General features: G+C 38.4%; 1 protein-coding gene across 8 annotated transcripts; it reads right to left on the bottom strand.

Moving 5' to 3' along the window:
* Nucleotides 1-331: 331 nt before the first annotated feature.
* On the bottom strand, nucleotides 332-97,139 carry sh3pxd2aa (SH3 and PX domains 2Aa). 8 transcript variants are annotated; one of them, XM_056237117.1, is made up of 15 exons: nucleotides 97,052-97,139; nucleotides 74,987-75,062; nucleotides 71,960-72,036; nucleotides 69,629-69,720; nucleotides 49,530-49,555; nucleotides 33,940-33,987; nucleotides 30,306-30,434; nucleotides 14,659-14,772; nucleotides 12,209-12,292; nucleotides 5,502-5,619; nucleotides 4,297-4,676; nucleotides 4,010-4,024; nucleotides 3,146-3,195; nucleotides 2,928-3,047; nucleotides 332-2,689 (listed from the first exon to the last, which is right to left on the bottom strand). In XM_056237117.1, exons 2-15 carry the CDS (start codon nucleotides 75,060-75,062, stop codon nucleotides 749-751), a joined length of 3,270 nt encoding a protein of 1,089 aa, XP_056093092.1. In that variant the 5' UTR covers nucleotides 97,052-97,139; the 3' UTR covers nucleotides 332-748. The 8 variants fall into 8 exon arrangements, with proteins under 8 accessions (XP_056093092.1, XP_056093093.1, XP_056093096.1 ...); XM_056237118.1 differs by lacking the exon at nucleotides 4,010-4,024; XM_056237121.1 differs by lacking the exon at nucleotides 12,209-12,292.
* Nucleotides 97,140-111,685: the final 14,546 nt, after the last annotated feature.

Here is a 111,685-nt window from a genome sequence, read left to right as displayed (position 1 = left end):
GGCGGGCATGAGGTGATCTATGCATATAGCTTTCACAGACTGTTTTCCTTGAACACGTTTTATTCATTTTGGCCTGCGAATATTTGTAGAATGGGGAAGACAAAAGAGATTGATCCGTCATTATTTGCGACAACTGATCAGGACAAGTCAGTGAATGTTCTGATGGGTTAGGATGTTACAAGAAAGCAGAAATACATCTCTAAGGAAGATATAAAAACATCAACACAAAACAATTTCTAAAAAATGATACGTTTTGAAAAAAAACGACAATCAAAGTTATGCTTTTTTTTTTTTTTTTTTGAATGCACTCAATGTTTTGATAAAATTTTGATTCAAAACATTTTTAACGAAATTTCTTGTTTTTGAGTGCTTAAGATTGAATTTGCACATTTTGTTATGCATCTATGCTGAAATTATCTTTCTCTCTTTTCAACGTTGTAACAAAAATAAGTTTGTTGCTTTCAGTACTTGTAGGCCTATGGCACTAAGTTGAAGTTTGGTATTTTCGTTGCTTCACTGGTATTTGACCAATTCCTCTTAACATTCAGTGAAAGATGTAAGAAGGCACCCATTTGGCATAAAGTTTCGGCAGGTATTTTGCTAAACATTCACCTGCATTACTCTAGTTTTAATGTAAACTCCTTTCTAAAAGGCTCTGTCCCTCTCGTTTCAAACCAAAAGTCCTTCAGTCAGTTCGTCTTTTTACATTTTGATTACAATTGTGCATGTTTAAAACATTTTGGGGGAATTACTTTTTTCTCTCCAGGTAGTTAGACGGTACCCAGCCTTTACGTCCCTGTAAGCCATCGAGAACCTGGCAGTACCACCATCCATTTGGATTCTTCTCCAAAACTTCAAGACTAGTGCCCTCCGAGAAACCCATGGTCTCTTCATCGCCACGGTAATCAGCTATAGATACGTAAACCTCTCGAAGGTTGTTGTGAATGAGGTGTGTCTTCTCGATGGGCTTGGGTCTTACTGTAGAGATTGGAATTCCATTTCTCTGGGAAATCAAGGGGCTTGAACTTCCGACGGGAGCTGTAATGGTGGTCCCAGCCCTCACCCGCACATCGGTCGCTGGCTGCGGTCGAACGGCAGAAAAGGAGGAGTTTCGCCTTACTCCTGTGGACCTCAAGTGGTCGCCAGCACCCAGTGATTCATTTCTCCTCAAAGACCCTGTATGGATGTTGGTGTCCTTCAGAGGCTGTGGGGGAGACACAAACACTGACTGTGGTCGCACTGCTGCCTGACGGACACCGTTCCGCATCCGTACGCCTGAACCGTTCAGCATTGCGGTTGGTTTGCTAAATCCCCCTGGTGGTTTGGATGGGATTGGTGGGCTAGGGTTGCTCATACTCCTCAGGTTCTGCTGGTTGAGGTTGTTAAGGGCCTGAACCCGCTGCTCGTTTTTCTCGAGGCTGTTGGACTTGTTGGTGCTACCGAGATCCACAAGAGGCCCATCACGGGATTCTTGAACTCCAACGTTATGGGTGTGCTTGACTGGCTCCAAGTAGAAAGTAGGTGCCCAACCCTCATCATTGCCCCAACGGACATACCACCATCCACTTTCCTGCTTCTCCAGCACCTCAACATCCACACCGGCTGGGAAGCTAACCTCTGTCTCTTGGGCTCGTTCGTAGGCATCTGTGGTCCTGTAGATCGAACTTTCATGGTCGGATTCCCCACCTCGGCTACCTTTGGAATAGACGCTGGAGAGATCGGAGGTACTTCTTGAGGAGATGGAATCCTCTGAGGACACAATGGAAGCCGTCTCAGAATCTTCACCGCGCACTGCACGGACCGCTCCTTGCCGAAGACTTCCCGTGGGCCGAAGCTGGCGACGTAGGCTTTTGATGTCCATTCTTTCTGGACTTTGTGGCTCCGACTTTGTAAGCAAAGGTTTAGGTCGCACTACTGGTTTATGCCTGGCTAAAGGACTCTGACCAATTCGGATCTCCACATCTTTACGCATAACAGGCTCTCTTTTGGGATTGCGTCCTGATTCGTCTGATGATGACTTGGGGCTGTGTCTCTCAGCACGACCAAGAGAGTGGCTCCGGCTTAGATCCGGCGTTACTTTCCGTAGGGGCTTCCCTCCTCCAGAAGAGGACCCGAAAGGTTTGCGACCCAATGTGAGACTCCTTGGTGTATCCGAATCACAACCACTGGCAAAGTCATCAGAGGAAAACCTAAACCCTTCATTTTCATAGATCACTTCCTCCCTATTGACATCCTCTAATGAGTTTCTTTTCCTCAAGGGGGAGGTCATCACTTTTAGTAAAGGTGACGCTTTGCCAGCCTGTGCGATCCTTTCGGCAGCTGCTGGATTGCTTTTAATTTCAAACTTACGGGGCTCTGGTTTGGGGGAATTATTTGTTTTCTGTTTCGGAGGGTTACTGTCCAGATCGGATTCAAAACCAATTGCAGGAACGTCATATTCCGGCTCCTCATAGACACGCTGAGTGGGGGATTCTGGAGCTTTGGAGGCAGAGCCACCCAGAGAAGGTGATTCCTCAGAATCCTGTTTTTTGACTGGTGGAGCAGGGGGTGGAACTTTGGGGCGGGTGAGTGTACTGGTTCGCCTGCTTAGGTTGGGCTTCTTGCGTTTATCAATGTAGGAGCAGGGTGCCCAGCCTTCCATTTCCCCGATCTGGACATACCACCAACCACCAGAGTTCTTCTCTATGACCTGAAGACCACATATGACATGTTTACATTATACAATGGCATATATTTATCATACAGTGCGATCCAAACTTTGAACATTTTTAAACAAATAAATCCCATTGTTTAATGTGGTAAAAGTCCTTTGAACCCCACTGTATATATTAATTATTTAATATATTTTAATATTTTCATTAGTCAAACGATATTTTTGTTTTTGAAAAATAAAATATATCAGATATATTAGAATATATCAGCCGTACATCAGCCTTTTGTCCTCCACGGAAACTGATGCCATCTGAGATACTGGATTGAAACTCTGCTATGGTGTAGTACTCCGCTTCCACAGTAGGGGCCTCTGGAGGTTTGGGCAACTGAAATGCCTTGAGTTTTGGAGAAAAAGACATTACTACTGTCTAAATAAATGCTGCTCTCTATAAATTATATTGATCATAAATGCTTTTTGGTCCACTTAACTTACCAGATTTGTATCTCTTCGAGGAGGAGGTTTCTGTCTGAGGTTTGGAGATCCTGCCAGTTGAATAAAAAAACATCTCAGCTCAAGACAGCAAACATTACCATAGTTTAATCATATTTAGGACATTAAAATAGGAGAGTTCCCAATTTTGTCAGACACGAATTTATTTGTATTTATTTTTTAAACAAAGGCAATTGGATCCAAACTGGATTACAGTGCCATCACTATCCCTCATTATAAGAGAGAAGTTCAGAGATGTGTTTCAACACACTCAAGCATGCATTCACAACAAGCATGTTTTAAGAAAAAAATATCAGAAGGAAATCTTGTAGTGTGAGAAATGTGATGGCCTGGGTATGATGATTAAGTAGTGAGAGCAATGATAAGAAATAGCCAATGAGAAAATTAAGCATTGTCTCTTTAAATGTCACCTTTCATCTTTTTTGTTTTTAGATTTATTAGCAAAAAGTACCATGCATACAACTTAAGCTGCTGTTATTTGAATAGAATCAGTCACTTTGCAAGTTTTAACCAAGGCGAAGGATTTTGGGGATCATATGCTGTCTGTTAAGGACCTGTTACAGTGAAATAATAGTGTGTCGCTCTCAGCATCCACAACAAAACAGATTTAACAAGAATGAATGTCATGTAATGTGAGCAGTACAGCACTATGGGAAAAAATTTCAGTTGTATAGTGTGCACTTAGCATTAGAAAAATAAGTAAGCACAAGAACAGACAAAAATCAAACAAACAGCAGTTGACAGGCTGAATGTTGAGCAACAGAGACAGGGAATGTGTCACTATCAAGGTACACAACACCCGGACAAAATGTTAGGAAACATCTGTTTACCACAAAGAAATGTTACCTATGGCATCAAATCCTATGTGCAAAAATAACAGGAACATAAACATATTTATTATATCAAATATGGAGATATAATTATACAATTATATAGAAAATATGATCATATATTAAATATAAAACGTATAGCTATATACACATTTTTTAAGAAAAATAATTTAATTATAATTGTACTTGTTTTGGAGAACCTAAATAAATACTGTAAGTCTTTAATATCTAACTTTTATATTCTGAACATGTGAATGGTGTTTACATTTAGTTATACATGTCATAAACCAACTGTTTACTCACCTATCTCAACTCTGTGTGGTGCCACCCGGGCTATGGCAGGTGACCCCGGCTCTGCCCTGCTCTTGTTCTCCTGTAGGGCGGCGCTAGATCCAGAGTTCATTCCCAAACCAGTGACCACTGTGGGTGCCACTCCAGCCTCTGGGGCATATTGGATAGGTAAACTGATTTCACTTTTGGAAATGTGGCGCTCAGGGCTGGTGGCCTCGCCATCAGTTTGAATGTCCTTCTCGCTTACAGCCTTCTTGTTGAGGAGGTTGCTGATCTCCATTATGTTTCCTATGATCTCCACAGGGCCAGTCAGAGTCTTCTTCCTTGGGGAAAGGTCATCTTTCAGTTTCTTCAGGTATGAGGCTGGGGCCCAGCCCTCCTTACCCTGATACCTGCAACACATTAGTAGCAGTATTACACATCTTTCAAAATAAAATGCATTAACCATTCTCCTACTGACCACTAGAGGTCAGCATAACGTTTTAAGTAAGATGAAGTCGTACTGACCATCCAGAGATTGCAAAAAATGTGTAAAACTGTCATTTTTTTCTATGTATCCTTAATATGCAGAAGCATCTACTGTATAAGCCACTTCATATATAATATATATATACACACACACTAATTATATAGCATCATTATGTACATGTACAGCCCCAATCACTCTACATATGGTTTCAAAGCAGATTTTACAGAAAATCATGATCTAACATCTTAATATCTTCATGCCTTTAGCAGATTAGAGCTGGGCGGTAATTTAGTTTCCATTTCATTAAAAACAAGCAATCTAGCAATTGAGATATGCAATAGGCCAATAGTATATACTGCTCTATGATCAAGTTGGATATACTTACATATCTAACTTTATTTATAGAGCTATTTACATTTTGAGACCAAATTAAAAATCAGGCAGTTGAGATTTGCTATATAGTATATATTTCTCTGTATATGAGTGTACTGTATGCAGTGAAAATAGGATGCACTTTATATCCTACTTTTAATATATATAATCAAGCAGTTGAGATTTGCTATATACACAGTACCAATTAATACAGTGATAACATAGTAAAGTCTAGTGCAGATGTTTCTGAAGACCCAAAATGCAATATCACCAGACATATTGCAATGAAGAAATGAAATATCATCAGCAAAAATAATAAAAAGAGCAAATATTTCCAAAATATACCACCTTAAAGTGTGAGGTCCAGATTGATTACCTGATGTACCACCATCCCTCCAGGTTCTTCTGGATGACCTCCACGGTTACTCCTTTCTCGAACCCGATCTCATCCTTTCCCTGACTGCCATACGCCTGGACAGTGACATATTTCTCCTCTAAAAAAAAGACAGATAAGGGGAAAAGAATGAGAAAGGACTTCTTTGTTATTTTTTTTTTCCCTGTACTTGGGTCTTTGCCTTTTCTGCGGTGTGAAAGGAGGTTGACTAATGGATTTAACTGCTAACTTATAAACTTACAAAATTTAAGGACTTTCCTTGGGAAAACAGAGGCAGAAGTAAAACCACAAAGTTTGCAGTAAGACCGGTCCAAAACTTACCCTTCACCACAGGCACAATAACACAATCATCTCACAATCCATCAATAGTAATAACATTAACAAAACCTCCAGGAGACAGTGGGCCTGTTGTAACCAGAGCAAAACAAGCCCAAGACACAATAATTATCATAAGCCTCTCCACTCCGGTTCTAGTATGAAATACCTAGTAGGGTCAGTCTTATACAAACATGTCCAGGTCCTGACAAGTCAAAAGAAAGAAAAAAATGCATTAGGAATATAGAATCACCATAATGCATCAGCACATTTATATTATTTTCCCATTACAGTAAAGAGAATGAGACTGTTTTGTATGATGATAATAAGAATTGGGGAAGAATATGTGCTTAATTCTCGTGAAAATAATCTCACATTGCAAAAAAAAGAAAAGAAAAAGGAATGGTCCCAAACCTAGACATCATTTTCTTTAAGCAATTTTTTTTCTTTTTATCTTGTGCTAAAATATGTCCTGGATATGTTCATGACAGGTTTTGTAAGATTCACCCAGTAAGACAAATAACTGATCACAACCAGTTTTTATTCCCACCATTTTGCATTGAAGACTCCTGAGATCTTATAAAGCATTTATCTTCCCTAAAAACACACACAAAACATTAGTCAGTATCGTTTACATTTGACACAACTGTGTTTAACACCTACATATCAAAACTATGATGTCTTTCCCTTTGCGAAAGAGCTGTCTGCTCAGAGCAGCGCTATAAATTTCGATTTAGTGAAACAGAAATAGAGCTGATAAAAAGACATATTGATAGTGGGAGAAGTGTTGAAAAAGAAAAACCAACAAAAAAAGAGAGATGAATATCCTAAATGTAGTTTTTCTAAGCAGTGAATAACACTGTCTGCCAACAACAGATGACATGAGGTCAGGGCAGTTACTCACTCTCTTTCGTAACGTCTCTATCAACACTTAATTCTTTCGCGGGAGCAGACAAGCTGGGAAATCAGATAAGTGAACATATGACAGAAGAAACTACCCTGTGCTGATCTCATTCTGAACTTCTGACCTAAAACAAACACTAATCTTTTTTCACCAAAATGCAGAAGAACTGATTGCAGGCATTCTGCTAAACATCTCCTTTTGAGTTCCACAGAAGAAAGTCATAGTGTGGACAGATGACAACCGAGAGATGTGAGGGTAAAAAAATGAAAGAGCTAAAAACACACAAAAAGAAACGCCTCAAAAACACATTTTCCAACAGTCAGCAGGATTTTCATGGACTGTTGTGGATGGTGGAAAAAGTCAGGTCGGTCCAGAACACATTACTTGAGTTTTGCATGCACTTGTGGAGTTGTGTGCCAACACAGGCATTTTCTCCTTCAGCCTCCGTGAGCTAAAAAACACTGCGATACGAAATGCGAGAGAGATTGTGGGTACACAGATCATTCTAGCTGTCATATGGACCTTCCTGAAACTTGCTTGCTTTAACATTTCATATAAGCTAACCAAAAGCCGAGCTCGGTCCGGCGGGAATCTGAGCTGCTCCCGAATACTTCATCTAAAAATGAAAATAGTTCATTTACTCATCCTTATGTCATTACAATTATGTTTTATAGAACAGAAAAGGATACATTTAGAGGAATGTTGATTGAAAGTGCATGTCTGATCAAGCTAGTAGGGATAGTTTACCCAAAAATGAAAATGGTGTCATTACTTAACCTCAAGTTGTTCCAAACCTGTATGAATTCCTTTATTCAGCTGAATTGAAAAGATATTTTAAAGAATATGGGTAATGAAACAGTTGATGGGCCCCACTGACTTCCATAGTATGGAAGAAAAAAAAATACTATGGAAGTCAATGGGGTCCATAAACTGTTTGATTACCAACATTCTTCTAAATATCTTCTTTTGTGTTCAGCAGAAGAAAGACACTCATACAGGTTTGAAACAACTTGAGGGCGAGTAAATGACAGAATTTTCATTTTTGGGTGAACTATCCCTTTAAATTTAAGTCATTATTTACTTATACAATATTCAACATCAAGACACTTATGGTGCTTTTATGGTGTTGTTTTTGTTCTTTTTTTTGGAGCTTCACTTTATGCGTAACATCTCCTTTTGTGGTATATGGAAGAATAGTACTTAAAATAAAAATAAATAAATAAAAAATACTGGTTTGGAGCATGAGGGTGAATAAATGATCATCAATATCATCAATATAAATGATGATAAATGAACATTTTCATCGTAAATCAATTTGTTTTCAAGTTTTAAGAACTAGGGCACCTGGTACTGTATTTCAGTACGGATTTTGAAACCATTATGTTACAAAAGATCATTAAAGCAACCACTCTGAAGCCATCACAACCTCTGACCTGTTTTGAAGGTTGCAACTTGTGTTTATGGAGAAACGTTCCCTCTGAAACTCCTGGCTGTTCTTTGTCTCTGGATCAACCGTGGTGCTCTCTGACTCATTAGTATGTATACAGTAAAAAAAATGACAGGATTAAAAGCAGTCACACACAGCGAGCCAATGACCTACTTCCACACTTTCCACTGTGAGTTTCCAAAGACTTCTCCATTGATGCAGAGCAAAAGTAAGGGAGAAATAATGAGGGAAAGGCAGTTACTGTAACAGTGTCACATCCAATCTAAAACCAGAATTTGTATCCCAATCTGCATGAGCCACTTTCAGAAGAAAAGAGAAAAATGTATAATACTCATATAAATAGTTACCACAGTTGTTAGTGGTGGTTGTTGGAGGACTTGACGATTTGAAGAGACTAATTAACATAATCTCATAAACATAAGACCTGGTATTTCATATCTAATGCCTGCTACAGACTGTCCGATTTCGGCAATCCTATAAGATAATTACAAATCTCACTGTATGATATGGATCTAATAAACTTGGGTACGACATGTAAGTAGACTGTACGGCGATGACATGCGATAGTGGTAAACAAATAGAGCGAGATGAATCGCACTTTGGCAATTGTGGTTTTTATGTGTGCTGAAAAAAAGAGGAGAATATGGACAAGGGAAAAGAGGCCAGCTTGGCAGGCCAATGTTGCAAATGGAGCTTGAGGTAAGTTGTTTTAAGTTTTACCGCCATGTCGCCTTGATCAATACGCCGTTACAGTGTGTATCGGGCATTAGGAGTCTCAGTAGACATTCACACAGTCCCAGTCAGGGGGATATTCATCCACTTGCCAATGCAGCTGGTAAAGCTCTTATCAGCTCCCACCCATTCCAGATCCAGCATGCTCTAGTCTAGAGTCTACTTACAGCCATGTGCATGGTGTTCATGACATGTTAGTCATTACACTCCAAGAGTACACAAATGGAAAACTGCGGGAATTACAACCGTGGAGGCCTATTCCTTATGACTCAACATGAAACGGCAGATCTCCAAGGAGACTCATTACCATACAAACATACAATTCCACCAAAGGTCTAGACATTAGTAATTATTTGAGGTCTGGGTGTTTAGAATCAAACCCTGGGATTTTGAAAGGTCAAACCTCATGTGTGAACTACAGGATGCCAGATCTGTCTGCTGAATTTAGACCAGCAGAATTATCATTTTAATTTTCAACCAGAATGACGTTTTTTTTTCTTCTGTACAAAACCAAAAAAGTGTTTGATGTTAGATGTTGAAGTATGTTTTTGTCCATACAATGGTAGTAATTAAATGGGGGTTCAAAACAACATTGCTCCCCATTGACTTTCATTGTATGGACGAACAAACAAAAAAAGTCGTACAGGTTTGGAACGACATAAGGGTGAGTAGACACCATTACCAATTTTTTATTTTTTGGGTGAACTATCCCTTTAAACCAGGGTTTCCCAAAGCTGCTCCTGGAGGGCCACTGTCCTGCAGAGTTTAGCTCCAAACCTACTTAAAAACACTTCAACCAGTTAATCAAGGGCTGTGTCCGAAAACGTCCCCCTGTATTAAATAGGCCACTATTTAAAGGGACAGCCATTTTTAGTGGTATCCGAAACCATAGTGGACGTTATCGAGTTCACTCATTCAATCCCACAATGCACTGCATTAACGAGTGTACAACTCATGTAAACTCAACGGCTAGAGAATACCCATAATGCACTGTGATCGTTGTGCCGAATGAATTCCCGCGTCTCACCAGAAAATGGCGTCCTCAGATTAATCATCGCTATATAAATGCCTCATTCAATCATTCATTCAGATGAATCATCCATCCATTCATTTTCCAAACTTCGGGTCCAATGTAGGTACAGAGTAATATAATACAGGAATATATGAGGAGCTCTTTTCCAAAACGCAATATAAATCCATTTCAATAGTTTTCAGGATTTTTTACCTAGACCCACACATTTTGTGAATATTCAATTTAGCCTGTTAAAATGTTTTTTCCCCTCAGTCTGAACATGTTGAACAATGATTATTAAATCAAACAACAATATTGTTGATGATAAATTCAAAGTAATTTTTTTTTCTTTCAAAACGCTATAAATCCACAAAAGAAAAATCCAAAAATGGATGATTTTGGCCACTTAATTAAGCTTTTTTTTTGTAGAAAGCCTTTCTTTAAAGTGAATTTCGTTTTGTATAAATTGTATCTTAATTTTAATAATTTTTTCTTTAACCAATTGCCTGGATTTAATAAATAAGAAGCAAATAGACAATATAATCATGACATGGAGGCGCTGGCGTGGTCACTTGCATTGCACGTGAACAGGAGCGCATCTCATCATAAATTAACCGAAATTCAGCGTATGCCTCACAGAGTCATGAGAAATATATCTACATAGAAAGCTTGAAATGTCTTTAAACGAAACAATAAAAAACGAAAATAAATAGCATACTCTCTGATTAAGTAATCCATTACATGCATTTCTCTCTAGGCGCATTCACTACAGAGATGCTGATCGTCAATTTCATCTTTGCAGACACTGATACACAGAAAACAGTTGATTAATAAAAATAAAATAAAAATTTCGATTTTCGAACGATATTCGACTTTTGCTCCTTGATTGTCTAATGCCATTTTTGGCAGAAATTATAAACAGAAACCTTTGGCAGCAGCATCTACCCCAGGTGTAGGTCTCACTGGCTCATCAAGGCCATCAAAAGTGTTATCACCGTTTAAAGCACTCATTTTGAGGAATGAATCAACATAAACAAACCTCTGTTCAGCGCGCCGATGTTGGATTGCGTAGAATGCTCACTGAATTCTGATTTGTCGAGAGAGGATTTATCGCGTTTAGGCTAAAAATAGGTTTGGCGCTTATCGCGGTTTGGAAAATAACTGCATCTTGCAGTACATTTTAAACAAGGAAATATAGCGATTTGGCATGAAACATTGATGGAGCAGTGCATACGTTCAGAACACAGCAAAATGACCTGACAAACTAATTTTTTTTTTAAATGACGTTTACCGCGTTTTGGAAAAGAGCTCCTCATATATTCTTTTTAATTGATTATTAAATTGTTTAATTAAGGTTTATACATGCTAGTTTCCATTAAAAAGTTTGATATAAATCTTTTCATTACTACTGGAGATGCCAGGTTGCTACGTTTCAAATGATTATTAAACACCAAGCACAAACTATACAAAAACGGCAGCCTTTCCAAAACACTCAGTATCGGAATTAACTCACTCGTTTTCATTCACTCCTTCAAGTGGACTATATTGGTGAAGTAATGTAGGGAAAAGTGAATGAGGGTATAGGGGACGATTTCGAACACAGCTAAGGTCTTTAGACTCGCCAGAAACTTCCAGGCAAGTATTTTGGAGCTGGCTGAAGCCAAACTCTGCAGGACGTTGGTCCTCCAAGTGTAGGATTGGACACCCCGGCTTTAAACTGTTAACCTGCAACTAGAGATACTTGGTTAGTAGGCTTTAATAGAAAAGTAGAAAATGAAGCAGCTAGACCAGAACCATATCAATATTTACTACCATAAACCGGTCAGAGCTCTTATATGATCAAGAATCTGGAACTTCGAACTCTAATGCCATACATGAAATTTCATGCATATAGATATCAGACTACAATATTTCAGAATTAATATGTACTTCTAAACCAATCTTTATCCAGAGAATCTGCAAACAGTCTTAATTATCTCATTTTGAGTTCATCCACATATACACAAATAGAGACCTAAAGCAAGCAAAGTATAATAAAGATTTTATGATGGAGCGCAGATGAAACCGACCACCCAGCATGCTTTGGGAGCCAGATCCAGAAGATTTAACCAGAAAGAGAGTTTAGGTTTCTAAAGAGCGTGTTTGTGTGCGTATCCAAGCTAATCATTGTAAAAACCTGCACAAACACACAAACGGACCATGCAGATTGGTCACACACACACGTGACTGCTTGCATGTGATCAGTCTATGCAGGCATGCGTGATTGCATGTGTGTTCACCTCGGCTTTGTTGGCGGTTGACTATTCCCCCTAGTGTCCATCTCCGGTCAAGCCTCTTCAGATGAGCCTTACGTCTCTTAGTAACTGACACGGGTGAATGAGGACAGCAGAAAGAGAACAGAGACATGACAAACTCAACATAAACAACTCAGGAGGAACACTGGTATTAGTGTAATGAAGACATATTACATGAAAGAAAAGAGTTTCGTGATAGGTTAGGAGGGTTTTTGGCTTGAGCGATGATGGCAAGCAATGGAGTATTTGGATTAATACATGTGTTATTGGATTTTGTTATTGAAATTCATGTATTATATTATACAGTATATATATATATTAACCACTCATTATCTCCATACATTCAAAAGGAAAAAATGTGTGGAAGTAAAGAAACAGTAGATGGTCTATCTCAAATAAAGTTCAGTCTGAAAAAACTGCAGCAACATCCATAAATGAAGCTGTTGTGGCCATATGGAAGGTAAATTACCCCTCAGGGATCAATAAATTGTGTTGGGATGTTTCGATCTATTCAAGACAAAGATAGTAGCGGATGCTTTATCTCCAGCCTGACCACTCCTAATCTTACACATTGAGCTCTTCAGTGGCATACATTTCAAGATGCAGCTAAAAATGTGGTTCTGAACCCAGGAAATGCTGATGGCAGCAGATGACTGGGGTTTGGGAAGACGGAAAAGAAGGATTAGAAAGGGACAAATTTATAATGAGACTTCTCAATGTTTGTTTCATTGCAGTGAGAAAACAGATGGGTGTTTCTTCAACTTTGGTCAATTTATGTTCCAGGACATGAAATGAAAATTATTTTGCAAATACAGTACATCTTATTGTGAATGATTGGTAACACTTTACTTGAAGGGGTGTGCATAAGACTAACATAACACCTTCATAATCATGACATGACACATGTTATGAATATGAAGGAAGTTGTATGCATGTTTATGACAACTGTCATTAAGTGTCATTCGCTCAGTTATGACATTTTTAATGCAAATATGACATTGTTTGAGATGTCTTTGTTATGACACCTTGACATAAACCAATACATCATAACCTGTCAGTGTCTTTGTCATGACAACTTAACATTACTAAGACAACACAACCTGTCATAAACATGACACAGCAGATTAATTATCAAACTTAAGAAACCACTTAGCTTTATTGGTTAACATTACATTAAACTGTCAGGTGGTTGGTTTTGACATTGGCTGTCATGAAGCCATTATAACTTTTTAATGACAAATTCAATTTCTACCACTGTAGTTGAGGTCACGAAAAATATTCATGACACAGTTATAATGGACTGATGACAGCCAATGTCAAAACCAACCACATGACAGTTTAACTTAATTTAATGTCAAGTTGTCACGACAAAGACACTGACAGGTTATGATGTTATGGTTTATGTCAAGATGTCATAACAAAGACATCTTAAACAATTTCATATTTGCATTCAAAATGTCATTATTGAGCGAAAGACACTTAATGACGGTTGTCATAAACATGCATAAACCCTACTTCATATTCATGACATATGTCATGTCATGGTTATGAAGGTGTCATGTCAGTCTTATGCACACCCCTTCAAGTAAAGTGTTACCGAATGATTCATCAATGTATTTGTTTGTTTGTTTGTTTAATCAAAATGTCGATCGTCTGAGACAGAAGACGACAAACTTCTCTCTGTTGATGCATGCCGGACATCCAATCAACATCTGATGGAAAGAACCCAGTCTTTTTCTTTTTCAATAGTCTGTTACACAGAATAAAAGATCTGTCGGTACTTCTGTTTCATTGTGACTTTAAAACCTACAGATTTCTACTTTGTCTGTTTACTATTATGAAGATTAAGATATTTGTCACTTTTCAAATGCCATTTTATTCTGAAATGTTTCAACCACACAATGCTAATAAACACAATACGTAACTTGGGATGTGGTGGAAATGACACAGTGGTGGGAATCTTCATGAAATAAATTAATAAAATTCTGTCAAAATGTTTGAAAAAGTCCACAGGGCCAAAAGTGCCCATAGTTGAGGAAACACCCAGATTCAATATGGTGTGTAGTTACAACACACTATAAAGTACAACCAATGTACTAGTGCAACCTTTTAGAGAAGCAATGTATTATGTATAGATTCAAAGAAATGATAGCAGCACTGTAATGATAAAGGAGACGCCCTTCTTTCCTTTATTTCTCCTTCTCCAATCGATGGTCTCTCACAGTCCTTAAGTCTTCACTCTTTTTCTCAAACAAGCAGAAGCTTCTCAAAGAAAATTTAGACTTTGGTATAATCCATATGTACGGTTCTGGGTGGTGATTGGTCAATAAATGCAAAACAGGTCATCTTGTACTGGTTTTGGTGAAGATTTCTTGGGGTATAAGAGTGTTTGTGCGTGGGAAAGTAGGAGAGAGAGTGTAATTGGTGTGTCCTACCTTCTCCAGATCTAGATGTTCCCAGGTCCAGATCATCTCTGGTGCCGCTCTGAGAGTCCAGGTACGTGGCAGGAACCCAGCCCTGTTCTTCAACAGTGCTGACAAACCACCAGCCTACAAAAAACATCCAGAAGATATTATTTTTCACCTAATATACTGCAAAATACTGATTGATCTCATGAATAAATGATGCTGTTTTCACCACCTGGACAGTGTTTAGAGAAAGGTGATGCATCTATGCTTTGCAAATAAACACTAATGCACAGACATTTGGATTTTACTGATCTGATGGGATGCAATGTTTTGGCTTCAATCGTATACGCAAACACACTCTCTCTGGTGTTAGTTTCAGGCGATGCGTTTATAAATTTCGTACACTAACTTCCTGTGTATCAAATGGGATCAATTAGGCCTCACACATCATAAATATCATTGAGGGTGAACATTATTGTGTTTGTATGCACAGTCAAACATGAGGATGTGTCTGACATGCTCTTAGCAGCTAACATGAAATTATATTAATTTAGCTAAAGTATTTGTATCAATACTATGTGTCTTTTGTGCTGGTTTTACCCCGTGTGTACCTCCTTGCCACCTCATACATTAATACGATTTTTAAACTAACAAACCACCTTTATGATTTATTTTCACACAAAATATGTTGCTCCATCAATTTTCAAACAAATATTTTTCTGCAATCATATGTGAAAAGCAAATGTTAGGGTGTGCCTTTAGCCCCATTGTAACCTAGCTAATATACTAAGGTACTATTCATTTAGATCAGTGTTAATTTTGACAGCAAATTTTGATTTAGTCTTAGTCTTTTGACTAAAATGCCATTTAGTTTTAGTCATATTTTAGTCATCTGAATTGTTTTAGTTTTAGTCGACGAAATACAATAAGGTTTTAGTCTACTAAATCTACAGTAGATTTATTCGACTAAAATTTAATGGGTTTAGTGTTAAATTGTAATGCATTAATTTAGAATTTCTCTAAAATGTCCAAACCCATTATATATTCCCGTAGAAAACATCTATTAACCTGATAATATTAATAATTTTTAAAGTTTGAACATGCAATACAGACACATATTTCGCACTGTGACATAAAATAATATCTTAAAATTTAAGTTTTACATACATCATTCTTTATTCTTTCAAGCAGACATATTTATTTGTATGAATTAAATATAATTAATCCTTATTAAAGCTATTAAAGAGCAGTGAATGCTTTTCTCTTTTTATTTTGTTGTTTGATTAAGTGCACAGACGGCATTAGGTTTATTACGCACTGTCACTTTAAGACCGAGTGTGCAGATCCAATTGCACTGATGCACATCCGATATTCTCACAACTGTACGTTCTGTAAAGACATAACTGACTGCGTTTAAGTGAATACTCTCCAAAACGGACATTTAGACATAATGTTGTGTGTATTTGTCCATTCAGACGCGAAAGAGAGCTCAGTTCAGTCCTTGCGCGCTGCTCTGTCTATGTGCAGGGCTGCACGCGTCGGGTTGTGTGTGTTTGTGTGTGTGTGTGTGTGTGTGCACGCACAGAAAAAAATACAGAATAAAGGCCATTGCACACTGCGTTTTTTCGTATTCGTGATTCGTTGGCTCTGAATTGTCAAAACACCATTCAAACTCCATTCAAACTGCTGGCTACGGTTCGATTAGATTTTTACCCGATTCGAATTTTTTATGACGGACGAAAGTTTCGGAGGCAGTGTGCAAGTGTGATTGACATAACGTGAGGTCGTATTTATTTTTTAACGTGCGAAAATTCTGGAGCGATAACATAACGTTTTTATGGAAATCCTCTGGAGGGTTAGGGATGGGGGCGAGAGGGGCACCTCAGCTGATGAGGGCAAAAGGGCAGTGGCTCTAGCCACCGGGCCACCCCCCTGTGCACGGCCCTGGTGTCAGGATTATTATTTGTTTTTGAAATATGGTTTGTAATGTTTTTTAAGTTGTTGTTTTTTACATTTCCACAATAACTCAAAGATGATTCTGAGCAGCTTTAAAAACAAAGCAGCAAAAAAGACGGTCAAAGAAAAAGTGTTATGCCACGAGAGACTCATACAACCTTTATGAAAAGGACATTTACATTTACATTTACATTTACATTTATTCATTTAGCTGACGCTTTTATCCAAAGCGACTTACAATTGCTATATATGTCAGAGGTCGCACACCTCTGGAGCAACTAGGGGTTAAGTGTCTTGCTCAGGGACACATTGGTGTCTCACAGTGGATTCGAACCCGGGTCTCTCACACCAAAGGCATGTGTCTTATCCACTGCGCCATCACCACCACCCATCACATTTGAGTACATCAAACTGTGCAGAACTACAATTTACTAAGGTTATGGAATTAAAACCATAATTTGGCACACTTAAACTTAAATGCAAAGCTAACATATGTTAACGCCAATGAATGAAAATTCAAAACGGTTCTCCAGCTGAAACAGATCTTTCTGAGCGAGCCTGTTGCCAAGGCAACAGAGTATTTCTGGAAAGCTGTTCATAACAGTGTGATGTCATCAGTCAGCAGTAATCTAGCTCTGACATCATAATGGCACAGAAGCAAAGTCTTTTGACAGGGCGCTAAGTGATCAACAGCAAATGTTCTAAACCAACGCGGGCCAATAATGATGTCAAATACTGTACGCTTTAGAATACAATTATTTACCCACATCACACATGTGCAAAAATACTTAAACACGCATATGCACTACCATTCAAAAGTTTGAGGTCTGTAAGATTTTTTTTTCTTAGAAAGGATGTGTTAAACTGATGAGTGGCAGTATTTTATGATTTACCACAAAAATATTAAGCAGCACAACTGTTGTCAACATTGATAATAATCAGAGGCGGACAGAGTACAGAGCTTTGTTACTTGAGTAAAAGTACAGATACCCCTTGCTAAATTTTACTCAAGTACAAGTAAAAGTACTACATTCAGATGTCTACTTAAGTAAAAGTACTAAAGTACTTGTTTTTAAAAGTACTTGAGTATCAAGAGTACAAGAGTAGATTTTCTAAATATTGCATTACTAATCTACTGCCACAGTGCTTACATTTATGCGCAGAAACGTCCTACATGGAGTTATGAAAAATGTTAATGTTAATACCTTGGAGAATGTAAAAGGAATTGAAAGTAAAATCAAGTCATTTTCATCTTTTTACCATGTTGCTTTGTTTAATATAATTTAATTTTTTGGGGGTCCCATCTTTAAATGCGGGGACAACACACACACCACATGTAAGGGTGGCGCTGCCAATAAAGCACCTAAAAGCTGTCACATAGAACCGGCAAAAGGAATGATTATGAATATGTAAAATATAGCAAGGAGATATTTTAATTGTTTATTAATAAACACTTGTTAATAAACAAGTGTTTTCTTTGTCAGTGTCGGCTAGATTAAGTTGACGATGCTGACTCGCGATCTTCAGCAGTGAACGCGCCAGAGAGAAACGCACATTTCATACGGATTACATAAGCAGTCTGTAGTCTGTTTTCTTTTGTTTTGATTTTTTCTGTTTAAAAGTAGACATGTCTGTGAGAGGCAAGTAGGCTACCTTATACACTGAGTTTCGGTTCATTTATGAGACGAGATCCAGTTCACAGGCCGGCGCCTCCGTTTCTTATCTATCGTCTGCTATTTACTTCTTATTTATTAAACCCAGGCAATTGGTTGATGAAACATTGATTAAAATTAAGATACAATTAATGCAAAACGAAATTCAGGTTAAAGAAAGGTTTTGTGTTTTCTGTTTGAGGTCTCTGTGAAAGTTTTAAAGCATTTTTTATGCCGCTTTCAGAGCGCTCACGTACAGTAACGGAGAACACGTCCATAACATTGTTTTTTCCTCATAAATGCAAACCGGAAAAATAAAATAAAACAAAATGAATATTTTATGTACTGTGGAGACTGAGCGCCAACCCTCCTTCATTCGCTGGGTAGTAGCCTACTTTGGTTTGCGCAGTGTAATTCACATAATCAGTAAAAATATATTTTGCCTCCTAAAGTTTTTTTTTTTAAGAAATCAGAAATCCCTCGTGGCTATGCCACTGCCACATTTGAACCTGACTGTGTTAAACACACCACATACTCAAGAACATCAAACCAAATGCTTGGCTTACATTAATGTGTAATATAAAATCTGACCATGGAGTTGACTTTGGCGGAAAGCTGAAAGTGATTGCTGATAGGCTGTCCCAATCAGTGGCGCCTGCACAATCCAATCACGTTTGAGAGGGAAACAACAAATTGAGGGTTTCCGAGATTTTGCTTTTTTTTTTAACTTTTTTTTCTTTTTTTACTCGGGTACTCACGGTTATGGATAGAAATGTATTGGAGTAAAGAGTACAATATTTGCCTCTCAAATGTACTTGAGTAAAGTCATGAGTACTCCCCAAAAATGATACTCGAGTAAAGTACAGATCCCTCAAAATTGTACTTAAGTACTGTACTCAAGTAAATGTACTCCGTTACTGTCCGGCTCTGATAATAATAAGAAATGTTACTTCAACACCGAATCAGAGAATGATTTCTGAAGGATCATGTGACACTGAAGACAGGAGTAATTCAGCTTTGCCATCACAGTTACATTTTAAAATATATTAAAAGATATTTAAGTTGTAAAATAATTTTACAAGATTAGTTTTTAATCAAATAAATGCAGCCTAAGAGATGAGCATAAGAGATTCATAAGAGACTGACCCCAAACATCTGAACGGTAACATATTTGTGGTTGCATTATGCACTAGACCCTTCCAGACCAAGGCTAGACCCCGTATCCAGTTTATCATCTGAAACAGAAACGATTTACTGCATCTTTCTTTTCAAACCCTACTTTGTACAGTGGCTTTGTTGGGGTTTACAGTCATGGAATTCTTGTAAATCCTTTCCAAGGGTGAAGATGCCGCACCGACCTGTGGTGGACATAATTATCATCTTCAGTATGTTGGAAATAGAAATGTGGTCTTTTCTGAAACCATAAACCAAGATCCATATCCAGACCAAAACTTCAAGTTTTGAGACCCAGACCCAGACCATGTTTATGTGGTCTCAAGACCCCAAGATAAAGACTTCAACTCTAGAATTAACATAATAGGCTACTAAAAGCAAAAATATATCCAAATTCGTAGTACGTGATTCTTGAGTTTATCATTTCGTTGCTCAAAATTTGCCTAGAAAATCTCAATTTAAAGTCAAACTTAATCCAGTCTGATATAGTTAAAGTAGAAGTACATAACGGTTTATACTACAGGGCTTTTCACACTTGAACTTAAGTATCCCCGGGTCTGTCTCAACAGAATCCTGGGTTAACTTGCTGCACAATTCACACTGCTCACATTGTACATTCTTATGTGTTAATGTTATTTGAAAATTTTCCGTTCGTGTTTATTTACAAAAAAAGAGCTCTAGCATTGCGCATCCTCGTATTATACATTGTCGATTACTATCAAGTTTATCCTGAATGGACTTTTCAGACAAAGGCCTGGTTTCTTAGACAGGGCTTAGATTAAGCCAGGATTAGGCCTTAGTTCAATTAGGACATTTAAGTAGCTTTTATAAACATGCCTTAGAAAAAAAACATTACTGGTGTTTATCTTGAGACAAAACAATGACACTGACATATTTTAAGATACAGTATGTCAGAGCTTAAAGTTGCTTTCAGCAGCTCGAACATGCATTTTAGTCTGGGACTAGGTTAAAGCCTTGTCTGTGAAACCGGAGGTATAATAATTAATGAATTAAACAGTGTCTAATCTGAATAAATGTAACAAAAGTGTGATAAATGTAACAGCAACTGGAAAAGTTCTGTAATACAGATAAACAAATGTTATGTTCAAGTTTCAACAGAAAATTGCCTCCTCAAACTCGAGACATGTCTTAAAGGCACAGTATGTAAGTTTCGCCTCTAAAGGTAGTTTGTTTAGAATAATAACAAAAGCCTAGCTTGATGATGCCGTGAATGAGTGTGGAATCATGGGAGTTGTCGTCTTCACCTCCACAGCCGATGGAAAACAATCTGACGGGACTCAGGCAGGAACCGTTTTAATGGAAGTTAATTTATTAAAGTTTTATGAACGTTATGAATGGATGAATGAATATTAAGCAGCACAACTTTTTTTAACAGGAATGTTTCTTGAGCAGTAAATCAGCATATTATAATGATTTATAAAGGATCAGGATAAATGCAGCCTTGGTGAGCCTAAGAGGCTTCTTTCTAAAAACACTAAAAAAAATCTTACTGACCCCAATCTTTTGGATGGCAATGCTCATTTTAAACCCAAAGAAACAGTGGCTCTCATTTTAAAAAATGTAATGGTGATGCCAGTTGGAAGACATACACTGAGAGACGGAAACAAACACAGAGATCAGAAAACTAGCGCTGAGTCAGAGTGCCAAAAAAATCACAACAGTGCTTACATACAGAAATCCTAAGATTCATTTGAGTCAATTAGACCACACTGACATATATATACCACCCTGACACAGCAAATCTCTCACAAACGCATACACACGAGTACTATGAACTTGCTAATGAATTTGTGAGAGAGCTGAGAGCAGGTTGTGGCCACCCTGCCTGACTGACCCACTTTCAATGAGATACTTGTCTCCCTGTTTGTGCACACCAGGAACCGTCTACGGCAAGCACAGAGGGTCAATTCAATCAGAATGCAAAATTGGAAGGGTTGCGCACAGTTTAGCCATCACACAGATGCTTTTCATTGGAGTCATTGGGTATTTGTTTATCTATTTGCGAGTATATAGGTGTGTGTCATCACAGCTTTCAGTACAACATTTGAGGTGCACTCAAACTTTACACATTAACTAATTGAATAGTACTTTTAAGACACTTTTAATGATGTATTATATAACAAATACTGTATACACACATAAGATGAAGACTGTATTCTTATCAGTAGCCTAATACAAGCTGTTTTATTTTAGATGGGGTGGGTGGCCTCATGGAGGCAGCCATGTTGAAATCACATGACAAGCTGGTAAAATTACACTGGTGTCTGAAAACGTTTCTGTGATGTTGTATCCACACCAATAGGTGTCGGTATACATCCAAGACAACATAAACAAAGTCGAGAATATAAGAATTAAAGTGCACCTTTAAAGAAATAATCTCACACCTTCAGATTAGACATTTGAGAGCATTTCAAACACTGGATATCCAATAGCAATAATGAATATGAACAGTCAGAATTCAGCTGGGATGACTTGAAAGCTCAAACTGATACTATGCGTTATGTCTGCCAAGTTTCAAAGCTAAACTTTTGCTTGACAAAGCAGAAACTAATTCTTTAACCAAAACAAAAGACACACATAGCTCCAGAGAGACAACCGGAATGCTGTTTTGATGCTGAAACTAGTATGTACTCCTCGTCAGTTCAGGACGTTACGATCCTCTCACACAAAAACAGACAACAGAAGTCTATCGGCTGAGATACAGGTGGGCTTGCTCTTCAAAGCAAAATATCTAGTCTTTTCTGAGAAAGATGGCGCTTCTGCAAAACAGGCTAATAAATCTTACACTGCGTATCTGCTTCTGAGAAATGTTTCTTCTGAAAGATGCATGTGTGTGCCATGAACTTCTGTTCCGATACACATGGTAGGGGAGTAGGTCATGTAAGCTTGTTTATGTATGCGTGTACACAGATAAGATTAGAATTTGATGTCTAATACTTTCTCTTATTTTAGTTTAATGTGCAGACACCTTGCCACTATCAAAACCCTGCTTGTTTGAGCAATTCAACATGTCTGGCTCATCCAGTGGTATGAGTTTTGGATTACCTGTTTGGTTGAAGAATTAAAGGACAGTTAATACGTTTAAAAACAAATCACTATTTTTTTTTTTTTTTTTGCAATTCCCTTTGCCGCCACTAGTAGAAATAACAAAAATCACCATTCACAAATGAATGAAAGAACAAACAACAGGAAGGAGGAAAGAACAGTCAGACAAACAATGAATGAGTGGATGAGAGAAAGAATGCAGAGAAAAAAGAATGGATGAGAGAACAATGAATGAAAAAAGCAAAAGAAAGAATAACGTATGACACAATAAATATACTTTTGTTTAACTTTAAAGCTGCAGTCCGGCGTTTTTCCTCTTTGTCCCCATCTCTGTTCGAAATCTGCAATTGCAGTCATTCGCGGAATTATCAACTTTACGTGAGTTGTACTTCAACACCCTAAACACCTCACAGCGCGGAGGAACACAATGTTTGAGGAGACATTGCAGTAAATCGCGCTGATTAAATCTAACAATCGCGGCGCTTATAAGTTATCATATCACGCAAAACCGTGCAAATTATACTTTGTTCTCAAATTGTTAATGTTAACAACGTCAGCATTGCGTGACTACATGTAATGTCCTAACGATATTATCCTTGTTTTCGCATGGGTCCGGTTGCCGTCTCTTTTTTTCTGTAGCCACTCCGAAGTCCGAACGAAGTCTTTTGCATTTTACAGCGAGTGAATCTGTTGTCACTGGTGATTGTCGTTTGAACCTTTCTGGATCCGCCATCAAATTGATAAGTTTAATTATAGTGCTGTGAGAAAAGGCTATAAATCTCCACCTCCAACATCCTCACACGCAATATAGCCTACTAGCCGAGACTCCTTCTTTATGCGTACAGATGTGACGTAATGACGCAAAGACATGCTCGAATCTCCCACGGAAATCCACCAGTACCACTGGAATTAAAAACATTATTACAAGCTTACCGTTTTGAATCGAGCTACGGCAAGCAGATAAGTTTTGAACACTGGCTGGTTATGTATTTTCTCAAATATATATTTTGGATAATTTTTAACCCCAAAAAAGCTACGAACTGCAACTTAAAGTTTGAAAGTTTTCCAATACAGACAGCCGCATATAATACTTAATAAAAAGTTATTTTAAGCACTAAAGGCCTGAAAACGAAGATCTGATTAGGATGTCATAATGCTCACTGGCAAATTCATAACCATAACCATATCCTGCTGAATGACACTTTTAGATTTGAGCTCATGTGATACAATTCTGATGTTCTGCTCTGTTATAATTAAACTGAACTGAATGAGAGGAAAGGAAAGGCAAGAACCAAGAGAGGCTGAACAAAAGAGACAACAAGGAAAGAGAGAGAGAAAGAGATTGCAGATGTTTGGCCTAAACTTCAAAGCTGGAGTTTCACCACACATTCCCTCCATCCAAACCAGCCAGAAGAAGAAGAAAAGAAAAACCATTAAGACAGGCAAAAATTCAAGTGCCTTTCACTTTCTTATTTTAGGGCTGAAGTAGCAAACAGAAATGAAAAAATGTAATCAGATACAAGCAATGTATGAAAACAACAAATTATATCATAGAACACATTATTTATGAAATTCTGAGAGTGGTAATGAATGTTGTACGATACAGATGAGTTATGAGAGAGAGAGACCAGGCTTAAGATAAGTCCAGAAGTAAAGAAAAAATGTAACACGTTGCTTTTATTAAGTTCACACTCTGGCCACTCAGTTCTTGACAGAAGCAGAAGTAAAGCAAAAAAAAAAAAAAAATCCAATTTTTTAATGTTATTCAAAATGAATCGCTGTTTTACCACACAATTATCTATCGATATAACGGCTTTCAATAAAATGTCACATGTCTGATTACTATTCCGACTGAAATCACCGGAAGGGTATTTCATCTGACGTTCTCCAAAATCCAGGTCAGTGGAGAGTCTGGTCTACATTTTGTCACACTCAAGTTCTTTCCTGAAAAGCTAGAGTATCAGGTTTTGGGCTTAGGACCAAAATGGGTTTGGTGTAATCTAACAAAGCCGAGGCAGTGGAGGGGGGCTTCTCTTTGGTCTGAACTTCAAAGGCTGGTTATGTCGCTCGCTCATGCACATTAATCTAAGATCACTGTTGCGGTTTTTATTTCAAGAGCTCCAGTGGTTGAGATTTGTTCAGGAACAGCTGGTCTTAGATCAGCATAAACATGTTATTTCTTTCCTGCACTTGTTTTCCTGGACCGGTTCATTGAAAAGAGAGTGATGTTTTCAAGGAAACTGGCAACCAATCAGAAACGTAATCAGTGAGAGAACGATGGAGATCTTCAGACACAAACAATACGAATCAAAAACACACACATGCCTGTAAGCAGAACATTTTTAACTGAGAGAGAAGTACAAAATTTGAATATGAGGGCATAGAGGTTTGGAACGACAAAAGGATGACAGAATTTTCTTTTTTGTTTATGTAAACATAAAAAACATTAAAACTACACTTGTAGAAAAAAGTTAAATAGGGTTCTATACAGTAGACCTCTAGGGTTCTTGTCTTAATGTCGGGTTATTTAATGTTTTTTCTAGTGAAAAAGCATGTTTACGAGCCATTTAATTCATAAAATGTAATAAATAAAAAAGAAAATCCATAAAATTATACCATAATGGGTACCCCTTAAATTCAATTTACACCGTATAAACAGACGCCAACAAACAAGTTGGCCGTTGGATTTAGAATTGTATCAGTGCGGTGTGAATTGGCCTAAAAATGTTCTCTATATGAAGCGCCTGACAGAACCCTTTAAGGTTCCATATAGAACCTTTTCTTCTAAGAGTGTAGGAGATTCTTAAAGAAATAGTTCACCCACAAATAAAACCTCTGTCAAAATTTACTCATCCTCATGTCATTCCAAGCCTGTATGACTTTATTTTTTTCCGCAGAACACAAAAGAAGATATTTTGAAAAAGGTCTCAAAAACCAAACACAATCGAGTCCATTGTTGTTTTGGACCCCATTGACTTTCATTATATGGACAAAAAAACAACAGTTCTTCAGAATAACTTCTTTTGTGTTCTACAGAAGTCATACCGGCTGTGTAAATGATGACTTTTTTTTTTTTTTTTGACCCATCCCTTTAAGGTTGAAAGACTGAATACTGATTGATTTTCCCTGCCACACTATTACAGAAATAAATAAATGTATTGATCAGTCGATTTTCAAAATGGTTAAAGCCAGTTATTTCAGCTTTGTGGCTTTCTTACTATCAAGACTATTATCTCAATGACCTTAATCAATTAAACAATAGATACCCCTGAGAGGTGTAGCACCAGGCTTATAAAGATCTTTTCAGACAGCTCAATGCATATAAAAGTTTGAACCCTTTGGTCCAGGTTCAGCGTGGCTCTCCACGGACCGGATCTCCAACAGGAGCGAAGCCAAGATAAACCAGCCTACCCGAGACCGCGAGCAGCTCTCTATTGACTCTGTTACAGTGTGCGGGGGTTACCGGCTGAATGAATGGACCCAGGGGAGAGAGAGGCGAGAGGATGGAGGGGAACCTCACAATATTGATGGCACAGAGCAATTTTCATAGTAGAGCATTGTTCAGGAAGCACAGCAGCCCTGTGAAAAAAACCAAAAGCGCTAAAAGATTTACATACGCTCAGATACTGCATGGAATAATAAATGTTTCTTTATAACAATCATTAATAAAATACTTAAATGAAGAATTTATATTTAAAAAGTGTAGGGTCCGTGTTTTTTTTATTTAGGTTATGCTCACCAATACGGCATTTATTGGATCAAAAACACAAATTAAATTTGAGATTTTTCTATTTGAATACATTTTAAAATGTAATTTATTCCTGTGATGCAAAGCTGAATTTTCAGCATTATTACTCCAGTCTTCAGTGTCACATGGTCCTTCAGAAATCATTCTAATATGCTGATTTGCTGCTCAAGAATCATTACTTACTATTATCCATGTTGAAAACAGTTGTGCTGCTTAATATATTTTTTTCCTCACTTTTTGATGAATAAAATTTTTAAAAGAACAGCATTTACAGTATATGAAATAGTGTTATGAAAATACAGTATATATGAAATATTAAATATATGAAAATGTTTTTACTGACAATATCAGAGCTTATTTTTTTGCAATATATAGTATACTCTTTTCTATTCAAAGCTGCAAAGTATTAAACAGTCTTTAGAATGTACATTTCAATGTTTTGAGGCCTGATTTCAACTGTAAAATTCTTGTAGCACCATTATTTTTTTCTTTATTTTTTTCTTTTTAGCTCACCAAAATTTTGTTCTCTAAAAATGAAAATTACGTCATTTCAAACACCTTATGACGACAGAAAAAGGGATTTGGCAGAACGTCCAGTCTCTGTTTTATAGAACAAAAGTGGATGACAATTTACAGTTGCTTTAAAAAAGAACAATAAAGTACAGTAAAATTAAAAAAAATACGACTTGCAGGATTGCAGGATTTATTCAAAGTCTTCTAAAACCATACAATAGCTTTGTGTGGAAAACACACCAAAAGCAGCTATTTGCTGACAACATATTTACACTTGCCATGTGTCAGAGATGTGGTGTGCCAGCTCTAACATCAGTGACAGCAAACGTCATTGACCTCCAACCTGATCCATAAATAACCCTCAAATTTATTTGGAGGTTTTGCTAAAAAAAAGTATTTTTACGTGGAAGAGTATAGCAAAAAATAATGATAAAAACAGCACATTGACCTATAAACTCTTGATGGCTTTGACTGCGTTATCTATATCACAGACATTTAACAAAAACTTCTGAATGCTTTCTGGTGGTATTGGTTTGGGATGCGTGACACTGTAACCACTCTGTAAGAATCTAAGGCCCTGCAAGATCCATTAGCCTATAATGAAACTAAGGACAAGGGGGATTTTTCCATCGTTCCCTCTCCATGACCCAGAGGGAAGCCAGAGCAGCCCAACTTCTGCCAGTCGCTTCTTATAAACGCAATTTCAGCCACATTAAAAAGTTGGTTTGAATGATATCCAATCTTAATAAATATACTGCATCTGACAGATACACTAGAGTAGTAATTTAATTCTGTAGTTCAAAATATGGAAGTCTGCTAAAGAGACGGGATTTTAGAGGATGGGCTTCTAGTGATATCAAGCTGCTGCAACTCATCTTCAGTTTCAATAAATGCTTTGAACATTTGAGGAATTCTGGAGTCAGCGAAGGACAGGCAGTTCACAACAGAGGCCTAGGCTGATTTAAAGGAACAGTTTCTAAAATAACAATTCCGCCAGCATTTGTTCACTTTCGTAACAGCTCAAACATATGACTTTCTTTTTTGGGGGGGAGCCATTCCTTTAAATGATTCTGTCACTGTGTTTAGATTCTATTATCTTCTCCCATTCAGATATTTTCTGCTTTTGTTTCTCAAGTTCATTAATCCTGTGGCCCTGCGTGGTTCATCTCTTCCCAACCCAAGCGAAGTTGTCAAGCTTTGCCTGCACTGTAAAACAGCTGGAGTTTAACTGTGGCTAAGGAAGCCAAGGGTTTCTTACTCAAGGACAACTGCATCCTGAGCAAGACTCTTATTCCTGGAGTCTCTCTGAATCTTTAGTGTGATTAAATTACTTGTCCAGTTGTGAGAATCAATGAGTACAAGCCATTGTACCTGAAAATCTGTACTCGGCTTGAACAAATAAACCAGTAATCTACCATTAAAAGAAAGGCATAGAGTAAAGGTTTGTTCACACAAAGAATGATAACTATGCTAACTACAAGGTTTTAAAAAGAGAACAGTGGATTCTTTGAAATCAATTTTGGAGTTGTTGTTTTTTAACGGGGTAAAAAAATCAACTTTGACAGTCAACCCAAATCTGACGTTAAAGAATAAATATAACGTTATACAGTAGTTCTTTATGTGGACACTAATATAGATATAATTGTTACAACTATATGTCTTACCTCTAAGGGTTAAATTGTAAAATAAAAGCTAAATGAACAAATGTCTGAGGTGTTGACCAGACTGATATAGGACTTTTGGATTGATTACTCTATAATGGTCATGATGTATTCAAGATCAGGTTCATCCAATGGAAGAGGAGGAATGTTTCCTCTAGACATTCTGAAAAGACAGTGTATGTATGATATCATGGCACTCTTTTGCTCAAAAATACTGTATATAAAGCGATAATTTGAAACAGCATTTATTTTCTAAAACAGTGGTTCTCAGTCAAGGGACAGGGGCCCACTAGGGGGCCTCAGCAAACTTCCAAAATAAGATGGCCCTAATAAGTCTTACAATTAGTTAAATGTAGTTTATTTTCATCATAACAGAATAACCAACCTATCAGTTTAGACAAGAGGGCCTTAGACAACTTTGACAACATGGGCCTTGGAGTCAATTAGGTTGAGACCCATTGCTCTAAAATCTCTCTTAATATTTGCATTCTATAACAACACATTTAAAAAAAATAAAATTAACCTTTAACCGGGCACCCCAAAATAGACTGAATCATCCGAAAGATGAGTCTAGGGTGAGACAGTGCCAAAATCAATAGAACAGGCAGCAAACAAACTAAAGTGTCTCACAGAGAATGCCATTGAGATTAGTTTAGTCTCAGTCTAGACTAGTTTAGTCAAAGGATTATATGTTTGAAACCAGGAGGTCAAGCTCTCTTTGAGTAGACAACGGTCTTACTCAATGATATTACTCAGGTCAAATGGGTTTACTGGATCTTTGCTCATCTTGATGACTCCTGTCAACTCCTCCTAAGCCTCCACACTGATTTAAAATGATTACTCACAAACATTTTTTTCTTTCAACAGAAGGATGCTAGTTCTTGAGATCCTGTTGTTTATAATTGCTAACTCTCTGGATGTGCAAACAAGTTTTTGGCAAACATGACTAGAGACAAAGTTGAAGAGACAGCGCTCAACCTCTAATGTACAAGGCTACGAGATATGCTGGCAGGAAAAGTTTGCACTAAGTTTAAACATTTACAGCATTAACATTAATCTGGGAAAACAAACCAAAGGGGGAAAAAAACCAACAACACTCAAGGCTCTTCCCATTGTTGTTGTCAATCTCTACATTCCACATGAACTCTAATGGTGTGTGTGTTAGCACATCTTCCAACTGACAAACTTCTCATGACTATCTCATGGACATTCCAGATCAATCTGGCCTCCATCCCAGAGATCTGGAGGGGGTTCAGGCCCACCAACCGTCAAGAAAACTGGCCATACGACACCTCCAGGTGGGGCCAAGAGCCAGACTGTAGATTTACAGGGAGAGGGGAATGTCAGAAGAGGGAACCAGGGGATCTTAAGGACAAAGACTAAAGGAGGAGTTCTACATCAAAGAGGAAGAATGTATCAGAAAAGACGAGAAAGATAAAACAGACCCGCTTAACATTTGGATCGTGAGCATATGAAAGCATTCACGTTTGCAGGTGACTGTGTGTTTGTGTATACACCAGTTTTGCCAATAAATACCACATGGTAACCTAATTAGCTTGTGTGTGTGTGTGTGTGTGTGTGTAGTAAAGGGCAGTTCACACCAAGAATGATAACTATAAAAGTAACTGTAATGATATTTGCGTCCACACCAATTCATGACATAGTTTTGTTTATTATAAGCATGCTTGAATGCTTGCACTCTTCAAAGTCAGGTAGATTCTGATTGGCTGTCAATGGTTTTTTTGTTTTGTTCATCAGCTGGAAAAAAAATCATTTTGAAAGTGATTCCAACAATTTCTCTGTGTTATCATTATGGTTTTGGTGTGGTGCTATTCTTTTTGAATTTAGAATCGTTGTTACTATATCGTTATTATCCTTGGTGTGAATTTGCCTTAAGGGACTCACCGCTTTCGCTCTTCTCGATCACGTCCACCGTCTCTCCAGCCTTCAGACTGATCTCCGAGTTCTCCTGCCGCTCGTAGTTGGCCACCACCACGTACTGCTCCAGCACCATGGGCTCACTGCTGTCCAGTCCTGCCGACGAGGGGAAGAAACAGGCTGTCAGCCACCGTCCCGCCATCCCTGCACCTCCCCCGCCAACCCTGCCCTGCCAGCGACCTCCGGCTTGACCCCTGTACACCGCCATCCGCTCTCCAAAGCCTAGCGCAACTCAAACTCCTGCTGACTGAGCATGCTCCACAACGACGGGCCATTTAGACGAACCTTCACCCTCGCTGGACGCGCATTTGAATGTGGGGGGAAGAACGATCACGAAAAAGTAAGGCGAGGTAAATTTCCTTCAAGGATTCGAGAGCTCGGTAGGGACTTGGTGATGCCGGGTCTCCATAATACAGTGAAGGTTTTCGTGAGGAAACGGGGAGGGATGTTAGGAAGGGAAAAGAGACTTGGAGAGAGCTGTTTACGGTAGGGGACGTGACTCGCAAGTGGAGGAATAGAAAGTTTTTCTTCATCAGACGAGCAAGAACAGGCCTCCCGCCCTCTCTCCTGCCCTCCCTTTCTCGTTTTTCACTCTAATTCTCTCTCTTTCTCCGTCCCTCCTCCCATCTGGCTGAAACGGGGAGAGAGAAAAACGCCAATCAGGGTAGACTGCTCTCCAAGCCTTAAATAGAAACATATGAGTGGGCCGAGTAAAGAGAGAGAAGCCGTGTTTATGTGAAACGCAAGAAGAAAGCATTTCAGCTGGGGTTAAGCAACACTCTCTTACTCTATCCTTCTCTCTTTCTTTTGTATTTCCTCTGACAATCTCTTTAACCTGTTCTTCTTCATCAATGACTTTGAGCCAAAAATGTAAATGCTGTAATTATTTAGTCAGCCTTATGTTGCCCTAAACCTGTATGACTTACTTTATTCCATAAAGGTATATTTTTTGAAGAATATCCTTTTTTGTTGTTGTTGTTGTTTTACATATAATGAGAGTGAATAAGGACCAGGCCTTTCAATCTCCAAAATAATGGGATAGTAAATTATGACAGAATTTAAATTTGTAACTATCCATTTAAGAGTCCAGTGGCCCTATCACATGATCATATGAGCAAATCAGTAGAATGGACAAGTAGGATTTTCACAATACTAAAGTATAAATTATTTATAATAAAATCCACAAAACAAAAAAATTTATTGTGGTTTTCACAACAAAATTAAGTAGCACAGCAGCTTTCAAAATTGATAATAATAAAAAATTAAATAAATTATTTGAGCACCAAATCAGTGTATTATAATAATATCTGAAGGATCATGTGACACTGAAGACTGGAGTAATGATTCAGAAACTCAGCTTTTTCATCACAACAATAAATTACATTTAAAAATATATTAAAATATAACAGTTATTTTAAATTGTAATAGCATTTCAAAATATTACTGTTTTTACTATAAGACTTCTTAAAAAAAAAAAAAAGAAACGGCCCCAAACATTTCAGTGGTAGTGTTTTGTTTTTTAATTGCATATCCTGTTTAACTCAGAAAAACATGACAGCAATAAAATGAGCTGAAATTGCTGTTTCATGTTTTAAAAGAAAACATGAAAATATCTCAAGTATAACACATCAAACGCTTCTGGCTTGTGCATTTCAATACTTTCTGCATATAGTTACTAAAACTTCAGTAAGAACTACTTCTGTAGTTTCTTTATATGTGCTTGAACTTCAAAACACTGTGTGGTTGCTTTCTCATGGTGTGGTCTTCTGGACCATAGAGGCTTTTAATAGGAAAAAATGTCTAAAATGTTCTTAAAAACATCAAATGTGCAATGCGTCATTTTTTCTTCTTTTATTTTCTAAAGGCCAAATGTATGTAATACCATGGTATATGAATATAGTGATCATTACGTACCATAGCAGTGAGATAGTATTTTTTTGTACAGGCAATAATTTGCGCATGCAGTCTTGGTAGATAAAGGATGCTCATTAATTCAGGGTGTATTAACAAATTCTCTCAAATTAATATTATTTAATTGGACTGGATTAGTTAAATGAATCAAATTAAAACTTTCTGTACCAAACAAATCTAGCATACAATCAGGTCTTGTACTCTTATTCATTGTCAAGCTGGCATGATGCCAACAGCCTGTCTGTGTTGCTAGTGCAATGTGTTTTAAAACTCATGAGCTCTTAAATCAGGATTATAGGGAATCCTTTGAGTTCAGTTGTTGGGTGCTGTCGACGCTGTGGGAGGGAAGAGAGAGAGCAGAGCAGGAGTTCTGTATCTTGTCACTATCACCCTCAGTATGGAAGAAGCTAATTAGCGCTGCCTCACACATCATGCTAACATGACAACATACTGCATTGCTCAACCAAATACTTGCGGGTTGTGCTGAAGTCAACTGTGATATATATTTCTGACATTTAACGCTGTTTGTGCCAATGGCAGATATATTTCCCTTCCGACAGTCACCACAAAGAAAACAGTTCTAATTCCAAACTTTCCATTAGCTTCCGTTTACTGTTACTTTTACCCCTGAAAATCCATCATAAACAGGTAGTTGTGTTTTAGAGTCCGATAACTTGTTTCTTGCTGGTCTCAATCGGACATTAAATGGTTATTAGCTGGTAGGCAATCCTTGACTAGCAATAAACAAGCTGTATTAGCTCAAAATTGTTAAGCTGGGTCGACCAGCTAAAAAAAACCTGATTTGACTAGCTAAAGACCAGCTGGGACAAGTTAGAAAACACATTTTTAAGCTGGATTTTGACATGTTGATGTTTTTAGAAAGGACTTAAACAAGCAAATCCCATGAGTTATATAATCAGTGCGTTTTCTTAGTTTTGCAGTGAATTGACCAATTATGTAGGGTGTGTGTGATGTTCATGGTGAAAACACACTCCACATGGGCTATAGCTCTGTGAGCGCCAGCAGTTATTTCCGAAAACGGAGTGCATTCTTTTCTGAAATGTTTATTTGCAGGCCGTCGTCTCTAAGACTTCCCAGGAGAGCGCTGAGAGGACCACAGGCTCTCGTGTCATGTTTTACATCCTCCGTTTTCACACTGAATGTCTTCTTCGGCACTAATAGCCTTGCAGCACCTATTATAAATATTTCATCTTCTAGCATAAACTTTATAAGCCACATGTAAATCCACAAACCTGAAAGATCTGCTCTTAAAAATAAAGGGTTTTTCATCCTGATGTTTTAGAAGAACAGTTCAATCTTTTATGCCTCTTTAGCTAATTCCCATAGCAATTTCCATACACACACCAGTTGCCTATGATTGGACTTCTCTCTTATTAAAAAAATCATGTTTATTATTATATGGAATTCAAAATTCAAAAAAGACCATGCAATTGATATCATGTATTATGTTGCAATTCGTAATGAAGTTATCAGCCAAATGGTGATTCATGGCAATTTATGTCTTCGCTAAAGTCAATTTTGACTCGCATTTGGCGCTTGAAGAGTGTTAATGTTGGACTCTGGGCAAGAGCTGTTTTAGGAACCGTTCTTGTAAAAACTGGAAAAATTACCACATTGAGGAGTTGCAAAAGGAAAAGTGACAGTGCATGCACACATGTAAAGCAGTTACCTGAGGCCTCAGACTTGGTTGGACTGTCCTGAAGGCCATACATCCAAACTGAGGGCAGCGGAAAAGAGAGGAAAGGAAAGAAATGGAGAAGAAAAGGAGCACAAATGTTAGTCGGAACAGAGTGGGAAAAGACACAACAGCCAGCATTGCATGTTTTCAAGCTACCAAATCCAGCCAAAAGTAACCTTTTTTTATGTCCTGCAATACAGACTTCCTCCAAATTTGTGACTTGTTCATAGGCCATTAGCATTAGCTTTGACACTATGAAAGGAAACTTCCAATTTAAGAAATGATATACATCATAGAAAATGAAGCCAAGTTTTAGGACCATTTTATTTTCATCCACATTTAGATTGTTGAAATGTGAACAAATGTCATGGAACACAGCAATGAATATCATGCTCCCAATGATTTGTTTTTATTAAAACAAATTTAGTGCAACAAATACTATTAAATGTCCCTTAAGCTAAATGTGTCTTTTTTCCACTACAAATAGGCTTCATTTTCTTTATGCAATCCCTCTGCCTAACACATCTCAGCATCTTCTTACAGTTTTTCTCAATTGCTAAAACACAATTTCTGAATCCTTGCTCCTTTTTCTGAAAACATTAAACACAAAACCTCATCTTCAAGCACTATTTACAAAACCTCTGACTCTTCTTGCAAAATGAAACTTTCGCCTCAAAACAGTTTTACTTGTGTTCAAAATCAAACACTGCTCTCAAATCATAGACAAAGTGATCAAAATGATATACACTATTAAGCAGTCAGTAAACAATACACCAAAAAATAGAAAACACATTGTTCAAAACATACAGTTCTCGAAAGATATCTACTGACGGCTATTCTGTTTGTAGACTTACCCGTGACACATTACTGTACCATCAAAATTTCAGGGAGAAGTACATTTTTAATCTTAAAACAAATTTCATATTTGTCCGTCATTGTCTTTTGATGAATGAAAACATCATAGTAGCGCAAAATTGATCAGAAATTACTACTCTGCTTTGCTCTTTGCAATTTTATTTGTTCTTCCTCCTTGTACCCCTATTTTTACAGTACAGTGCCCTGCATCTCACAAACTTCTCCTTTGTCAGTTCTATTGTTTGATACTGTAATGCTTGTTCTTTGTTGATATGAACCTGCAAGTGCAACCAGTAAAATCTATTGAGCATTCAGTACTATAACAAATGGTACTGTTACAGTAACGATGTTCGGGGCCATATAATTTGTTCATTGTACAGTATACAGCCTACAATGCACTGTACTACAGTATACAATACTAAAAGGGACAAAAATCAAAGGAGTAAACGTGATCAGTGTGCTTCTTCTTGTCTTTGGGCATCATTTGAAACAGGTTAAATCAATTTTGAGTGGTTGTGTTCAATCAATGACATTTGTTCTCTATTTGTATTTGATCATTGCCACTTGTGTTTACCAGTATGGATGACGTGTGCATTACAGTGCAGAATATGTTTTGAGAATGAGAATGTGTTTAGCGTTTTGCTGAAAAGTCTAAGTAAGATCTGCAAATTGTGTTTTGCCATGTGAAATAGTTTAAGGTATTGACAACAGACTGCACAATTAGCTAAATGAGTTCAGGCAACTGAGAACTGTGTTCAGCCAATGGGTTTTAGTGTTTTAGCAATTGAGAAAAACTGTAACTGGATTTGCCAAATATCCCATACCGGATAAATGGTAAATAGTGCAGTGAACACACAGCTTAACAGAGTTATTAAGCAAGGCGCCATCTGGTTACAATACCCATAAAGCGTCACATGCTGTTGAAAAACAATGTGACTGTGTGTGTGTGTGTGTGTGTGTGTGTGTGTGTGTGTGTGTGTGTGTGTGTGTGTGCGTGCGTGCGTGCGTGCGTGCGTGCGTGCGTGCGTGCGTGCGTGCGTGCGTGCGTGCGTGCGTGTGTGTGTGTGTGTGTGTGTGTGTGTGTGTGTGTGCTCTGACAAATCTATTGCCTGGAAAGCAAGTAAGTCTGAGTTTAAGGGTTTGAGTTCACAGCAGAGTTTCCTAATATCTCCTCTGTTATCACACACACAGACAAATCTCCATCAGGAAATTAAATGTCACACGTCACTATCGGTAAAAAATATGAGAAGGCACCGGGGGAGACGTCTCAGCTGACGGGAACAATTACTTTGTTTTTATAACTTATTTCTTTTCAACACTTCAATGGATTCCCGGCAAAGGCCCTTGCATGCATGACACCAACAAATGAGGTGTAATTGAACCTGTGTAAACAATGAACGCACTCAAAACTGGCAGGATTCAAGAGGCACTCGCCGTTGCGTTTATACCCCACAGGACGAGCCTCGCCCAATATCCCTCCACCCTTCCGTTCCATTCAACACCTCCGTCTCCTAATCCATTCATTCCTGACATTTCTTTCCACCTACAGTCCATTTGATTAACACAAATAAAAACATAACATTTGATCCATGCGGTGGTTAGCCTTTCATAAACATAGGGATTGTTTCCCACCCAAACCCTGATCTGAACACTGAAGAATGGCATCAGCTTAACAGGCGAACTGGTGAATCACTCACAAAAAAAATGTCAAACAAATGCCATGGTAATATTTTTGTCCCCTTTTGGCTTCAAAGGAGCACTAATAACTTCCAAAACTTTATCAGATCTAGATTCAAAATCTTCTAGGTTATGTTAAACATCATTGCGGCATAAAGAGTTGCAAAACTATAATTTTGTATACGGGTGTCAAAAGTACTAGTACTTTGGTACCAAGTTGACAAAAAAAAAAAACCTCCACCTTTCCAAGGGTCTACTCTGCTGTGATTGGTCAGATGGCTCAGTCTGTTGTGATTGGTCCGCCGCTTAAAAAATGCTAAACGCCTATTAAAATATCTGAATTTCAGCAGTGTAGTGATATGAAGAGTAACGATGGTGTCGGTTTTTATCGTATCAATTCGAGCCCGAGTCCTCATCCTTTGAAAGTGCATGCTAAGTGGATTTGCTTTCGCAGCGCAGAAAACAGCGTCTTCTCGACAACACAAACCAAACTCTACCAGGCCTCGGCTACAACTACAGTGTTTGAGGGCGGGTTAAAATAGATGTTGTTCACGGGCAGCCAGTGAAGACCATAGGCTGGCATTCGAGTCGGAATAATAGCAGGCATAATAGAGTCACTTTAACTAAACAACTAATAACGAGAAAGGGAGAAAATAAATCTTTAAATGTTCTTCATTTATTTACGCTCTTCATTTCTGACTGTTCACTTTAAAATAATTATTTGGAAAAACTTGTTTTACTTCACAAGAACATTTGCTACATTCCATAGTATTTTTAGTACATATATTAACTTAAAAAAATAAATATATGAGTTGTTATTCCTTTAGTTTTAAAATATATTGAATATTGAATTTTTGTTTCGCTGTCATGACAATCCTTCCTAGTTTCCAGCTCAGGGTTGATCTCGAGGTCAACGCTGTACTCAACCTTCATGGAGTTTGAATTAAACTGACTCAAGTGCCTTGGAGGTCGAATAATTAACAAATGCTCCATGCCTCCAGATCCCTCCCTTTAGTGAAGCTCTTCACATCTGACAGATATTAACTTTCCACCTCTCTGACCCTTCCTTCACACAGAAACGCTGAAACACTCACTGTTATGAACATATCCTCAATCTCTCCCACTCCCACCAATGATAAATCCACACACACACACACACACACACCGGCGATTAAGCTCAGGTCACTGCTGTTAGAACCGAGTGAACGTCTGTTTTGGTTTCTCTCACTGTAATTTACGTCTCTTTCCTGACCCCAAACGGTCAACCTACCTTCATTACAGGAAACATGTCTTTCTTACTTTTGTGTGGAAGGAATTGTGTTTCACCCATGCTATTGTATTAACATAAACACATCTGAAGATAAATACAAAACTTGTGGATTTTGGACATCTTTGTCGAAAGAGAGAGACTCTTTGATCTGTGTGGGTTTAGACATCTCTTGGCATGAGTATTCCTTATAGCACACTGGAGATATTTTGGGCGCTATGTAAAAGACGGTTATGTTGATTTGAATATTTTGAACTGATTCAATTGTTGGCTATGAAGGCTCAGCATGTAGACTGCAAAATCGAGAAAATATCAACAAACTAAAATCAAACCATATGCTGACCAATTGTGTTTTGGCAGAGAGGTCATGAGACAGAAAAGACTGCACACTTAAAAAAAAAAAAAAAAAAACATCTCTTCAAATTTTTTTTTTTTTTTTTTTACCTATGTCGTACTTTTATGCCCCAGTGGTTGATTTTTAATATATATATATATATATATATATATATATAATTATTATTATAAGCAGTTCACATTAAAACTTTGGAAAATATTTTTAAAAGTAAAAAGTTTTAAAAAATGAAAAGTCTTTTTATTCTATTGTTATGTGCATTTTGTCATTTTTCAAATATTTTATTTTTATTTCAGCTTGTTCAAATCTTATTTCATTCTCGTTTCTAAATTTTTGTTTAGTTTGAGTTTCATCTAATATTTATATTTTGTTTTATTTTAAGTTGTTTATTTAAAATGTTTTCTTAAATAGTTTTAGTTTTAGTTAACTATAAAAAACACCGAAAGAGGGTTTCTTTTAAAAACAAAAATAAATCCCTCAAAATCCATCATATAAATGTTTATATTTTTTTTAAATAATGATAATCTACACAAATACTGAAATAATCTTAATTAATTTTATCAATTATAATGTATTGTTTATATAATTATAATAAATATATAAAATGCCAACATGCCCACTGAAAATTCAGCTTCCGTTTATAGATTTCAGTTAAACATAATTCTGGAGACAGTATCATTTTTACAATAATTACATTAATTCCTTTTAAACAAGCCAATTTCATCAGAACAAATGCCTGGAACAAATTTGAATTAAACATCTTGTAATTTTCCAACATCTCTAATTGGTCAAACTACATTCATTAAACATCATTAACAAGAACTTTCTTAACTATAAAACCACACTGACCTATTTAAGCCCACTCCCTATTAATAGAATAGACAAACACACCGCACATACATACACAAGCATGACCATTCCTCTCAAACTAAAACTATCCCTCCTCCCCTAAAACTCCCATCTGTTCTGCACGCCTCTCTCTCTCTCGTTCTCTCTCCATATGGCCCCTCCACTCCTCCACAGAGCCCTGAATCTTGTGTAAACAAGATTAGCTAGTCCGACGTCACACTGAACACACTCTGCCACGTAAACCAGGGCCTGTCTGACTGACCCCATTCCAGCAGAACCCCAAAATCCACCCTCCGTATTTCCCTCTTCACATCTGACTCACACGAGCAGAATGTGGGGAACTGCAATGCGTGTCCTTTCCTCACAGTGGATGAAGGGCCCATACGGGAAGACATCTGAACAATCTAAGAAGAGTGTCTGTAAAAACATCCAGGCACCTGGAGCCTAGTGGTTAAAGCTCAACCCAAAGATTCACGGAGGTATGATTTGTGAACTATCACCACTGGGTCTTTAAGATACTTAACCTCAGGCTAACCTCAAGGGAGATTGGATTGATAATCTATAAGATGCGTTGGGCAAAAGTTGCAGCTAAATGACAAATTAGCAGAAAAACGTCTCGGTTACGTATGGTAACCCTCGTTCCCTGAGTAGGGAACGGAGACGTCTCGTCGGAGGAGTTTCCAGCAAATTGGGATCACGCTAGGGAGACCAATTGCCTTCGAGTGAATTCACTCGTGAATTGAAACGAGTGAATTAATATTGGCATGCAAGACTTGCATTCCGCGCCCCGCCTGCCAGTGCGGGTATAAAGCGGAAGCGAGCGCACACACATATGCTTTACGCTGAGGAGCCGGACGGTGTCCAGTCCTCCGCGAAGGTACAGCAAGCATGGCGACGGGACGAGACGTCTCCGTTCCCTACTCAGGGAACGAGGGTTACCATACGTAACCGAGACGTTCCCTTTCGTTAGGGAACTCCTACGTCTCGTCGGAGGAGTTTCCAACGAATTGGGATCCCTAATAAAACGCCATGGTGCTGGCCCCTTCCAGCGCCCAGCCTAGCTACACGCCTAAGCAGTTTCTTAGTTTTCTTTACGGCGGGAGCTAGCTAGGAAGAGTCACACTGCTGTTCCGCAAGACCCGCTCAGTGGACTTTTTGGATAACACTGGGGAAGCGTGCCCCGTAGGAGGGGACGCTGCGGAGCCCGAAGGGAGGCACTGGAATAGACGTATGTACTAACCCGTAGGGTAGTGAAACATACGGCAGTCCTTGAGGTAGTCCCAGCCCGAGGGGTGGGAGGGTACTCAGCAAGGACGACAGAACGCGTCTGTCGAGGGGAAGACACGGAGCTAACCTGGAGGGTAGCTGGAACGTGGAAAAAATGGGTCACCGAAGGGACCACTGTAAGGCCACCCAGTCTAATAACAACTCACACGAGAGGTAGTAGACCTGGCGCCGGGCGATCCACCTCGCCTGGCGCCGGAGGGGTGATGGAGGAACTCACGAGGTTAACCGTTTGTTGGGGAACCAACGGAGCAAAAAAGACGCACGTATCCGGCCCCTGGGGTGGGAATGGCGTAGCAAGCCGACATACCTAATTCCTCGTGCTACTGGCCGTAGCGAGTACACGGGAGGAACCGGTACAACACGGAGGCTATAAAATCTAGCGAACGTGTTAGGTGTCGCCCAGCCCGCAGCTCTACAGATGTCTGTCAGCGAGGCGCCTTGAGCCAAAGCCCAGGAAGCGGCAACACCTCTAGTAGAGTGAGCGCGCAACCTGGGAGGACAAGGCTCACCCAGAGACTCATATGCTCTGGTGATAGCATCCACTAGCCAGTGGGCTAACCTCTGCTTGGAGACAGCATTCCCCTTCTGCTGGCCTCCGTAACAGACGAAGAGCTGATCTGAGGTTCTGAAGCTTTGCGTTCTGTCGATATAAACCCGCAGAGCGCGGACGGGACAAAGAAAAGCTAGAAAGGTTTACGAGACATCGCCAAAGTTCGCTTTCTCGGTGCTCCTATCTCGCAGGGTTTGCCGTTTTCGGCGACACTGTTGGAGACTGTGCCCAGCGGATCTCCACAGCTCAGAAGCAGGTTGAGGAGGCCAGAAGCTGACCCGATATGCTGTCGACTCACTCCTGGTTTCTCCTCAGTCTGTTTGTCGCCATGGGTGTCAGCCCCCTGTGAAAAAGATGTCAGCCAGCTTTTTCAGTCAGCTCGTTTTTAGAAAGGCAAGCGAACAACGTGCCGACGTGGTCATGCTCTCGTAAGAGAGCATAAACCACCCACGAACACAGTCTCAGCATGTTTGCGATGTGCTAGAGGAGTGAGGGTTCCGAGGAGATGGTCTCGTCAGAGAACGCTCACTGTAATCCTCTAATCACCAATGCCATTAGCCAAAATAGCCCTCCACCGTTGGCCTCCAGAAGAGGAACTAGATTGGGAAACAGTCAAAGGCGCACATCTAGAGCGCCGAATGACGCGTGCTGGGTTGCCATGACAACCCGCGCTGTCAGCCGGCAGCTCGACGGCACACGGCACGCTGAGCGGCTCAAGCCCTTATGAGAAAGGGGAGACGAACAACGCGCCGACGTGGTCAAGCTCTCATGAGAGAACAAACCACCCACGAACGCAGTCTCATCATGCTTAAGCCCAGGCACGTGAAACAGTGATCGTGGCCATCAAATGAGGACAGGAAACGACCGCATCCAGAAACACACGGGTGAAACGTCATCCTGAAAAGGACGCGATCTTCACCCGTGTTGCTCTTTTCACAGAAAATGCTCCCTTATTGTGCTGAAGCACACAGGGATATACGCGGCAACACAGCGGGGAAACTGCAAGCCCGCTGTGCGCACTCAACCGATTACCAGCTGTGACAACAGCTCTTTGAAACAACAGCAGATCGCGTGAAGCAGCAGCTGGTCCCACCAACACAGAGAGGTCTCGGAGAAAACAGCAGACTCGTTGAGCGTGAAGATAAATTATTAATCTTGAAGCTCATCCACTCAGAGGACACCACCGGTCGGCTCCGAAGCTAAAAGCATATGTGTGTGCGCTCGCTTCCGCTTTATACCCGCACTGGCAGGCGGGGCGCGGAATGCAAGTCTTGCATGCCAATATTCATTGGCTCGTTTTAATTCACTCAAAGGCAATTGGTCTCCCTAGCGTGATCCCAATTCGTTGGAAACTCCTCCGACGAGACGTAGGAGTTCCCTAACGAAAGGGAACTATCGCTTTCCTATTACACTACCGTTCAAAAGTTTGGGGTCAGTAAGATTTTTTAAAGAAATTAATACTTCTATTCAGCAAGGATACATTAAATTGATCAAAAACATTTACAATGTTACAAAATATTTCCATTTTAAATAAATGCTGTTCTTTTGAGCTATCTATTTTTTCAAAGAATCCTGAAAAAAGTGTAATAGTTGCCACAAACATATTAATTCCAAAAAAATGCAGATGGGAGTGTAAAGTTCTGCGAGTGATCTACTGACGATGAGCAAATTAAAGAACACAGACGGATCATTTCCATAATGACCAACACAATCTGCCAAGAGCAGAAACTAGCGTCTGGTTTAAGACGTGTTTTTTGGGGGGCAGTAAATAAAGGCGCAAACACCAGTACATCGACGAGCGCAAACCTTAGTAAATCACCTTGCGTGATTCATTTAAATACTCTCCTGCCATAAATTTTGCCTCTGAAAGGGAAACTCCTACAAATTAATGCATATGCAATAAGGTCAGCCACAAAAATAACCCTGTCCACGCCTTTTCTCACTGTGTCTCTAGTAAAACCTGACAGTAGTTTTTTAACGCCAAAAGAGGGTTTGCAAACTTTTAGTAAATCTGGCCCTACTGTATATCTCAACAATCGTTTGAAACAATGTTTTGAAGCACAAAACTATGGGTCAAAATGACTCAAAATGTTGGAGCAGGTCACATATAAACCCTATTGTGAGCCCTGAAGGACAGATCAGATGGTTTTGGCACACTTAACCTAATCCTCAGGGTTTTGAACTTCTGAACAGGTGGTTTGTGTCTTCAGGCTGACATAAGAGCAGTTCTGAGAGGACAGTCTTCTAGCAGCATCAGGCCAAAACTGATCCCTATTTGGGGCTTAAGTGTCTTAAACCCATCTGCTTGTCAAGATGGTCTGTCCCCAAGGAAAACGGGACTAACGAGCTAAACTGAGCTCTTTAGGGTCTTAGAGAGTTATGAAACGTACTTATTGAGTTTACTGCATTATAATGGAAGACAAAAAACTGACTTTGAGGGATCCGTTATGGGCAGAATGCGTACTAATCACAGATATGTAATTTGACTATAAGTAGCAACAAACCATAAGGAATATCAGAGCAGTTTAAAACATTAACTACTACTTAACCATAAATGGTTCCGTTGAGTCTCTGACATTTATTTGTGTAAAGCCACACAGCTATCGCGTAATGCTATTGAATTATGCTCTGTGTGAGTGATTATATTGTAATCATATACTGTTAAAGGGCACCTCAGAGGGAAGCAAAGCCCCTGTCTTCCTGCCACCGTAAAGCAATGCAAGTTTACTTGTGACCTCTCTCTTTAAACTGTTTACCTCAGCCTACAAGGAAACCCTTCTTTAGTTTGTGAGTCTCTATGTCAAGGCAATATCAAAGTTTTTCTCATGATACACATCATTTCAATTTGATTATATGCATTTCTCGTCAATTCTGGAAAAGCAAACGCTTAGATGTCTTCCTGAACAGGCCTATTTCTATTGCAAGAAGATATGCTTTACTTGCACTTTTATAAAGCATAAGCAGAACGTCACTACTTAAGCAATGAGGTACATGCAGTGAGAAACCATGCTATATTGTGAATACAGTCACTACTATATAAATTAATAGAGGTGAATAATACAACAAATTTATTAAATATTATTATTTAAGTAATACTGGGTTAGTTCAGTATTACTGAACCGCTCTTAGTTCAGAAGCCCATTATGAGACACAATCAATCAAGGACAGAGACGTTGAACGGCATGGCACAGCCGGGGCCCCACCCTGGAGCGAGGCCCGGGGTTGTGGCTCGCCTCCCCCCATGGGGCCCGGCCGGGCTCAGCCCGAAGGAGTGACGTGGGGCCGCCCTCCCATGGGCTCACCACCTGCAAGAGGGACCGTAAGGGGCCGGTGCATAGTGGATCGGCGGCATTCGAATGCGAGGGCCCCGGCGACCTGATCTCTGGACATGGAAACTGGCTTTAGGGACGTGGAACGTTTCCTCGCTGGCGGGGAAGGAGCCTGAGCTTATGCGGGAGGTTGAGAGGTACCAACTAGAGATAGTCTGGCTCACCTGCACACACAGCTTGGCCTCTGGAACCACACTCCTTGAGAGAGGCTGTACTCTCTACCACTGTGGAGTTGCCCATAGCGAGAGACGACGGGCTGGTGTGAGTTTGTTTATAGCCCCCCAGCTCAGCCACCATGTGTTGGAGTTCACCCCGGTGAACCTCCAGAGGGTCGCTTCCCTGCGCCTTCGGATCAGGGACAGGTCTCTCACTGTCGTCTGTGCCTACGGGCCGAACGGCAGTGCAAAGTACCCGGCCCTCTTGGAGTCTTTAGGAGGGGTGCTGGAAAGTGCTCTGACTGGGGACTCCGTCGTTCTACTGGGGGACTTCAACACCCACGTGGGCAGCGACTGTGACACCTGGAGGGGCGTGATTGGGAGGAACGGCCCCCCTGATCTGAACCCGAGCGGCGTTCTGTAATTGGATTTCTGTGCTAGTCACAGTTTGTCCATAATGAACACCATGTTCAAGCATAAGGGTGTCCATCAGTGCATGTGGCACCAGGACACCCTAGGCTGGAGGTCGATGATCGACTTTGTGGTCGTTTCATCCGACCTCTGGCCGTATGTCTTGGACACTTGGGTGAAGAGATGGACGGAGCTGTCAACTGATCACCACCTGGTGGTGAGTTGGGTCCGATGACAGGGGAGGAAGCTGGACAGACTCGGCAGACCCAAACGTACTGTGAGGGTCTGTTGGGAACGTTTGGCCGAATCCCCTGTCAGAGAGATCTTCAACTCCCACCTCCGGCGGAGCTTCGACCGGATCCTGAGGGAGTCTGGAGACATTGAGTCCAGGTGGACCATGTTCTCCACCTCCATTGTCGACGCGGCCGCTTGGAGCTGTGGCCGTAAGGTCTCTGGTGCTTGTCGAGGCGGCAATCCCCGAACCCGGTGGTGGACACCAGAAGTAAGGGATGCCTCAAGCTGAAGGAGTCCTATCAGGCCTAGCTGGCTTGTGGGACACCTGAGGCAGCTGATGGGTACCGGCAGGTCAAGCGTGCTGCAGCCCGGGTGGTTGTGGAGGCAAAAAATCGGGCCTAGGAGGAGAAGGACTATCGGTTGGCCTCGAAGAGATTCTGGCAAACCGCCCGGCGCCTTAGGAGAGGGAAGCAGTCCCCTAGCAACACTGTTTAGGAGGTGGAGGTGGGCAGCTTTTGACCTCAACTGGGGATATCCTCAGACGTGAAAGGAATACTTTGAGGATCTCCTCAATCCGACCAACATGTCTTCAATTGAGGAAGCAGAGGCAGAGGGCTCAGAGGGGGACTTGTCCATAACCCAAGCTGAAGTTACAGATGTAGTTAAGAAGCTCCTCGTGGCAAGGCACCTGACTACCTCAAGTCTCTGGATGTTGTGGAGCTGTCTTGGCTGACACGCCTCTGCAGCATCGCGTGGCGGTAGGGGACAGCACCTCTGGACTGGCAGACCAGGGTGGTGGTCCCTCTTTTCAAGAAGGGGGACCGGAGGGTGTGTTCCAACTACAGGGGGATCACACTTCTCAGCCTCCCCGGAAAAGCCTATTCCAGGGTAATGGAGAGGAGAATTCGGCCGATAGTCGAACCCCGGATTCAGGAGGAACAGTGGGGTTTTCGTCGCGGTCGTGGAACACTTGACCAGCTCTATACCCTCTCCAGGTAGCTGGAGGGTTCATTGGAGTTTGCCCAACCAATCCACATGTGCTTTGGGGATTTGGAGAAGGTATTTGACTGTGTCCCTCGTGGCGTCCTGTGGAGGGTGCTCTGGGAGTATGGGGTCCGGTGCCCTCTTTTAAGGGCTGTCCGCTCCCTGTACGACCGGAGCAGGAGCTTGGTTCGTATTGCCAGCAGTAAGTCAGACTTTTTCCCGGTGCATGTTGGACTCCGGCAGGGCTGCCCTTTGTCACCGGTTCTGTTCATAATTTTTATGGACAGAATTTCTAGGCACAGCCAGGGGCCGGAGGGTGTTCGGTCTGGGACCACACGATTTCGTCTCTGCTTTTTGCGGATGATGTTTGTCATGTTGGCCTCATCAGACCAGGACCTTCGGCGTGCACTGGGACGGTTTGCAATCGAGTGTGAAGCGGCTGGGATGAGAATCAGCACCTCCAAGTCCGAGGCCATGGTTCTCAGTCGGAAATGGGTGGCTTGCTCGCTTCAGGTTGGTGGAGACTTCCTGCCTCAAGTGGAGGAGTTCAAGTATCTTGGGGTCTTGTTCATGAGTGAGGGAAGGATGGAACGGGAGATCGACAGACGGATCGGTGCAGCTTCTGCAGTAATGCGGTTGATGTACCGGTTTTTCGTGGTGAAGAAGGAGCTGAACTGCAGGGCGAAGCTCTCAATTTACCGGTTGATCTACGTTCCTATTCTCATCTATGTTCATGAGCTGTGGGTCAAGACCGAAAGGACAAGATCTCGGATACAGGCGGACGAAACGAGATTTCTCCACAGGGTGGCAGGACGCTCCCTTAGAGATAGGGTGAGGTGCTCGGTCACTCGGGATGAGCTCAGAGTAGAGCCGCTGCTCCTCCACATCGAGAGGAGCCAGCTGAGTAGTCTAGGGAGAGGAAAGTCTGGGCGTCTCTGCTTAGATTGCTGCCCCCACGACCCGGCCCCGGATAAGCGGAAGAAAATGGATGGACGGATGAATGGAAGTAATACTGTATAATATAAGCATGTATACTGTTGTTACTGAATGTGATCAGTTTCAACGCGAGACTAGAGCCAAATCACAGCCGTGCGGATGATCCGAAAAACGACAACAAATTTTATAGCTTTTATACAACAATTCAATAAACAGGAAGCTAATAATGTGTAACTTACACACAATATTTCCAATAACTTAGTCTGTTTTTTTTTCTCCGCCAACTGAAACAGTTCCACACAATTCCACAACAGCATTGTGTGTCTTCATGCAACACACAGTTTCGTTCATGAATGAATCAGCATCTTTGAAAGAATCGATTCAGTGAATGACTAGTTCATAAATACTGGCTGCATCCGAAACAGCATACTCTCTTGTGTAGGTTCTTATTTTGAATAAATACTTACTTTGCGAGTGCTAAAAAAAGTCTGTTCTATATAGTCTGAATATGTGTTGTATGAATATAATCCCCACATATACATTCGCCATGATGTCACTGTCATGTGACCTAGCAGAAATCCTATCACAAATCCTACCCATCATATGTACAGTAGTAGTAGTAGATCATCTCGGTACTTTTTGCCTATACTCTTTTATGAGTACTATGAATTCGGACAAACTTCTTTTGTCACATAATGTTGTCATAATTTCACTTACAATATAGGGAAGAATGCGATTTCGGATGCAGCCTTTCACTTGTTTTGCTACTAAAAGAATCAGCAAATGAATCTGCCAGAGGATATACTGTAAGGACGCCTAAAACAAGTTTCTTTTTGATAATGACACTCCTCAGCTGCAGTTTCCACCTGCTAAACTCTGAGGTAATTCATTCGGTTGGAAACCAAAGAGCCAGACGTTCAAACTGACAGAAAGATGGGGACCATTTGAAACCACAGATCTTTAAACATAAAAATAAATTACAAATTTCCAAACATACAAAATGCATACTTGAATAATTAGTATAACATCTTCAGGATGTTATGCACTTTTAGCAAACACAAATGATTACTGATGTCTGACAGATGAGCATCCAGTGGTCATCTTAAAAAACAGAATGGAAAAAGAGGATGATGTTGATAATACAAATTCCAGTGATCCAACAGACTAATGATAAGTGGTTACATATGATTTATTGTCAAATGAGAAGTGAAGGGGGAAAAAAAACAACAGCTGGAATTGCTCATTACATCACTTCAGCTGCTGGTCAAATTTAATCCAAATGTTAGCAATTTTCAAATGTTGTGAGAGCAAATAAATGTGAATTAACAAACAGATGATGAATGGAAAGACAAATATTAGAAAAGACACTGCAGACCATATAAATACTGCAAGGGGGCAAAACTATGTATGTTTCTTAAGAATAACTATTTACTGGTCTAAAAAAACAATACCTAAGGGTGGATGTTAGTCTGGATAAGGTTTTGACAAGACTAAAATGATCCAACCTGAAATCCCCATGAAATCCCCTGAAAACCTGAAATCACCATACTCAAGGACGTCTTTATGTCTTAAAATAATGTCTTAAAGGCACAGTATGTACAGTAAGTTTTGCTACTAGAGGCGCGCATGTGTGTGTGTGTGTGTGTGCGTGCGTGCGTTTCCTAATTGAAATTATAGATACATATAAGCTTTTCAGAATTGTGAGATAAAAAAGTCGCAATTAACTTGTAAAAAAATAATAATTTATTATTCCATGTCGGAAACAAACTTCCATAGATAAATGTTAAAAGGACAGAAAATAAAATGACATCTGGAATTATTTAATACATCAAAACAAAAACTAAATCCAAATGGCGAATTTCAAATATTGTAATAACAAATGAATATGTGTGTGCAAGCGGAAAGCAAACAGATCAAAAACGGAAAATGTTTCAAAGGGATGTGTGTGGGAGAAAAGACAGGAACTCCAATGCTCACTCCAATCCAAATTACATTAGTGTTCAACTGTGTGTGTGTGTGTGTGTGTGTGTGTGTGTGTGTGTGTGTGTGTGTGTGTGTGTGTGTGTGTGTGTGTGTGTGTGTGTGTGTGTGTGTGTGTGTGTGTGTGTGTGTGTGTGTGTGTGTGTGTGTGTGTGTGTGGATCCCAACTGCAGAACGGCTGTTCACTCACAAAACACACACACCCTAGCATGCTATGCAAAGGAAACTTGGTTTAATCCTTGTCATAAATCAGATCACTGTGCCTTAACATTATAATAACAAAAATAATGATACATATTTATTTATACATGCACATTCAGAAAATAAATAAATACAAATAAAAAAGCACCAACTGCTAGCACAGGTTGGTTACATGCTTTTCTGTGCCTTCAGCTAGACGACTTGGCTGAGACCACTTTGGCAACAGTGTGAAAGTACAAATGCACATACTTTCATGTGGCTTTCTTTCAAAATCCTGCCAGTTATTCCCAAACCTTTTACAGATGACACTCCCAGAGCTCTACAAACCTCTGAGTCATGTCCAATTCTTAAAAGAAACTCAGTCAAAAACCCTTTCCCTCCCCTGAGTTGAGTGCAAAACAGCAAGTCATTCAATGCCGCAATAACAGGGAGGGCATGCTGAGTTAGTGAGCAGTACTTAAACCCGGCAACAGGTTTAACACTGAGACGAGAGGTAAATAAAAGGCTGTCTTACCTGACTTGCGTTTGGATCCATAATCCCTGTAAAAAAAGCAACAGCAGAGTGACATAGTAAGTCACAGTGATACAATGTCCTGCAGCAGACAGCTGTCACACACATACACATACACACACACACACACACACACACACACTAGAGATGCAGTGAGAGCAAGACGTGTGCCAGGGCAGGGAGCGAGTCTGTGTTAAGATCGAAGGGGCCAGCTGCTATCGCCACAACATCTGATCATGTGACCCAAACAGAACCATGGCTCTTTCTCTATCCTTTTATCCCCCCCTGTCCGTCCTCTCATCCTCCGGCTCTGGGATAAAGAGGGCGGAACTCTTAACACACCCTAATTAATAGATCAGAATGACACGCGGCCTGTGTGTGTCGCCTATCCATCAGCGTAAAATCAAGTTAAACTGTGACGAGGGATGAGATCTATTTATGGAAAATGAAGGCAATGTGGCAAACAATAAAATTGAGCATAAGTGCAGACACATACAGTACAGTTGCATCCTGACAGATGCAAAATGGAAAGATGAATTATGAGACAGAAGCACAAATAGAATAACTATATTTTTTATGTTTTCTAAAGAAATGTAGTGGTATTTCTAAAACTCTGCGCCATAATGTTGGAGTTGGCCTGAGAACTTCACATAGGCGGTTTCTAAGTGGTGGCTCTCTCTATGATATTGTGGTTATGTGCCGATGGTTAATAGAATCACTAATAACATTTAAAATCAATAAAGAGCATCTTAAATGCATCATTTCCACACTTTTATGACTGCAAAGTATGGGAAAATAACTTTAAACTTGATTTAAAATATATTTCCGTATAATTGCTTTAAAAAAGTGTTTCTCCTGACATTTCAAGCGGAGAGAAACATTCAAGTCTGTTGACTGTATTTTTTTAGTAGCCCTACTATTTGTCACTCAACACTCAAAATAATTTAACGCAAATAAATTAGTGAAGTTGCGCCATTAACATAATTTGCGTCACGGAGTTAGATGATCCACGAGAAAGGCAGAAATTTCTATTCTAACCCTTTACACTTCACTTATTTGTTTGCGAACAGATCATTTTAAGCCTCTAAACTCTGGGAAAGTTTTCAGTCCAATGATCCAGTATGCGAATTCATTCAAACAATCAGTCCAAAACAGCGCTAATGTAAAGAAAACCAGGCTGATGGCAGGGAGCATAGAGACTCACGTTGAGATTTCAGTGAATTATTCTGCTTTAAAACACGAGCATCCAAACATCCCACCGCTGTATGGCCAGATGATACGCAAACTACGTTTCTCGGCTGGATAAAGCAATCAGCGTCTCGCTAAGTTGTGATGGATGTGGATTGTAATCAAGGTAAAGGATTGCGGTGACGTACAGGAGACGTACAGTAAACATGTGAGTCCGTTATTATTGATGTATAAACAACCCCGACGCACTGATCGCATATTATTTTGAAGCACAGACACATTTCAGTACATTTATGTTGTTTCCACACACATTCAGGATAATGTTTTGATTTGTTATGTTGCTGTTTAGTTATTCTGAATGGATCCTTTAGATCCTTTGGAACGTATCTGCAGTCAGGTCAAAGCGGTTTTTTTAGGGTTTTTTAGCATCTCCATAGGGCTTTTCCCACTTGAAATAGTTAACCCTGGGTCATTGTAAACCCCGGGTAAATGTAATCCTGGGTTATCTCTATTCACATTTCGCACTGCTTATTCTATACCCGGGATTAACAGTTAATCCTGGGTATTCATAAACTGCAGTTTCACACTGCACATACCTAAACCCTGGGTTAAAGTCCGTTTTTGCATATTTGCGGTGTCAGTGTTACTGACTGGACAAACGCAGCACGTGACTCGTTTACATAATGGCTTTAGCATTGCACGTCCTCATACACATTGCTGACTGTAATATTAAGTTTTTTTTTCAGAGTGAACAAAGCATACTGTTACTGGAAGTGGCTGATTTGACTAGTTGGATTTGAATAGATTGAGTTTTTTACATGACATACATATGAAAATATGCCAAACTGTCTCTCTGATCACATTCACGCACATGCACACATTCATGGCTGGTATTCCCCCCCAAAAAAACCTTAAGGACATTTGCTCTAATATCTACATTCCCCCCATGTAGTCCAAAATATGACAAGCTCTTCATCCTCTCATCTGTTTCTGCATCTCTTTCTTTTCATCCTCTCGCTCAATCTCCTCCTTTGTGGCTCCCGTGGGAGAATGAATACTCTCTTTTTCAGATCAGTGGTATGAGGTCACTGCAAACCTTCTAGAATGAACTCCTTTGTAGCCGAATAGAGGCAGGACACTGTCCTAAAAGCCCTAAATCAGAGATCTGCTATCTGTCTCGCATAAAAGGAAACTGCCACAATTAAGACGCATATAGGACATGACATTTATGAATAATATGCAGTACGAAAATTCCCAGTTTTAAGAGACTAAAGCATGCCAATATCTGTATCAAGCATTATACTCAGTCCTACAGGACTACCCTCCAAAAAACAATAATAAATAAAAGATTAAAAAAAGAATAGATATAAATATTTTATATTATTTATATTAATAAATAATATAAAGTGCATTCTAATTATATATATATATATATATATATATATATAAACACACACTCACTTAAAGGATAATTAGGAACACCATACTAATACTGTGTTTGACCCCCTTTCACCTTCAGAACTGCCTTAATTCTACGTGGCATTGATTCAACAAGGTGCTGAAAGCATTCTTTAGAAAAGTTGGCCCATATTGATAGGATAGCATGGGTACATGGTGGCCATAAAGGGATGGACATGGTCAGAAACAATGCGCAGGTCAGCCGTGGCATTTAAACGATGCCCAATTGGCACTAAGGGGGCTAAAGTGTGCCAAGAAAACATCCCCCACACCATTACACCACCACCACCAGCCTGCACAGTGGTAACAAGGCATGATGGATCCATGTTTTCATTCTGTTTACGCCAAATTCTGACTCTACCATCTGAATGTCTCAACAGAAATCGAGACTCATCAAACCAGGCAACATTTTTCCAGTCTTCAACTGTCCAATTTTGATGAGCTCTTGCAAATAGTAGCCTCTTTTTCCAATTTGTAGTGGAGATGAGTGGTACCCGGTTGGGTCTTCTGCTGTTGTAGCCCATCCGCCTCAAGGTTGTGCGTGTTGTGGCTTCACAAATGCTTTGCTGCATACTTCGGTTGTAACGAGTGGTTATTTCAGTCAAAGTTGCACTTCTATCAGCTTGAATCAGTCGGCCCATTCTCCTCTGACCTCTAGCATCAACAGGAGATTGTCTTGACCAGGACCACACCCCAAAATGCATTGAAGCAACTGCCATGTGATTGGTTGATTAGATAATTGCATTAATGAGAAATTGAACAGGTGTTCCTAATAATCCTTTAGGTGAGTGTATATATATATAGCTTAATTTTTAAATATTGTAGTTGCCATGTTTTCCATGGCAAAAATTCAGTAAACAGTCTCTGCAAAACTTCTTCAGACCAGTTGTTCCGGCTGTTAACCTCTTGAGGCGTATCTCAAAGTAAATACTTCACATTTATCGCTTGAGACCGTTTAGCAGAGAAAGTGTTATTGGAAGTGACTGTTCACAGTTCCCTGCAGTGGGCCGTCTGCATGTAATATACGACATCACTCGCCCCAAAAGTTTCAGACAAAAAATCTACAGTTCTCAGCTTTATAACTCCCAGAGTCACTATTAAATGAAAGGCGGGAGAGGAAAGGCATAACATGGTAGATTGTGCTTATTGGGCACTGTTCGGTTTATTCACTCAACCTGACCATACAAGTAATGTATTATAAATCTACGAGTGATGCATCGCATTTTGTGGCTTCCTCTGTTATGTGCCTTGGTGATATCTTCATACAGTCATCTCTGGCATTTGCAGTGGTATATTTAAATAACAGGCCTGTTCTGTGTTTGTCAAACTTATGGTGACCACCAGCACATACACCAGTGAAGTTTGTGAATTGTTCAATGACTTTCAGGGAGGTCAGCTTTTTTAATATTTCATGTTTAAATATATGTTAAATGTCAGTTTGGAGGTGCAATCATGTAATCGAAGGAAGGTTGGAAGGAAGGAAGGAAGGAAAGAAAGAAAGAATGAAAGAAGGAAGGAAGGAAGGGAGGAAGGAAGGAAGGAAGGGAGGGAGGAAGAAAAAGTTAGGCTGCTTAATATTCTTGTGTAACCATATACATTATGTAAGTTTTCATCACTTAAAAAAATGTATTGACCCCAATCTTTTGACCGGTAGTGCATGTTGCTATGCAGTTGCAAGGGTGTTGCTATGCGACTGGTAAGGTTTTCGAGTGTTTTTAGTGTATTGCAGCTAGAGTGTTTTGGGTCATTGTTATGCCATTGATAGGTGGTTGATAGATGGCCCAAAAGAAACCAATCCTGAGTTACTATGATATTCTAGCTCTTTGTTACAGCTTGGGTCCCTCCTTTAATGCAAGTGTCAAAGAACACAACAACACACAAACACACACACAAGCAAAAAATACCAATAAATGACAACCAGTGTTTCAAAACTAGAGTCTCCGGCTGCTCCTTCTGGTTTCTGTTATTATTCTGTTTCTGCATCAGTGTGGAGGGGAAACTGGACCATGAGTTACAACACAAAACTTTTGAGCTACAAACAGATCCAACATTTAATAAAAACAAATCCTTCATGATGCATGTTTAGACAGAGCACAGGAGCACAAAACAGAGGTCCTCCCTCACACTCCAGATCTGCAGAAATGGAACTTCACACTGTTTGCTTCTGAACTTCCTCAAAGGTTTAATGATGTTTAGATCTGATGATTGGAGAAGCCTTGAAAGGTGTCTGAAATCTGCTGTTCATGAAACCATTCTGCATTTGTTTGGGAGATGGAAAAACATTGAGGCAACAGTGTTTGCTCCACACAGTCCACCTGGTCCAAACTGACTCATGTTTGTTGACAGTTACACAGACCATGCCGAGCAATAGAACGGTTCCTAACAGTAAACCCATCCGGTTTTAGGAATTAGGCTGAAAGATGACTCAACAGAGTGCAGTATTTTTTCCATCGCTCGAGGGGGGCTGTAACGGTTTTGGAACCATTTTGCCATGTTTATGATGATGTTCTACCAGTTTCAGCATTGACTTCCATTGTTTCCAATATGGGAAATGGTTTGGTTACCAATATTCTTCCAAATATCTTCTTTTATGTTTATTTTATGTTTATTTTGGGTGGATTATCCCTTTAAGAGCTAGCACATGTTCTTGTGGCCTTATCAGCCAATCAGCATTGTCATGATGTCATTTTCCTTCCACATTCAACATCAATTTTCTCCATGAACGTTCCCTGGCCTAAAAGGACGCGCCTCATGAAACAGGCCTTTAACTTTGAACTAAATCACAATTATTTTTGGCTATCCTCTGTACTTACTCTCTGTGTGTCTCATTGTCTGTCTCTTTCCTTGACTGATCATCTTATCAGATCCTTCAGCAACACCACTTTAGATAATGAACTAGTTTTATCCTGCATTAACCCCCTGAGGAGCCACACAATAATCAGTCACTGTGACCAGTGACCACCTGGGTCTGCATCAAAACCAACCAATCATGACAGGCTCGCCACTGAATGAGTCTTTCACTTCATACTAAATCCCTTAAAGGGATAGTTCACCCAAAAATGAAAATTCTGTCATTATTTACCAACCCGGTCACACTAAATGCGTCTCTATAGCACGCATTTTGTTTATCGTGCAATTAATGCGCGGAAATGAGTTTTTATGTGCATATGATACGCATGGGTATAGGGTAGGTTTAGTAGTGGTGTGGGGTAGAGACCCCAAGTTGATCCAAACCTGTATGACTTTCTTTCTTTTGTGGAACATAAAAGAAGATATTTTGAAGAATATTGGTAACCAGACCGTCTCCCATAATGGATACAGTGGAAGTAAATTCCGAAACTGGCAGAACATCATCATAAACATGGCGAAATGGTTGCAAAACCGTTACAGCCCCCTCGAGCGATGGAACAAATACTGCACTCTGTTGAGTCATCTTTCAGCCTTATTATTAAGTTATTTCTTCTGTTGAACATAAAGGAACATATTTTGAAGAATGTTTATAATCAAAAAGTTACTGGTCCCCATTGACATCCATTGGTATAGAAAAAAATACTATTGAAGTCAATGGGGACCAGTAACTGTTCAAAATATGTTCTTTTGTGTTTAGCAGAAGAAAGAAATTCATACAGGTTTATACAACTTGAAAATGAGTAAATGACAGAATTTTCATATTTGGGTGAACTATCTCTTTTAAACTTTGATGATGACATGGCCACACACATTTTAATCTATCACATTTTTAAAATAAATTAATACAAGTTTGATTTAGCAAGAATGCATTAAATTGATCGAAAGTGAGAGTATCAACATTTACAGTGTGACAAATGTTTTCTATTTCAAATAAAAACTGTTCTTTTGAACTTTCTATTTATCAAAGAATTCTGAACCAATCCTTTTTAAACAAAAATATTACAGCTGTTCAACATTGAATAAACTGAAACTGTACACTGTTGGACACTGTGTGGTTGTCAAATATTAGTGAAACGTAAAATCAAATAAATAATCAAATTAATTAAAAATAAAAAAAAATATATAAAATAAAAAAAAATTATAAAATAAATATATATATACACACTGAACAAAATTATTAACGCAACACTTTTGTTTTTGTCCCCATTTTTCATGAGCTGAACTTTTTCTATGTACACAAAAGGCCTATTTCTCTCAAATATTGTTCACAAATCTGTGTTAGTGAGCACTTCTCCTTTGCCGAGATAATCCATCCACCTCACAGGTGTGGAACATCAAGATGCTGATTAGACGGCATGGTTATTGCACAGGTGTGCCTTAGGCTGGCCACAATAAAAGGCCACTCTAAAATGTGCAGTTTTATCGCACAGCACAATGCCACAGATGTCGCAAGTTTTGAGGGAGCGTGTAATTGGCATGCTGACTGCAGGAATGTCCACCAGAGCTGTTGCCCGTGAATTGAATGTTCATTTCTCTACCATAAGCCGTCTCCAAAGGCGTTTCAGAGACCACAGACCACGTGTAACCACACCAGCCCAGGACCTCCACATCCAGCATCTTCACCTCCAAGACCGTCTGAGACCAGCCACCCGGACAGCTGCTGCAACAATCGGTTTGCATAACCAAAGGATTTCTGCACAAACTGTCAGAAACCGTCTCAGGGAAGCTAATCTGCATGCTCGTCGTCTTCATCGGGGTCTCGACCTGACTGCAGTTCGTCGTCGTAACTGACTTGAGTGGGCAAATGCTCACATTCGAATGCGTCTGGCACTTTGGAGAGGTGTTCTCTTCACGGATGAATCCCGGTTTTCACTGTACAGGGCAGATGGCAGACAGCGTGTATGGCGTTGTGTGGGTGAGCGGTTTGCTGATGTCAACGTTGTGGATCGAGTGGCCCATGGTGGCGGTGGGGTTATGGTATTGGCAGGTGTATGTAATGGACAACGAACACAGGTGCATTTTATTGATGGCATTTTGAATGCACAGAGATACCGTGACGAGATCCTGAGGCCCATTGTTGTGCCATTCATCCACGACCATCACCTCATGTTCCAGCATGATAATGCACGGCCCCATGTTGCAAAGATCTGTACACAATTCCTGGAAGCTGAAAACATCCCAGGTCTTGCATGGCCAGCATACTCACCGGACATGTCACCCATTGAGCATGTTTGGGATGCTCTGGATCGGTGTATACGACAGCATGTTCCAGGTCCTGCCAATATCCAGCAACTTCGCACAGCCATTGTAGAGGAGTGGACCAACATTCCCAGGCCACAATCAACAACCTGATCAACTCTATGCGAAGGAGATGTGTTGAACTGTGTGAGGCAAATGGTGGTCACACCAGATACTGACTGGTTTTCGGACCAGCATCTTGAAATGCCACACCTGTGAGGTGGATGGATTAGATTTACACAGATTTTTTAACAATATTTGAGAGAAATAGCCCTTTTGTGTACATCGAAAAAGTCTTAGATCTTTGAGTTCAGCTCATAAAAAATGGTGGCAAAAACAAAAGTGTTGTCTTTATAATTTTGTTCAGTGTATATATATATATATATATATATATATATATATAAATTGAAAACATGGAAATACAGTGAAACCATAGATTCTGAAGGATTTTTTACCTGTGTAGTGTTGAGTGTATTTATTTCCAGAACTGCGATCAGATGTCACTTGTTTCTCTAAGGGGTTTAAGTCAGATCCCCCACCCCATTTAATTACGCAGAAAGACTATAGGATAACCAGGTCCGGATTTACAGCACTCCATGTGGGAATACACAGTCTACCAGCAACCATCCATCATACAAGCTAATAAAAAACGTTCCCCTGTACACAGCCGGCAAACAGAGAGACATGACTGCTCAACATCAGATGGTCTAAAATAGCAAATGTGTGTGTTGTGGTGGAAACGCTGCCCTGATCATTGCCATCTGTCTCAGATCTGATGTAAGTGTAAGGCTTGGACTAATGGACAGACAGAGAGATAATGGAGGGATTTTGAATGGCAATGTCATTTTTAAGCTATTTTTTGTCTTTAAAATCTCCAGGACCATTTATCACAGATCTATAATTGTGCAACTAGCCTACAGTAGGTTCCATGACATCTCAATTCTGATTGTACCGGATAGCAGCTTTTGTGTGATACTCTGTTTTAAACTTAATGGTAAAACGCATTCCAGTGTGCTCTGAACGCATACTGCAGTGTTCGAAGATCTCCTGAATGCAGTCGCTTGTCTATGAGCTCTGGATATGTAAAGAATTCTCTCCGAGTGGAAAAAAATGTGTCTGTGTGTGTGTGTCTGTGTGTGTGTGTGTGTGTGTGTGTGTGTGTGTGTGTGTGTGTGTGTGTGTGTGTGTGTGTGTGTGTGTGTGTGTGTGTGTGTGTGTGTGTGTGTGTGTGTTTGCGTGCGTGCGTGCGTGCGTGCGTGCGTGCGTGCGTGTGTGTGTGTGTGTGAGAGAGAAACTAACACACAGCAGAAGACTGTTTGGTCTATAAACCAAGCTACTGATGCATATATAACAAATATTAATTCTTGCATTGCAATTAGACTTTAACGCTGTACAACACAGAAATGTGTCATTTCTATTTTCTATTTAGCATGCAGTGTCCAAAATTAACATTCAAGAAGTCCCAAAATGCAAATGAACACTGGTATTGTTGAGTAAATAAGACATAATTACTGGTTCCTAAAAATACCTATAAAAAATAAGTAAAAAACAATTTTAAAATAATTGATAAGAATAATAGACTGAATCCAGCAGATGTTTTCAGAGTGACAGTGACCTCTAGTGTTCATAACAGTTACACTCCACTGCCAATTTCAATATGTCAGGTTTTTATATGCTCACATTTAACATATAAACTAAGTATACTTTCTATATAATGCCATATTTTTCTACACTAATACTTTAATTTACACTGCATTTCTGGTAAACTAAAAAATGTCTGGAAAATAATTACATAATATTTGAATGTACAGAAAAAAAGATCTGATTTAAAGAATTCAATTTATATATATATATATATATATATATATAAGATTTAAATGTTACTGTTCAAAATTCAAAGAATATGTATTTGGACAATTTTTGGTTATTAAATGTTAGTGTAACGTACAAAAATGTTTCTCTAAGGGGTCAGATCCAGTCAGAATTTTGGTCAAAGGAAAACATCCAGAAAATAAATGCATGACATTTGTGTATAAATACTCGGATTTAAAGAATTAAATCAGAATAAAATCAGAATAGTTCATCTTTTACAAAAAAAATGTAAATCAATAATTAACATGAAATGTTCAATGAAATCCATCATTAAACCAAATGAACAAATAATGGCGTTGGGGTTTAGGCTGTAATTCGCATGTCTTCCAGCAGATGTCTCTAACAGCGTACCTCCACAAGATATCTACAGTACATCAACCGTAAATTGAATGACTGAAGTCAATATCTTATTCTGTGGCACTTAAATACATGAGGATATGATTTTTTCCTAGGATTTTTTCCTTTTTTTGTGAGAACTATTATGTTATCTAACACAAAAGTAGTTACTGCAGTCCTGACACTCCTGATACACAAATAGTATAAGTATAAAACTTACGTTTTCCCTCAAATTTAGGCTATACCTGGAACACAAAATGTCTGACTCACACTCCCATAATTCACAGTCCAATGTAGAGCAGTGGAAACTATGAATCAGCCATGGCTTATTCTGAGTTTTCAAAGAGCATCTTTGTCTATCTTCGTCAGATGGTAGAGTTCTTTCACTCCAGCTGTGTTAACGGAGGGGTTTCTTTGTCAACAGTGCCCTGCATTGTCCCTGAGAACAGCCATGCAGCGCACACACACTATAAGTCTTAATGGCACAAACTGTGGTAGTTAGAAAACAAACACACTAAACAAAACAAAGGGCAAGCTGTGAACACGCTGGTGTTGTGACCTAAGCGAGAAGGCCTGAAAACAGACACTGAGGTTGCGTTATCTCTGCTCCATACGTGAGTAACATTAGCTGTTTCCATCCACCAATTGTGTGCGCATTTTCATCCGCATAAAAAAAAAAAACAATGGAAACGCCAAAATACCAGCCCGTTCTCGTCCCAAGACGTCATATACTGACGCTTTTGCCAAAGCGTCTATATCCAACGCACATGGCACCCTTTAGCGTCAATATGAGACGCAGATATATGGCGCCTCCTAGTGGTCTAACCCTAACACTACCCCAGACCTAAACCTACCCATAACCGAAGCGTTATATTGACGCTAAAGGGTGCCATGTGCGTCGGATGTAGACGCTTTGGCAAAAGCGTCAGTATATGACGCCTTGGGATGAGAATGCGTTGAAAATACGCATAAAATTCTAAAGATTCCAATAAAAACCTTATGCGCTCAATTGAGTCGGATATACGTTTTGTGTGGTAAGAAAACATGCGCATAAACTACGATGGAAATCCATTTACCGAATAAATTCCTCCATGCGCATCAAAAAAGACATGTGACTTTGCGTTGGGACGGCATAACTGGACTAACCAGCGGACTGATCTCGTTGCACAGCATCTGAAATGCTGCTTTGTTTGGTCTGAAATGCCTGAGCAAAGTCTGTCGTCAAAGTGGTTCGGTGCTCCGAAAGCAAGATAACTTTATTCCATTTCGTCTGCGCTCTCTGAGCCGCAAGTTATATATTATATATGAAATTATTATATACAGTGGCTTATCTTACTGCAGCAACTTCCATTTTTCTTGGTGATATTTGGTGCCAGTTTATCAGGAAGAGAGACGATTTTGTTCTGTTTGCCTCACTGGATGGAAACGGTTCTTTTTTTCGCACATATTTTATGCGATATTCCAATTTTGCGCATAAGTTAAATTCGCAACTTAACGAATCTACTCATCTGCTGCTGGCGACTAACAACCAACTCTTGCTTGTATTCTTGTGTACTGTATGTTCAGTTTTTGTTCTTCCTTGTCGTTCGCTCGTCATCTTCGCTTAATTTTTCATGAAGCATTATTTTGCTTCGCTTCAGCTATGATGAAGAGACATCCACACTTGCATTTCGTTTTCGTGCACTTTGGGGGCGGAGCAACGAAGGGAGGGGTGTGTTTGTTTGGGTTGATTTTGAATATCAACTGTTTCTCAGAAATCGCTTACTGCACCTGTAAATGGACGAACGCAGGAGAAGGTAATGGCCTTAAAACAACATCTGGGTAAGTAAATAATTCTGAGACAGAAGAGGTAAATTAACTCTAAGCAGATGAAAGCCATCTTTGCTAATGACTGTGATGTATGGCAGTGTTTTTATGGTTTTTGAACCATCTGCTCAGAGGTTGCCACTGTGGATTTTACATATCTTTAAATAATTACATTGTGTAACATGGACTTCACCATTTTATGAGATCTTCATTTTACCCTCTTACTTTTTTTGAGTAATCATAAGGTAAAAACTGATTATTATTGTTATTTTTTTAATTCATTCATAGTGTAAATAGCCACTGCCTTTTTTAATTGGCCGATGCTGTTGGTTAAGGTTTAACTGCAGTTTTGTCTTTCTCTTTTGTGTTGTTCTACACTTAATTAAATTGATTTCATCATGTGATATTGTTAGATTGGATGACGTCATCTGAACCTGCCATACCTTGACTTTTAGTGAATTGACGCCATGGTGTGAATATTACTTGAGGTGGGAAATTTGATCATAGATCAGTATTTGCTGAAAGTGGCCAAGCTCTCAAGATCAAGAGTGCTCACACGTGTCAGTGTGTTTTCCTCAGGGGAATTTATTTCCCGGTGGAAATCTTCAGTGCATTAATAATTCATATCCATCTAAAAACAGAAACACTAGCAGCACACTTACACGGCACAAACGCGTCTCAAATTTCACCTTCACTTCAACTGTCCTCACGACAGACCACATTAAACCAATCCATTATTCCACATCCATTCAATGAACTCCATGACTCCAGATCTCTCCTTAAATGAAAGGCTAGGTAATGTTACGAAATGACCATCTGCTTCAAGCGAGACATTTTAAAAAGCTAGCTTGATTCAGACATCTGGTCGTTTAAAGGAATAGTTCAAATTTATTAACCCTCTTTTTCAGTATAAAGCACTATAAAATAAGTGAATATTGAGATAAATTTCAGTCATTTCGTCATTCGAAGCTATGGTTTCAGAAGTTTTAAATATAGTGCGTTAGCTCATAGGAACAGTGTTTAATTAAAATAGAAATAAATATTTTATAAACATTATAAATGTCACAATTTTTAATGATTTCCTGTATGACAACCAAGCCTGTATTGTTCGTGGTCTAACTTTATTAAACCTAGCTAAAGAGCATTCCTTGGTGCATATTCAATAACCATGATATACAGTATATTGATATATCTGCATTTGCATCAAATGTTCTGCTGCTACAGTAAAGCCTGAAAAATGAATTATTTTGTCCATTGCTCCGAGTTTCAAAGAAGAGTCATCATTCAAAAGGCACAGGCAAGGGTCCGGAGTCAAGTTTTTAGAAATCACAACAAACTTGAGCCAAGAACATATACATATCCATTGTGTGCCAACTATAACATTTTGACATATGGTGCAGTGAAGTTAGAATAAGCTCTGTAAATGTTTTTAAAATGGATAAACTGGTGACTCAACTTTCGAGATATTTCACTTACATTTGACTATACTGTAATCCAATCAGGGCTAAGTCCAATAGGCAAATGTTTACAATGTGTATAAATTTGTGAAACCAGACCTCTAGAACCCTTTACATACAGTAATCAAACCATCCCACCATTTAATGTGAAGATAGTGATGTGTTCCATGGATCTCAATCTCAGATAAAGACAAAAAGAGGAACCAGGTATAGATCAAACAAGGTTTATAAATTATGACATGATAAACCTCACTGAATATATCTATTTGCTCTCACATTTGATCAATTTAATGCATCCTTGCTGAACAATGTGTCTTTGCTGCATAGGCGGGGTGTGTTCAAGGCTGGGGAAGGGCTCAGAATTTGAATTTAAAAATTGGTATTCGAAAACGACGAAATGATGACGAAAACTACGTCACGCGCACCATCGCGGTAATGTGGACTTATAGACTTAAACCATTCCAAGTTATCTGTGAAATCACACCACTGAAAAAGATCAGCACAGTATCAACTGAATGTAGAATGCACTGCTAGAGAATACTGTACAGAAAGATACATACACTTGTGTGGGCAAATATATCTACTGCCAGACACACAAATTTAATATGTGTGAGTTACAGTTCAAACCAAAGTCAAACACATACAGAGACTGATCGCTGATAGGATGCACACTCACAGGCACACTCTCTTAAACATCAGGGTCCCTGTTTCGCCCATTTTGATTTACTAACTGCTGGTCTCCAAGTGATTCAGCCCGTATATCTGAGACTGAGAGACGTACTCATCTAGTTTGACATGTCATTTTGCCATTGTCGTTTGGCGGTGGTTGGCTGCATGGATGAGAAAGTAATGACCAGAGTCTTCTGTCTCGTATGGCATGAAACAAGCCAGCTCCAGACAGACCAGTCAATGTCGTAATATTATCCAGCCAGCATATTCGCAGTCTTCCACGACTTCAGAAACCTTCCACTACCCCTGTCATGATGCTGCCTTCATTCCTTCATGCCTCCATTACATGACCAAAATAGCGTAAATTGGAGCGTTTAATGTGATTCAGTAATCGCTCTTTGTTCTAGCCATTTGTATACCCGCTCATTTTTGTCCATTAGAATTCGTAACAACTTGTTCTCAAAAGCCTAGATTAGCCTTTCTTCCTCTTTCTTCACGACTCGACCACCCAGGTGTGTAGAGAATTTAACCTGTTCTAACTTGTAACAGCAACATAATGTCGGCCCAGATCCGGGCCACATCTGGTACATGTGGATTCAATGCCTACCAGATGTGGGCCGGATCTGGGCCGACACTATGTTGCTGTCCACTCGGATCTTGATTTCTCCATAAGTATCTCCATAAGTATTCATCATTTCTTTTGTTTTCGTGACGATAATCAACATGTTATGCTCCTTTGAAGCAATTTCTATGCGGCGCAATAGTTCCTGTACTAAGATCGTTAACGGTCTTCCCGCCAATCCGGAAACCTCAGAAAAAAATTGTGTAGTGTTTTTTTCATCCAGCTTAGCCTGATACAAATCCACCAATCACATACAGCTCACTGTAGGGCACTGTCTGTATACCATACACACACACACACATTAACAAGCGCCATAACAAATCCACCTGCAGAGGTGAGTGACATTAGGCTGTTTAGCTATTAGCAGCAATGTGTCTGTTCTAATGGAGCTCTGACAATTAACATTTGGATATTTGAATAACACATCACAGCAACATGAGAGTCCAGGCAGTCAGTTTCCAAACATCAGGTGCATAAACTGCTAAAACGGATAAAGAGGAACAGCCTCAAAACTGATGACAGGAACAGACGCCATTTAAAGCTTAGTGATTGAAATGAACAGACTAGTGCGGCAACAAATAGAACTTTTATATGGATTATGAGTTAATAAATCCACAAAAAAATCCACAGAATAAAAATAAAAAAGGTAATTGCAACTTTTTTATCTCACTCGATTCTGACTTTTTTTTCTCAGAACTGTAAGATATAAAATTGCATTTACCTTTTTTACTTGTTATATGGCGGAAACAAGCTTTTTTTTTTTTTTTTTGAAAGCCAAACTATTTTGTTTTGCCTTCCAAAGAGGACACAATTAGAAAACAGTGCTTAAGCTTTATTTACAACACTGTTCCAGAACAGTGCAACCAAAATATTCGACTGTGTGCTGCACATTTTTCGGAGGACTGTTTTCAGAGTGCAAGGCTGGCTTTGCACAAAGGCTGATTCTAAAAAGCAATTACATATTTGCATGTACATTCTGGCATGCAACTTTCGAGCCCGAATTGATAAGTTAGTGCTGACATTATCACCTGTCATTATTGCTTTGGGAGCTGATGTTCCAAATATGGTAACGGGCGTGACATTTCCGTCACACGCTTCAGGTTTTTGGGCCAATCACAATGCACTGGATCACTGGCCAATCAGAGCACACCGCTCTTTTCAGAACAATGAGCTTTGTAAAAATCGACGCGTTTCAGAAAAGCGGGGCATAGAGGAGCAACAATAATGTACGGCATGTGTAAAATAATGAATTTTTTTAACCGCGTAAACACATTGCATTAAACCAAATGCACAAAATAATGTTCTTTTTAGAACCATCATATGACCCCTTTAAGTTTCAAGCCAGCGCCAGCATTTTTAATAATTTTCACAAAAATTTCATACCCCCCAGAAGATGAATGTAAGTCCTTGATTATAACATTCTGTAAGGTATGTTTTTGCCCACCTATAGAGCACACACGCATACAAGGACACCTATACTACACACACACACACACACACACACAAACACAAGCACACACACACTCATATTTTACTGTCATGGACTTTGACTGTTATAATATAAATAACTGTCCACAGACGAGCAGAAACATAAAATCAGGAGAGTGTTCAAGGATGCACTGTAGATGACAGACACAACAAAGTTGTTGTTTTTTATGATTGTAAAGAGTGAGCTGTGTGTGTGTGTGTGAGTGTGTTGGTGTCAGTGCGTGGTTGTGTGTAGCCACTGCAGCATATGATGAATGTGTTTTGAACATGAAAATAGATTGCCTACTTCATATCACTGGGGAGAAATTCACACTGAGGGAAAGAAAAGCAGGGAATTTGAAAGAAGAATGTGACGGACAGCTCCGAGTACAGAAAAGGTGCAAGAGAAACAGAAAAGAAAAGACACAAGGATGAAAGTAAAATGGTTACAGGCTCATGTTCTTTTTGTTTGTTTTGTTCCACTACTACAGCAAAAAAGGCTGCCTACATGAGATTACAAAAACAATCCAACAGCGTGAGAGACTGACAATTACCATTTAAACGCGCACTCAAAAAGAAAAAGAAAAACTTGGATGCCTAAGTCATTTGTACTACGTGTATTATTTAAAAATTAATGAATGAAAATAAATAATTTATTGAAAAATATATATGATTTATTTAATACTTATTATGTATATGTACACTACCTTTTTAGTCGGTAAAATTTTAATGTTTTTGAAAGAAGTCTCTCATGTTAACCAAGGCTGCATTTATTTGATCAAAAATACAGTAAAAACAGTAATATTGTGAAGTATTACAATTTAAAAGAACAGTTTCCTATGGATGCTTGATTCCGCCGTGGAATATTTGTTTATATCGCGCAAAAAAAAAAAAAAAAAAAAATCCTCAGAATTCTTAGTTTCTGAATTGTGAAATAAAAAGTCGTTACATTTCTTATTTTTATCAATGTTGAAAACCAGCCTGATCTCACGGCAATTCGTACGAATTTTACGAGGTGGCTAATTCGTACGAATTCATACGACCTCACTCGTACAAATTCGTACGATTTTTGCTAATACGTACATATTTTACGAGTTACCAAATTCGTATGAATTCGTACGAATGACCTACCCCTGACCCCGTCCCTACACCTACCCATCACGTGGGTTTAGACAAATCGTACGAATTAGCCACCTTTTAATCACTCGTACGAATTCGTACGAATGGGTCGTGAGATAGCGTTATGAAAACTGTTAATGTTAATTGCTTAAAATATGAAATGCTTAATATTTATGTGGAAACCATGATGCATTTTTAAAATGATTCTTTGAGTTTTAAAGAACAGCATTTATTTGAAATAGATTTTTTGTAACATTATATGTCACCACTGTCACTTATGATTACGATGGATTTTTGTAATTTTTTGATTACTTTTGAATGATGGAAAAAACCATCGTTTTTGAATGAATTATCCCTTTAAAAAAATCTTACTGACCCCCAACGTTTGAATGCTACTGTAGCCTATATAACAAATGAATTATTCCTAACATGGGTGTCTCCTTCTCTATTCATTTTTTGTAGGTTAATTCTTTTGGCTCGAATTTTCATGGGATTTACAGGAGCTAATTATGGACCAGCCTAGGGAAAGACGTTCACATACACACTCACAGAGGACTGTGCATATCCACATCAGTGTTAATTAAACAATACCATCGCATCGCTGTGATTAAAATCTGTCGGGATGGGAGTAACTTAAAGCTGGAGAATGAAGAAAATCTCTGTCTTTTTCTCTTTCACACATAGAAACACATTTGCACCTCTCCTGAAACCCACACAGATTCTCTTACAATGAAGATGTGACATTCTTGAGAGCCAAATTATGAACATTTTTACAGAGCTAATCAAAGAAAAGTATGTAAATACAGCAGGAGGCTTTAAGATTTACACAACACCATGCAGAGTGTGTGGGAGTGTGAGAAATCATGTGTGTCCATTTGTTAGCACACTATGCAGCATGTCATCAGCACATTGAATGTCCAGATGATACAAACAAAATCGTGCATGGAATACTGTATCCCACAATGCAATTCACTCATCTTCAATTTCCAGTAGCATAATAAATAAAATAGTACTATTTTAAAGTCCCCCTGTGGTGAAAATCAAGCTTTGAATGTTGTTTATATGTCTACGTGGTGTTTTTAATATGCTTTATATATATTTTATTTTAATAAGACAAACCATGTGGAAATTCATAAGTCAACACCATTACTGAGTATTTTCTCCTTAAAACTGCAGTGAACCAAAAAACGCGGTTTGAAATCGCTGGTGTTTCTGATGTCACAAACCTTGTAACCAATCACATCACGAGTCTCGAGAGAAGGGAGGTTATCCCGGTATATTTTTTTGTCGATATGGAAAATCGGGTACTTTTAATATAGCAGGTGAATTATGTATATGATGTATATTACGATGCTATGATGAAATATGTGCCTTTGTTGTTCAAAGCGTTTCTACTGATGCTGATTTTAAGAAGACAGCTGTCTGACTCTGAGATGGTGAATGGGAACATGGTTTGTGTAACATTAGCAACACATTATTAGTTGTTTGATAACGTAGTCAAGCAAAAGGCTAATCATATTAATTACCGTCATGTGTCCGACGTTGTAAAGAGCAATACCGTTGTGCAGCGTTTACCTCAGTAAGTTGACCGAGTGAATCTCTGAGCTGGCGGGAGTGAGTGGAGGCGGGGCTAATTAGCATATTCATAAATCCACGTTTACTAAATAAAGCAAGGGTGTAACATTCGAGCTATTTAAAGGCATGAAGAATTTTTTAAAGGAAAAACGTTTAAATATGTCATTTTGGTGATCAAAGATGAGTTTTAAGGGATACAATTATTGACTACAGTGGGACTTTCAAAAATAGTATTCAGTATATGGTATAGTGCAGTGTGCATTAAAGGGATACTTCACCTCTGGAAAGATGAATGTGTATTTAAAATGGGTCATTTATGTAGAAGAAATGTGAAATTATTTTTGAATTTGGAGCTTTCTAGACTGAGAAAAGCCAGAAAATGTATTTTTGGCTTATGTGGATGAAAGACAACAACTCCCAGAATGCACTTGCTTCGCTGCCCTAGGAGGCCAAGCCTACCGGTAACAGAGCGCAGTAGTTAAACAACAAGCCTAGGCTAGTGAGTCTCCGTGATGAGTCTGCCCGGGATTTCGAGATCGCCCAAAATGTCCGGGATTCGGCTTTTGCGTTCTACAGTCGCCATTCATTATGTTTACTGTGGCGAGCAGGACGAGGCTAGGGCCGTGGGAGAACAGCGCGAGGCCGGTGGCGTGATTACCGATGAGCGACACCTGTGAGATGCACCGGTCTCGTATCTCTCACGGAGGAGCGGGAATTTTCTTAGCAATGTTAAAACGCACATCAACCGATCACTTGTTTAGCGTAAACACTACATTTAGATTCACCAATCGGAATGAATTCAGTTAGATTGAAACAAAAGGTGTGCATGTAAACAATGAATGGCGACTGCAGCAAAAGCTGAATCCCGGACATTTTGTACGATCTCGACAGCCGGACATGTCCGGGAAAAAGAGGATGAATGGTAACCCCTACTACTCAGCTTTCTCCTACTAAGTTACTCAGCTTTCTCCACAGAACAAGAGCCTGCTAGCTTAGCTTCCAAAAAAGATGGCTGACACAATGTGTACGTTCTGTGAGTGAGATCCCACCCTCTATGGGCGGGTTGAAAACATGCGGGACAGCCCCTACTACTGACTGTAGTCTTTAGCCTCTGGCCAAAAAATCCTCCGATGACGCAAAATGACGATTTTTGCGTCATCGGAGGATTTTTTCCAAAAAAATTTTACATAAATCTCTCGTCTCAGGGGGATATGAGGGTGGAAAGCATGGTAATTCGAAAATACTACAGGTTTTCTACTAATACAAAGCTAAATCCTAAATCCTGAAGTATCCCTTTAAGTACTACGCAGCAATTTATTTGATTCATATTTGGGTTCATTTAGGTTTCTCTCTCATTGGTTTGTGAAGGTCTGTGTGACACTCACTCTACGGGAGGGCTGATATCATCTGGTTTGGTCTCAAAGAAGCGGAGAACTTCCTCGCTCTGCGAAATCTGGGGAGGAAGCCGGACCAGCGCCTGACAAGACAGAAAGAACATGAAACCGGACAATCAAAACATCAAGACAACCACACAGAAACACAGCAGACTAATGAATCCACAAATGTAATAAACCTCAAGGAGTTTTTTTTTTTTTTACTAAAACAATACTAGAAAGAAAGAAAACTACTTGGTTTTATAGTTTAAAATACTTTAATGGCATTCTAAAGACGCCATTTTGCTTCAACAAACTGCATAAATGTTTGTCTAACAAATTCACTCTGTGTTCCAACCGCTTTCAAAGCTCTCAAACATGATTTGAAAATTAGCGAAAGAACAGAGAGAAATAAAAAGGAAAGTGAGAGAGAGAGAGAGACAACTCCTCTGAAGAATCCCTGGAGTAAACGCTGTTGTTTATTTATTTTTGAAGAACACAATGCAATTAAATGGAGATCTAATTAAAGCTTTCAGGAAATAGCTGGTAAACATCCTACGTTTAAGCCCTTCAAAGACACATCCCTCTCTCTCTCTCTCTCTCTCTCATGGAAGGATGTTGATGGGTTCTACACTGAAAGGACAGAGGAAATCTGCAGGAAGTTAGTTATCAAATTGTCATATAAGCAGCTGTCTCATAATTAAAGGTTTATTTAAATAAATGTTAAACTAGGGCTGTCAATTTAGTCCTTTAATTTAGTGTGATTAGAAAATTGTATTCACAATTGAACTAAAATAAAATAAAACTATAGACATGTCCCCTGAACCGTTCATAAAGTAAACTCCATAAGGATATGTACAACCAAAAATGCCACCTTCACTTTTTTTTCTTTTTTTTTTTGCCAATTAATATTATTCAGTCTTTATAAACATAAAGTCTTCGAGTTGTCTTTATTTAGGGTCATTTCTAATCAAATATTTACGTATGCAGCTATTTAGAAATGTATTGTATTAATCTTTTAATCGATTGACATTATAAATGGGCATCTGAAGGACACATTTACATTAAGATTAATTATGTGTTCTATTTTTTTAGAAGTGTATTTTTAATGTCCTTTGTGTGGATGTCATGGAGATTGTTGTCACAACAGCAGTCTTTCCAAGACATCCCATAATGCTGCCTATCTCAGCTCAGTTTAACAGCTGCTCTCCACTTGTGTGTGTGTGTGTGTGTGTGTGTTTGTTTACATCCACTGTGTGTGTGTGTGTGTGTGTGTGTGCATTGATTGTTTAAAAGAAAAGTGGGCTCTATTCCATCAGGAAGGAGGGGGAAGGAAAGGAAAAGAGACAAGACACTTGAAGGGAAAAGATAAAGAGGGGGAGAAATAGAGAGGAGGAAGAAACAAGTCGTTAAAATCCCACAAACTAATCTTAAGGGTGTTATTCAGTAACCTATAGCTATTGCAAAGTAAACATGACAGCAGAAACGAATAAGTGCAAGTGTCTGTTTGGCGTAATAGCATTATCATATTTCAACAAGATGGCAGATATTCTCTGATAATGAGGCAAATTCACTCTCAAAACCTGACGTGGAACATGCATAAAATGCAGCACCGCTGCTCAGGGTGAAATTTGTGGATCTGACAACACTATTTAAGGTTTGAAACCCACAAGAGGAAGTCTAGACAAAAGGCCAATGGGTCTTGAAGGTTCTAAGTAGTTTCAACACAATATGTTTTATAAAAAGTTAGATGTAATTTATTAAACAAGTTGGTCAGTGTATGCATATTAGAAAGCCATATAACTGCTTTTAAAAGAAAATTAAAAGAGCTTAATTACAAAAGTTGACCACCCTAAAATACATTGTATGTATTTTACATTTATAAATATATGTATATAAAATATTATAATTTTTTTATAATTAATGTTTCTGTAGCGGTTAAATAAAAGATAAAAAAAGTACATATCCTTTTTGAATGGATTTTAAATTATTTATTTTAGGTAATTCTTCTTTGAACAGCAGGAATGTAGTCCAAAGAATATCAGTACAGAACAAAAAGGTGCTTAATTTTGAACCCTGAGGAACGCCAATGCCATAGCCACACTCTTAATGATGTTCTTAACATCACGCTGAACACACACGCGTGTGAGCAACACTTCCCCATGACAACATGTGACACATATAGTGTTTGTCAAAGGAAAAGGCTTATAAAGAACCTCTCACAGTTTAATGATTTTCTACATAAAGTAATACAGCTTGCACATATTTGATGAGAAAATAAATGAGGACAAAACACAAAAGCACAGACAAAGAGGAAGGAAGGAAGGAAAAAAAGCAACTTACTCTGCAATAGTCGTCAATAAAGCGTAGTCTTTTCATGGCCACGTCTCTCACATGACTTCGTCGGAATAGGATTTTGCCTTTAAAATAAAAGGTAGAGTCAAATATGTGGTCTACTTCAAAAGATCATGTAAGCATAATGAAAAATGGGGCTCAACAATAAGAGATTTTTATCATTTTTTAATGTTTAAATTAAATATTCAGTGATACATTTAAAAAAATGTTGCTCATTTACATATGTCACCAAGGTCAAATTATCTAGCTTCTAGAAATTTGTTGACATTGGAAGAATAATTTGAAAGACAGTTTGGAAAGCAGTTAGAATGCATTGGGAAATTATACACAAATCTGTTGCATTGTATTTCATTACTTTCCAGAAATAATTTTATTCTGTCACAAAATAACATTACTGCTTTTTGAAAATAAAAATAAAAATATGATTTTTTGAACGTAAAATATGATATAAAAGGATATACACACAAATATGCACATATAAAAATATGCAACTTGAGCAAGCCAGTGAAAATGTTAACAGGGCAAAAAAAAAAAAAGTACTGGTCCAATTGGAAAAAATCTTCATTGTTGAGCCCTGCTCACTGTAAGCAAAGCCCAGAGCATTTTAGAATAACACATCAGACAGTGTTCAGAAACATGAGCAGCTCCTGAAGAGAGACGCCATGTGTTCTTCTTGAGATCTGGAACATCTTAATCAGATTCAGACGTTTGGAGGAGATAAGATCACCACGTAGCACCAAACTCCAGCTGTCATGCTCTCCTGTCTCAAGCTGTTTATTCTCAAGTAAAAACTGAGAGATATGCAGCAACGTGCAGAATGAATTCCTTATGAAACAAACATTTATAAAGCAACTGTATATTCACCTTCATCTGTTCATTCTCATATTCTATTATCACTGTATGTGCTCCTACTGCCTCCTCAAAAAAAAAAAAAAACTGACGCAAAGACCTGATGAATTCAAAGCAGTAGGGTGTCTAAAAGTTGTATAATGTTTTCAAGATATAAACCATTAAATTCAAGGAAAATGTACCTAAAACATTGAGGAAAATATTGCAAATATTTAATTATTGAAGTTTATAGAGGCTTGATATACACTCACCTAAAGGATTATTAGGAACACCTGTTCAATTTCTCATTAATGCGATTATCTATTCAACCAATTACATGGCAGTTGCTTCAATGCATTTAGGGGTGTGATCCTGGTCAAGACAATCTCCTGAACTCCAAACTGAATGTCAGAATGGGAAAGAAAGGTGTTTTAAGCAGTTTTGAGCGTGGCATGGTTGTTGGTGCCAGACGGGCCGGTCTGAGTATTTCACAATCTGCTCAGTTACTGGGATTTTCACGCACAACCATTTCTAGGGTTTACAAAGAATGGTGTGAAAAGGGAAAAACATCCCGTATGCAGCAGTCCTGTGGGCGAAAATGCCTTGTTGATGCTAAAGGTCAGAGGAGAATGGGCCGACTGATTCAAGCTGATAGAAGAGCAACTTTGACTGAAATAACCACTCGTTACAACCGAGGTATGCAGCAAAGCATTTGTGAAGCCACAACACGCACAACCTTGAGGCGGATGGGCTACAACAGCAGAAGACCCCACCGGGTACCACTCATCTCCACTACAAATAGGAAAAAGAGGCTACAATTGGCAAGAGCTCACCAAAATTGGACAGTTGAAGACTGGAAAAATGTTGCCTGGTCTGATGAGTCTCGATTTCTGTTGAGACATTCAGATGGTAGAGTCAGAATTTGGCGTAAACAGAATGAGAACATGGATCCATCATGCCTTGTTACCACTGTGCAGGCTGCTGGTGGTGGTGTAATGGTGTGGGGGATGTTTTCTTGGCACACTTTAGGCCCCTTAGTGCCAATTGGGCATCGTTTAAATGCCACGGCCTACCTGAGCATTGTTTCTGACCGTGTCCATCTCTTTATGGCCACCATGTACCCATCCTCTGATGGCTACTTCCAGCAGGAGAATGCACCATGTCACAAAGCTCGAATCATTTCAAATTGGTTTCTTGAACATGACAATGAGTTCACTGTACTAAAATGGCCCCCACAGTCACCAGATCTCAACCCAATAGAGCATCTTTGGGATGTGGTGGAACGGGAGCTTCGTGCCCTGGATGTGCATCCCACAAATCTCCATCAACTGCAAGATGCTATCCTATCAATATGGGCCAACATTTCTAAAGAATGCCTTCAGCACCTTGTTGAATCAATGCCACGTAGAATTAAGGCAGTTCTGAAGGCGAAAGGGGGTCAAACACAGTATTAGTATGGTGTTCCTAATAATCCTTTAGGTGAGTGTATATCCTAAGGTAAAAAATATTAATACGCCTTTTAACAAAAGAAAATCAGTACAAAATGATAGCTACTGCATGGATGTAATCTGTGTATCGATAAAAATCTCATCTGTCCCTCTTTACTGTCCCAGTGGAATCCAATAATCAGACTGGAATTAAATGGAGACAGTGCATAGATTTAATGGTTTGACACTTGACACCCTAATATTCCCTTACAGCGGCTGCAAATGGTTTTATAATCCACTTAATATTATAGTAATCCAACCAATTACATTGCATTCCAGTAAATAATCCAATGGAGCCAGTTATAATCTGAGTTTGTGTGTTCATGCTGAAGGATGTGAGAACAAACAGAGAGCATCAGAGGGACTGCTGGATGACAATACATTTCCAGGGAATAGAACGGCCGCGTCAGCAAGGAAAAACGTGTCTCGATCTCTCTGTGTCTCCGTCTCGCTCTCCTCTTTTTCTTCTTATTGATGGCTCTTGTTCTCAGGGAACGGTGCTGCTCATCTCAATGACTCATGTGCCTGTTTCCAGCATGTGTGTGTGTGTGTGTAAGTCAAGAACAGAAGCACGACCCTGTCCCAGCATAACCATGACTTATTGTGGACAGATCTGCTGACACCATGTATTTGCAGGTCTGTGTATTTGTGTGTGTGTGCAGAAGAGAGGAAGAGGAGGACAAATTCCTCCCAAAATCACCTGGAAGAAAAGGGATAATCCGTTTTTTGGGATCTTTCTGCCCTCCCTCGATTGGGAACTTGTCAAGGATCTGCATCTGTGGGAAGACGCAAGAAATACAACATGTAAACAACTCATAATAATACTATCAATAGTACAAAAGAGCACTATTTAGATGCATAAGATATACAAAAAAAAAATTATATATGAAAAATGCCACATGGAGAATTTTTTAACCATTTATCGAATTACCTGTTGAATCAGAGGTTAAAATTGTGGTTCCTCAAAGAACTTTTCAGTGAACAGTTCTTAAAGCTGCCGTCGGCAATTTTTTTTTTATCATATTCAGTGAAATCGACACTATAATCCGACAGAACAACATAAATAAAGTGGTTTTAGAAAGAAACCCGAGCTTCTAACTCCACCTGGAGCGTGTTATTTGTTTTGCAAAAATCCACAGCTCCCGGATCATCGGGTCCAATCAGCGCAGGGGTGTGTGAGATCTGACTGTCAATCACAGATCGGGCACACGCCACCCCTCGCGCACGTTACAATCACATGCACACGCCTGAAGTTCGCAGAAGTTCGCGCAGTAACGAAGAGTGATGGCGGAAAATCAAGTAAGCTCATTTAGAGTATAAATGACGTTAGCAATTGCAATCTATCGGTAGATTAGCCAGGACAGCATACCTCCAAATAACCCATGGTGTTGATGGATGCTGATGAGACGGGCGCGTTCACTGAAAATCTGGTGCACACGCACTGAGCATGAACTCGGTGGGAAGGTATTCGTTGATAGTGGGGGAGGGCCATGAGAGTTGTAAACATTCAAAATTTTGCCTAAGTCCACTCAATCTGCCAGACTTGCCGACTGCAGCTTTAAAAGAACCATTTTTGAAGAACATTTTAATAATCTGAAGAACCTTTTTCCACAATAACCTTTTGTGGAATGGAAAGGTTCAATGAATGTTAAGCGTTCTTAATGGAACCATCAATGCCAATAAAGAAGCTTTATTTTTAAGAGTAAACAAAGTGTTTTGATTTGGTCTAATAGGGGAAACTTCCACATTCTCCTTTCTATGCATAATGAAAAATTTCATGATCACTGTTTAAAATCCTGAGCTTATGTTTTCTGAAAACCCAATCATTTTGTTTTCGCCTCATTTTCCGCCACTTTCCAAAAAAAATTGCCTTTTGGGGATTTGAAGTACAAACAGCTGCAGATTATTTCTAAGGATCCCACAAACAAATGTAAATCTCAGTTCTAAAAATTGAAAACAACTACTGGAAACCATCAACAGAAGCTGGAAGATTCAACATGAGCTGCTCTCATGCAAATGTGACCCAGTAAGAGCTCTGACTGGAAACTCCCGGTGGGCTGTGCTCATTAGTAAGAAACATTTACAAGAACTGAGAGATTGAGGAAAGTTTAGAAGTAGCTGTTGTGGGAACCAAATTGCTGACCATTACAAAGAACAAAAATATTAGGCAAAGATTACGAGGTTAAAGAAAAACAAATATAATAAATTCATGCAGGATGCTGGTTTAATTCCAGACTTTTCCTGAGCCCACTTGTTTCCTGCCAATCGAATCTTTGGAGCGGTGTTAATTTTGACTATTAGATGTAATACCTCTTTTAAAAGTTTCTTTAAAGTCTTTAGATTTAGAACTTTTAAAATCTCTAGTAAAAAATGCACATGCACAACTGTTCCAAAGTTAATGGGAGGGTAGGCAATTTTTTTCATAAACACTTTTTTGTTTGATAGCGATCAATAATAGAAGTGGTCTAAATATTAAAACATTGTACATATATCTTCTGTGGAAGTATCAGGACCAAAAAATGTTCGTCCAATCATTGCATTCGGTCCGGCTCGGATTTATGTCAATGTTGATAACAATATTTTCGTGGATATTGTGAGAGATTTTTTTTTTTTTTTAGGACTCTTTGATGAATATAGCAAAAGTATTTCCTGCCAATTTTGATCAATTTAAAATGTCCTTGCTGGGTAAAAATATTAATTCCATTCAATTCCATTCCATTCCACTGACACCAAACTTTTAGTGTACAGCGCAACGTGCAATTCACAAATGAATTAATCAGTTGGCACAGTTCATTTTAATGAGACAATCGACCAATTGGTAAATCAGACTAAACTGAACACAGGAGTTGGTCTGTATCACAGATGTACTTAGTAACTCACTTACTGAATAGGCTTGAATTATTTGCTCACTCACTGAACCGAAGGTTAAGATGTCTGATTCAAAATTACCCAAGTAATATACTGTGTTATGAGTACATTTGAAATCTTAAATCTTAAGATTACCATTTGCAAACCAAGCAAAATTTCAGTGAAATTAGTCAACTCACCAACCAACTAAAAAACAAAATGCTGCAGGAAACATTGTTTGAATCTTTACAATTAGAAAATTCAGATTACATTTAGAATCTTTAGTTCTAAAAATAAAACTGAAAAAATGGGGGGAAATAGCTACACGAAATAGAGTTTGGAGGCTCTATTTCTCTTTGCTATCTTTCTAATAGGCTTTTAATGTCGTTCCCACAAGGCCTGTCAGAATGTATGTTCTCCAGGTACAACAAGGTCAGACTGTGGAGCCGGGACACACCAGATGTGCAGTGTCTCTCACTGTTTCTCACTGCTGGTCCTGTTGAAATATCTCCCCCAGAACCCTCTTGGTCGTGCTTTAGCATGAATCCATGGCAGTGAGTAATGGAAATCTGAGTCTGAATCTGTAATTGAGGGCATCAAACACACATGCAGCTAACCTCTGTGTTTATATATGTAGGGGTCACTGGTGCACACTAATAGGGTTGTGAGGATCTGGGTCAGATGGCATGAAGAATTGGAGGCTAAAAACGGATCACGTCTCACAGATGTAAAACATCTTTCGTTTGCCCAGACCCTGAACTTATAATAATGATAATAACGCATCATTTGTGCTTTTTGCAGATTATCTGAGTCACTATCAACCATAGAGCAGCAGAATGTATGTCTATGTTATTTTTAAACAGTCAGCAGATCTTGTTTATAATTTACACTACCATTTAAAAGTTTGGAATCATTATGAATTTTTTTTTGTTCAGCTTAATATTTCTGTGGAAACCGTGATATGCTACCATTCAAAAGTTTGAGGTAATGCATTAAATTGATCAAAAGTCAGTAACATCAAAATTACTAAATATTTGTTTATCAAATAAATGCTGTTGAACTTATATATATATATATATATATATATATATATATATATATATATATATATCACGGTTTCGACAATATTTTCCAGAATTTTTTTTTCCATGAGCAGCAAATCCTCATATTAGAATGATTTCTTCAGAATCATGTGACAATGACGACTGGAGTAATAATGCTGAAAATGTAGTTTTGCATCACAGGAATAAATGGTATTTTGAAATATATTAATATAGAAAAAAACTGTTATTTTAAATTGTAATAATATTTCACCACATTACTGTTTTTAATGTATTTTTGTTTAAATAAATGCATTCTTAAAGACTTCTTTTTAAAAAATATGAATGATTCCAAACTTTTCATCGGCGGTGTAGAATATTTACAATGTTTATCAGGCGTTTGTACACAAATGTGACTCTTAGAATGTGATGTGTTCCAGATATGACCCTGTTTGAGAGCAAATTCAAGATGATGCATATTTACACCATACACAAACAGGGCCTAAGTGTTGATCAGCGTTTAACCAGAGAGAAATAAATAAAATAACTTGTATTCAGAACTCTGGAGGTTGTGGAGGAGGAAAACAAGACATTCACTGTTCTGTGTGAAGAGCAAAACAGAGGAGGAAAAAAAAATCATGCAAAAAATTAGGGGATGGAAAATCAAGATACAGAGATAAAGAGAGAAGAGGATTGTACAAGGAAAGACAATGAGAAATGGGAAAGGAAATATGACAAGCAGGATAAATGAAATGACAGTGAGCAGGAGAAGAGGATGAAGAGGCTGGGAAGTAAAGATGTGAGTGAGAACAGACAGAACGAGGAGAAGTTGCTGTATTTCCCAACCACTGAGGCACCTGGAAGACTTCCTGAGTCTCCATAGCAACAGGGGGCGGGAAGAGAGGAGAACGAGCCAATGATTGGGTGATGGTGTGTGTGTGCAAGAGAATGGTGTGAAGAATGGACACACATATATATCTGTACCACACAACAACATGCCATCAACTTTTCAGTTCCTATGAGTTCTGCTGACTGACCCTGTGTGGAACATGTTCATTCCCATAATACCTCTTGTGATATTATAGGAACAACACACAGCATTTTTCCAAGTTACTCTAAGAGTGAATGTCACACACAAAAAAAGGTTATATTTCACCCCAGAAAACAAAACGGAAAATATATATATTTCAACTCATAGCATGGTACTGACAATTAATTGGGAAGAGAGTACTTGTTATGAATAATATCACACAAGCATCTAAATAGTCTTAAAACTGACTTTTTCAATACGTTTTTGCAAATAAATAAATGTTAAATCTATGGTGATTTATTATCAAAGTGTATTAACAACTACAACAGCAGCAATTATAGTAAAAATGTATTTTTGTTTTTATTTTGGGGTGAAATATGACTTGAAACATTTCTCCGATCCGAGATGAGAGCGTTTGTAACTCCAGCAAAATCACAGCTACAGTGTTTTTGGTGGTTGCCAGGGTGTCGCAACCACCCAAAACATTGGTGGTGAACATAAGTAAATAAATATGAATAATTATCATTATTATTTTTATAATTGGTTTTTATTTGGGGGTAAAATATGACTTGAAACATTTCTAGAAAGAGATAGTGTGAGTCAGAAATTGATACTTATGAATTGATATCCTTAAAACGTCACATCACAGAGCTGCACCATGGGGCCCTATATCAAATCCAGCTCCATGAGGTCTCCTATTCGATGTGAGAGTGATTGTAACTCCAGCAAAGTCAGAGATAAGTGTGTGAACCACATAAACCTCTCGATTAGCCCTTTCAAGGAGCTGCACCAGGGGGCCCTACTGCTAAAACACAGCCAAAGAGTTTGAGGATATTGCAAGAGAGTGAGCTCTGTCATGCAGCTCCATCAATGGGCTTATTGAAGTCCAAACTTCTATGCATATTTCATGACACTTAAAACAGTGATCTGATCACTGCTATAGAGATACACACAGGGGCTGCTCTGCAGTATTAGAGGGGCTATATTCTACACCTCCTTTATAATTAATCTAATGTTGTTAAGGCTTCTTGCCTCTATTTTTTTATCTCTCTTGCTCCTTTCATTCATCTGCACACGTCCCATGACCCAAATAATGACAGTGGGCATGTGACCCAATGCTAATGCTTGTTGATTGGGCTCATGTTGCATGATGTCATAAACAACCAATTACACAGAGTTCCGTTTGTACAAACATTGACTTATTCTAAGAACAAGATGTCAGCTTCAAAGAAAAACACTTTTCGAGGAGAACTGTGAAGTATTTAAAATGAGTCGAACAGTCTCGCAAATTACTTGCTGAGTGAGTTTCGGCAGGGTGACAGATATCCAAACATGAAAAACTCTCCCACGGCATAATCCACCTGGAACCATGCAAAGCGTGCTCTGAGTCTGAACATTCACTCAATAAACTGATTTTGCACAGAGAATTAAAAAAAATAAACTTTCACGTTCTGTCAAGAAAATGTAAGTGGTGCTTGCCTGTTCAAAAATCACAACTACGATGCTAGGCTGTTTTGGATGGTTGCTAGGGCATTGCTATGCAGTTTATAGATGTTTTGGGTGTTTGCTAGGGCGTTGCTATGCAGTTGATAGATGTTTTGGGTGGTTGCTAGGGCGTTGCTATGCAGTTGATAGATGTTTTGGGTGGTTTCTAGGGCGTTGCTATGCAGTTGATAGATGTCTCAGTGCTTGCCATGGTGTTGTTCGTGTGTTATTATTATTATTTAACACCAAATTAATCACAGTGCAGTTTAATAATATTATTACATTATTAATATTATTAAATAAATACCGACAGCAATATAATAATATTAATGTTAATAATGATAATAATAATAATTGTGGCTGCTATTGTCACGTGTGGCTGTAAAGATTGCACGCAGGAAATTCAACAGTCTTTGCTTGGAAACACGCAGGAGAATACAGTAATCAAAGTCATAGAACACTAACACACAAACATAAACGAGACTGAACAATGAACAGGGGAAACTAAGAGATTAAATACACAAATTGATTAACAGAACTAAAAACAGGTGCGTAATATAATCAGTGGCCATTGAAACTAACTAGCAAACAGAACTCAGGCAAACCGGAACATGGCAAAGAATAAGAACGAGACCAAAACAGAACTAGAACGTGACAGCTATATTATTAATTAATATTCTGGTTCATAAATTTGGCTTGGCTAGCTCGATCACTAATTCAGTGTAATGTGATCTTTCACCAATATTTATAAAATAAGCAAGTCTGTTGCTTAGAAAAGTAAAGGTAATTGCATTTGAGGTACAAAGCATGATGGGTTACACACTGAATATTAGGGTTTGAGGTTTGTTCAAATCCCTGACTTCAAGTATAAGCAATAGTAATGCCTTAGCGAGCAGCACAAATAATCAAGGGTTCCCTGTTTGGGTATAGAGAAATAAACTCTCTGGCTTTGGCGTTTCAGTCGGCTTTTATAATCAGCTTTCAAGCTGATCTAAGATCAGCTCTTCCCCGTCCAAAACACTGGAGTGCCTGTCTTAAATCAAGGTAAAAGGCGACTGGTAGCCAAAGGGTGAGAGTAGTTACACTGATCCAAGAACGCAGTAAATCCCCTGATTACAGCATTACGGGCAGCTTTATTGATTCCATTTGAGTAAACAGTGTGAGAGATGGAGTAAAGCGAAAGAGAAAAAGAAAGAGAAAGGTTCATAGAGAGAGAGAGAAAGCTGTTTTCCTTGAATTCTTCTGTTGGCTGGAGCTCTGATTGACAGAAAACACATGGATTCAATCGCGTACAATCACAAAAGCACCTCCACTCCACACATGAACACACACACATTTCTGGAACCTAATAGTGAGTGTGACTCACTCCAGGCCTGCACACACACATACACAGGTTACTAATGGATAGTGTGAATCAAGTCCGGACATGCATTAGTGAGCACAGTATCAGGTTTCAGGAGACATGTGCACTTGGACTGACAACACACTTACACATATACACACTCTATACAGAACAGATCAGGGTTATTTCTGGTGAGAAGCGAATCAAAAGGTTGTTTTGTGATGTTGAATGAGCAGCAGCCCAACATTGAGAGAGACTACTGGCTACCACACGACCAGAGCAAGAACAAAAAAATGCAAAAGAACCCATGAAATCAAATTTTGTGAGTTCTGTAGATTTGACTCCATATGAGTTCCCTTTGAGGTTATAAATGCTAGTGTACTTGATGCAGTGACGCATCTAAAAGTTTCAGTCCTTCTCAAAACAAAAATACTGATGACTGAACCTGGGCTGTTTGGTAAGATTTTTTTATTTATTTTTAAAAGAAGTGTCTTATGCTCACCAAGGGAGCATTTATTTGGCCAAAAAAAAAACCAGTAATATTGTCAAATATTATTACAATTTAAAATAGCTGTTTTCTTTTTGAATATAGTAAATGTAATATAAAAATGTAATTTATTCCTGTGATGGTAAAGCTGAATTTTCAGCATCTTTACTCCAGTCTTCAGTGTCACATGATCCTTCAGAAATCATTCTAAAATGTTCCTCAGGAACTTTCCTTATTATCACTGTTGAAAACACCGCTAAAATATTTTCGTGGAATCTGTGATACAGGATTCTTAGATTTAACATTTAAATCATTTATTTGAAATAGACAATTTTTTGCAATTATAATTGTCTTTACTATCACTGTCGATCAATTTAATGCATCCTAGCTAAATAAAAGTATTTTAAAGAAATATAAATGAATACTGTGTAGATTTTTGTCCAATGCTCTAGAATAAAAATGTCCCTCCCCCTAAACTCATTTAACGATTTCTGTGTAATTTTAACACATTTTTGTCATTTTTTCCACTCTGATTTTTTGTATTCTTGTTAACATACATTTATGCTAAAACATGAAAGCATCAATTTACGTATAATGATTTTACAATTTACACAGAAATTCATCATGCTTATGTTTCATGAATGACGCTCAGTATGTTGATAAAACTGAAAAATGTTACCCTTGCCAAGCGCAACGAGATTAATCGCAACCGTTGTCAGTTGCTTGGTTACTATTTTTATCATGCTGCATTCGCTGTGACTTTATGTCGTGTAGCATTTTGAAACAGTCTGAAACCTTCAATAAGTCATACTGAACAAATTGTTCTTCTATTCCTTACAGCCTCCAATTATAGGAATAGCCCAGTTCTGTCATCACTACACAACTCCAGTAATTCCAAACAAAAAAAGGTGTCTTTAAAAAAAACAATTCCATTAAATATGGAATGTATTCTGACAAACTAAGCTCTATTCCAGGGTTCAAACCTAAACTTTTGGTTACCAGCCTTGATCTTTTTTGCACCACCCCAAATTGCAACTTAGATCTGAGGTCAGTCTGAAATTGTAAGTTCAACCAAGACAAAAAGGGAATCCAATGCCCTTGATGTGACCCTAAGCCTGACCCCGAAGACCAGCCAAAATTCTGTGGGATGTGCAATGACAGATTGTCAGATGTTCTATGTGTCATCAGAGACGCTTGATGCAACATACAGGTCCATATTAAAATTAATCACACACTGACACACACATTCCCAAATGTGTCACGTATTCCTCACCTGTCTCTTGTTACATTTGGCGGACGTGCCTGAAATCCACCCACGCACACACATAAACACATACTACTAAGATCTGAGACTAAAGAGAAGGAGCACATGAGTAACTGTGGGTGTCCACACAGATTATTTGAGCAGTATATGTAGGGCAGCCAGCAGCAGGGATGAAGACTTTTGGCAGTCTCCTCTCCCCACACCCAGATTTAGCCCCTGTTCTCCTCACTCTCTCCATATGAGGAGCCAGGACTGGCTTGAACCCCAAAGACAGCACACACACACAATCAGGACATACTGTACTCTTACTGACTTTTGGACAGTGACAGCACTGCAGACTACACACTAGTTTAGTCTCACTGACTTGACACGTATAAGGAACTGTGTCGAGTTGGTTGAATATGGTGTGTATTCTGTAAAAAAACAGGAGATTGGCATGTCTTGGAAAAGTGTGGTTGCACATTCCGGTGTCACAATAAAAAAATATCTAAAGAGATCTAGTATGCACCCTGTTATGGAAACTCATTTCTACTTCAAAGTAAAAAAGTAAAAAAAAAAAAGGTAACTGCAACTTCATATTTCACAATTAGGACATTGATTCTTAAAACTGTGAATTTATATCTCCTAATTTTTACTTTATATCTTACAATAGGGCTGCACGATTAATCAAAATAAGACCGAAATTGTAATAATTCCTTAGTGCAATTATCAAATCGCAAAAACTGTTATTTAATTACATAAAGTGTGAAGTGTGTCATTGTGTTCTTACACGTGAGAAGCTCATTATCCAGCGATGTATGCAGCGTCTCTGATTGTTTTTTAAATTACAATTACAATTTTTATCAGAAAAAATAGCAATTCGATTTTTTCCTCAAATCATGCAGCCTTATCTCATGCAAATTTTGCCATTGCAATTTTTTTCTCATAAATGTGACCTTTATATATGATAAGGTGACTATATCTTACAATATTACTATACATCTTGCAATTGCGATTTTATATCTCACAATATGACTTTAAATCTCGTAATTGTGGCTTTGTTTAATAGCAACTTTAACTCACAAATTTCACAATTCTCATAATTGTGACTTTATATCTCATAATTTAACTTTATATCTTGCAATTTGACTTTAGATTTCGCAATTGCAACTATGTGAGATATAAAGTCGCAATTACGAGATGCAATGTGCGACTATATTGCGCAATAGGACTTTATATATCGCAATGTCGATATAAAACTTTATTTATCACAATATCCCAATAAACTTTTAAATCTTGCAATTGCGATTTTGTTTCTTGCAAATGCAACTTTATATATCGCAATGTGACTTTATATCTCACAATATGAATATATCTCGGAAAATTACTTTAAATCTTGCAATTGCGATTTTGTTTCTCGTAAATGCGACTATTTCTCACAATGTGACTTTAAATCTCGCAATTGTGACTGTTTCTCGTAATAGCAATTTCCTCACAATCTTGCAATATCACGATAAATTTCACAGTTCTTATAACTGTGAAATTTATCGCAGAATAATTTCATTGCGATATGACTTTAAATCTTGCAATTAAGATTTTGTTTCTCGTAAACGCGAATTTATATATATATCATAACGTGACTATATCTTGCAATATTACTATAAATCTTACAATTGCTACTTTGTTTCTCATTATTGTAACTTTACCTCACAATCTTGCAATATCACTTTAAATTTTTCAATTAAAGTCACTTTAATGTGACTTTAAATCTCATAATGTGACTATACATCGCAAAAACTATATCTTGATGACTATATGACTATCTTGATGACTAAACCTATATGACTATATCTTGCAATATTACTATACATCTTGCAATTGCGACTTTATATCTCACAATATGACTTTAAATCTCGCAATTGTGGCTTTGTTTAATAGCAACTTTAACTCACAAATTTCACAATTCTCATAATTGTGACTTTATATCTCATAATGTAACTTTATATCTTGCAATTTGACTTTAAATTTCGCAATTGCAACTATGTGAGATATAAATCCCTCTCACAATATGACTTTAAATTTCACAATTGCAAATTTGTGAGATGTAAAGAAGTAATCACGAGAAACAATGCGACTATATCTCACAATATGACTTTAACTCACACAAATCTTATATTGAGATTTTATCTCACAATGTGATTTTATTGTGATCCAAATTGTTACTGTATATCTTACGATGTGACTTGAGATCTAACAATTATGATTTTACAATTAACTTGCACAATTTACCTTTTTTACTCTGAGATAAACCTGCTTCTACACCCATTTAATTCAAAGAACAAAAAGATGATGAAAAAATGACAACAAAATGGCAACTGTTTTGGTGCACGAAACCTTCACTAACATTATAAGTGAACTTCAGGGGGCGAAATAAAACGAAGCTCAGAACATGCTTTGTTGAATGTCTACAACATCGAGTGAGAGAAAGAGAGAGAGAACATGTGTATATGAGAGTGTGCCAAAGGACTTTCCCTGGGAGAGTGGCAGTGCCCAAAGTAAGTGTGTGGTTCTGTTTAAGTGTGGCAGTGTGTGTGTGTGTGTGTGTGTGTGTGTGTGTGTGTGTGTGTGTGTGTGTGTGTGTGTGTGTGTGTGTGTGTGTGTGTGTGTGTGTGTGTGTGTGTGTGTGTGTGTGTGTGTGTGTGTGTGTGTGTGTGTGTGTGTGTGTGTGTGTGTGTGTGTGTGTGTGTGTGTGTGTGTGTCTACTGTAACCAGGTGCAGAGAAAACCCCAGCAAATCTGGGTCACCCAAGAAAACCAACACTGCATATCTGGACATATAAACGTGACCTGATCTCATTCCTGCCAGCGACATAATTACACATTCCACATCTGTCCATCACAAAGACTATATACATACAGAAACAGTGCTTCAAAGTCAGACACATTCATTATTCTGAGCCTCTGTGAATAATTTCCATGTTTTGTGCCAACCAGGCTAACTTCAGCACGTGGGATCAAACGGAGGAGTGTGCCCGTCCCAGCGACGGTGTGTGTGTAAATTGTACAGTGAAAACTCCAGAGGGAAGAGTTTAAACAAACAGAGTCCTCCCTTTCATAGAAAGATTTCTACAACTAACTCAGTTTAAAGCTGGCTTCCCGTGCACACCCTTCCTTTTGGGGTTTTGTGTGAGTGTTTGCCCAAATTTTAGACCAAAGAGAGATTCATTTATTTATACTGAGCGACTTTATTCACAAGATTTGTGCCACACAACTTAACATTATGACTAAAACATTCAAACACAGTGTGTGTGGTAGGTAACAAGGAGTCAGTAAACATATAATTTACACTGTGTTCCATGTCAAAAAACCGAGTGAGCTACCTAGACAACCTTTATAAGTCACTATGAAATCAAACAATTCTTGTTTTTTTTATGGAATATTGTGTTATGTAATATAAATGATTTATCCGTGCACATCTTCTTTTTTTTTTATTCATGTTCCCTCATAATCTTCAATCAAAAAAACTTCCCCTCCCTCTTGCAGAGTCATCTCTTCTCTGGTGTATTTACTGGCGTGAGGGCGGGACAACCTGTCACTCACATGAGATCGACCAATAGCAAACCATAAGCATCCCATCAATTCCACATGGACAATATCAAGTCCCGCCCTACATTTTTTCTTGTTCGAGAAGCCATTTCACTCGGATATAAGTCACAATAGGAAAGAAACGAGCATCGCAACTTCCTTTTCATGCCAATTTTATACACAAAAGGCTGATCCAATAATTAGGCCGCAACATTATCCAGCTTTCTAAAATTCCTAATTTTACTCGAATTTTAAGGCAACATCACAAGTATCTTTTGAAAAGAAGACAAAAATCAGGGTGAAAAAATTTTTACTTACTAATAATAATAATTGAAACTGTTTCACAGTTTCAAGTATTATAGCATAATCCTTTTATAGCATAATTATAGCATAATCCTCATAGCACGGTTAAGGCATCCTTTTTCCATCTCAGAAATATAGCCAGACTACGCCCAATGCTAAACTTGTCTGTCGCTGAAAGGTTGATTAATTCATTTGTGTTCTCACAGCTGGATTATTGTAATGCTGTTTTAGCTGGAGTTTCTAAAACCACTATTAACAAATTACAATATGTTCAGAACTCTGCCGCCCGAATCCTGACGGGAACCAGGAAATTTGACCATATTACTCCAGTTTTGAAGTCCCTACACTGGCTCCCGGTCAGGTTCCGTGTTGATTTTAAGATCATGATGCTGACATACAAGGCTTTACACGGCTTAGCTCCGCAATATTTATCTGGCTTATTAACTGCTTATACTCCTAATCGCAGACTGCGTTCCTCACAGTGTAATTTATTAACTGTTCCACAAACACATCTAAAATCTATGGGTGACAGGGCTTTTTCTGTTTATGCTCCTAGACTTTGGAACTCTCTCCCTCCTGAACTAAGGGAAGCACAAACTCTTGGCATTTTCAAAGCTCTTCTTAAGACACATTTTTTTAAACTTGCATTTGACTGCTGATGTCCCTTCGTGATCGCTTTACAGCTATTTTTATTATTAATGTTCCTGTTTTTGTTTTTATTAATTTGATTTGTTGTCTTTCCAGGTGGATTGTGATTTTATGTACAGCGCTTTGAGAAGCTGCTTTTAAAGGCGCTCTATAAAATAAAGCTTATTATTATTATTATTATTATTTTATTATTATTTCTTTAAAAGATTATTACGTGTAATTTAGTCACTCACTGCAGCTTACATTGGTTTTTACATATAAAATCTCAGTCTCAGTTGTCTCCAATCTGTTCCAAAACAGCTTAGATGTTGTACATGGTGCCACTGCTGAATAGAAGGGAAACGATTTACTATTTTTATTCTAATAGCTCATCGGCTGGTTTCAGTCGTTTAGCTCAAAGCTGGTTTGTGCGGCAGTACAGACTCAAAGTCTATGAAAACATCAAAAGACATCAGAGAGGTGGTCAGAAGCCCAGAGTCTGGCACCAACACAGAGAAATGCACAATACACCCACATTCAGGCGAGTACACACACAAACATGACCACAGCAAACACATCAAACGAGTCCCACTTCATTACTAGAACCAAAGCATCCATCACAACACTCGTCCAGATCACACATCCTGTTACACAAAACTTTACATCCAATACTTATTAGATTTGGAAGCAATGCAATTGTGTTGCATTTAAGCATTCAGCTGTGTGTCGGATGTTTCGTTAGGGGAAAAAAAAATTATAGAAACGAATTAAATAGTTGTTATCAAAAAAAGTTGGTTTGCTGGTCTTAGCTGATCTCACAACCTGCTCAAGCTGGTCTGGTCTTACAGACTTTTTCCAGCTGGTCAGATATAAAATTAAACAAAATAAAATTGAACAATAAAATAAAATTAAATACAAATAGATGAATAAAATTAAACATTAAAGGCACACTATGCAAGAATTGTACCTTAATATAACAGCTTCAAAGTCATTTCGGTGGTAAACAAACTCATAGTAGGGCGAATCATCCTGGTAGTAAAGCTTGGGGGGGGACGCCGCTGTAAAAACCAGCAATGCAAGTTTGAGAGGAGCGCCCCCGACCAATCTCGCGAGAATCACGACATACTTGGCGGCAACGACGTCACACACATCAACAACAACATATGAAGCATGAAGACACTTGCGCGCATTTCAGACGTGATACTCGACGATGGAAAAAGCAAAGAAATCGCGGTCGGAAGAGACTTGGAAAAGGAAAAGAGAATCTGACCGCGTGAGGAACCGGACAAGAGTCCCACTCGGTCGGGCTTTCACTCGTTGGCGCGAGCTAAAGCACTGGATGCAACAGTGATGCTGACCTGGCGATCTTGTTGATGGACTAGTACATAGCTGTCAACTAGTAGTAAGTAAATCTACTAAGTTTCTAAGTTTGTGTGCATTTTATTTTGTGATTTCACCGGAATGAATAGATAGTCTCCGCAACGGCGATAGATTGAAGAGCGCGTCCGAGTGAAGACTGCGCGCGCGCCTCCACAAGAGACACTATGTATCCATGACACTGATAGCAGCGGACACGAGCGCTCAGGTTGAGTTCAAAAACACATTTTAGCGCTAGATCTCTTATTTAAAGGTACACTATGCAAGATTTGTACCTTAATATAACAGCTTCAAAGGGGTATCAGCCGTGAGTGCAGAGACCAGTCTATGGCAGACGCTCTGCGTGAGTGGCATTTACGACAGTAACATTAAATACAAGTACTCCACAGCGACTCTAGGGGTCACTGTTTGACAAAAACGGAATTCCTGCATAGTGTGCCTTTAAAAGTTAAAGAAATATACAATAAGAAAAGTACTTGTTAAAAAGGTGCCTTCAAAAGTATAAAGTAAAATACAATGATTTTTTTATAAATAAAATATCATTTTAAATAATAATCTGATAAAATACAACAATTTTTTTTTATAAATTAATAATGATAATAATAAATACATTTAAAAAAAAATAAAAAAAATAAAGAAGCATCAAGTCCAGATAATTTAGTTAAGGAAGTTAAATAAATGTAGTCATTTAATGAAAAAGGTTTGAGTTCATATTAAAATGAAAAGATCATTTGTTTCTCTCTGTCTCTCTCTCTGGTTGGTTCTGAAACCCAAACATAAAATAAACATTTAAATTAATAAATAAAAACAGAGTAGGATGAAAACCCCCTTCTAAATGGACTCGACTATGAAACACTAAATTTAGTCTCTCTTGCTTTCTTGCTCGCTGGCCTCAGATCAGGAGCCAAGGGCAACTTCTCTCTTCACCACAGGCTCAAAACCCTCCATTGTGACAACCCTTTGAGCACAAGGCCAGTGTGTCTCTGAAGTGTAGGTGTCGGTCTTCTGACTACAACTCGACCTTGCTCATGAAACAGGCCTTTATCCAGCTTCAACAATCAAGCTCCTTCTTCCCACTGACATCAGTACAGTAGGCAGAGCTGTGAGTCCCTGAACACCACCAAAGTGCTGAGGCCATTGGTGCCATTGGCATGCCTGTAATGCCTTGGTCTAGACAGCCATTTTGGACTTTCGGGCCGGGCCGGGCTGCCTACGCATTCCCAAATCTAGATTGAATGACCCTCCATTTGCCAGAGCACGTACTGAGGAGATCCTCCAGTGTCAGACGGGTTTATTCTGAGGTCCAATGACTGGTGAGGAAAATAGAGCAGGCGAAGCTTACGACAAAAAGTTCAGCTCCACATATCTATAATCTAAACTAAATATCAATGATATTTTACTACAGACCTGTGAATAAAGGGAAGCGAAAAAATGCATCCAATATTGTCAAGACCTATTTGGGATAGTGTTCTACAATGGTTAGATGTAAACTGTCTTAATCAGTATCAGTATCGATTTTGGCAATACTGGCCTAGAATACTTGTTCAAAAGGTGCCTTTTTTTTGTTAAAATATAGCAATGAAATTAAATTAAAATTAAATTATAAAAATATTTTTTTATAAAAAAAACTATAAACATAAGATAGTAGCTACTTAAGATAAGATAAACATAAGATAGCTACTAAACAATATGATAAAATAAAACGATATACTAGTATTTTATAATAGTATTTTATAAAAATATAAAATAAAGTCAAATAAAATATACAGTATATATATAAAATAAGATAGTACTTGTTAAAAAGATGTCTCTAAAATATTATTTCAAATATATATATAATTATTGCTTTGAAAAATACCTAAAATACATCATTAAAAAAATTATTTACATTCAAACTTAAAACTAAAATAAGACAGTACTTGTTAAAAAGATGCCCTCATAAATATAAAATAAAATAAATATAAATAAAATAAAATGTAAAATGAAAATTAAATAAAGATAAAATAAGATAATACTGGTTAAAAAAGATGCCTGCAAAGTATTATTTAAAATATACAATTAAAATAAAATAATAAAATAAAACTAAACTAAACAAGTCAGTGCAGATAGAAGGATTTAATGGCTAAACAGATACATATTGATGTAGATCAATATGGATACAAATACAACAAATCCCAGTTGGACACCTATAGTTCAAAAAATGTCCCCATATCCACAAAATCAAGGGTTTTCAAGAAAATGCAGCAATCAAACGAATGCAGTTCCTATGCACAACATCAAGAGCCTCTCAGTCGTGCATGTTAAATCCTGCAGTCAGCTGGTCTTGGTTTGGTCTTGGACAGCTTAGACTGACAGAGTCAGCTTAGATGAGAGGAAAATGCAAAGCAGATGTCTTGACTGTGCTGTTTTGTCAGGTGTATTATTGTCCTTATCCTCATCTCAACCAGCTTAGCCCACACAATGACGCTGGGGAGCCTGCATGTATGTCCGGCCTTTCAGATCAAGAACTCTATAAGACATGAAGAATGACGCATTTTGCCACCCTGTGCTTCTATTGTGCCTTTCACAAAATGCTTTCATTTTATAGCATATAAAAGTGGGTTATTGCCCACTAGATATGTGCAAAACTATTAATTTACAAAACAGACTAGTCAGCTACAGTAGTTGCTTAGTATGATATTTTTTTTAATGTTTTTGAGAGTCACTTATGTAACCAAGGCTGCATTTCTTTGATCCAAAATATAATAAAACAGTAATATTAAAATAACCGTTTTCTGTTTTAATATAGTTTAAAATGTTATTTATTCCTGTGATGGTAAAGATGAATTTTCAGCTTCATTACTTCAGTCGTCAGTGTCACATGATCCTTGAGAAACCATTCTATATGACGATTTTCAAGAAACATTTCTTATTATTATCAATGTTGAAAACAGTTGTGCTGATTAATATTTGTGGAAACCATGATTTGAGGATTCTTTGATAAATGGACAGCAAACAACAGCATTTATTTGAGTTTTGTAATATTATCAATGTCTTTACTGTCACTTTCTCTTTTTTTTATTGCAGACCACAAACTTTTGAACGCTAGTGTAGACCGATAATTACGAAACATTTGTAGTGTATCAGTAATTATAAAATAATAATAGCAGCACCGTGCGGTTATCACTCCGCCCAAGTAGCAGTGCTTCGCCTTCAGAGAATATAGTTCCCAGTATTTATACGGTTAAAATATGTCTGTGTCTCATGTGACTTTGTTTTTTGTACACTATGTGACTATACAAATCACAACATGTAAATAGGAAAATGTTTGCGTTATTTTGTCACTTATTTGGATTAGTATGCTAGCTGCAACCATTTACATCCAGTCTTTGTGCTAAGCTAGGCTAGCGGTGGGTGCGTCAAACAGACTTATAGCACGCACGGAGATGAAAAAGGTATGTATGGACTTATCTAACTCTGGGGGATAAGGTGAATAGGCTAAAGTCCCCAAAAGTCGGAGTGTTCCTTTAAGAAAAGAACACAAATTTAGAGTTATAGGGTCAAAAATTCAGGATGAATCACCTGGTGCATTATGCAGAAATCAGGACTCTGCAGTGCTGTACGATAAGATGAAGACCTGAGCTTAGTACAGTACTGGAGCCCTGCCAGAGTACTTGACAATGAGACACAACCACCACCTCTAAGGAGTATGAGAGGAGTAACCTAAACAACAGAGGTCACCTCTTAACATTCTGCTCACAATACTTCAGTCTGTACCTGCATACCCTTGTGTGTGGGATAGAGAATCCACTATACCCAGTCTCCAAGCTTTGAGACAGAGGCAAGTTTCCATTTACATAACATCACAAAATTGCCACTAGTCCACAGTTTAAGTCTGAGTTAGCTATACATAAGAAGCTCTGTGGGTGGCTGTTCCGCAGAGACCAAAGAGGACAAAATAAACCTGAAACTTTAAACAAGAACCTAGAAGTACAAACAATACAGGCTTCCTGATATACATCCAAGAATATACACCCACCGCTTATGACCATAGTGCTTGCTTAATAGCCATATTTCACTGTGCATAACCATTGGCAAAAAAAATTAGATGACTGTTAGCTATGGTTTCTACAAAACCATTTTTTTTTCCGCATAGGAAGTGGAAAAACATGCCTATACCTACATTATATCTCCCCAAAAAATAAAATAAAATAAAAAACATACCTATACAATTCACTGCGGTTTTCAGCTCAAATTTGGCATTAAAACACCAACAGCATTTTTTTTTTCTCCTTGCAATATATGATATCAACTCAAAACACAAATGTATTTTTATTTCACGTTGGCTTTTGTTGGTGGAGTTTAGTGTAGGTAAGCACTAACCTTTTAGCGCCACTCACCGGACATCTCATTTCTGAACTGCCGCAAAACATACAACAACCAACTTAATAAAATGTTACCATTCACATTCATCTGTTTCGGATAAAACTGAAAACGCTTTCAGCGCCACTCACTGAACATTTCACTTTGAAAGTATTGCAAAACGTGCAAGACGCAACGTAATATCATTTTACAGCAATGTCACCACAGACTTGTTTTCTTTTCCCAGTGTGTTAGAAGAGAAATCATGCTGCTAATGTACTAAAGCCATAAAGAATTATTCTTTCCAAACATTCAAAACAGTTCCTGCAGTTATATTACTACTGTAAAAGCATTATTATTGGGGCCTTCAGAATTTTTCTGTGCTTTTTTTTTACTTTTGAATTCTTACCAAGGCTAACCACAGTTGTGTTGCACTAACAACTGCAGTCGCATGGCTATCACATCGTAAACTATAGTTACAATGGTAAATGTTTGTAAGGGAAAATTAAAGGATGTTCCAGAATATGATGGCCTTTGTCAGTACAATTAAGGCCGAACTGGCAGACGTCTCACATTTGGGTTTGCACATGTGTTTGGACAACTAAAGACCTCAGCTCAGCTAACAGAAAATTAGCCAAATGAAAGCACAGGACCTTATTCTTGGCCAGCGTGAATTATACTTTATTTTAAATGAACTGTGGAGCATTAAAGAATGATTGAATAGTGTTTAACCAGCGGTCAGTGTGTGGGAAGCTTTTAAGCACAATTCACTTGTTTAGCTTGGAGTTCAACGACACTTTTAAACATGCAATGCTAATGCTAACCAACAGCCCATTGGCAGTAACACTGAAAGATAATGAGTTCTTACATTGATGACTGCTCTAATACACAACAAAACCATCTTTAGACACATTTAAGAAAGGGTTTACTGTCACTTTGATTAATTTAATGCATCCTTGCTGAATAACAAGTTTCTTAAAAAAATCCTACTGACCCCAAACTTTTAAACAGTAGTGTCCTATCCAAAACCAAACTAAGCCTCTAAACTACAAAACTACTTAAGCCATGAAGCACAGCCGGGTGCATTATTTATACATTCTTAGAATGATCTGAAACATCTGCTGACACCTCGTAAAAGGCACATCCCTCTTCCTAATGTTTGTTATTGTTCCTGTCGTATATCCCACACGGAGAGGCAGGAACTCAAGAGGAGGGAAGTGATTGACTGAGTTAGTCGCCCTCTCAGCCCTTATCAATGGAGGCTTTGACTTCATCCCTCCGCCCTGTACACAACATGGCCGCCATTAGCTCCCGTGTTAAACACTGGAGTCTTTGAGACACAACACTAACCACTAATAACCTCAACAGACTGTAGATATGTAGAAGAGCCCAAGGGGAGCCCAGAACTCCCTACACACACAACTACAAAAAAAAAAACATTACACACATACACATACATCCGTCCCAAAAACAAAAACAGTGTATGATATGTCAGATGTTGATGTATGTTGATGTATATGATAGTACTATGTTGTTTTAACCAATCAGTTTCCATTTTTATTTATTTATTTATGTATTTTTGCAGGGATTGTAACCACAAAGAGGAATTTTAAGCTGATAAAATATAAACATTTCAGAAATGTAAAAAACGTTTTATTGTTTTATTAATTTCCATGACTATTTCAGGCCTGGACGACACTATTTTAAAATAACCTGATAATTCCAGGTTTTTTATGACCAGGAAACCCTGCAAGTGGCATCACCCTGTTACCTTGTCAAAAACCAAGGTGTTCCCATGATACATATCCCAAAAATATGGCACTACTATGGTTTAAGTTAAAAAACAACAACATGGTAATACTATAGTACATTATTAAAATATAATGGTATTACCATGAAGTACTACACTACTACACTACTGTTCATAAGTATGAGCTCAGTAAGTTTTTATATAATATTTTAATATTTTTATTCAGCAAAGGATACATTAAATTGATCAAAAGTGACAGTAAAAATGGCAAAGATAGTTACAAAAGTATTATATTTCAAATAAATGCTGTTCTCTCTATTCATCATTCTCTAGAATCCTGAAAAGAATCTCATCACAGTTTCCACAAAAATTAAGCAACAGTTTTCAACATTTAAAATAATAAGCAATGTTTCTTGAGCAGCAAATAAGAATATTGTAATGATTTCTGAAGGATCATGTGACTCTGAAGACCGGTGTAATGATGCTAAAAATTCAGCTTTGCCATCACAAAAAAAGATATATTTTAAAATATATTAAAATAAAAAATAATTGTATAAATTGTAATAATACTTCACAATATTACTGTTTAAAAATAAAAAAAAACATTCCCATTGTAAATTTCCAAAAACATGCCGATAAAATTTTACTTTTTAGCACTTTTGTTAGTGCTAGCCACAAAAAAAATACATATCTACTACTGTACCAATTGTACAGACATGTTCACAGAGACATGCTTACACTGCAACTAAATGTGCGCAGTCATCCAAACCCTATACACGTCCTCACACACCAACACACACATGATCTTTCTTCCCAGACTTTACAGAGGGGCCTGCTGCACCTGAAGGGTTGGGTGTGAACGCTGCGGTCCCTCCATTCTACTTCCAAAGCAAATACTGTTATTGGCTGAGGTGTCCTGAGAGCTCTTTTACAGAGTTAAGACTTTAATTTGTAAAATACACCCATAAATGTCATTCAGAGTAACCCCTTTGCTGCGGCCATGCTACATTAAATAGCATTAGACTCATATCACATTCTTTCTCCCCCTTATTATTAATTTCCCTCTAACTTGCCACTGCTGTGGGAATAAAAATACACTGTTATTAATGTGTAATGCTAATAAAGCACATTTAAATGTAAGAAAGAAGGAGAAATAGGAGTGTAAACATAGCCCTGGCTTGCATAAGCCCAACATTAAAAAGACATTAAACTTAGTGCTGAGGTAACACCTGAAAAAATAATATAAAAGTAAAGTAAAAGAAGATAGACAGAGGGAGAATTCGCAACTGTTAAAGTTAAGTAAGCTTACCTGAAGGTCAAAGAATTTACTGTATCTTCTGTAGATGATGTGGGATGTGGAGTCAGAGTATGTGACATTAATGAGATACACCTAAAAAGAGAAAAAGACAAGAAGACAATTAGATTCTCTACAACTTAATCTACAGTTTAGTTATGCATTTCAATATAAAGTCAAGTTTACACCAAACTATGATAACTCTAAAATTCTAGTAACTGTTCTAATTCTATGAGAATAGGGAAGTCCACACCACAACAATAATGATAACGTCATGATGATGGTCACCGTGATTTTGCCAAGTAAGACATGGTCCTGGATCAACATATTTTGTTGATCCTGGATCAACATTCCTGTCCCAAAATGTAGTCCTTACCCAATCCCTACCCCTAAACCTAACAATACCCATAACTTTTCCCTAAAATCAGAGGATAATGATATGTGAATAACACTGATGTTTAAATAATTCACTCTGGTTCTAAACCTAAACCTGACATAAACTGTAAACTTGTCCCTCAAATCTGAAAGTTGATCCAGGATCAACAAAGATGTTGATCCAGGAACATGTGGTACTTGGTGAAATCACGTTCACCGTGAAGGTATATCGTTGGAATCACTTTCAGAACGATAGAGATGGTCTTATTAATGGGAGACACGAGGGTCCATGGCTCTACCATTGGAGAAAGTTAAACGGCCAACTTGGATCACGTGTGCCTTGATAACCAATCACATTACAGCCTTGACGTCATTTAATTTCATTCATAGTTGTGTGGCAGTCAATCACTGTTTGCGGATACTATAGAAATGAATGAGAAGTGCCATAAACTGAATCACACCTGCACAATTGTCCATGACTTCTGTTATAAAACAGCGTTTTTTGGGGGGTGTAAACTAGATCAATCCAAAACTAATAATTTAGAGCAAACATTTAGAAGATTAGCCGATAGGCTGTCGATTCATTAAATGATAAGCCGCTCTGGTCTCTTTCCCTGCGTACCGCAGCATTAGCAGGCGTTAGCTTTTTTTGCTAACCTTGGAGGCTTGCCACAGATTGTGCGATTTCGGCAATCCTATAAGATCATTACAAATCACACTGTATGACATGGATCTAATAAACTTGGGTAGGACATGTATTTAAACTGTACAATGATGACATTTATTGAATCGTAGACTTCGACGCAAGGGAGTATAGAAGAATAAAATGCCATCAGCATGCGCTAGTGATAAACAAATAGAGAAAGAAGAATTGTATGTATGCTGAAAAAAAGAAGAGGAAGCGAAAGAAGAGAATATGTATGCGGTCATGGCTATGGGAAACAGGCCAGCTTGGCATGCCAATTTTGCAAATGGAGCTTGAGGTAAGTAGTTTTAAGTTTTAGCGCCATGTCGAGTTGATCAATACGCCATTTAGGAGCCATGACCACAGAAATCAACACGATAGGTCATCTTTCTTCTGGGACACCCCAAAATCATACAATGTGTACCGGGGATTAAAGTGGATTTGAGAACGATCTTTTCCAGCTGATGAACGATTTACATTGACAGCCAATCAGAATCCATTCTGATGAAGAGCACGAGCATTTAAAGCGGCAGACGACAAACTCAGAGAGTGAGATATGGCATCACAGCATTGACTAGTCAGTGGAAACACCACAGTAGTCAGGGACAAGTATTTCCTGCACATATACAATACCCAACAAATCCAGCTCTATTGTCCTGCAAGAGAAATGATGATCAGAAGTGTAGTTCCTCCACAAGGCCACCAACAGACAATATGACATCATGCAGAACCGAGCACTCGGTGGAAACAAAGATGAGGGGAACTCCTGTTTGCATGGGATAATTGCAGGGTGCCTCTTTAAACACAGGACATACGTGATCCGTCTTTCATGACACACAGAACACAGTGTACATACAGTAAGTGTGTAATATTACAGGCTCATTTCAGCATAATATTCCGACCACAGCTCTCCAAGCCTCAAGCCTACAGAACAGAGCGTTGACATCTTCTCTCTGGGGTCTAAACAGTCACGTCAAGCCCGTTCAAGGTCTTCTCCTCTGTGAGCAGCACGTGTGTGAGCTGATCCTGGAGGTGCATCTGGAAAGCTGTATTTATGACACTTGGGATCTAACAGCTTTGGATTTTTGCTGTGATCTCTAGTGGTCTCCTGTCAACTGGCCAACTGCTGTATGAAGTAGCCACATAGTATGTGTGTCTTTGAATGTAATGTGTATGTGCATAAAATGGCTCGAGATGTGCAAGAGATAGACAATGCATCAGTAAGAATTGCTACATTTTTGCACAGCATTGCATAGTATTGCATGTCTTTTTACCATGGTCACCAACAAAATACCAGTTATTAGTGATTTCTGCTCAGGCAAGCGTTACTGCTGCTTCAAAAACTTGTGGGGTTTGTTGATAGGAGGTGTTGCTTTTCTTAAGAATCAGATTTCCACCTGACAGATAATAAAATAGGCAAAAAAAGACACAGATATCAAAAGAGCAACTCAATCATTGACAGGGGCCAGTAAGTAACTACCTAGCAACCACTGAGAACACCCTAGCAACATGCTAACAACACAGAGTATTGCACCTAGCAACGACTCAGAATAGGTTTTATTGACCAAGTGTGCTTAAAATACAAGATAGAGAAAGCAAAAAAGATATATACAAATATACACAAAATACAATTTACACAATTATATGTTTAAAGCACTAGCAACACTCTAACAACCTTACCACTGTAACCAACATGATAGCAACTCAACCATCGTGGCAGCGAGTTCTGCACCTAGAAAAGCACTAGCATTCACTAAGAAAAACACCCATGCTGCGTCTGAAATTGAATACTTCTCTACTATATAGTATGCAAAAAACAGTACGCCTAAAGAGTAGTATGTCCGATTACATAGTATCCGAAAAACAGTAGCCGAAAAGTCCCTGGATGACCTACTACTTCCACCGAGATTGTGAACTGTGTATTCGATGGACACTTTACTATCCCATGAGGCCACGGGAGAGGATTTATGAATGGCAGTGAAGCGACGCAACTGAGACTGGTAGATCATGTGACAGTAACAACATGGCGGATGTAGTACGTCTGAATTTCATTCATACCCATATTCATACTAAAAATAGAACATATTTTTTTAACGGTTACAAGTAAAGTCAAATGTAGAACCTACTCAGACAGTATGCGATTTTGGAATCACCACATAGCAAGACGCTAACAATGTTAACATTGTGGCCTTGAGTTTTACACCTAGCAAAGCACTAGCAATCACCCAGCGGCGACATAGCAATACACTGAGAACCCTAGCATCGTGGCAACAAGTATTGAACCTAGCAAAGCCCTAGCAATAGCAATCACCTTGAACACCCCCAAATTGCAACACCCTATCAACCCTAGGATCATGGAGTTTTTCACAGGAAAATAATTGCAGTAACAGTAACTGCAGTAACTATGGTAAAAAAAAATAAAGAGATTGTTCTAAATGTTATGAAACCCTTTCCAATTCTACTGAACCCTGAGAACTGAGCACATGGATAGCGAGACACTTTGACATCTCTTGCGAAAGAAAGTAATTTCAAATGGTAGCAGATAGCGCAAAAGTTTTTTGTGTTTCACAGTATGTTTAACGCAATTGAGTCTGGGTTCAATTATTACACAAGCAACATAGTCGGCCGTGCATCAAAGATTATGTCATGGGCCATAAAGTGGAAAGAGACTTCAGCTTTTCTGTGTGTAATAAAACATGACTGCTAGCATATGAAACAAGCAGATGTTTGTGGCGGAGAGAGGGAGAGACAGATAGACATGCTTGTGAATATCTGCATTGTGCCAGGTTAAAGTGCCCCCTCTGTTAGTTAAAAAGCTGGGAATCGGCCTGGGCTAAACCGCCTCACGCTGTTTCCCACTGTGTGTGTGTGCAGCTATCCAAACAGATACATGCTTATCACACACCGCGTGCCTGGAAAAGTGTGTGAATGTGTGAGAGAGAGTGCATGAGAGCCTTTCTTTGAAAGCATGTGCTAAAAAGATACTCCATGTATGCATGTGTGTGTGCGTGTCCGGGTGTTTGAGTATTTAAAGACCTCTGACCTCTGGCATGTTTGGTTGCTGATTCTGCCCTTCCTTGCTCAACTGTAATTTGTAATTTCACCACAGAGAGCAGCCTCAATCATGTCTGTGTGCTTGTGTAAGATGCAAACTCATCAAATCTCTGTCTTGATTGGCTGATGGGATCATCCTCATGATAACCACAGTGGAAAACAGGACTGCTGAAAACCCACGCCCAAAATATCAAGCGTAACTTCACTGTCCCAGAGAGCAAAAATAGCACTGAAACAGCACCGACTAAGCCAACAGAACATCCACCATGAGCGAAATTTCGAAACAAAACTTACGTTCACAATCTTTCTGACCTTTACATTTTCTAAAATGGAAAATGTCCGAAGGTTTTTGACTGAACAATGCTAATAAAATCGTGCAAGCTACAACAGTACAACGTTTTCTATCCTGTCCATTGCACTGACTCAGTCCCAAGTGTCCCGAGAACGGGTTGAGTTGCATTAGTAGTGTGTTTTTGAAAATTGAGTCCACATTATTTTAACAAGAAACTATTCTTCTAACCACAGCTCCTCGTGAGTTTGCAAAGCTGTTTGCGAATGTTCATTGGAACTATGGTTTTGTAACTATGTTGGAAACAACGGAACACCTTATCTAGTCTTACGTCTTATCTAGTTACTTATGAAAAACGTGCGTTTTCAAATATGAACTTAACTGCTTCAAAATTCGCGGTTTCACTATGGGTGCGTGTAATTTATGTTTTAGAACAAAACGTCAACGTATAGTCAATTTATGTTTACCATAGGCTTTATTTTACACATAAATCGAAAAACCACATTATAAAACCCCATAGGAAAATCTCGTAAGGAACCAGCGGCGAATTAGTCTTTCAGGTTCTGATGTCATACCTGCACCACACTATAAGGTCTATTACCATAACTGAACTTCAGCTCCAGAGGCTTCCTTAATCCTCAGCGATTGTACAAACTGTAAAGACAGTAATGATGGCGTCAATTTTACCATATAAATTGGAGCGTAAGTCAGATAATGAAATATTGGAAGAACTAGTTATTCAACCCGAACCTCCATCGCAAGGACGAATTGAGATGGTCGTTTTTCAGAGATACACTACTCAGTTTGTTGTTTATGATTCAACTGCAATTCCTCACCACCAGCATTAACAAGTGTATGTCCATCAACAAACCAATGTGTATATTTCTAATTTATTGCAGTCACTGATGGGCAGTAACGCGTTAGAAGTAACGCGTTACTGTAATCCAATTACTTTTTTCAAGTAACGAGTAAAGTAAGGGATTACAATTGCAAAAACAGTAATTAGATTACTGTTACTTCCCCGTAAGCAGGCTGCGTTACTGCGTTAGTTAACCGTCATTTTGTTTCGTGAGACTGTCTCGTGCCATGAGTCGTGCGTGAGTGACAATGATGTACGAGCACCGCGACGTCAGTGGTAAACACCGAAATGTGTAGTGTTGAACAAGAGACAACGTGGAGCGCGGGAGAGAGACACGCATTTGATTGGTTTCACACGCCACACCCCCGATTTCTCACGCTGAAGTGTCAACCCGGTCGGTCAGATGCCTGAAAGATGAGTTTATCTATCTACTTGTTGAGCCACTCGTGATCGACTAGTTATACCGCAAATTAGTTTAAATCTCCCGGAATCTAGAGCGAGCGTGCATGCGAGACAGAGACCGCGTAGCGCATGCGCACCCGCAGAGAGGGAGAGCGAGCGAGAGACCTTGCGTGTGTAGAGAGCATCCTGATCTAGAAACAGGACCCCCCGTTGGAGAATGTCAAAATTCCACCCTTAAATCTGAGCAAGCACCTAGCAAGAAGAAGGAAGAAGAAGGAAAATATGGTGGAATGTGCAGAAAATAGGTTTAAATGTTCATCAAAAGTCTGAGACTGTTGCATTTCATTTAATTTTTGCTTGATGCAATGTGCATAAAGTTAAAATATTGAAACTAATAAAACAAGTTTAAAAAAAGAGAGTGTTTCATTTGATTAAATTTTAGATGATGGAATATGCAGAAAGAATAGAATTAGGCTGAAAGGTCTATTGCTTTATAGCGTATTCAGGTCGTGCATCATGTTTTTGAAAAGTAACTTAGTAAAGTAACTAGTAAAGTAACTAATTACTTTTGAAAATAAGCAATCAGTAAAGTAACTGGATTACTTTCTTGGAGAAGTAATCAGTAACTAATTACTATTTCCAAGTAACCAACACTGATTGCGGTGCACATGTGGGAACTGCATCATTAACTGTATCAACAACAGCGCATATGTTAGCCGAGCACTACTTTCTTGGCTTATCTTATTTATTTATTTCACAGCCAGGAATACGGGGGGAGTGCTCTGGGTTCGGGCCGAATACCTAACTCGGAGCCCTCTCCTCGGACAGCACGCCAAATACGCATTTATTCTATCTGACTTATTTGTAAGTGTGAACTCGTGAATATAATGTTAAGTCAACTGCGTTGATAAACACGCTGAAAAGCGATTATGCGTGTTGATAGCACGCCAAAAATGGAAATACGAATTGGCGTGTCATACATACGCCATTTCATGAGATCAGTCTGTTTCAATGATTGATGCAACATTAAAGTTTGTAAAACTTCACCTCCATCTTACTCAAAGTAGTAAGAACAACAGACAATCAGAATTAATAGACACAATTTTAGGTAATAGTGACCCACAATTGATTAGCAGAAGTATTTCATTAAGACAGTAAAAACGAGAGTGAGCCGGTTAACTGGAGACCTACACAGTATAAAACACAAAACTACGTATTTTGAACACCTGGTAGAAAGTATATACATCAACAATTATTCATACTTACAGGTTGTGATTCTGAGGAGCAAGTTGGTCCAAATAATCTGGGTACTGTCCCATCTTTAATGGATAAGCGTTTTGTAAACCCCATTTAGAACTCACAGAGATTTGAGAAGCAATCGTCAAAAGGTTATAGGCTAATGCTGTTGTATCGCTGTGGTAATTTTAACCACTGACTCTTCACATCCTCATCCTTTGGAAGATTTTACAAAGGAATTTGCTTTTGGAGAGCAGAAAACAGCATCTTCTCGACATGTACACAACACGAACCAGCTACATTATTTGCGGGTGCATCAAAGTAGACGTTGTTTGCAGACAGCCATTAAAGATCGGGTGGGCATTATGCAAATGTGTGTGTTACATTGTTACATATGTAAGTTACGGAAGTAAAACTGGAATTACTGGCGGCTCGTTTCGGCAGTTCGGAATCAATTCTTTTTTTGGGGAGTCAATTACTTTATTTATCGTGGACTTTGATCTTTAAAACTTCGTAGACGTTTTACATTCACAAACAGCTATATGAAACACTAAATGAAAGGGAATATCTGAAAAGGCATGAAAGGGACACTTTAAAAACAGTGCTAAAAAGAGCCTTTTGCCGGTAAAAATCTATTCTCCAACATTGTATTTGATTATATCCATTGAAAAGACTGCAACAAAGGGTCCTGATTTCAAGTGTTCTTCAAAACTCTTAGACAGAAAGGAACAGACGTAACACAATGGAGACCTTCCTCTCCTAAATAATTACCCAGTGACAAAGTCAGAGAGCAAGATTAAGACAAAATATATGGCCACAAAGAATCTGAATATATGTATATGAGCAAAAGAGCAACCATTTAGTCTACATTCTATCTCATCATTTGAGAGAAGAAACCCCTCATTCTGTTTTCAATGAGATGCAGAGATGCCACACAAAAGCCCTCTTCAAGCAATTCAATACCTGCAGAATCAACAATAATCTTCAAAGTGTTGCAGCAAACAAAGCACATCATCCACTGATTAAAAACTTCAGCTAAACTTTCAAAGGTTTGGCCATACACATTTTATACTCCTCATAAATAAATAAATGTCAGCCCAAACACTGTGATCACAGGAACAGGAAGTGTCTTGGAAGGCAAAACTCTGCATTTCAGCAAAAACCAAAGCTTTCCTTATAATCATGCATTGAATTAATATCAGCAGACTTTAGCATATCCAACCGAAGAATATATTTCTAAATAACAAGTGCTTGCAGCTTTTCGAATAGACAGAGAAAAGTAAAGCCAGAGAAACTTACTGAAAAGCAGTCGTCTTGTCTTCAGATTTGTCTTAAAGAAAAGGATGAGGAGTGTTTAAGTTTTAAGTCTTGGTGGGGCTTAAAAGTACAGGCCTCACCACTGAAGTCAACCCCGCCTAAAGAGACTATTTCAAGAGACACATAAAAGATTATCCATCTACCATATTTCCAACCATAGTCCATTCATAGCCACAAAATGGCATTTCGTTCAGCTGGTTATGGAGTTCAAACTTGTGATACTGAGCAAGTAGTTTAAGATCTTTCAAACTTTTTTTCCAGACATGAAATTAATGCATATTATAGGGGTTAAGTTAGAATTGTAGAAGTGTGAGGAGCCAGTTCTCAAATCAACACCAGCCTGAGTATCTGGTACTGTTGTGAAAAATTCATTGGTGTGCATTAAAAAATTTAATTACAAAAATAAACAAATCAATTCATCTCAATTGAATTGATTAAATATTAAATTACTTAAAATAGATTAAATATCAATATGTATTATTTTAATAATAATTTGTCAAATATATAGAGAACATGTTTCAATGCCCAATGGATACAAATCTAATTCCAGCCAAATATCATTCACATTACAAAGTCAAATGGGTTGAGAATGCCGTTTCATTTGTGTACTCAAATAAATGTACACAAACAAAATGGATTAGATAGATTCACAGACAAACTGCCCACACTGCAAAAAAAAAAATGCTTTTCTTACTTAGTATTCTTGTTTTGTTTCCAGTCCAAATATCTCAAATTCAACTAAAATCAAGATGCATTTGCTATTCAAGTAAAATGGCAAAAGATGTCACTAGGATCTAATAAGTAAGTTTCTTTACTTAAAACAAGCCAAATTATCTGCCAATGGTGTAAGAAAAACAATCTTGATTTAAATGGAAACAAGATTATTTTTCTTACCCCATTGGCAGATGATTTAGCTTGTTTGAAGCAAAATCTCACTTAATTTAATTTAGTTTTTTTTTTTTTTTTTTTTGAAAACCAAACAATATATTGTCATTTTACTTGTCTAGTAAACGCATCTTGATTTAAGATTTTTTATTTTTTTTGGACTAGAAACAAGACAAAAATTCTAAGTAAGAAATGCCTTTTTGCGTGGTGGTGAAACGTTCCAGATAATTGTATCTACATTCAACCCTTTATACTACAAATTTCCTACAATGCATATTTAGAAAAAAAAGCATTCTTCTCTATAGCGGGAATATACATTTTCCCAGACAACAACACTGACCCAAACGAAGACCCACAAACTATCACAGCAACTTTGGCAATAGCTCTAGGTCTCAAGGGGTGAGCTTTTACTGCGCAGTTTAAGCTGCGTAACTGCAGCCGGCACCACTGGCAATGGGATTCTGGAAAGGGAATCTCCCCCAGGAAGTGATAATCTTGTAAATCATTAATTGAACCGTATGTAGATCAAGTCAGAGAGAGCAAAAGATGAAAGGTATAGCTTTCTAAACCTCCTCACTGAGCACTGTGATCAACAATGATCCAAAGAACATAAATTTGACACTCATTCTCTCACTTCCTTTGCAATTTGTTGTGGTCATTTCCAGTTTGCCGGGGTCACTGGTCACCCCTCTTCACCTCTTTCACCCCAATACCTACATACAAAGCACATTCCAGCTTCCCGAAAGGGATGCTGTACAGGAAGTGGAACAAGAGTTGACTATGTTTCCTGAAGAAGTGCAGATGAAAAAGTGTCAACTCAGCGTACACATAAACCTGCCTGCGTCACAACCTTTGGCCGCAATTGTGCATCAAATATTGTGTTGGGTGTGTGTAGCACCTTCCACTCTGCCCCTCCAGAACAATCCGACATATGGAAAGACTGAACCTTATTCCTGATTGTTTCAGTCTGATTTTGAAGTGATTGTTTTGTGACATAACATGCGGACAGAAATATATATATAATATATATTTATTTCTTGTGGCCACAAATTACGCCATTCTCTCGTTTTAGTTCAATCGTGGCCATTAATTAAGAATTTGTTACCTCAATTTAGAAAACCGGGGCCACGTTGAACCTCCCTCGTTTTGATTAAACTAAAGTAATGGAACGAATTATTACAACGTGGCCACACAGTAAAACGAGGGAACAAATTATCGTGCTCAAGATTTCCTTAAAACGAGGAAATTAATTATTATACCGTTACTGACGTCACACAATTTACTTAACCTCCTGAGACCCGAGAGTTTGCCTGGTGTGCATTTTATAATTGTTCTTGCTATTTGGGATAAGTAGGACCTAATAAATATAATAACTAAAATTAGTTTTTGTACAGGAAGTAGTTTTTGCAGAAAATGATGTCCTCATGTGAGGACAGTGGGTCTATGATTTACCATGATGTCCTCGTGTGAGGACACAGTAGGCTACAGCAATAAAAAAAAAACTTGTGGTTGTAAAATGGTTGTAATTCAAGAATGCTTTGGAATATAGACATATGGTTGGTCTTGTTTTTAAGAAGACATTTGCCAGATTATTGTAGAAGTGAAATAAATTATGAAAGTGAAACAGACAAAAAGTTATATAAGTTTGTGTTTATGAAAATATAGAATGTAAAAATATAATTATTTATATTTTATATAATATATATATATTATAAAATATATTTTACTCTAAAACTGCTAGAAAATTAAAGCCAAAAATCTAAACAAGTTGTGTTCCAAATTTTAGGTTGATATCTCAAAAAATGAGCTTTCAGTAAGATTTTATTTGGGCGTAGTACCAAACTTTTTCACTAGATGGACAGCCAGCTTCCTTACTGACCATATAAGGGTGTCTCCATTTTCATATGTTTTGAGTGATCTGAACCATGTCTTTCCATAATTTCATACAATTTATTAAGTATACATCCTATTCAGAAATAGTATGGGTGTTTTGGCAGTATTTGATTTGATTTCAACCTCTAATAAACATAAAAAGAGCACATATGTGCGTTATAGCTCGCTGCTGCATCACAAATCGAGAAATCATAATATTTTTCTTTATATTCTAAAAATTCAGACCTTTTTTTCTCATAACATTTAATTAGTGTTATCTTTTGAACTCTTGGCATGAAAAAAAACTGAGGTTTCTACCAATCTTTCATGATTTTTCATGTTTTTTTTCTATTTCAAAATAAAGGCCTAAACACGCCTAATGAATATGAAATATTCTTGTTGCAAATTGATAAATTACTGCTATTTTGTCATTTATTTTAAAAAACAGCCACCAAATATGAAAACTAGAGATTGTAAGCTTTCAAATGATATTTAGTTTGTCAATATTACTTTAGGTTTTTACTAAGATATTATTGTTCTAAATATATATGGGCAAACGTCCCACGTGGGACGGTGACAGTTAAGGGGATAACGTAATATAGTCCCAATGTCCTCAAACGAGTACTTCATATTTACTGATGTCCTAGAGTGCTACTATTACTAAAATATGTCAAATTTTAATCCCCATATGATGATAGAGACAGTATTGTACATAAATACATTTGTTTCAATCATATAATTTGAATAGATTTTTTACCTGGGTCATTTTTCTTTCGGGAACTGGTGTAGAAGTGTTAGGGTTAGGGTTAGGGTCATTTTCTTCTCACTGACATTGGTGTAATGTTGTGATATCACTACAAGATGGTGTGGGCAGTGCCCCTAAATGTGGCCAACATGTCTAAGATTTACAAATTTGACTATCATTGTGTCAAGAGGCAAAAATGTAATGTCCTCATATGAGGCCGCAGGGTCTCAGGGAAAATGGGGGAACGAATTTAAACATGTTTACATATTAGTAAGTCATGGGAACGAACTGTAGATTTGTGGCCAAGATACACATTTTTCCACGGCATGTCATGGGCAGGGCTCCGTAGAAATGGGTGCAAAGAGGCTGTTATAAAAGAATGTGGCGAACTGCTAGCATTTAAATAGCAATGTTTAATGATGCTTTAATATAGTGTGTGTTTCTTGTAAAAGTAGAAAAGTTTATTGTCCACTTGTCACGCCCAGGAACGTCTGATGCATATGGCACACTTAACTGGAAACACTTCAGGATTTTCAAAGTTGTCATCTGATTGGTTGAATTATACAGGATGTCTGGAAGACGTGTGTATCGCGTTCTTTAATGCTCTGCCTGGAAACAAAAATGTAGTGATGCCAAACCCCCTCATGGAAGAAGAACCCCGTCGTGTTTATAACTGTGACAATGAGAGCATATCAGGATCAACTAAACGCTGGATTTTTGAAGTATGTGAAGTGTGTTAAGTTTGCGTCATAGACTCTTTAAAATACGTCCAAGAGTTTTACACACCGGTCTGTTATAGGGACATCGGCGTTACATTTTTACGTCCCTAAACATGACGTGGAACAAAAACGACCTGTGATTGGTTGCTTTACATGACAGACGACCTGTGGGTGTCTAAATTTATGAACTGTAACAAACCGATAATCTGAAAACAGCCAAATATCATCAACTGAATTCTGATTATTACTATTGGAAGTCAGACACTTGAACTAGGGATGAACAGTCAGTCGCCTCCGCAAGATCTGACGTGTCTACTGAATGTTGTAACTGGTGGTGTGTAGACAAACCCGTCAGAGAAGGAACATTTCACTGCTATTTTTCAGCTCCATTACACCTACGTGGCCTTTCAAACCCCCTCAACAATCTCATATTTCATCATAGAGCCCTTTGAGAGAGCCAGACCCAGTGTCCCAGACAATAAAAAGCTAAACAAAGCATCATAAACAAACACATCATTAGTTCACGTAATTCAAGCTTCAGCTGTTGAACAACAGAAAACCATTAGAATGTATCAAATGCACTGGAAAATATGATACAATTCTGATAAAGTGTCCCAGGAAAGTCCTTGGCAGGATCATTTTTCTCCTTATGGGTGACGCCATCATTAGTTACGGTGAGAGAGAAAGCCATTTCCCACGAAGGCTGCTCTACTGTGGCAGGGCCTTCGCTTTCTGCCCACACATGTTGTCACCAGCAGCTCTGGCATCATTTGTTCTCTATGATGTAATCAAGCTGCACTGAAAGCAATAGCATTTGCTTCGCAACTGGCGGCAGGGAGACAGTAACTCTGCAGAAAGGAGCAATGAGCTTTAGTGCTCCGAGATGTCATGTTGGACCAGGAACAAGCGAAGAGGAGGGGAAATGAAAACGTGGAAATTAAAGACAGGCAGGATGCAGCAGGAGTCATTCATCAGTACATCAACGTACGTGAGCGCTGGAGTAGGATGTGTGGGATATGGAGGGAGCGGGGCTGGTTTATAGGCATAGTTCACCCGAAAACTAAAAATCTGGGTTACTGAGGCACTTACAATGGATGTGAATTTGAATAGTTTCAATAGTTTATCCACAAGACGTGTACAAGGCTGTATTTAAAAAAATTGCTTACTAATCTTTTCTGTGTACACTATACTGTTCAAAGATTTGGGGTCAGTCTTTTTTTTTTTCAGGAAATTAATACTTTTAATTCATCAAGGATGCATTAAATTGATCAAACGTGACAGTAACAAAAAATGCTTCACGGTTTCCACAAAAGTACGACTATACAACATTAATAATAATCAGAATGATTTCTAAAGGATCATGTGACACTGAAGGCTGGCGTAATGATGCTGAAAATTCAGCTTTGACATCACAGGAATAGATTACATTTTAAAATATATTAAAATAGAAGAAGTTATTTTAAATTGTAACAATATTTCACAGCATTCCTGTTTTTACTGTATTTTTGATTTAAAAAAACAGCATTTGTAAATGCAAAAACATTTTTAAAAACTTTTAGCAGTAGTTTATATGCAACTTTACAGCTTCATTGTCAAGACAACGTAACGCCTACATCCTTAAAACAACCATAAAACCAAGAGAACAACTCTACAGCTCTAATAATACACAAGTTTTAACAGAAGAATTAGGGCAAGTCCTTTAATAAAATCAAAGGACATGTGTCTGCTTTAAAATCCTTCACAAATTGGCCCAATTTAATTGCATTGTAAGTTACCTCTCTTCCTTTTTTTTAAAGAGAACGATGGATTGCCTAAAACCCAAAACTATCCCATAATTTACTCCCCCTCAAGCCTTTCTATATGGCTTTCTTCTTTCTGCCGAACACAATCAGAGTTATATTAAATAATATCCATGCTCTTCCCAGCTTTGTAATGGCATTGAATAGTGCAAGAGTTTTTGAAACTCAAAAAAAGGAATCCATCCATCATAAAAGTAATCCATACAATTCCAGTGGGTTAATAAATGCCTTCTGATTTAAAACTTTATCACTGGCTTCCAACAATGGCCGTACATGCATACACAAAGGAGTCGAGTTCCAGATGAAAGGTGACTGGAGTCGTTTGGATTACTTTTATGATGGATGAATTTTTGTATGAACTATTCCTTTAAACCAAATAGAGAGAGAGAGAGAGAGAGAGAGAGAGAGAGAG

This window comes from Rhinichthys klamathensis, unplaced genomic scaffold (assembly GCF_029890125.1).
Source record: "Rhinichthys klamathensis goyatoka isolate OS25496 unplaced genomic scaffold, OSU_Roscu_1.1 h1tg000478l_1, whole genome shotgun sequence".
Classification (NCBI taxonomy): Eukaryota; Metazoa; Chordata; class Actinopteri; order Cypriniformes; family Leuciscidae; genus Rhinichthys; species Rhinichthys klamathensis.
The sequence above is the reverse complement of the archived record's forward strand: the minus strand, read 5'-3'. Positions and strand labels throughout refer to the sequence as shown.

Bases quoted from the DNA above. Each gene is read 5' to 3' on its own strand.
- sh3pxd2aa (XM_056237117.1), bottom strand. From the start codon at position 75,062: ATGCAGATCCTTGACAAGTTCCCAATCGAGGGAGGGCAGAAAGATCCC. The intron at 33,988-49,529 runs GTAAGACAGCCT...CGCTGCCCTCAG, and splicing joins TGGATCCAAACGCAAGTCAG to TTTGGATGTATGGCCTTCAG. The intron at 5,620-12,208 runs GTGAACACACAT...TCTTTTTTTTAG, and splicing joins CAACCGCCAACAAAGCCGAG to AGGAGAAATATGTCACTGTC.